Below are 144,179 nucleotides of genomic sequence, written 5' to 3' on the forward strand. Positions count from 1 at the left end.
AAAATACGCTTAATGTAAACGTTTCATTCACACTTTTTGTACTTTGTCATGATGGTTGTTTTCATGTTTCTGCCTGCATCCTCATAATGTTGCGCTAAAATAAATTCTGAAAAAGTATTACCATAATACACCACAAAATGAACAACGGAACAATATGAAACAATTGTTATTTTGTCCATACAATAAATATATATATATATATATATATATATATATATATATATATATATATATACATATATATATATATATATATATATATATATATATATATATATATATATATATTAATTCTTGGGTGAACTATCCCTTTAAAAAACCTTAGGAGAAGGTTTAATCTCTCCAGACAGATGCAGCTGTTCATAGAGTCTCTCAGCTGGGTTTTATGGACTGCTGCTGGCTCTTGTAGATCTGGCTTCTCATCTCGCCAGCAGTACCACTGGACTTTATAACAGCAGTACTACATGCCGCCCTCCTCTTCTCTTTCTCCCCCACCTCCTCTTTGTATGCTATGCCAGCATTTGCTTTTGTAACAATTACACAACGTGGTTTCCAATGAAAGGATTCTGTCAGCATTTCGAAAAGGTTAGACGTCTCCAGCTACACTGCCACCACCTTCTGTTCGGCCTGTGTTTGTCGTGTCACCCTGCTGTTCAACACAACCCCTGTCTGTCAGACTAACAAGCCGAGCTTCTGCATCGGGAAGAAGAGGAACCTTTAGTTTAACCCTCATGTTCTTCAAGACCCCGAGGCCAGTTTAATAGCTAATGAAGATTAAAGGATCTGATTTATGCCTTGCTTCAATCTCATGAGAATAAGTCTACAAAGAATTTTTTATGTTTTAGATGAATTTATATAATCTAAAAATAAATATAAACAAGTGCTATTGTTTCAAAAAAGTTCAACTATTTTTAAAAAGTTTTTATTTCTGTATTTATAATATAGTGAAAACATTACACATTCAATTTGACATAAAGTACTAATAGATATTATGAATTATGCATGTTAAAATTAATACCAATCTAGTTAAAAATATAGCTGCAAGCAGCAATTAAGGGGCCGAGCAGTTCTGAGCCAGAATGAGCATTTGAGCACATTTGTTAGTGCCGTAGACAAAAACCATTTCACCTACTGACATGAATTTAACAACACTTGGTCATCATGGTCTGACAATGATCCCGGTTAAATTTGTTGTTATTTTGGCAATCTCTCTTGGAGGAATTTGCAAAAGAAATTTCTGAACAAAATCAATATGGCGGAAAGGAAGTTTAGCCAAATAGAGCATATTTGGTATCAGTGTTCTTGGCTTGACCCAAGGAATAAGTTGAGATCAAATATATGCAGTCTAAAGTTATTAGCAAATTTATGATTCATTATTGATTAGCGAATGGTTTATAACTCTTGACCACTAGGTGGCGCTATTACCAAATGTATGTGTTAGGGTCATTGTGAGAAGCCAATGACTCATCTAAAGTTCAGTGTCAATATCATTAAGCATTGCAGAGTCACAGCCTCAGATGCACTTTGACATTGTGCTAGCACATTTGTCGATGCCATAAACAACAACCATTTTGCTTATCTATATGTTTTCCATAACTTTTGGTCTGCATGGTCTGAAGATGATCAGAGTCAAATTTGGTGACCATTGAATCATCAGTCGAGGATAAGTTTGCACAAGAAGATTATTGAACAAAATCAATGTGACGTACAGGACGTTTGCCTAAATATGGCAAGTTTGGTATCAATGTTCTCAGCATAACCCAATGAATAATTGAGATTTTACAGCCATTTTAGAAGATTCATTATTGGTGGTTAATTAAGAGTTTATATCAAATTACTGAACTAACATTTAATTCTATAGCCACTGGTATTGTTGGTGTTTTATTTGACCCGACATAGATTCAGTTGGGTTGTGGTCAGGGTATTGAGCTGACTATTCCATTACCTCAGTTTTTTTTTTTTTTTTTTTAACTACATTATTGCTCACATGCTTGTGTGTTTGGCATTGTTGTCTTGTTGAAACACTGATTTTGGGGAAATATCCCCTTCAGCATAATAGAACATATTTTTTGTTAAAAATATAACTTGGTAAATAAAACTTTTCTGATAAAACTTGTGTACCCAATGCCACAGAAAACCAAACCATGGTTTTTGCGTTTTTTACAGTCTCCAGTGTACTGAGGCTTGAAATGTGTACATTAGGGTTGTCTGACATAATGTCAATGACCACTAGATCAAGAAAGAACAATTAGCTGTCATCAGTCCACATTTTTGTTTAGGCCAGTCGATGTGTCCCTTGCCAAATATTTTTCTTATTCTGCATATGCCATTTTCTTTTCTTTTTTTTCAACAATGGTGCGTGATGGAGGCTTCTTGCTGACAGCTGAGCCTACATCAAACGTCTTTTGACTGTAACTGTACTTACAGGTAATTTTATACCATCTTTGATGTTTCTGAAGGTAATCATTTGCTGTATCTTTGCCACTCTGACTATTCTTTGATCAGTTTTAACTGTAGTTGCTTGTATTGTTCCACATATTTCAGGTTTTTGTTGCCCTTTATAGAATTTGAGAAAATTTTAGATTAGCGTCTTGTCATATAATATTTCCTTGTCCAATCAACTTTTACTGTACATGAATTACGTTGTTCTTCTGAACAATATTTGGATTGGAATGACCTATTTCACATAACAAAACATATTTATACATATTTTTTAACAATGTCTGACACCTTTGCTGACTTTCTGCCCTAATAAAGAACGAATTATAACCCTTGTTTTTTTTCAGAGAGGAAATGTATTCCTTCATTAAACTCCACACTGTTATTCTGAACACCTTTTAATGCATTAGCCAATTATTCAGTAAAAACTGCACAAATGACTCCGTGTTTGGGTCAGTAGTTTTTCTAGTACACTACTACATCAACAAGTAAAAATGGATATTTATCTCATGAGTAATAAAAGTGGTTATTAATAATACAGAACAATAGAGTAGTTCTAACATTAATATCTGGTGGAATAACCTTAATTTTCAGTCAGTAAATTGTAAAAATGCTCTAATTAACAATAGTTTTATTTCAAATATGGAATGAATGTTGTCAGACCTTGATAGAATAAGAAATGCAGTATGATTGCAGAAAAAAAAGCCAATTTTCAGGTGGCCTCCTATTTATTTTTTAATAGCTATATGTGTTTTATATGTTCGTTGGTGTGCTTATTTTTATTATAAGGGGCTTTTAATACAGTATGTAACCAATAAATTGCAGCAAACTCTCTTTCGTAAAAACGCAGATGAATCTAAAAGCGGCTTTCTGAGCCAATTTGCCTCTTGTCATCTCAGCGGCACACACATCTCCAGCAATGGAAGTTTTTATATAAACATTTCTGGCAAGCTGTGATGTGATTACTCCATCCATCTTGCCGCATTTGACTGTTCAATTTGCCTTCCCCTGATTTTTGACAAAAAAAAAAACAACAACAAACAAGCATGCAGCACAATCTCTGAGGAGAGAAAGATTTGGGGGTTTTTTTAGGGGGAGGACTGTCAGAGTTTAAGACTGGGACAGGTGGATTATTCCTATCGGCTGCATTGTTACACTGCAGTGCAAATCCTCCAGCAATTAGAGGCTCTCATTGAGGTGGAAGAGAGGATATAGAGACAGCAGGCTCAAGGCAAGCGTGATGCCCGTGGCAGGTTGTGCTCCACAGGTTTCTGGGTCACATTGAACATTAAAAACAGACTGCTGCTTTCATGAGAACATACATGATTTGGTTCACTTGTAGCCTTTAGCATGTGCAGTGCATGTGCTTGACCTCTTGCAAGTCATTATCATGCATTTTGTACGTGTCTTGATTTAACAAATGGCGTTTATGTCTTTACAAGCAACATTGTGTGTTAAATATTATTTAAAACACAAAAACTTCTGAAAATGCTGGCTTACAATTACGGGTCACATATGAATAAACCCAATTGCTGCGTTAAAATCTAATTACAAAAATTATTTAACCTAACAAAAAACAGCCCAGCATTCTGCATTTTATGTTATTATATTAACACTGTGTCAGAACTGTTTGTTCTTTAATCACTGTAAGCTGACATACATAGAGAACATTAAAAAGCAATGTCTCTCCTAATAGTGCATGTGAGAGGTTCTCATCTGAGCTGATTTTAAAGTACATTATCTAAATTAGAGCAAGATTAATATGAAAAAGGAGGTATTTGAGCTCAGTTCAAATCTGCTCTGCATAGCATCGTATATAATTTAAAATATGGGTTGAAATGCGTTTAATTAAATATTCTGCTTTTTTTCGGATTGTGTCTGCATTACAATTTCAGTCTTATTTTAGATAATTATAAACAGAGCGATAATTCATTATGAGGATGAGCCTCATAGAAACGCTAGAGATGAAGTGCATCACTAGTATTAATAACACTGTTATAAATGCAGCTTTAACTGTCATTTCAATACATTATAGATTTTATTGTTCTTCATGTACACATTTGATTATGAATAAATCGAGCTATAATTAATTATGAGCATGGGCTTGATAGAAAGTATTATCAGAAATAGTAACTTGACTTGAGATCATCCAACTGACTTATAGTAAATACAGCATGGCATAGTACACTGACTTAAATAGTTAACACTGCGGATAAATTTATACAACTGTTCTGTCTGGTTCTTGAATCAGAGTCATGCAATATTCTGCACTTGTCCAGCCTCTTAACCCTTCACCCTTGTGTATTACTCCGCCCACATACAGCAGCAAGCAGAGGACACTACCGTTTTCCTAATTGAGGCTTTTTTTTTTAGTCGAGAGTATAGTTGTTTAGATTGCAACTATGCAGTTTATATATAAGGACAGTGCCTATTTTTAATATTTATAATTTCTTTGAGACATTGTCAGGGGCCATCAGCCTGTCATGTAGCAGACCAAAGACGGTTGACATTGTTCATCCACAAGATGGTGACAGAGACTGCATAATAAGCTCTTAGATGGGAAAATATCTGCGTATTTTCAAACTATACAGCTAATCAAATTATTGTTAAACTGGTAAATTACATTCTAAGTCGATATCTCTCTTTTGTATGTTGTAGTGCTGTATTTAACCTATGGTAATTTGTAGTGTATTAAGAGTGCATATCAGGAATGTATGTATTTTGTGCTGGCCACTCTTTGCATAACCCTGAGTCTCTTTTTGGTTGACCATCTGTTTCTAATGAGTCTCCTGTTTTCGTTACAGCAGATTAGTTCAGTAAAAAAAAAGAAAGAAGAAATGCCCACGTGTGTTTAGCATTTTTCCTCATCACAAACACAACAGTAATCTGGTAGTGTTTGTGCTGCTTTTTAGCTGGTTTAGGTGTGTTAATTGGGGTTGGAACTAAAATATGTTGGACACAGGCCCTCCAGAACAGAGTTTGCGCACCCCTGCTTTAGATATTATGCTGGAGAATAATTTGCTTTCTGTATGTCCAAAACCACAAGCTTCAGATAAAGCAGAATGACCGCGATGTGCGGACGTCTTTCCATTTTTGCGCTTACTTTCGTGACCTAGCAACAGCCGTAAACAAAACAGCAGCTCAATGACGCAAGCGTACCGGGGTTCAGAAGGAAAAAAGACAGTATGAACACAAACAAACCGAGGAGGTGGCAAGGGGAGACAATCGAACTTGGGTACGGTCCAGGCAAATGAACCAAGTGTGAAAGCACCCTAAATGGATGTTGGTGAAGTAGCAATAGTTTCTGCTGTTCTAACGTCAGCTGCAGATGTGAAAGTATGGCGGAAGAAAGTAGTTTCTCATACAAAAGCGTTTTTAGACTCTGTGTTTGATTTTCTTTTTTATACACATGATTATGCCATCTATCTATCTATCTATCTATCTATCTATCTATCTATCTATCTATCTATCTATCTATCTATCTATCTATCTATCTATCTATCTATCTATCTATCTATCTATCTATCTATCTATCTATCTATCTATCTAACTATCTATCTATCTATCTATCTATCTATCTACATACACACATACAGTTGAAGTCTGAATTATTAGCCCCCTTTAAGCTAGATTTTTTTTCGAGTGTCTATAGAAAGCAACCATCGTTATACAATAACTTGCCTAAATGCCCTATCCTGCCTACTTAACTTAGTTAAGCCTTTAAATGTCACTTTAAGCTGTATAGAAGTGTCTTGAAAAATATCTAGTCAAATATTATTTACTGTCATCATGGCAAAGATAAAATAAATCCGTTATTACAAATGAATTCTTAAAACTATTGTTTAGAAATGTGTTGAAAAATCTTTTTTTTTTTTTATCACATCACACAAAGTGCCTTTTCATGTGCTTTTTTATTTTATGGCCACATTGCATTTCTGTGTTCCATCTGACCACATCCTCAAGGTCAGAGCAGTTCCCTTCCACATGGCTGCACATCTGATGGCACTTCTGTCATGGTCACATTGTTCTCCTGTCTTCTCCAGGCCGTGTTTGATGTGGACAAGGACAAAGGTTTAACCCTGATTGAGGTTTGGGAGGGTCTAACGCCAGATGACATCAAGAAATGCACAGGAACACCCTTTGAGGTACAGTTTTGGAATTACACAAAGACTAATAACACTGAACGCTTTCCAGCATATTGATATTTAAACACAAGTGCAGCCTTAAAATGGTTGCTTGTATAAAATCTAACATCTGAGTTCAGGGTCATCATTTTGACATTTCTGTTTTTTTCTCCCCCAAACAGGTCTCTCCCAACTTGAAACCAATGCAACAGATTTAGGAGATTTAGGTAAAAATGCTTCAGGTATATGTAGTTTGCACAGCTCACGGAAACCACGCATTTGTCAAATCCTCCAAGCAAATCCTTTTACTGTAGGTCTTCGGTTGAAGATTCTTTTAAGGAAATTCACTGAAGCATGCTCAAGAATTCAAATATTCATCAAGCCATCACAGTATCTTCATGTGTTCATATAATTTCCATGAATGTGCAATAGAAGAATAGCATAGACATATGAGTTTATTTAAATGCCGAACTCTGTTAGACTAGCATCAATAGGTACTGAATAGCGAATATTGTCATTAGAGTAAATCAGTTTAAAAATGAAACAAACAAGTGTTTAATCCTTCATCACAATAAGCCTGGACTTCATAATTTATGTACAGTAGATTTACCATCTGCCCAACTAATTCACTTCACAGGTCTGAGGCCTTACATGTTCTTTCCACATTGTGTACATATCACTTGTACAAAGCAATAAATGTCTATTCGTGACCTGAGTGAAAATGAATATTGTGTTTTATAGTTTAAAGTGTTAGTTTATAGCAAAACCCTCATGTTATACTTGAAAGATATGTCTGATTAGACTATTACTGTTTAACTCCATTTAATGAAGGTAAATGGAGAGCAAGGCTGCATTCTCACTACAAACGTTGGTACTCTATTTAAATGTTTTATTTAGTTTGAATCTTCTTGTTATTTTATAAATGTGGCTAATATCAAATTCTAGTGTGTTTTCCACACTGACCTGAAAACTGCACAAAAGAGCTATAGCAAGCACATTTCCATAGTCAGTCTTTATATATTTATTGATACGATGATGTGCTTTGGAAGCAAGATCATTTCTGTGCAGGAAATGAGGATGAAGTCAAAGTGCAAAGTTTTTACAAATTGAACCGTATGACCTAGAATGAAGTTTAGCTAGTATGGAGCTGTCAATAAACTGCTGTAATATATGTGAGTTCTCCTGACTGTCCCTTCACTGTATCTCTACAACTGTCTGTCATATCCGTGGAATGTAAAACCTTTGCAGTGACTCGCTGTCTGCACACAAATATAAAGAATGTTGGTCTAGAGCAGGGGTGCTCAAACATTTTCTTATGAAGCGCCGAAAACCAACCTTGATTGAGGCTAGTGGGCTACGGTAAATATAGTTGCCAGGGGTAATGTTCTAATTTATTTAATAATATTTAAAACTAATTAGAAAAGATTGCATTATATGAACTAATGCAGCATAATTCTTGAACATTTAATATTGAACCTATTACAATAAATACAAAAACAATCTTATTTACAACAGAATGGAGTTACAATAGTTTTTGACTTGAATTGCTTACCGATGTCTATTTTTCTATCTGTCGAGTGACATCATTTACATTTTTAAAAATCGGATTTATTCACAACATTTAATTGAAAAAAAAAATCATTTCAGCTAGCTTTTTTGTGGCTCAAAAATAAAGCAAACAAAATAGGTTACGTCAAATTAGAAATGACGATCTCTTTTGAAAGTTTCGGCCCTGATCCTCTCCATCCTTCTCATTTCTCAGATGGGATGGCCAAATCAAAGGTTATAGTGGGCTTATTTTGGCCCAAAGGGCTCTACTTTGGGCATCTCTGGTCTAGAGTGATGTAGAAGTTGCATAAAGTTTGACTGTTTACACTGAGGATGCATTGCCCGATATGTCTGATTTAGGACAACATATGAATGAGATTCTGATCGGAATTGAAAAGTTTAGTTTAGATTCCATGTGGTTTGTGCTATTCACACTGTCATGAATAAAGCAAAATTGCCAAAAACAAAATCAGATTTGGGCCACATATTCCTGTAGTCTGATTCATGTTGCACGCATTAGAGCTCAGTTCTGATTTATTACTAAGATGTGCATTTTTGTATTAGAACATCTTTAAATATTCACTCTATATTCACATTTGGATTGCATGTAGCTTTCACTGCTGACTGTAACTGCACAGTTATTAGGATTATTGGTCCAACTTCACTATCTGATGAAAGTCTTGTTGCCTTTCCAAGCTTTAGGAATAATAACTTGACTTCTAGTTGCTCATTTTTATCAAAAGTGGCTTATATGAAAGGCAAATGCCTCTAGATTATGCTTATTTTTGAAAAATAGAATATGATAATGCCTTGATTTTTAATTATTTAATTAGGACTGTAAGGTCTGGCTTTGCTAAGACAAAGTCTTGTCACTTAACAGAAATAATGTAAAATATAAAGTCATGGTGCAGTAAAAAAAAAAAAAGAGTTAATATTGTGTATGACTCCTATGAGCTTGGAGGACTGCAGTCATACATCTCTGCAATGACTCAAATAACTTATTAATAAAGTCATCTGGAATGACAAAGAAAGCGTTCTTGCTGGACTCCCAGAGTTCATCAAGATTCTTTGGATTCTTTGGACCTTTTTTGCTTTCAGGAACTGTGATGTGGAGACTGAAGTATGAGAGAGTGCAATCTTGCTTAAGAATTGGCCCTCTACTGTGGTTTGTAATGTACTGTGTAGCGCAAATGTCTTGATACCGCAGGCTGTTGATGTTGCTATCCAGTCTGCAGATCTCTTGCATGCCCCCATACATTTTTCCTTCACCAAACTTGACTGATTTCTTTGAGAATCTTGTGTTCATGCGGGTTCCAATAGGTCTTCTGCAGTATTTGTGATGATTGGGATGCAGTTCAACAGATTTATTGGAAAAATTTACCTGACACGTTTCCAACTGATCAACTAGAAGTCGAGTTATTATTTGTTGCTTACAACTGGTATCGACGACAAAACTTCTGTTAGGTAGTGTACAAATGCATGAATTTCAATTACTGTTCACAACGGGTTACCTTTATCAGATTTAAGAGCACATATTGCCCAAACCAGATTACAAAAAAAAGGCTTCATGTGGTTTTTGTTGCACATATTATTAAGAAAACCCGATGCACATTTCCATGCAGTCTGAATGGCGCTCAAGACAGACATCATGTTTAATTGTGTATCTAGTTTATTATCATCACTGAGGATATCCGTTTGTTGCTTTGTCATTTGCCTGACACGTCTGTTTACACCTGTTGCACCTTTTGTCCTTGCGCGCCTTATAATTCAGACTTGCAAACGTGTATTTTGACTGTGCTAATAGCATATCTAACGTGACGTGAAAGGGTGAGAATGTGTGATTCACGGATGGAGAAGTCGTCCGCCTTGTTTCTCGACGCAAACAGTAATTGTTCAATAACATCAAATGAATGAATTAAATCCGCACTCGCCGCGCGCACCGACGGTTATCTAATTGCGCGCACACTCCGCAGACACGAGAGAGGAAAAACAAAACAAAAAAGACATGTTACATACATCAAACGTGTATATGTAGTAAAGACGCAGTTGAAATCCAGAAGGCTGGGAAATAGTGATGTATGTGCGGCGCGCGCGTCTCGGGGGTGTGGTGATGCTCGCGCTGTGAACTCACGCGAGCGCGGCGCTGAAGACTCAAGCACTCAGAGCGAGCGCGGACACCGAGCACCGGAGAACCGACAGCATGGCCTCGTCTCAGGGGAAGAGCGAACTCCGTTATGCGGACTGGATGTCTAGTTTACCGGACACCTTGCACGGTATTCCTCTTACCAACCTCGCCATTCCGGGTAAGCATCATTTTGTTTTTAAACGCGCTTATTAGAGGAACACTACATGTGGACCGTAAGAAATTGCTGAAGGCTACATATTTGTATAAATGAATTAAATATCTTGCTTGGGGTCGTATTATTAAATTACTTAACTGCCCTTTCAAAAAGTTACTAATATTTTGGTAAACTCTTATTGGTATGAATGCACATCGCAGTGAGGTCACCTATAAATCTAGATAGAATGGGTTAATTTTATGACATAAGCAATTATTGTGTGACTAATGGGTTGTCGGCATTCATTTCGCTCCAAACAAGCGAGTTTATAACAGTGTTAAAACGAGTGACAGAAATTAAATAGGACACTTGTTGCTCAGGGCTCGAAATCCGTCTCTGCGATGGATCAAGAGACACATGTGCCACAGCCTTGACCAGATTACATTATTACGAAATAACACAGAGATTATACATAGACCAGTGATGTGGTTAGATGACCAGCAAAGGAAAGTAAGCATAATTGCCTTCACACTGTTTTTGTTTTAGGGTTATTGGACACCTACAATTAAAATTGACAATAACCTACCATCATTTCCTTTAAACATTTCCTACACCTTTACAATTTTTATTCTGTAGCCTTTAGAAATAAAACAACTTGGAAAAATGTTTTTCACACTTTCTGTTACACAAATACGTTTATACTTATAATTCATAATTATTTTAAGAAATGTTAAATGAAACTATCTTTGGGGAACCCACTGTTCCATAGCATTGTTTTTTTTTATTTCATAGCAAAAAACACATTTTGTCATTGCTGGTATCTGTCAGTAACTAGCATAGAATATAAATACAACAACACAATATTAATATGGTTGTTGACCTAAAGGTTTTTGACACCTTTTTGGGGAATGAACCCTTTTCCCTAAAAAAAAATGTTTTGTTCATTGATGTTTTGACTTTAGTAAGATTGGCGACCATAGATGCTGATAAAAAAACTTTTATTTTTTTCACGAAATGTAGGACAATACAATTATTTGGGAGTTTTGAAACAGAAATTGGACATGTGTTTGGCATTGTCTATTTTCATGTAGCAATTAAAAAACATTGTCAGCATTTATTGTCGCAGCAAACATAACAAAGCAATCTGGACTTGTAAAAAATTGCACCTTCGTGCATGGTTAACACACTTTGCTTAAAGTGATAGTTCTCCCAGATATTAAATTTTGCTCTTTATTAACCCAGAGTGACTTTTTATTTTATTTAGTAGAACATTAAAGATGATGTTCAGCTGAAACTGTGATTCTTGGAGATTCATAAAATCCAAGTCAGTGACTAGCAGCACTTAGAGAGTCCAATAAATCATATACAGGCAAACCAAAATTGATACATTTGGTTCTTGACAATACACTACAGTCTTACAAGGCAAAACGATTGTTTTGTGTAAGAAACGACACATTCACTACATTATTACAGTACATTCACTGTCTTGGCAAATGGTCCTGAGTGCATTTAAAACAGTCTGGATGTTGACAGTTTTTGCATCCCTTTTTAAATGTAAGTTTCATCACCCAGGATATCAACAATGAATCATTTAGATCAGAGATGCCCAAAGTAGGGCCTGCAGGCCCAAGTTGGCCCATTTGTAATCTTTGATTTGACCAACCATTCCATCTGAAAAGAAAGTAAGAATGATGGAGAATGTCTTTCATCGTGTTTAATTTGACGTAAAATGTTTTGTTTGTTTTTTATTATTGCTGAGATACAAAAAAGCAAATGTTTCAATTAAATGTTTAAGTTAAAATGTAAATACTGTCACTTGACGGATAGCAGACTATGCAAAAGACATCGGCAAGCAAATCACAGCAAAAATGGGTGTATTTCCATTCATTATAAATGAGATTGTTCTTGTTTTTACTTTATTAAAACCATTATAAAATGTAAAAAAAACATATGAATTAATATAAAGCAAAGCTTTCTAGTTATTTTTAAATATTATAAAATAAATTAGAAAATCCGGCGGTTTATTCCACTGTGGCGACCGCAGATTAATAAAGGGACTAGGCCTAAAAGAAAATGAGTGAATAAAATTAGAAAATCCCCCATGACAACTATATTTACCTTCGGCCCACTAGCCACAATCAAGTTTGGTTTTTGGCCCTTCATAAGAAAGTTTTGGCACCCCTGATTTAGATGAACAATACAACATACTGGGTTGGTGAATAAGACATTATGCATTAGAAAGCTTGCACAACGGCCTATAATATATAAAGGTCCATGATAACATTTACTTTTACTCATTTAGCAGACACCTTTATCCAAAGCGACTTACATGTGTGGCTAAACAGTATATAAATGCTCTGACTGTGTTATGCTGTTAATGCTAAGTCAATGTTATTTTAAAACTTAGTGTTTGGACTAATGTTAGGATGCGTGTTCAGCACAGGGTTTTTTTTTTATCAAGTTTAGCATTTGTTTTTTGTAGTTTTCATTGATACTGGTACATTTTTTGAGGCCCTGCAGCATTTTAGTCAACGCTGAACACTCAGCATTTTTTCAGACTTTTAAAAAACACATACTGCACCAATCTGTGTAACTTTTGAGTCACATTGAATGAGGGGTGGGACAATACCAGGCAACTGCCAACAGTTAATGTGCTAAAGATTTGCAACTTGTAAAGGTGCTGTGGGGATACTCTGTATTATCCCCACCGACTTAAAAAATATACACTGCAAAAATTCTTACAGCTGATAGCTACAGCTAGAACAGCGCTCACATTTCTGCAGCATAAAAACACATTGGTGAACACGCAACCTCATGGGTTACATACTGTAGTTATGAATGGTATTACACTACCTGATAAAAGTCTTGTCGTCAATATCAGTTGTAAGAGCAACAAAAAATAACTTGACTTTTAGTTGATCATTTGGAAAAGTGACAGAAGGTAGATTTTTCAGATTAATCATCTGTTGAACTGTATCCTAATTGTCACAAATACTTGAGAAGACCTATTGGAACCCACATGGACCCAATATTCTCACAGAAATCAGTCAAGTTTGGTGAAGGAAAAATCATGGTTTGGGGTTACGTTTAGTATGGGGCATGCGAGAGACCTGCAGAGTGGATGGCCACATCAACAGCCTGAAGTATCAAGACATTTGTGCTGCCCATTACATTACAAACCACAGGAGAAGACAAATTCTTCAGCAGGATAGCGCTCTTTCTCATTCTTCAGCCTCCACATCAAAGTTCCTGAAAGCAAACAAGGTCAAGGTGCACCAGGATTGGCCAGCCCAGTCACCCGAGATGAACATTATTGAGCATGTCTGGGGTAAGATGGAGGAGGCATTGAAGATGAATCCAAACAATATTGATATACTATGGAAGTCCTACAAGAATGCTTCTTTTGCCATTCCAGATTTTTTAGTAAGTTATCTGGGACATTGAGAGATGTATGGATGCAGTCCTCCAAGCTACAAGGTTCAATGTACCTAATGTACATTATTTCTATTAAGTGACAAGACTTTTGTCTAAGCAAAGTCAGACCTTACTGTTCTAATTAAATAATTAAAAATCAAGCCATGATCATATTGTTTTAGATAAAAAAGCATAATCTAGAGGCCTTTCATTTAAGCCACTTCTGATACCAAATCATCAACTAGACGTCAAGTTATCATTTGCTGTTCCTAAAACTTGGATAGGTGACAAGACTTTTGTCAGGTAGTGTAATTTCGGTAACCGCCTGCCCCAAAAGCTGAAGCAATCAGTCCGGACAGCTTCCCATAATTAAACAGCTCTGTCCCTGATTTTAACCCTGTTCCAGATTGACCAATAGACCGACAAGCCACCTCCAAACAATGTGGCTAATCATCAGATATAGATTCTGATTTCTTGATCGCACTGTACAGTAAGTGCCCTGACTTACTGTATGAACTTACAACCTAATTTGCATAATTAGCATGGATGGCTGAAGTGGAGAGGGATGCCTCAAGTGACTGATAGTCCATATTTATCATTACAGTAGTAGTGCTGAAGCACGAGCCTATTTAAAAGACAACTTGACCCAGTGCCATCGTCACGTTGTTGTTAAACTTTTGTTAGACGGAGTTGTCTGCGAGGCTGTGGGTGGGTGATGAAAAGTTGTAGTGTAGCAGCTGTTTATCAAAAGGCTGTAAACGAATTAAGTCACGGGTAAGATTTCTGGACTCATACCACTCCCACACAGATCTCTTGCAAATCTGTGAGCGTTTGCGTTGCTCTCACAATATGCAGTTAAGATTAAAGCACAAAAGACTTTCTGTCTGTCCATCCATCCATCCATCCATCCATCCATCCGTGCGTCCGTCTGTCTGTCTGTCTGTCTGTATATTATCAGTCTGTCTGACTGTCTGTTTATCTATATGTCTATCTGTCTATCTACCTATCAATCAATCAGTCTTTCTGTCCATCCATCCATCCATCCATCCTACTGTCCGTTTATCCGTCCGTCCTTCTATCCAGCCATACATCCATCTGGCTATCTATCTATCTATCTATCTATCTATCTATCTATCTATCTGTCTGTCTGTCTGTCTGTCTGTCTGTCTGTCTGTCTGTCTGTCTGTCTGTCTGTCTGTCTGTCTGTCTGTCTGTCTGTCTGTCTGTCTGTCTGTCTGTCTGTCTGTCTTGTCTGTCTGTCTGTCTGTCTGTCTGTCTGTCTGTCTGTCTGTCTGTCTGTCTGTCTGTCTGACTGACTGTCTGTTTATCTATATGTCTATCTGTCTATCTACCTATCAATCAATCAGTACTTCTATTCATCCATACATCCATCTATCTATCTATCCATCTATCTATCTATCTATCTATCTATCTATCTATCTATCTATCTATCTATCTATCTATCTATCTATCTATCTATCTATCTATCTATCTATCTGTCTATCTGTCTATCTGTCTGTCTGTCTGTCTGTCTGTCTGTCTGTCTGTCTGTCTGTCTGTCTGTCTGTTATCAGTCTGTCTGACTGTCTGTTTATCTATATGTCTATCTGTCTATCTACCTATCAATCAGTTAGTCTTTCTGTCCATCCATCCATCCATCCTACTGTCCGTCCGTCCGTCCGTCCAATCTCTTCATCAGCAATATAATTCTACATCCGTTCATTCATTCATAGTGCTCTGACCCATTGCTTAACCCACTGGCAATGTGTTATTTTTATAATTTATTTATTTTTCAGTTTAGCTGTAGGCTTACACAGATATAATTAGAGTAAGCAATGGTCATTTTAGCTCCTCTGGATCAATTCCTAAAACATAATCATTGATCCTTCGCCTTTGTCTCATGCATATTTCAGTAGTGCTTTATTTCAGCCTGGGGCACTTTTGCTCTCATGCCGTCATATTGTCAGGCTGCTGGAGGTTTAAATGATCCTTCAGAAAAAAAAGAGCATTTTTAGTTTTTCTGAAACCTTCTTAATGCATTTAGTTTCATTCCAAGTCTGTCAAGGCAGCATGAAGCCAAAATCGACCTATTTACTTTCTTAATGTGTGGTTTTCTGTGTTATGCTGCAGGTTATTCTAGAGCATGTTATTCAACACATTTTCACTGACTGATGTTGCTTCAGTTGTGCTCACTGTCAAAAATATTATTAACCAATAGAGTGCAACAGTGCCCATCCACATTTTTTTTTTCTCAGCAGCCTTTGTTTCAGAGGTATTTGTCCCCACAGGGATATAAAAAGGTCTTTTCTAAAGCAATGAACTGAAGTAACCCACTACAAGGTGAATCATAACATGGAGTTTTAAGCCAAAAATATATTGAATATCAAACAAAGAAATACATGTGCAGCACTGTGTACTTATAAAAAATAATAGCTTGAACACTATTGCTTACTGAAATAAAAAAAAATAGTGAAGAAACGGAACTAACCATAAGTATTTACACTTACCAACAATTTATTAGTGTCACCTGTTCAATTGCTCATTACCATAAGAAAATAACCAGCTTATAACTTGGCTGCAACTCATTTGCCATTAATATACACTATAAGACAGGATCTGTTATGTCTTTCATGCTGGTTTATATAGACCATTTCAGTGTGGTCATGTCATTGGCCCATGAACATTTCCTGGCGGTTATCAAACTATTTTATAACTGCAACAAGAGGCAATTCAATAAATATTATTTATCAATATGTGACTATTTTTGGATTCTCGGAAGCTATAGAAAATAAAAATCTAAAACAGGAAATACATTGGCGCCATTGTTTTTGTTTGCATCCCTCAAAATGGTCTATAAAGTAAACAGAGCCTTTTTTTTTGGCCTGATTTGTTTATCAGTGTGCTAATTGGTGGAGGTCTAGCAGAATCATTGGTATTGGAGTTTTTCTGCTAGGAAATGAACTGTTTAATCTGACTATAAAATAAATAAACAAATTTAAGTATTAGTGTTTAATTTACACCACTAGAGGGCACATATTCGCAACAAACAAAGATGTATTTTGATGATGGCATGCCATATTCATATTCATTACATCCTACAGGACTCCTGCAGAAATTATGTTCATGGATGAGTTAAGGTTTACAAAATATTTACTGTGGTAGTATAAAGCAGAGTAAAGTTGTGCTCACACTGCACTTTATTCCCTGTGACTTCCATTGATTTGGATTCTATTGTGCCAAACTGCAAACGAAAGCTCAGACTAGTTTACAGTTTTCTGCATTCAGAAGTTCAAGCTTGGTGAGCACGTGTGAGACTAATAGATAATCAGAACTTGACCTCTCTGTATAGAAATGTAAAATCTATCATTTTATCAGTGTCACATTATCTTGTTTATCTCGTCACTTTTTCACAGTATCATGACAGAATTTTGGGTCACTCGTTAAAATTGCATAATTCTCTAGAACATTTGAACATTCTTCTAAACATTTGGAATAATTTAAGTACATTAGGCAGCAAAATATATGACACTGTACTAGTTATTTTACGATAGATTAATAAAAAAAGTATTTAACAACCTTATAGTTTACTGTATGTCTGTCTTTCACATTTATCTTTGGTATGGTCAAAAATCACTTTCCCTGTGGAGAAAATAAATGGGATTTATGACAGTTCTATTTTCACCAAATTCACTTTTTGTCTGGCTCTGTTTTGGTACAATACACAGACTTTTCTCAATCCAATATAACATACAGTTGAAGTCAAAATTATTAGATTTTAATAGAATTAATAAATATTAGAATTTTTTTTTTCAAATGTTTCCCAGATGATGTTGAACAGAGCAAGGACATTTTCACAGTAATTCTTTTAATATTTTTTTCTTCTGGGGAAAGTCTTAAATGTTTTATTTTGGCTAGAATTAAAACAGTTTTTAATTTCTTATAAACCATTTTATGGTCAATATTATTAGCCCCCTTAAGCAAATTTTTTAATCGTCTACAGAACAAACCATTGTTATAAAATGACTTGCCTAATTACCCTAACCTGCCTATTTAACCTAATTCTGACTTCAACTGTACAATATAATATCCTAAAATAAAATCTCATCTAATCTCACTTTACTTGAAAGCAAATCACATTTAAAAAGCAAAATTCATTACAAATAGCCAGGCCTTTAGCAAAAAAAAAAAAAAAAAAATTCTAATAAAAATTCCTTGCAATACAATCTTTTTTGAAAGCCGCCTGCTTCAAACGCCATCAAAGTCGATTTGTGAGCATATTACAGGCCATCATTGAGCCTGATATTTTTAAGCCCTGCCGCTCAGAAACTCTGTGTCTGTGCCACCTCCTGTGGTGTGAAGGTCAGTGCTCGCGTTAAGAGAATCTAGAGTGTCTTTTATTTCCTCAATCGGAACTCTTTTTATAGTCCTTCCAAATTAAGAGGCTCAAGAAATCATTGTAGCCTCTCAAACCTCTTCTCAGATTAAAGATTTGACTGGATGCAACTCAATTGTTTTCTTGCAGCATCAGTATTGGCAGTCTGTGTTCCAAAGGAGCAATTTTGAAAAATGCTCATAGCCAGATTAGCATTCTTCAAAAATCTTGTAAAAGAAAAAAGAAACTCATAAAGGTTTAAAAGCACATGAGAGAAAATGATTAAGTAAATTTCATTTATTTAACCTTTTAGGGTACTGTTGTCAACTCAGACATATTGCTTACTCTCTTATGATGTCAGAAAACTTTACATTCATGAGAAAACACGGAAACACCACCCCTTGAGCAATCAAGTGGGACTTAAATATACCATAGAGGAATATATTTAGAAAGAGCTTGATTAGCTGGTTCAGGTGTGTTTAATTGGGGTTGAAGCTAAAATTGGCAACGCGGTGGTGCAGTGGGTAGCACGTTCGCCTCACAGCAAGAAGGTCGCTGCTTCGAGCCACGGCTGGGTCAGTTGGCGTTTCTGTGTGGAGTTTGCATGTTCTCTCCATGTTCGTGTGGGTTTCCTCCAGGTGCTCCGGTGTCCCCCACAAGTCCAAAGACATGTGGTATAGGTGAATTGGGTAAGCTAAACTGTCTGTAGTGTATGTGTGAATGAGTGTGTATGGATGTTTCCCAGTCATGGGCTGCTGCTGGAAAAGTGTCCACTGCGTAAAATATATGCTGGGTAAGTTGGCGGTTCATTTCAGTGTGGTGACCCTAGATTAATAAAGGGACTGAGACGAAAAAAAATGAATGAAAGAATATATATAAATTCTAATAAATATGATTGATAAAATTAGGGTGACACGGTGGCACAGTGGTTAGCATTGTCGGCTCACAGCAAGAAGGTTGCTGGTTTAAGCCTCGGCTGTGTCAGTTGGCATTTCTGCGTGGAGTTTGCATGTTGGTGTGGTTTTCCTCCGGGTGCTCTAATTTGAATAAGCTAAATTGGCTGTAGTGTATGTGTGTGTGAATGTGTATGGATGTTTCCCAGTACTGGGTTGCAGCTAAAAAGAGCATTCACTAAGTAAAACATATGCTGGATACATTGGCGGTTTATTCCGCAGTGACAACCCCTGATGAATAAAGGGAGTAAGCTGAAGGAAAATGAATGAATGAATAACAAGATTAATTTGGATGTTAGGGTTTACAGATTTCAATGCAAGTGGGAGAAGCCTCACATTATGGTTGTCACAGTGGGAGATGACAACATTGAGGATCAACACTGTTCATGTACCGCAGGGTAAGATTATATAAAAATATTGTTTATAATAATTTGTTACATTTATATAGGACTTTTCTCAGCACTTAATATGCTTTATGAGTTTCGAGCAGGGAAGCTACTCAATAACCACCACCAGTTTTGTTTGGATTTGGAAATCAATTTACCCTAGTTCAAGATACCTGGATTAAGTTTTGCAAGTTACCCTAAGCACATACTGTAGCTTACCATTTTTGGAATATGAACATTAGGACTGAATAATTAATTGAAGGTGATTGTTGTGTACCAACATTTCAGATGGTTGTTTGTAAGTCTAGTTATCTAATCATCAACTAAAGCCAAAACACATGTCTTTTGCACATAGTTTTGAATCCACACACATCTTTGTATTTCCATTTTTTTAAGGTGGTATCATCAAATACACTTAAAAAAAAACAAGCAGAAACGTAGATAATGGTACATTAACCGGAAGCTGCTAAGTCTTTTTTTTTTAATATATTTACGTTATACAATTCCAACTGAAACTGAATAATGAGTAGGCCTGCGGGTTTCTTTTTGCACATCATTCTCTAGTAGCAAACTAATGGTAAGGGAGGCATGGTTAAAAATATTGACATGGAATGAAATGGTGAGACTTTGATGGAAGATTACCAAAATTTTTTTTTTACTTAGAATGACAGACTAATTTTGTGCATTATAGCAAAATAAATACCGTTCCTGTTGATTATGTACCTTATATTTTTCATTTTTAAAGCACAAATACAATTAAACAATGAGCTTCGAATCTTCCAATGTTTTTTATGCTGTATAAACCTAAATATGAGTATTGATAAAGCATGGGATGATAACCGATTTTAAGGTATACTATGCTTTGGAAAAAGTCAAGTTTTTAAAATTGCCAAACTTTTCTGCTAAACCATTCCTAAAGTATGTGTAAGATTTTTTATTTATGTTTACGTTTACATTTTGTGTTTGTTTGTTTTTTAAAACAACTCTATCTTCAACAAAAAATATCTCCAAAGATGCCGTTTTAAATTGTACAGAAATCGTTTTTTTACGTGTTTACTGCGCCAAAATATTTGAAATGTTTCTCAAAATAAAATATGTTGTGTTCAAAGAGAAAAAAAAAATGTTTTATTTACCAAGACATTTCGAAGAATATGTTTTAAAGCAGTAATTACAATACCGTGAAACCATGATATTTTTATCCAAGGTTATCTTACTGTCAGACATTTCTACTGGCCTGTGTAGTATTGATGCAACTGATCCTCAAAAAATAGTAAAAATCTTGTTGACGTTGAACAGTGTTTTTGTGTGTAATGAAATAATGTGCCTTTCTGAGCATCTTAGAGAAATGTTTTCTAGCAGAGAAAATCTTTTGCGTGGGTCTGGCACTACTGTGCTCTGCTGGATGGCTGTCTTGATGAGGGCATCACCCTTTTACACTTGGCATTGTCACCTGCTCTGGCAGAGCGATTGTGCAAGTGTGACAGTATAAGTAGACACCGCTGCTTTATCAGGCACCTGTATGCTTGGAAAATGCGCAGTGTTGCAAATCAGAGAATTTGGTCTCATTAGTGGTTTATGGAGAGCCATAATTGATATTCATGCTTCAGCTGTCATATTTTTCATAAGGGGATGCGCCTCTGCCCCTTAATCATAGTTAGCGTGTAATCAGCTTTTGAGTTGCAGCCAATGGCAGACACTGTAGGAACAGAAAAATCTGTGTTGTGCCTTTCACATTTGTTGATCTTAATCATGTATTTTTATGCTATGCAAATGTAAACATTAAGCACTGGAAATTGTGCTGAGTAAAACTTGATGACATCACACTGTGGTTCAACACTATTGTGTAAATATATTACAAATAACAAGGACTAGCTTCTATTTGAATATATTTTAACCCCAAATCTGAATTTTCTGCATAATTTTCTCAGTCTTTGACTATGTGTAAATGGCTATATTTATTCCCTTTTCATACCTACGTTTTATAAGGCTTTAAGATTTTAGTTTTTAAAAAGATTCAATGACTTAATACTGCAATTTTTTTTTTTTTTTTTTTTTTTTTTGAAAATACACATGTTCCCTTGGACAGGGCCTTTAATGTCTCATGACCCTACAGAAATCATTCTAATCTGAGGATGTGATGCTCAATTTTTAATTAAACCTTTAAAAGAACTAACAGCAACATTTTTACCCTTTCATAATGTTTAACAAAAAAATAAGTTCATTTTTACTGGTGATTTACATGTTTTTTTTTTTTTTTATAATTTATAGCTAACTATTAGCTGGTGAATTCCAGCTAATATTCAGTTAAATAATTGTGTTTGTCACAATCAGTTTGTAAAGTCATTTTGTATTGATTTACTTAAAAAATACCCCAATTTATATTAAGTGTCCTTAACTAATATACCTACTTGCACTGAAATTAATCATTTGTTACAATTACTGTGTAAATACGTTTTTATAATGTACTTATGCCTGATTAAATACATGCATGTAATTACATCTTTATTTAATTTCTGTACCTACACTAATTAAGTAATTAACTAATTACTAATTAAGTAATTAAAAGTAATTAACTTCTGTAGTTACACTTTTGATCAGGGGTGTTTTTAGGGATTTGGGGGCCCTAAGCAGTTGCAGCCATGGGGCCTAACAGTCCTACTGCTCTTTTTTGACAATCCATGCCAAAGCGCAGGGCACAAAAGCATTGAGGGCATGTCAGAATCCACTTTGCTATTTTAAGGACGGAAAAAGTCGCTTTACGCAGTGGCGCATGGTCTAACAGGGTTGAGCTTATTCTCTTAATGAGTTCTAGGTGTGTTTTGAGAATAATCAGAGTCTTATCTCCCATTCCCTTTAAGAGTCAGTTGCATCTCACCATAGCACATTTGCTATTTACATGGCGGACTTTGTAAGTGGAAAAACTGAGCGCTTTATTAGCAAGAAAGCAGTTAAATAGAGCATTTACAGTGCAAGAATGAGACATGAGCCTCCTCATTATTTACTTTCACTTTCACTCTCATGGATAGGGAAACGTGTTGTACGCACTGACATCCATTTATACATAATTCATTTTGTTTGTTAAGCACAAAGATTTGTTTCAAAACTATTTTTAAATTCAGTTCTAATTTCCAGCAAACAAATAAATGAGCAATAGCCTAACAACGAAGTGTGGTCAAAAAAACAGATATATATGAGTTATATCCAAATATACATACTATGCCCCATATGGTCTAAAACCTGACAGGTGGGTAAATCTAAGCTTGTTTTTTATAAAACAAATGTAAATATGCAAATAATAAATAATACTACCAATCATAATAACATTATACAAAAGCAAATTGTTATGAATAAACTGAAAAAGCCCCTTGAGATGAAGAAGGCATGGAGGCAGTGGTTTTTATATTTATGTAAGCTAGAAAATGATAATTTTTGTAATATTTTAATCCTTTAATTATTTTTGATTTGTAAATATATTTGCATATTACTGTACATCCTGTGTGTATAAAGCAATGTTTAAGCAAGGTGCACAAATAATGTGGTCTGCACTGGACTTTTAGACCTGCTTTGATCCGGTCTATTGAACAGTGTATTTTAGTTCCTCAAAATAGCAATGCGCCAGCAATGTGTCTCAACACACCTCCTTTTTTAGACCAGAACGCATATGGGCGCACATATGAGCGCAAATGAATTTGCTATTTAAACAGCGTGCTGCAAAACGTCAAAACGACTCTGAGCTGAAACTAACAAACACTAACAAACAACAAATCCGTTGCACCTTGCGCCGCGGGTGTATGATAAAATGCACCCCTTTGTAGTTTTATAAATTTTTTATTTATTTATTTTGCTGGGTTTGTTTTCTTATATCACTGAATCTTCTTTTTTATGTTTTATCTTAATGACATCTCTACATTTTAGGTAATTTGTTTTCTTAAAATGAATTTACAAGTAAAAAAATTCATAAATCGAAAATAATAAATTGTTTTTAAAATGGAATCTTTACCTGACTTGACTACTGAACTTCTCCATGATTGAGGTGTACAGTTAGACAAAATTCCAAAATCCAAATTTCCTGAGGCCCTAAGCGGCTGCTTACTTTACTAATTGGTCAAATCTGCCCCTGCGGTTGACCATACCTAACACCTTATCTCAGCCATAAACCTATCCATACCAAATCTATCACTAACCCTACTTTTATTACACCTCAAAAGCATCAGAAGTGTTCTCCAATACATTATGAACACAGTGAGTTCTTAGTATCTATTGTTTGATACAAAAACTTATAGTTAAGGCCACTTAATATAAAGCGTAGTAGTATATTAAAAACAATACAAATATTTTTTTAAAGTACTACAAAAAAAAAACTCACTTTATTTTGTACAAAAAATTTAAGTGTCTGTATGGAAAAATCAGGGACTGTAAGTAATGTGTAAACTCTATTTTTAATGTATATTGCATGTGTAATAATTATGTTTGTAGTTAATAAAAATGGGGTTAGCTTTATAGTTATTTATATGCAAATAATATAATATAATATAATATAATATAATATAATATAATATAATATAATATAATATAATATAATATAATATAATATAATATAATATAATATAATAAATCCTAAAATTAAAACTATAATTGTTTTTTGCTGTATGACTATTGAAAATGTTTTCAGTTCAAAACCGAAGCCCTGCTAGTTATCTTGCCCTATTTTTCATACATTATGGTATCTGTAATCCCACCTATTCACTAATGAAGAATCTGTGGGATTATGTCACTATAAAGAGCTTTTTGTAGATGAGCTGCGGTGAGGCTTGGAAATCTAACAGCAGTGGTATGTATGAAGTGCTCTTGTCAGGTCTAGACGCTTGACCTTGGGGCAGCAGGAGAGCAGAGACTGCCATCAAAACTCAGCTGCTTTGCCAAGTCCTTCTCTTGTTCATGTACAACACCCACGGCCAGCTATTGACTAAACTCTTTTATTCCAAAGTCCCTTTAAGGCAAGTCATTCCACTCAGTGGCCATTTTTAAAAATATGGGAAACATCAAATTCTCCAAAACTGTTTGCAAAGCTTATACTATTAGAGTTCACACTTGGAATCATCACTGAAATGAAATCAGTGTTTTTATCTGCTCATATCATGACAACAAAAGCATTTTTTAAGTTGAACATGCTTAAATGCAGACACGCATTAAGGGAATTAATTCACAACACCAACCATCTTTATGGTTGTTTCTTGAGAATGCAATCAGATTGGATCCTGTCCAACAAACAGCGCAATACTGTAAGGAAGCATAACATATCACTATCCTCTGAATAATGCCACGTCAGATTGTCCTGGTCTTCTAAGGTAATTTCCAACTTAATCCTGATGGCAAATCTTCCAACATAATGACAGCGACCTCCTTGTTTACAATGATGTGGGCTTTCATGTATTCATATGCTTGATGTCATGTGATTTGCATTTGAATGCTTGAGGTGGGAATTCATTATAGATAATGAGATCAAATGCAAAAGGCTACCTAGCATTAATTTCAGACAGATTACAGAACCAAAGAACAATTGTTTTCAGATGGAGCTACAAGCTTTATGTAGATATTTAAATTAAAATAAAAAAAATTCAAATTTCGATGTCAGTAAAGCAAGTAATTGTTGAGATTCAGCTTTTTTCCCCCTTACGTTTGCAGACCCCATGGGGCTCATAACTATCAAGCAGTAGAAACTAATGTCAGGAACATGTGGTGGAATGAGCTTTTCCTCTGAAGAATTGACAGTCCACTATGTGTCGATAAACTTGATGATTGGCTAGTTCATTAAAAGGTGGGACATCCTTCACTAGAGCAGCCATATGTGACCTAATCCAGCAAAATGAGTCAGAATGACCCTAATGTCAAAACTGAGATTTTGGTATCATTGGGAATAAGTTTTAAAATGATATCCTATTCAAAGTCCAACCCAGGCTTATTCTAATTATGTACCCCTATATACTGTACATTTCTGGAAAACACCAAGTACATCCCTGGAGCTATGTGTTTTTTTTTTTTTACAGTTTTTGGTTTTGCAAATTCGCCAGAGGCCGCTGTGTATAATATTTTAGAACTCAAATATCTCTCGAGAGTGCAATTCGCACATGCTCTTCTTGCGTAAATCCACCAGAGGCCGCTGTTGACTGAATGACTGACTTACTGACCGATACAATTACCAGACTCGAACCCCATTGTCATGGTCAACTCCGCTCTGCCTCTCAAATCCTTTAACGTACATTACGAGCCACTGGACAAACTGGTAATAGTGGAAAAGTCGTCCACATGGTGATGATTGGTCATCTGGTAACCGTGAAAAGGAACAACGTCATACCGCCACGTAGGGTTCGTTTTAAAGACAAATGCAGCCCTATGTACTTCCAGCTACATAATTCGGGTTCTTCAAAAATGTACATATATAAGGCTACATTTTCAGAATTAGCCTTGGTTGTTAAAGTCATATCTTGAATAGTTTTGAAAAGTTTTTTTTTTTTTTTTTTTTTGCTGCTATCCTTCAAAATACATTTCATTTAAAAGGATAAACAATTTATTTTACAATTTGTATATTTTGTATATATACAAATGCTATTACAAATAGTTACTAAAATCAGAAATATTTAACAGAGGTGCTGCATTTTTAACAGTTATAAAGAATTCATAATGGAGATACCAACAATTAAAGATTGTGTTCAAATAAATCTCATAATGAGAGTTAGAGAGGCCATAAACAGATGGATCTCATTCATTCTTTCATTCATTTTCTTTTGTCTTAGTCCCTTTTATTAATTTGGGCTTGCCACAGTGGAATGAACCACCAACTTTTACATCATATGTTTTACACAGCGGATGCCCTTCCAGCTGCAACCCATCACTGGGAAACACCCATACACATTCATTTACACACAAACACTACAGATAATAAAGCTTACTCTATTCACCTGTAGCGCATGTCTTTTGACTGTGGGGGAACCCAGAGGAAACCCACGTGAACACGGTGAGAATGTGCAAACTCCACACAGAAATGCCAACTGACCCAGCCGAGGCTCGAACCAGCAACCTTCTTGCTGTGGAACTATGGAACTATGCTCCTAACTACAGCTCCAGAGGTGTAGTTGCAAGCACAGAAGTCTGCATTGCAGTTTGTGAATGTTTGTTGGAACGATGAATTTGGGAAATGTCAAACCAACAAACTATGTTTGTAATGTCGAAACTTGCGACCGTAGTTGGCTAACCATTGTTTTCAGAAACGCACCCTAGAACAGTGCTTTATGTAATATTCATTATTTGACTGATTGCACATATGCCGCTAGAGACCATAAAAACAAAAATAAGCAAACCCCAATGTTAGCACCAGACAATTGTTCTTTGAAAATGATTTTAATTGCCCATTTTTCTTTTCTCTCATCTCTCACTTACTCTTCATAGCAAAGCATTGCTTTTGATGTCTACCCAAATGTTGCCTGTGATGAGGTGTAGGATTTAGTTTATTTATTTATTTTCTGACAGATCGCACACTCACACGCACAGCCACATGCAAAATGATTCCAATTACTCAGAGTTCCACTAGTGGCATGAGAAATCGTAATGGCTTCAAACCTCAAAGGCACCGTTTGCTCGCGTCTGATTCATCTTTAAATCTGTCCATCCATCCAATTGTTCATCCATTAATCCTGCACTTTAGACCCAAAGAGAGGATTTTTAGCAGGCCGTGTCTCAATAAACAAGATAAATGGAAAAGATTAAGTGACCAGACGTGAAATTGCACAGTCACCATGGGGAAAAGAGTCGCTTTTTTTCCTGTAATGATGACTTATTTCCTGCTGAACCAGGAGGCCCTCCCTTGTGGTAGACAGTGACATGTCAATCTTCTGTGATAAGTAGTTACAGAATTACCCAAGGGATCACAGTGAATCTGCTGTAAGTGTTGCTGCTGCTGTTTTTATTTTTACATTTTTTTAGCATGACTAGCATGTCACTGCAGTGTGCAATATTGGACAGGCAACCCAGGGAGATTTTGAAAGATCATTATGGATTATAATTCATGCTAGATTTCATTCACATGACCAAAAACACAATAAATCCTTAGAGGCTTAGCTTCATAGGTGTCATTTAGTAAAGCCGTGAACAGGTGTCTTGTGGCCTAGTTGTTACATTTAAATTTTTCTGACTTTTTATTTGTTGTTAGTAATTATTCATTCATTCATTCATTTTCAATTTCAGCTTAGTCCCTTTATTAATCAGGGGTTGCCACAGTTGAATGAACTGCCAACTTATCTAGCATATGTTTTACACAGAGGCCCTTCAAGCCGCAACCCAGCACTGGAAAAACATTAATATTGTTATACTGAACTTTATTAGTTTGTTTTTAGCTCCATTTTATAAAACGGTTACAAGTTTTAAGCACAAAAACATGCCTTTTAAACATAATAATAATAATAATAATAATAATTCCTTACATTTATATAGAGCTTTTCTGGGCACTCAAAGCGCTTTACACACAATGGGGGGATCTCCTCATCCACCACCAGTGTGCAGCATCCACCTGGATGACGCGACGGCAGCCATTTTGCGCTAGACCGCACACCACACACCAGCTGATTGGTGGAGAGGAGATAGCGATGAAGCCAATTGGAATATGGGGATGGTTAGGAGACCATGATAGACAAAGGCCAGTTGGCAGATTTGGCCAGGATGCCGGGGTTAAACCCCTACTCTTTTCGAAGGACATCCTGGGATTTTTAACAACCACAGAGAGTCGGGACCTCGGTTTAATGTCTCATCCGAAAGACGGCGCTCACTGAGCAGTATAGCATCCCCGTCACTATACTGGGGCATTAGGACCCACACAGACCGCAGGTTGGGCGCCCCCTGCTGGCCTCACTAACACCACTTCCGGCAGCAACCTAGCTTTCCCATGTGGTCTCCCATCCAGGTACTGACCGGGCGCAGCCCTGCTTAGCTTCAGTGGGCGACCATGTGAGAGTTGCAGAGAGCTAGCTGTATCACAAAGAAACTAGCTTTACAACATTTATAAATATATCAAAAATAAATAGTTCAGTTTTTTAATTAAAAATGAAAACATTATTTATGGAATAAACTTTCAAGCTATATGAAATGAACTTTTAAGATTTTTGGGGTCATTTATAAGCCCTACTTTTCATGTGCTTTGCTTTTGAAATGATTTTTGAAAATAATAAAAATACTATTATATAAAAATGTAAAAAACATTTCTTGCCAAAGTTCAAAATTATTGTGCCCAAAGCATAAAAGATGACTTTTTATGACTAATTTAATCTATACATGTAACAACCAACTACAAGAACACCATATTAATGAACTACTATCCCTAGCATGCTTGGTGCGCACACCTGTTCCTGATATCATACTGATTGCTCACACATTGCTAGCGTTGCATCATGGACTGATTCCTGAACTATTTATGCATCCCACATTACTCAGGCCCAACTCCAATTCTATTTTTGTACCCCTAGCCCTTCTCCTTTCCTGCAAAATTTACCCCTAAGAAAATAGACACTACTACAGCATCTGCACACGCTATTATACGTCCTCGCGAGCTCCTACTTCATATGAGATTGACGATGGTAACTGCTGAATTATTCCAGTTGGGTTGTTTTTTGGTATTTATCTTAAGGAAATCACTAACAGCAACGATATCATGTTATCATAACTATAATGTGGAAATAAGATCGTAACTGTACTGTGTATTTACACTGTGGCCATATTCATATATCTAGACACACAAAAACAACATAAGCGTTATACCAGACACTGTAAAAGGTCATTCACAGCCACTAGACTTTTCTGACAGGGTATTTGAGTGTTATCAAGTGTCAGATGTAAAAGTATGTTGTGGGACTGCTGTGCAGGAGTTATTATTAGGGATTATAGATGCCAAAATTTTAGAATTTTAGTGTTTTTATTTTTAACTATGACGGTAAAACACAGACGCTGTTCTGATTGTATTAAAAATATGCTTGTTTGTTGTAAAAATTCATAATAATGACAAATAATAGTACTTTGTAGAATTGGGTAAGTAGAAGGGCTAAGAATTGGGATTGGGCCTTTGTCTTGGTTTTCTGTTAAGAACTGCTACATTGTGGTTTTCCTATGTCCTGATTCCTGTGTTTTGTTTCTAACCTTCCCAGTGTTCCTAGCCTTGTTTATGTTTAGTTTCTTTGCCATGTTTTTTATGACCTATGCCTGTACCCAGATTACAATTATTGGATCACCATTACGTTTTTTTGTGCTTCTGTAGATGACCTTCTGCCTTTACAACAAATCATAATAAACTGCACATAGATCTGCACTTCGTTGACCCCCGACAATCTTGTGACAATACGAATAGCACAAATAGCCTATTTTAAAACCAATTTCTATTGTATTATTGAAATTCATTTGTACCAAATTAGTGCTGGCATAAATCTATGCAAATAATCACATCCAAAATAAAGGTTTGCTTTGATATGTGTGTGTAATGTGAAAATTTTTTTTTTTTATAAAATAAATTATGTTATTATTTAAATACACCACATGCAAACATGTTTTTGAGAAAAAGTTAATTTATATTAAGGTTAATTTAGGGTTGTGTTGGTCTGAAGATAGCAACAAATCGCACCAAACATTTCTTGCACTTCAGTGCGCTGTATAGGGTCCCTTATGTCAAAACAAACTTTTATTTTGGATGGAATTAATCACAATTAATCTTTGCCCAGCACTTATGTATATAACAATTTTTATTTTTTTATTTGTGCCATACTCAAGTGACTGTATTATATACTGCAGTTTACTTCATATTCACAATCATTACGAATACCTGTTTTTTTTTTTGTGTAAAGGTTTTTGAACAATAATAAGAACCATAATATAATCATAATAACAATAAACTCTAAAATTCAACATTTTCAAGCAGTGACGGAAAGTCTGTGTCCTCTCAAAAAGATAATTTATAGTTGTGAAAATAATTTCAGCATTGCATGCTTCAAAAACAGAAATGAGTCTTTGATTCGCTCTAATGTTCTTCTTCTCAGAGGTTCAGAGGTGAAACATGAGCCCAATCAGTCACTTCTATTTTGTTAAACGGTCCATTTTCCCAGAAATAATTTGCCTCAAACCCTCCTAATATCAGCTCAGTGCATCTCAAAGCAGGATCTCATAACAAGGAGACACTCCTTTGCATTTAGCTGAAGAGCTATTAGAAAGCTAAATAAATGCATTGGGTCCTCATGGAGCTATGTTGTTTAGGCCTGTTGAATTTTACTCTCTTTCATACAGTACGTCATTTTTCTAAGTAGTCGCCTTTTTCACCACTAGAAGGTGCTTATTCAGAACAAAGAAAGATATAGTTGAGAAGAAGCAGCACTGCACTGTCAGCACTGTAATTGCATTTTATGCTGTTCAGCCTTATAATCTTAAAATGTCAGCCAAATCCCCTATTTGGTCAATACTTTGGACATTACGCTAGAGAATCATTCAAATACTAGCTCTAAAGTGATGTTTGTAAAGTAGCAACGGTTTCTGCTGTTCTGACGTCAGCTACAGATGTGAATGAGTGGCAGCAGAAAGTAGTTCCTCGTACAAAAGGGTTTTTAGACTCTCCATGTTTGATTTTCTTTTTTAAATACACAATTCTACAGTCAAACTGTTGTATAAATGCAATATCGCACACATAGCTGTGCGATGTGGCTGTATTTCATCACTGGTGGCACACATGCCAATGCATGCCTCCTGCCAGTGCCGATATACACCCATATCGCACTGCTACGAATGTGATATTGCTCAATTATTTCTCTGGATTTGAACATTATTTGAAACATTTAGACTAATGTAAGTACTCAAGTCAGCAACATTTTTTTTTGTTTTTTTGTTTTTGAAAATCCTAAATATTGTGCCTTTAAATTTTTCATAATTTTTTTAGGGAATAGTGAACCTGCAAAAAAAATATCCTGATTATTTACTCAACCCTATAGTGGTATGAGTATGTGCTAATTATATGCTGTGCACTTTCATCTCTGTAACAAAATAAACATACAACAATGACAAGAAAACAGCAGTTAAGAAAGACTCATGTGGCATGTTTCACATACTTTTTGCACACAACATGCACTATTGGTCAAGAGTTTTGGGTTGTTTTTTCGTGTTTTTTTATTATTATTCTGTTTATCAATGCAACATTTATAACACGTAAAATTGTTATATACTTATTTATTAAATATTTATTTATTACTGATTGTATGTTGTTTCAAATGAAATCATTAGTATAGTCATTATTGCTTTTATTATCGTTACCATTAATAATAATATTAATAATAAGAACAATAATAATTAATATTAGTAAGATTTCGAAAAGATCATGTGACTCTAAAGACTGTGATAAACATGAAAATTTCTCATTAAAATCACTGGAATAAATTATTAAATGATACAGTAAACTACTTTTTTAACAGTTATTTTATAGTGCAATAACATTTCACTATTTAACTATTTGTACTGTGTTTTTAGGGATGAGCTTATTTTAAAACATTTAAAAATTCTACTGACCCCAAACTTTTGACTGGTAGTGTAGATTTTAATAGCACGTTTGCAGAATCCAATTAAAATACTTTACATTTTTTAGTTGAATCAAATGAGTGTTTCTAGTCATCCCAACTTACATCAATCAAACTGAATACAAATATAATGTTAAACTTTGTATAACTTAAAAATAATAACATAAAAACATTTGTTGTCATTACCATTTTCATATAATTTTTTTACAGTGTGGATGATTGGTGTCGCTTAAGTTCTTGCAAGTCTCATAAATTTTGACAGAACTAGTCTCATTCATACAGAACCCTGGAAGGGACGTAGTGGAGGAGAAAAAAATTGGCTGGGTAAAAAAAAAATGATTGGTGAAAAACAAAAATGGGTGGGAGGAAAATATATATTTCTAAGATTTTGCCTTCTCTCGCAAAGTTTTGCGTTCCCTCAAAGATGTTTTGCGTTCTCTTGCAAAACTATTTCTCCACAAACACTTCCTGTTCACTTTACTCACGTAAACCCTCCCGTTTTTGCCGAAACTTTCCCATATTTTACCATTCTATCCCACTTTCTTTACATTAAATCTGTGAGTTGATCGTCGCCTTTCATACTATATGCAACCTCTGAACCAGTGAATGCATGTATAAGCGCTGACTGACAGATGCGCTCCGTACAATAAACTGATCCCAGATCAGCGTCTGTACGCTTCCAAAAAAAAGAAAAGACATTAATTTGGGTTACCTGGGGGGCAATTGTTTACTAAAAGATCTTTAATATATGGGTGAATAAATCCTTGAAGAAGAAAGAAAAGTTGCTTTTAATTAGTTATAGGCCCACACAGAGATTTTCCGCAGATTTCTGCAGATTTTTAGCCCATTATTAATTCTGTTTATTTGCTTGAGTAAATGTGTAAATCTGAATTTATTCAGTTTTTATTCAGTAATTTATTACTTTTTATTCAATATAATAAGGTTTTATTTATGATACTCCGCTGGATACTCCTAAAATAATTCCGCAGAAATCCAAAGACTTTTACCAAAATTCTCAGAAGAAATAGCAAAAAACGTCTGCAGATTCCGTCTGGCCCTGGTTATATATAATATAATGTAAAACAATAAATAATGTTATAAAAATGTAATAAAAAGAGGTCGCTTCATAGAGTATAAATGAGAAAACATGCTAAAATAGTAATGCATTATGCTGTGTATTTTCATAAAAAACAGATTTGCAATTACACTCACGTCTCACCTCCCTTCACAGTCTGTGATGCAGTGAGACGCACATGGTAATTGCGTTCACAGAGACTTTCCTCCATTTCCACGTACCAGAAGATATTACCTATGTCAAGGAGAGAAATGAGACATATACTGTTACTCATTAATCTGAATTTGACAGAAAGTAACAGTTACAAAGTCTGTATATTTCCATCCGTCCATCTGTTTAATGAGCATTCATTAGCTATATGACATGTTATTGTCATAATAGAGACAGATTGTCACAGAACAGGGAAAGGAGTAGCAAATCTGTAAGGGGTTGTAAATATGGCAAGCCATTTTAACATTTAATTGTATGAGTATGAGTGTGTATGGATGTTTCCCAGTACTGGATTGCAGCTAGAAATGTATCCACTGTGTAAAACATATGCTGGATAAGTTGGTGGTTCATTCCGCTGTGGTGACCCTGATAAATAAAATGACTGATCCTATTGAAAATAAATAAATGTATAAAGCAGGGGTTCTCAACCTTTTTCACTTCGCGTCCTACTTCTTTCTCCGATCAATTTTTGAAGGCACACCTGTCTGACATTTTCTCTAAAATGTTTGTATGAAATGTTTGTGTGTGTGTGTGTGTGTGTGTGTATGCGTGTGTGTGTGTTTGTGTGTGTGTGTGTGTATATACTGTATGTATATGTATATATATATATATATACATATATATATATACTTAACTTACTTCCATTTTATATGTATGCAATTTCCCTTATTTTTCCCATAATTTTATGTATGCATTAGTTTTATATAAGTTTATACTGAATTCTATGCAATGAACATGCAAACACTGCAAAATATTTGTTAATATATAAATGGAAAATAGCAAACTCTACTGACTGGCTTTTCCCATATAGAATTTCAGGGTATTTACATTGCAGAAATTGATAGTCAATTCTGATTTCGTGACAGTATCCAATTTTCTTTGATGACCTGCTTATATTTATCATAGTTGAAACGTGACTCGTATCAGATTGTCTGCATTTACACAAGAGATGGCAGAAGGCGCAATGGCCAGAAAAAAAAGAGTGAGCGCTGACTAACAGCTGATTAAAAAAAGAGCGGTCTTTTCTCCATTCCTGTGTTTATTCTGTTCGCATGGTTTCATTTTTTTATTTTCTTTTTGACAAGTTGCTTTCCTATAGTTTATGACAGAAACACTGTCATTTGGCCATATTCTTTTTATCTAGGCCTTTTTTAAACCAGTAGGCATCTTAATGTAATATCCATGGCTTGATTTGTGCACAGGCGAGGCAGTGACGCAGTAGGTAGTGCTGTTGCCTCACAGCAAGAAGGTCGCTGGGTTGCTGGTTTGAACCTCAGCTCAGTTGGCGTTTCTGTGTGGAGTTTGCATGTTCTCCCTGCCTTCGTGTGGGTTTCCTCCAGGTGCTCCATTTTCCCCCACAGTCAAAAGACATGCAGTACAGGTGAATTGGGTAGGCTAAATTGTGCGTAGTGTATGATTGTGTGTGTGGCTGTTTCCCAGAGATGGGTAGCGGCTGGAAGGGCATCCGCTGCATAAAAACTTGCTGGATAAGTTGGCGGTTCATTCCGCTGTGGCGACCCCGGATTAATAATGGACTAAGCCGACAAGAAAATGAATGAATGAATGATTTGTGCACATGGTATATGCAACAGTATTATTTTATATTGGTTACGTGGTGGATGTTGTGCTCTTTCTCTCTCGTGAACATACAAAAAATACTTGTGCTTCATGACAATATAAAAGCGTTTTTTAGTCCTTGTGTAGAATTTGGTCACTTGAACCATGAAAAGAAACAATAACGTGTTTGGTAGTGATGAAGGCGGGTGTGTTGAGTCTGTGTTGAGTTCAGTATGCGTGTGCGCGCTTAGATATGTGTGTTGCCGAGAATATAGTGTCAAACAGCTGTGTGGACTGTCTTGTCGCGAAATGCGGCTAGAAGTCCTACATGATGATAATAGTTTGAACGCGGCGTTTACTGTACTGCACTTTAATAATGCGGCTTTCTGCACATCTCACTGCAGTAAGAAAAAAAGCGGTTACGTCACACCCACCCACCCAATCGAGGTTCATGTGCATCACAGAGGCCAGCCTTATCAGGTGTATGCAAAGCACTTGATTTGCAGTTCAAATTCAATCCTGCTTCCAATCTTCCTTGCTAATTTTACCCTCACACTCCATCATGCTAACATCTTAACTCACAAGACAACTTTTTACCTCGACGAGAAATTTCTTCACCATTTAATCTCGCGAGATCTTGTGACACCCTTAAAATTAAGAGTTAATTTTAAGGTTTCTCGCGGCCCACCTGCAGGATTGCAGAGGCCCATCCGCTGCGTAAAAACTTGCTGGATAAGTTGGCGGTTCATTACGCTGTGGCGACCCCAGATTAATAAAGGGACTAAGCCGACAAGAAAATGAATGAATGAATAGTGCTTGTTCTGTAGCTAACAATGCTGATTCGTCAGCTACTAGTACCATTTTAAAATATGGTTCGTTCATTTAGGCTAGTATTAAATAGATAATAGATTTATTCAATTCAAAATATGTAAATATTAAATATAAAATTTTTTTAGCTCCATTCAATAAATGGTTATAATTTTTAAACGCAGAAACATGCCTTTTAAATATAAAGAGATTAGCTTGACTTAAGATGAATAAATATATAAAAATAAATAGATCAACAATAGATCTATTCAATGGTGAATATGTGTTAATTGGATATTGGTAGATTTTAAATACTAGTACTTGAAAAAATGATTTTTGCTGCTTGTTCAAGCTACTTATGAGAAATGAGCTAAATCAACACAATTCTTGAGTCTTTTTAGAACAACTTAATTGTTTTATGCTCAATCTACTTAAGTTTGTCTAAATAATTACATTAAAGGGGCTGTATGTAGGTTTTGGACTCTTCTAAAGCATGAAAACACCATAATAAGTTTGCAGACATTTAAGAAAAATGCAAAGTGAACTTTCTCGTTAATCTGAAAAGCAATGCTGAAGTCAGATATTCTGCTTTGAAAATGTGTTTTCCATGCTGGAATGTCTGTCTTTGTTTTGGTCATTTTAACCCACCCAATGCCAGTTTAGCCGATTATATTTCAGCACCCCGAGTTGCCTTGGCGGAAAACCGTGTATTTCATTCATTCAGAAAGGCTCTGAAGTTATGCGTCAGTGACCGAAATGCAACCTCCGGTGGACAGTAGCAGACTCTGAAATGAGATGCAGATTCAGTTCCACATAAGGTTATTGATTAGCAAATGATATAAATATTACTAGCGTAAACATTAGGTGAGCAGGTTACATTGTACTGTAACAACATAACAACACGCTACGTGATGAGATTTGCAGTGATAAGCAATTTGGCTGTTTTCACTAGTCGAAACACTACGGAAATTTAAATAAAGCCATTCAGAAGCTCAGAATATGCACTCATTCACAAAATAGCAAGGCTTATTATCTATTTAATAAATATTAACATTATTAAATGTACATGCTGAATCACTCATATGAGTTTAATGTTAAAGTTCAAGTTTCAAATGGTTTCATTTATTTTCAAGATCTGAGGTGAACTATCCGCTGCTGCTTTCAGTATTATGGCAATACATGTCATGTAAAATGGCTTTAAAACTCATATTGTTAGCATTTAACACTGAATAATCCACATAAGATTAACCTGAGGTGAACTTTGTCAATTTTCTGTTGTTCACCTGTGAAAAATAGATGTTATTTCTAGTATATCAATTTAAGGTGTTGGTTCCTTTTAGTATTGAAAATATTCCTTCTATAGGGTGATTTTGCTTTTATTTAGAACATAATTTAAATCACTCGCTCCTGTCTTCAATGGCAACCTGCATTTGCATTTGTTTTGATCCAGGCATGCAATACCTAATTCAACCACTTGGTGTCAAACCTACATACTGAACATTTAACTTAATCGATTTGTGTTGGGACAACATGAAGGAATTGTGTGGAACCCAACACTTTTTACAGTGGAAAAACTACACTGTGTATTTAAAGTGTATTTAAAATTCTAATAAATACTAGTACTTAGTCAATAGATACTAGTTATTGGTACTAGCTATAATAATTTGTAACTATTCTAGTGTTACTATAGTAACTGTAGTATATTTACTGTAGATTGTATTTTTAGATCATTGTTTCTGACAAGTTTGTTTCTTGAACAGGTCGACATTAAAAAATTAAAGGTGCATACCTTTAAAAAAACTTGGATATTCCAACCCATTTATTGTCCATTTTGTCAAATTAAAAAAGTAAACATCAAAATATAAACCCGTTCATGACGGTCAAAAAGTTTGTTTGACCTTCTTCTACTCCCCCTAGATCATCTCTAGGAGAACAGAAATACATTATACACTCTCTAGTTGTGTGAAAAAAAATTACATCCCATAAATGGCTCTTACAAGTTTTTTTTTTTTTTAGTTTAACCTTTAAATAATAAACAGGCATTTTCAACCTTCATTGTAAACATATATAACATAATATCCAAGCAGCATACAATAAACAAAGTAGTACAAAAGAATAATAATAATAATAATAATAATAATAATAATACTAATAATAATAATAATAATTACATATATAAACCTTAAAAATTACAAAAGAAAATACATTACATTCAGGTGATAACATTTTTGCAATTCAGCAGTTTTGCAGTTGCAGTTCTTCAATCTAAAAACTGTAGTACATATGTCCATGTTACTAGTATACTAGTATTTTATGCACAAGTGCTTATTCTTTAGTTCTAGTTCTATTTGAAAAATATGTATACTTACGCTTATTCAATAAATACTACAACTTCCATTTCCACTACCACTACGACTACTACTACTACTACTACTACTACTAGTCAAAAAAAAAAACTATAAAAATAAGTGCACAAAATATATATTTATGAAAATATATATTGGTATAGGTTTTGAATCAAGTTTAAATGTGCATTTTTAAATTGACATCTGTTGGTATCTGTAATTAAGATACTAGATACTACTACTATATGCTTGATACCGGTACTTAATCATTAGATACTAAAGCTTATTTACTAGTTACAGTAATCCTACATTTTAAATCAGTAAAAGTTTATATGTTTATTAGATACTAAAGGCATGTGTACCTGTTCTTGTCAACATTGTACTAGTAAGTCATACTCCAGTAGTCAATACTAGTACGATTTGTATATTCAGGGTTAAAATGCCACATGCAGTTCCTTGTGAATTCTTTCCATCATCTCTCACTCTCTCTCTCTATTGCTCGCTCCCTCCTTGATCGTTAAAAGCAGCATCTAATGCTTCCTTCATGCGGACTGGTTTAGTTGTTGTGGTGATTGCAGAGATGTCTTTGCCGAGCAGACAGCTGTTTGCCTAATGGCCCTTTCCCATAGTGAGCGGTGAAGGCCACAGTGCTGCCTTCAGATGCAAAGACGTATTGCTTATTCATCAAAAATAATATTCGAAGAGTCTGTCTCACATTCACTGTTTAAAGACTGCTTAATGCTTCCATTTAATTACATTAGCAATGCATCTATTTAAATAGTCGTTTTGATTTTTGAGATCAAACATAGCACCTGGCTTTGCTCTGTAGTTACAATGGAAGTGTGCTTGTCAATTCTGTGGTATTATCCTGTAGGCCCTGGCAACGCTTTTCCTCCTGCTGCAGTCAGGACGCAAGAATGGCCTGTTGAATAATTCTATTATTCTATTTATCGACAGGCAGTATATGTTTTCTTAAATTCCTTCTGCACAAAAGTACAGCAGATTGTCAGGCAGTGTTATTTTTTAGACTTTTTTTTCAGTGAAAGTCACTTTAAAGCCATTTTTGGAGCAGATGGCCTCATCTCTAATGACACACTTGATGTACTCATAGCCTTGTGCGTGACTCTGAAGATTGTCAGACTATGAAGTACAGCTATTCTATAAAATTACTATCAGTGGGGCAAATTGAAAATATGCAGGATTGTGAAACAGAATATTTTGTCAATGAAATGAATAAAATATGTCAATTAGTGTAACTAAACTCTGCTTGTTCAGAGAGATGCAGAAACTCAATCGTTATTAAAATAAATGCTATAATTCATTCGTTCAGTTGTTTAACTGTACTATTTTTGCTGCACAGTTTTGAGCAGAATGCTCTGGATTAGCTGTGAACTGTGGATTAAGTGAAAAATTGCACATTAGTGGTGCGATCCAAAGGCATAACAGTTTGACCTGCATAACATATAAGTAACACTTACATAGCAAATACTTGCATTAAACACTGTTTAACACTATCATTGAACACTATTTATTTGAACTCTCTTACATCTATTAAAACAACAGAAGCTAGTATAAGAGCTATTACAACAGTTGGCAGAGAGTTACATCAAACATGTGAAAACTTTTGCTTTAGAGCAATTCCAGTGTTATTGATGTGACAGTAAAAGCTCAAAACATAGTCTATGTTAACATTGTTAAAACATATGTTTATATTTTCCAGAACAACTTACCACAAAGTTAAGGGATCAGAAAAATATCAATCTGTAAAGAGGTTATGTCATTTAAATGAGAAAAATAATAATATATATGCTCTTATAATGTATTATACTAATGTAAAAATCTCATCTTCCAGGTTCCCATGACTCCTTCAGTTTCTACATTGACGAAGCCTCACCAGTGGGTCCAGAGCAACCAGAAACAGTGCAGAACTTTGTGTCTGTGTTTGGCACTGTGGCTAAGAAGCTGATGAGGAAGTGGTTGGCAACACAAACCATGAACTTCACCAGCCAGCTGGAGGCAGGCATCCGCTTCTTTGACCTCCGCATATCCACCAAACCCAGAGACCCCGACAACGAGCTCTACTTTGCACATGGCCTGTTCAGCGCCACAGTACGTGAAGGCCTGGAGCAGATCAGCACCTTCCTGGCCTCTCATGCCCGCGAGGTTGTGTTCCTGGACTTCAACCACTTCTATGGTGTACAGAACCTCCATCACGAGAAGCTGGTGCAGATGCTACGCACCGTCTTCGGAGACCGACTCTGTCCAGTAGTGTTTGCTCAAGAAGTCAGCCTGAAATACCTCTGGGAGAAAGAGTACCAGGTGCTGGTCTTCTATCACAATCCAATGGCTCTGGAGGTTCCTTTCCTGTGGCCAGGTCAGATGATGCCTGCTCCTTGGGCCAACACCACAGATCCTGAGAAGCTCATTCTGTTCCTTCAAGCTTCAGTAAAGGATCGGAGACGTAAGGGCACCTTTTTTGTGTCCCAGGTGGTTCTTACTCCAAAAGCAAGCACCGTCATGAAGGGAGTCACCAGTGGTTTAAGGGAGACCATTACAGAGAGGTAAGCTACTGTGTACTGTTATAAAATCAGTTCTGTTAAATAATGCTGTTGTTCCTGAATGTCTTAATTTCCATTTTTCATAGTTCTTTGAACCAATCTCTGCGACCAAAACATATGCTTACGTCATCACTAAAGGTTTGCATTACATACTTAGCCAGCACCCCTGAAAAATAAGTTACCCAAGGTATATATTAATGTCAGTGATGGGAAGTAGCGTCACTACAAGAAGTGAAGCTACTAGCTTAACTACGTTTCTCAGCAGTGTGGCAGTAGCTTTGTTAGTTTCTAAATTTCTAAATCAAATAGCATTTCTGTAGTGAAGCTTTTTTTTTAGTCAAGTAGCGCAGTAGCGTCCACACAAGCTGCATTTACTGATCGCAGATTAATAAAGGACGGCACCGACATTGACATCTAGCGGATCTAGTCGACAAGTTTTTGGTGTGTTACTGCCACCTAACGCCGCCAACCAATTAGGCTAACACAGAAATTTGCTTTATGGAAAGATGACTGAGGGAGTGTTATGTATATATAGTTTAATGTAGTAGGCTACATTATACTATAGTAATTACTACTAGCTTTTGATAGTTACGAATGATTTTTGCTGTTATATACTATAAATTGTTTGGGTTTGGTGCAGCAAATTATTTGAACTGAACAGTTCTGCCTCGTTTGTTTCAAAGATTTTTCGATCACTAAGATATGATTGACATAGATTTAAGTTGCTTTAATTTAAAAATGAAAACTGCAAAAATAGCTTAGATTAATTTTTCTTGCATTATTTTTTATTGCAATTAAAAAAATAGCTTAGATGCTACCTTGCTACATTTAGTGTAGTCAAGCTACATTTTAAGTAGAATAGCTAATAGCTTAGCTCACTACATTTTTCAAGTAGCTTGCCCAACACTGATTAATGTATTATATACAGAAACCGAACAAATAGAGCTCACTTAAATTCAGCGCTTTTTTTCTGACCGAGTCATGCAACTTGTCATTGATAAAACAATGGTTATAATAAAAGCACAATGAATCGTTTATTTGCATTGAGTTTGTACATTGTTATAACAAATCAATTTGCAGTCTTGCAGAGCTCAAACGCTCAATAAACTGGCTTATAGAGCTCAGCAGTCAGTTCTGGAATTAATAATTCCATTCATTTTCTCCACAGGACAATTTTCTTTTAACAATAACTAATAAATCTGATATTATTTGTGTATGCTTTCGTTGTAAGGCAAGCCAAGGCTATTTTTATACAGCACATTTCATACATCATGGTAATTAAAAGTCTTTACATAACCAAGAAGATTAAAAGATTCTCCTCAAATAGTCATCCAGTAATTATAGAATAACTATAAGAATTAAAAACAACAAAGAATTCAAATGATGAAAAAAAAATCATTAAAAATGCATTACAGATTTAAAAGGAATATAAAAAGACCATAGTGCTTCTTGCAGTGTTTTTGAAATGTAATGAAATATTTAAGTTACTGCTTTGACACGACTACTGAAACTAAGGAATGACTCCAGAAACACATCAAGATTCTTGACTTGATTTTTTTTTTTTTTTTTTGACAGCTTGAGTCAAAGTACTGTACACAATCACCTTGACAACTTCATTTTTGTTCCCATGCATTGGCTTCAGTTTGGTCTTTGTTTAACTGAAGAAAGCCCTGGCACATCCAATAGTTTATTTCATCAGTGCATTGGCAGAGGGTGTTAATGGCTAAATACAATAGAGTGTCATCTGCATAGATGTTGTAAGAGATTTGCTTCTGTCCCATTGTTTGGGTCAGTGCGAGTATATAAAGGTTGAAAAGGAGAGGGGACAGAATAGAACCTTGGGACTCCACATGTCATTGGTGTTCATATTGACATATGATCACATAAAACGACATAGATCTAAACCATTTGAGGACAGTCCCAGAAAGCCCAACCCAGTTTTACAGCCTATTGACAAATATTTTACGGGATCAACAGTGTCAAATGCAGCACTTACATCAAGTAATAAGCATAAAAATAGCATTCTTAAATTGCCTGTTTCATGTATTTAGGTAAATATCATTGATTATCTTGATGAGGATGCTCTCTGTATGATGGAGAAGGGTCTGGATGCAGATCTGGTGCAGTGCAATCTGAGCTGCATCCAATGCTTTTTAATTCACTCACCTAACCCCACCTCTAACATTAAACTCACAGTGACGTCACTCGCTCCATTTGGGTGCATTGTGTCTGACATTGCATCGCTGAGTGATGCAATATCAGCTTGCATCATATAGGCTGCATCCAGATACTATTGGAATGATGTGGTTAAAAACCTGATTGAAAACTGTCTAAACATCCATTTGAGTTTAAAGTTTTTCTTTTTCAATAATTTTTGCCAATGAAAGAAATGTTGAAATGTATTCTTATTCGCTTGATATGGTGTTATCCAAGTTATCATTTTTCAAGAGGGGTTTAACAACTTCACTTTTCAGGGAGTATGGAAATGTCCTAGAAAGAAGTGAAGCATTACAAGATTTTAACATCAGTTACTTTGAGATCAGACTTAATATCTGAGGAAGTTGTGGTTGTGGTTTGTCTGATGTTAGCACAACTTAGCTGATTGGATGGCTTATGCTTTCAGAGTGAAATTAACTGAGAATCCTACACCACAAAATATCTGCTAATATAGTTTCCATATTTTGTAATTCAAAAGTTTTTTTGTTCCATTTATTTATTTATTTATTTATTTATTTATTTGTTTGTTTGTTTGTTTATTTATTTATTTATTTATTTATTTATTTATTTATTTATTTATTTATTTATTTGTTTGTTTGTTTGTTTGTTTGTTTGTTTGTTTGTTTGTTTGTTTGTTTGTTTGTTTGTTTGTTTGTTTGTTTGTTTGTTTGTTTGTTTGTTTGTTTGTTTATTTATTTATTTATTTATTTATTTATTTATTTATTTATTTATTTATTTATGCTTTTTAATTGTATTATGGGACCATGATCTCTGCTCTGTTAACTTTTGATGTTGAAAATTCAACTCTACAGTTTAACAAAATGACTTTTATTGACATTTTAATTGTTTTAAATAATAATATATTTTAAAATAAATAATATATTGAGTAATAAGTATGTAAAATAACAGAAATGTACCGGCAGCTATAATCTATTTAACTGGCAACTATTAAAAATGTTAACAAAAGTCAACTTTTCAATGTTAAATCTTGTTGGAAGATAGATCAAGGTCTCATAATGTAATTTGAAAGCATAAATAAATAGGGAAAACATGAATTGCAAAATACAGAAATTTTACATGTACATGTTTTAAAGTGTACTAGGAGGGATTGTGAGTCTCTCTACTGTAGCAAAGAGTTCTGTTAAATACAATTATGCAAAGTTTGTGTAAACAAACAAACAAAAAAAAAAAGTTTGTGCTGAGGCAAACGTTTGTGCAGAAAACTCAGGGTATGAGGTGCACCAAAAAATATTTAGCTCCATCCACTTTCCATACATCGTCAACATTTGGAGTGCTTTATAGATTTTTTAATTCTTTCCTACATTAAAGTTCAATGTTATTGTTGTCAGATTTTCATTAAATTTTTTTGTCTATATAAATGTTTGTCGGTTGGTTTGGTTCATGGCTAATAACATGTTACAAAAATATATATATTTTTAAACCACTGTAGGAAAAATGAATTAAATGTATGCTTTCAGAACCAGTTCTGTTGAAAAAGTGGATGAACTGAAATGACGTGAATACCTCAGAGTTCTGTTGTCACTGAGTTCACTCAACAAATGCTTCTAAAAGTCTATAATCCTCAACACTGCAAAACATGTATGTACTTCATGTACTTAGGAATTTGCACCAAAGCATTTGAAAGCAGCACCTTTCATTGTGTGCTTTAGCATAGTACAGCTGAAAAGCTTTAAACATAATTTAAATTACTGGAATATTTGACAACAACACTACTGTGAAATTTGTGGCATCAAAGAACATGTCGACTCATTAGTTCTAACTCTCAGTTATCTTCAAATCAATGCCAGGCAGATTTTTTACAGTCCCAATTTAATCTCATTACAGTTATTAGCCGTTGCTTAGAGTCTCTTGGGTTTCAGTGATCAGGATTTGTCAGGCTTGGTTAGAAACAAGAAACTCCTGGCAGAAAAGCAGATTTCAAAATGGCTCTGGACATAGTCAGTGCATTAATTCTCGAGTGCAGCAATATTCAGCTCATTCAGATGACTGAGAGGGGGTCTTTCTGCCTCCCGCAAGGAAGACATTGGCTTTTGCGTCTGTCATCTTCTGTTATTCCTTTTCGCCTGTCAGCAGGCATGATATATAGTTTGCCATTGGGCATGAAAAAAGCACTGCCATAATATCCTGGCATTAGCATGATGAGGGAATTTAATAATTTGATTTCCTTTTAGTGATTCTGGATTCTTGGAGGATTTTTTTTATCATTTGTGGAAGAAATATTTCTAAATAAATACATTAAAAAGTTTACCAAAAATCTGCATAGTGTCAATAAACATTTTTGGGACTTGTCAGGGATGCAATTCAAAATTAGGCAATTTATTTTAAATAAAAATATGCACATTGCATATATCTCAAATATTATGTGCAAGATATCATTGGTTTTTGCATTAAAAGATAAGCAAGAAATAAATTCTATATCTTTATTGAAATGTTTATTTATATATTTAGGCCTATGCATACTATTACCTACCATAAAATAGCACTACGTGTGTGTCAGCTACTTTAAAATCCATTAAATAAGTTATGAAAAATTCATCCATAATTACCCAAATTTGTCTACAGTGTTGATCAAACAAAGATATAGATACTGATTCAGATTATTTATCTATAGAATGATTAAAGTATAGGCATTTGGCATCCAAATCCAAAGTAGACAGTAAAAAAATAGACAAAGCGCACATTTAAGGCTTTAAAATAACCAATGTCCACATAATACATACATGTGTAGTGAATGATGACGAATAATGAATGCTTGAATGCACGATGGTTTGTTCTGTAGAAAATAGAAAGAAAAAAATGCAAATTGGGGCTAATAATATTGACCTTAATGTGGTTTTAAAAAATAAAATCTGCAATTTATCCAAAATACAACAAATAAGAGTTTCTCCAGAAGGAAAAAAAATATTATAAGAAATACTGTGAAATATTCTTTGCTCTGAAGCATAGTTTGCAAAATATTTAAGAAAAATAAATACAGAAGGGCTAAGACTTTCGAGATTATTTTTAAAAAGAGTTACTGTGCAATCACACCTTATGATACCACTTTAATGCTATCCACATACATGGCTGAATCCCCTTGGGTGTGTAGTGAGGAGCAGCACATTATTTCTGCTTAGTGTGGCTGGAACATTAGCTAAAGGGCAGCTCTGACACCAGCGTTAGTCACCCTGCTTACTGGAAGACTCATTCAGAAATCTCATTCCTCTAGTCTCTCCAGCATCAAATCTTGGTTTTCCTAGAAAAACAAGCACATTGGTTTAAGCTTTAGGAGAACATATTCTTTGTGTGTGTGAAAGAGAAGGCCTACACTTGTGACGACAGACTCATACAGTTGAAGGCAAAATTATTAGCCCTACTGTGAATTCTACTGTGAGGTGTTCAATGGAGCAAGAAAACATTTTCACAGTACTTCATCAGGGGTTGCCACGGCGGAGTGAACCGTCTACTTAGCCAGCATATGTTTTACATATGCTGATACCCTTCCAGCTGCAACCCAGTACTACGAAACATCCATACACTCTCACATGCACACACACACACTATGACCAATTTAGTTTTTTCAATTCACCTGTGCCACGTGTTTGGACTGTGAGAGAAACCTGGAGCATCTGGAGGAAACCATTGCCAACATAGGGAGAACATGCAAACTCCACACAGAAATGCCTGTGAGGCGAAAGAGCTAACCACTGAGCCACCGTGTCGATTGCATTTAATTTTAATTTTAATATTAATTGTATTTAATATTAATTTATTTTACATTTTTATACATTTTTGTCCTTCCATGACAAATATATTTAGCCTCCCTAAGTAATTTTTTTTTTCTCGATTTGGTACCCCTGTTGTTCACTAACTTGCCTAGCTAATTTAACTAACCTAGTTAAAAAATAAGTAAAAATCTGAACAGCACATTTTTTACATGCTTGCAGAAACTGGCCTACCAAGCAGATTTTGTTGATGTTTTATTTTGATTAAAGCTAATATGATAGTTTTGTACAATGTCTCTTTATTTTTTGCATCAACTGTCTTGATGGCAGATTAATTATAGATGAGGGTAGAAGAGGGGCTCATTGGTGTAAAGTGATACGGCCTCTGCAGTCTGACAAGTGTGGCGACGTTTGAGCCTTCCAGCTCATGCATCCTCTGTCAGCGAGTAAGTCCTGAGTCATTGTCTTTACAGCGATGAGCCTGTGTCTGCTTATAAACCCACTTCAGGTGCATCACCACCTGCACACCACTGATAGACAGACAAAACAATGCATATGAGCTGAGCTGGACAAAATGTAATGTGGAAAAACTTATCGGAAACATTTAGCTACATATTTATTATTTCAAATGTTCTTATTGTTTCAAGTCTGTTCCAAGTTTAACTATGTTAAAATAGACTTGAGTTGTTATATGACACTTTTTATTATAATTCAAATTTTGTCAACAATTTTTAGCTTTAAACTGTTATTGTGACTCACAGTTTTGCATTTTTAATAAAAAAATTACTAATGTTTTTTTTGTTATAATTTATAATAAACATAATCCTAATTATGTCTTATTAGGTGCTAATTTCTTCTTTTATTTCATAACTTTTACTTAATATGTATATCATTAATGTAGCTTTTTATGCCAAATTTGACTTTCACAAACGTTTATGGCTCTATTTTAACCATCTAGACGAAAAGTCTAAAGCGCAGGGCGCAAAAGCATTAGGGGGTGTCCGAATCCACTTTTGCTATTTTAAGGATGGAAAATCTGCTTCGTGCCGTGGTGCATGGTCTAACAGGGTTGAGCTTATTCTCTTAATGAGTTATAGGTGTGTTTTGAGAATAAACCAATCAGAGTCTCATCTCCCATTCCCTTTAAGTCAGCGATGCTCCATGGCGCATTTGCTATTTACATGGTGGACTTTATAAGTGGAAAAACTGAGCACTTCATTAATGGGAGATCAGTTAAACAGAGATTAATTGAATAAGCTCAAATGTCTATAGTGTGTGAATAAGAGTGTATCGCTGTTTCTCAGTGATGGGTTGCAGCTGGAAGGGCATCCGCTGCGTAAAACATATGCTGGATAAGTTCATTCTGCTTAATATTTTTAATATATTAATAAAGGGACTAAGCCAAAAAGAAAATGAATGAATTATTTTTACGTTTTGACATGCCGATACCTATTATCTCATAATTATGGCTTGAATTTTTTTTTTTTTTTTTTTTTACTGTTACCTCATAATTATGACTTATAGATTTGACTGTTTATTTCTGTCATATTATTTATAATTTCGTAATATCTACATTTAAGCTCATAATTCAAACTTTGTCTTAAAACTGATTTAGTATGTCCTTTTTGTCCTTTTTATTTCTAAAATATGTCTTAGTATTTAAATGATAATTTTTGTTTTATAATTTAAACCTTTTCATGACTAATTAAACATTATCTCATAATCTTGATTGGTGTACTCAACTTTCTTTTTTAATTCTTGTCATAATTTTGCCTTTTAAAAGTAACTGACGTTTTGTTATAACTCTGACTTCATATTTTATACAATAATTAAAATGTAATGTAAAATGTATTTATTTATATTATTTATTTGAGGAGTTCAAATGTCAAAAGTCGAGTTCAGATGCATTTTTCGCCACTTCCGCCAAAAATGGGAATATGACATTGAGTGAATGCTTTACGCACGTAGCATCAACAAATAGATTTGTCTCTAATCATCCAAATCCCAGCGTCAGTGAATCCAGAATTAACAGTTTTTTGGCAAAAGACACTAAACGCCACTTGTCTTTGGCAGCAATAGCTGTTATATCCCGAGAACCAATCAGAAAGTGCAAATCGAATCATATGTTTTCAATGTAGCAGCGCGCTGATATGCCGGCTTTTATGAGGAGACAAATTCCGCTTCTGTTTTTGATTTTAAAAGACAGAATTTGATGAACTGGATGAGCCTGGTGGACTGTCAGTAAATGGCCTCAAAACTTACCCCCAAACTCTGCATTATAAGAAAAAGAAAACACAATGTGCAGTCGGAAGTGTAACATGCTTTATAACGTGCTTTTCCTCAGTGACGTTAATTTGAGTCTGATTTACTATACATTAAACAGCAACTCCGTTTCACTTAAGACAGAGTTAGGATGCCATTCCTATATTCCATGTGGATGCTATGAGGATAAACACCAAGACCTTAAGTATGGTGAGAATGAATGAATGACAGCTTCTAAAATTGTCTGTGAGTCATCCCCTTTTGCCCAGTATGCCTACCTTGTATTATATTTGCTAATTTAGGCTAATACATTTTTTAAAAGATAAATATAATGTATAAAACTATACAATATTTATATTACTTCATAATACCTATACGTCCGATAACCTTTTTTATAATTATGGACAATGCACAAATATGTTTCACAATGTTTTTACACTACATTATTTGAATCTACTGTAGCAAGCTTAGTTTGCAATGTTTACATTGTTCTACTTACATTAAATCTAAATCCCAAATATCAGAAATGACTGAAATTAACTGAATGTTAAGATTTAATTAATGTAAGTTTAAATGTTATTAATTAATTCACTTATTGACAGATTTCATTCATTCTTTTCCTTCTGCTTTTTGCATAGAGCACAGACGTGGATTTACCTGGTTTTGACGCAAAAGAAAATCTTCCGTTTTAAAAACCAAAGAATGGTCTAAAGTGACAAAGCCTAATTGAAAATCCTTGTTTACAAGAAAAGAGGTCTGATGAATTTCGAGGGTTTTGCATCTGAACTATTCATTTATTTTTAAAATTATGGATATTTTTTATCTATCATAATTTATTATTTATCTCATGATAAAGATAATGTGATAATTTAATATGTAATTTTCATTCATTTATTAAATATCCTTCAAAATAGTCCCTTTATTCATCAGGGGTCGCCACAGCAGGATTAAATGTCAACTTATCCAGCATGTGTTTTATGTAGCGGATACCTTTCCAGCTGCAACACAATACTGGTAAACCACCATGCACACTCATTCACACACACACTCATGGTTAGTTTACTTATTAAGTTCACCTGTAGCGCATGTCTTTGGACTGTCAGGGAAACCGGAGCACCCGAAGGAAACCCACACAAACATGGGAAGAACATACAAACTCCACACAGAAATACCAACTGACCCAGCCGGGACTCGAACCAGCGATTTTCCTGCTGTGAGGCGACATATATGTAATGTAATTTTAAAGCATAATAATAATTAGAACAGTCTCATAATTATTACTGTTTTGGGGGGTATAACTGACTTTGTCACAACTGTGACTTACACACAGACTATTTCATCAGAATGTAGTTTAAATAATTAATCATTTGTGTTTCAAATCTCTGCACCTTGCATAAAAGCTTATTTTTAATATTAATTTTAATATTAATTGCAGGTGACACACATTTTTTTACATTTTGTGTTACAAATTCAGCTCAGTTACTATTCATTCAGTATGCTACCTTAAATGTTAGCTGCCTATATAGACAGCTCACTATGTTTTGAAACTGAGCTATTTTGCCCGCTGACATTGGTTCAGTTTTGTAACAAATCCCTTTAGACTGAAACGGACTGTCTATTTGTGTGTGCTCTCAGGGCTCTTCCTAGCATGATGCAGTGGATCCGCTCACAGCGGCCTGGGGAAAGTGGAGTAAACATCATCACTGCCGATTTCGTGGAGCTGGGGGAATTTATCAGCGCTGTTATCACCCTCAACTACTACTTGGATGATGAGGAAGAGAACGCCACCTGAACCTCCACATATACCGTGGTATCGATTACTTGCTCCCTCTCTCTTTGCCATATTTTTTTAAATGTCTTATTGATTTTAATAAATTTTTCGGATCATAGAAACTCTGTTCAACTCTGATATATTTAGGGCTAATGAAAAGCATAAGAATGAGAGTAGAGGCCAGACACGGTCAGATAGAATCATTTTAGGTTTTGTCTGAGAATGAATGGGGGCAGATGATAACATAATTTCGAAGGGGAAAAAAAGGTGACCAGCCTTTTCCTGTTTCTCTGCTTCCCATCTGTTGGACTACTAGTTGCTGATTCACATGCTCAAAACCTTCTGATCTAACAGTTCTCATTTCAAGGAAATAAATATTGTTTGTACAGTGAATGTGATGCTGAATCTATAGTAGGTTTACTTCTAGTGGTCGTAGTAACTTGTATGATTGTCAAATTGTAAATACTTGTAAACCTGTTGAATTGTAACTTTGCTCATCTCACTATTTGTCATGCCCGAAAAAAAGAAAATATATGTCAAGGTTTCCTTTGGGTGCCTTGGTCTGGTCTTACAATGTTGATGAAGTGAACTATTAGATGTTTGTATTCACAACCAAAAACTGCAAATGTATGTAACAGCATTTTTGCCTTTAACACTACTAATTGAGGCTTTGTATCAACTTTTTTGTAGTCGTCCTTTACTTTATCCTACAGATTATTTTATACATATCTGGGAATGACATAAATATTCATTTAATTTGCACTGCTGTGACTGTGGACTGTTAAAAGTGGCCATCCAAGTTTGCCAATGCATAAAATCCCTTAATAATGCATCATTTGCATTCAACTGTAGACATGCATACATAAACGAACACACAGGGGAGGAACTCAATGGGTGTGAACAGACTTATTATAACACCATTTTCTAATTAGCCCGAATAATTGGATAAATGGCCTTGCGGATGTTTTAATCACACAGACGCCAGGAAATTAAATTTGTTCAAAATCTGACATTATAAAACAATATGTCACATTGCTGCTTTCTTCTTTTGTCTGTCCTGTTCAGATTAGTCTTAAATTGACTGGAAATTTAAGGTTACGTGGCCCTAGAAGTTCAACTTGGAAAGTGTTTGATTCATGTTCAATAATTTGACAATCCCATGGCCGACCTGGAGCATGGACTTGTGTGAATGCATTAATCATGCCTTTGTACAGTACAAATTTGCATGTAGTCGTCAAAGTCGATAAATTGTACGTAAACTTTCTATGGTTATATGTCCTAATCGAGAATTTCTGACAAATCTGGTGTACAATAAATGTAAATACTGCACATACAATGTACCACAAATGTTTGTTTGACATTGCACTTTAAGTCTAGAGTGTGACGTGCTGTGTATTCGTTGCGTATTACATGTTCAAAATGACGTTTTGACATATTATGTATTTAGAAATGTATTAAATGCAGTTTATTCCCCAATTACTATGACATGCAGAAACAAATAGGAGTCAATAGGTCCGATAAGATAACTCGACTTCTTTATGACAAAGCAAGATTAGTTCATGTTATAAAATCTTTTGATATGGCTTTTCAAAATTAAAGTTTTGGCCAGTTGGTGCGGTGAATTCACATAAATTGGTTATCGTTTTAACTTATATTGTTATTGTATGATCTGCTGACTCTCAAGCAAGGGTTAGGTTTAGGGCTACATTTTTATGTTTAGTTTGTTGACAAAGAATCCACAATTTCAACTCAAATTGGACAGAAAGAACTAAATTGGCAACTGACTTGTCAAAATACTCATATAAAATTTTCAATATGGTATCTCCAAGTGAAACATGAGTGAAACATGAATTGAAATCTGTTGAAGTTCATATGAGAAGCAAATTGAAATAAATCATGATCAAAAAATCAGCATTTACACAATTCGGATACTTTGATAGGATACGATTACTTCAAGTTAAAATACTATCTGGAGTCAAATATATATATGGATTTAAAAATTCTTGAAAATTACATTTTCCTGTATTTTATTGTAATTTCCTCCTTGATTATTTACACAATTCACTATTTATAAACTAATAGGGGACAAAGTTATATGAGCTCATGTGATCATTTGTTCATTTTTGTAATTTGACTTCCATACAGTGGCTACATTTACAAAAGGCTCATTCTGAAAACGTACTGCTATATACATTTCTGTGAAGCGCCAAATACATCTCAGGAGTTCCGTTTTTTTTTTGCAGCTTTTGTTTTTGCGAATCCACCAGAGGCTGCTGTATATGTTTTTTAAGATTTTAAATTTCTCTTGTGAGTGCCATTCGCACCTGCTGTTCTCGTGTAAATCCACCAGAGGTTGACTGACTGACTGACTGAAGTACTGACTGACTGATCGACTAACGCACCCTCCTCTTTTCCTGAAACCAACCAATAGTGTTTTCGAAAGCACCAACTGACCCGCCTTCCCACTTCCATAACCAAACTGACATTTTTAAAAAGCAATCCATTTAAAGAAAAGCCATTGCCTGATTTTTACCACGTTTTTAGATTTTACTACATTCTCACCTTGTTATTTACTTGTTTATGTTTTTTTTGTTTGTTTTTTTGGCTTCTGTTTTTGTCCTGCCTGCTTTTTGGAACTGTTCTTTCCTGGACACGAACCCAGTTGTCATGTCGTTTTTAAAGACGAAATGCAGCCATACGTACTTCTGGCTACATGGTTCGTGATCTCCAGAAATGTATAAAGGGCTACGTTTTCAGAATGTGGCTGTGTTGCAACTAATAACTATGTAATAAAAAAAACATTTTTTTTTCTATACATTGTTGAAAAGCTTTGCATGTAGTTTACTGTGTGTTATGAAAATCATTCCAGTTCACACAGATATTCACATATGACTAAAATACTGTATTATTGGATACCAATAGATGGTGATTTCAGATATGTACTGCATACTGTATATAGTCATATCATAAACAGGATCATTACTTGGTACTTTCCCTAAACCTAACTCTAACCCATGTAGTTACCTGCATCCATATGTAAGTACATTTACTGTGAAACTTGTATTATTGTATGAATTTGCCACCAATTTGTCAAACTGTTAAACTATGATTGTGATCGTGAGCTTATTATTTATCTGCAAATAAAATTGTTATCTCAAAAAAAATATCCAATTATAACTGATAAAGTCAGTTTAAAATGCAGTTAAATTGTGCTGAAATTGTTACTCACGGTCTTTTATGATCTCTCCCTCCAAATGAGCCATGACTGCCTAAATCTATTGAAATGCAGATGAGAAGCTGATTTGAATAAATAACGATAACAAAAGTAACATTTGCGTAGAGTGTGGTTCGCCAGTTCTCTGGGATGCCGAGAGTAAAGTCCGTGGCCTCATTACATGCTTTCTCAATTACAGCTATTCATTTCTGGCAGAGGTCCGCTCAGCTTGTTTTGACAATGGCGCTATGCAGCTGTGAAAAACCTCTCTTTTACTTTTTTCCGAGCAGTGTGTGCTTTCTTTTCTGATTGTGGGCCTATTAGCCGGAGCTGTTAGTCTGCTGATTGTATTTTCAGAAGCGTTGGTGTAATTGTGATTCTCTGAATTAAACTTCATGTTTGATGTTCAGTGGTTTCATGCTACAGTACATGACGGAAATTTTAAAACTCACATGGAGACACTTGCAGATGTGCCTCACAAATTTGAACTATTGTTTTCAACCTCTTGTTGTCTTAGAATTTTGTATTTGGGCCCAAAATAACCCATCTTAACCAAACTTAAAATCCGTTAAATTTAGTTTTGATCCTCAAAGCTATGTTGCATGAAGAAACAAAATAGATTGGAGGTTTTCCCTCATCAGTGTGAAATATTTTATCAAGGTTTAATCAGTGGTCACCACTCTTTTTGACTTTTGACTAAAGTAAAGGGTATATTTTCTAATACTAAAAGTACAATCCCAACAATATTCATAAAAGTTAAAGCAGCAGATTCATACTGTTTGGGGAAGTTTGTGTTGTAGTGTCCATGTGTGTGTCAGTAGTTTTTATAAATGGTTTGGTGGGCCAAAAAGGGCTAACTGTTGTAAATGTGTACAGCTTGTAAAAATGTTCAGAAAATATGAAAATAGAAAATTATTTATTTTCTCTAATGTTGGGGTCATTTTTGAAAAAAGTCACTTGTAACTTACAAGACTTGTAAGTTGGATTAAACAAACAAACAAAAATATGGTTACTATAGTTTAAAATAGTATAAAGTTCACCACTGGACTGAACTGTGGCCTCCTCTTTGACGTTAGCACATGCACTCAAAAATATGTTTAATGTTTATTCAAACAGTTTTTGGGGGACAACTTAGTACAATTGTTTTATGCTCAATCCATTTAAATTTGTAAAACTAATAATAATAATAATAATAATAATAATAATAATAATAATAATAATAATAATAATAATAAATGAATTTATTCCTTTATGTTGTACCAACACAAACTGTGTGGAAGCCAAAATTCTTTACACTGTGGGCCACTCAAACAAACATGCAGAGCTGCAGGCACCAGGTAATAGGAAGAAAGCTAGCTGCACCATTCTCCTTTACCCAAAAGTGTGTGCTTTTTTATAACTATGCTAGTAAATTCCCCAGCCAGTGAACCGAGTTCCTCCAAGGCTCCCAAAACCTGACTTGGCTAAATGCCTGCTTGGTCAACCTGCATATTGGGGATTGGTGCACCATATGTAAGGTTCTGTGGCTTCTCCTACAAGCTAAACTGTCTTCAACTATTGTCTTGACTATTGTCTTTCAATAGTCACCGTATCCAGAATGCCCCCATTGGGAAGTAATTATAGTCTCAGCAGTGTCCTTCCCCTTCAGGAATGCTTCAGAATGGTTTTGCAATGTATTGTCTTATTCAAACCCCTAGTCTTTTCTTACCTAGTTGACTCCCGTAAACTGCAAATTTTTCCTCTTCTTTTCGTCTTCTTCTTCATTTGTGCATGTATATAGCACATATATTTTGAATTACATACACTTAAAGCTCTTTACATTCGTGTAAGGCATACTTGTCAACCCTCCTTTTCCCTGCATTCTCCCGTATTTTACATTTCGTCACCTTAGAATTATAAGGTTCTATCTGACATTTTTGTCAAAATTGAGTAATTGACACATTCCTAATAAATGACAACTTATTTACATTATGTGATGTTTTTTTTTTAATGTTGTTTACATTTTAAAGCTTTCTTTAAAAAAAAATTATACACACATACTGTTTGCTATGGAATGCAAAAACTTTAAAGCTCATTATCTCAAAATCATTCAGAACGCAGATAGAACATTATTATTCCAAGGTGATGAATTGCATCCCGCTATCATACCATAAAGTTATATTTCTGTATTACTCCCGTATTTTCAAATTCTCAGTGAAGGGTGGCTATAAACATTAAAGAGTTGATCTTCCCTATATGTAACCCATACCGCCGAAATAAATATGAAAATGGCAGGACTCCCTTCCTTTCTATCACAGGCGCCATTGCCCCTCTTATGCAATCCTGTAGTGGTGCATGATCAATTGTGTGACTGTCTGACACACTCCATAGTGATAAATAGATGCCAAACGGATTCTGTACATGCAATCTGAAGTGAAGCGAAAGTCTGGGTTTTGGGTGTTTGTTTGAAAAGACATATACAAATAATTAATAATAATAATAATAATAACAACAACGACATCTAAAGATGATGATCTTGGTGGGTTTTCTTTTAAACACAACTCATTTTGTTTTAAATGAGGATAAACAGATAGGAAAGCAAAGTGACACCTCTGTTATTTATTGTAATCAAATGAAAAATCTAAATAAGAGTTTCATTCGCTGCTTTTTAATCAGAATGTTTAAATTATACAGTAAAGGAAGGTTCATGAGATTTGATAATTTATTTATATTTCTTTATAATAGATATTCATTTTAATAGGCTAAACTGTTTGCTAATTTATTTGCAGCTTTTTCTAATGTTTACTATTTTGTAAATAATAGTAATTTTTCTTCTTCTTCTTCTTCTTCTTCTTCTTCTTATTATTATTATTATTATTATTATTATTATTGTTATTATTATTATTATTATTATTATAAAACATTGTATCCCTTATTTTCACACCCAGTGTTGATAGGTATGGTTTGAGGTTGTCTTTTTTCACCACCACCAGTGTTTAGCTTCCACAGACATTAGATGATGACACATTTAATGGTGTTTGTGTGCTCACACTACTGTAGATGCTTTACAACATCACTAAAATCATGTAACATGGTTCAGTAGTTGTGGAATTTTCTAAAAGTACCCCATTTGTCGGTCATGTTACAGCATAACCTGTAATGACCAACTGAAAAGCAAGGTCTTGATTACGGATTTAACCCTCATCTTTACAACCACAACTTTAAACTGCCAGCTGAATGCCGAGCTGTGTCTTGGCTACTCAGCAATAACCTGAAGAGAGAGCTGCGCACAACAGCTATTTTTATTCCTGGCGGCTATTTAAGTTCTGTGCAGTTCTTGGCCAGTTATTATTTGTTATGGAGTGTTATCAGCATTCATTAAATCTTCTATTAACAGTATCTTCCTGTCTTTTGTACGCACATGTGACATTTATTATGTTATTCAAAATGTTATTTGAGTTTTATAATCTGGTAATACTTTAAATATGACATTATGAAATTATTGGAATAATTATAATTAGTATTATTCAATAATTATAATAATATATGTATTTTAGAACAAATAAAATGACAACAATACCAACAATAATAATAATAATAATATTTATTATTATTATTATTAATATTATTATTATTTTTATTATTATATTATTGTATATTATTATTTTTTATATTTTTTACTTGCTAGAATTTATTTTATTTTATTTTATTTTATTTTATTTTATTTAATTTTATTTTATTTTATTAAACATGCTATAATTAGTACAGCTTTTGTTTTCCATGATTTCGTAGTTCAGCAACTTGCTCAGAAACAATCCCTGATTCCAAGTTACCTTCAACTGATTTAACAGCAAAGGCAAAGCCGTATCTCTGGGGAATAAATAAAAATCCCTTGTGGGAGGTGATCATGATATAATCATTAGTCAGTTTCCATTTCTGATTTAGAGTGGACATTATCTGATTGGGTCTTTTTCCTGCCAACTGAATCTGTTCATATTTGACAGTTGCCAGCAGCGATATTAAGAACGCTATTGAGAAATTTGCCAAATAAGGACGGGCGTAAGCCTCACACTCACAGTCCTCAGTGTAATTATGAGCAGCATGGCACCATTCGGAAAGTGAAATACGAGTTTTCCTAATGCCAGAGTGCTTTCAAACAGACAGCTGAACAATGTTTGCAGCACTGCATGCATTTACTCCTTTTACTGTGTAAATAACCCAAAGACAAGCTTAGGAATATATTTTAGTGATTTACATACTAAATGTTGCTTTATGAACCACTATTAAAAGCATCAGTTTACAATTTTTTACTGTTTTATACAGTAAAAAATTTTTTTGCTCCGAACTAGGAATCATTATTAATCCTGTCTGTGACAGCTCTTTCTTCTGTTCAGTCTCATCAGGACCAATAAACCAAATGTTCGATTCCAATCTCACCTGTCAGCTTCATCTGTATCACACTTCACAAATCTTGTTTTCACAACTGAGGTGAATGGTTTACACAGGACACTTAAAATGCAGACATGTCTATAGCCATCTTTAAACAAAAGTCAAGGTTATGCTGAAAAACATACAGTGAAAGGGAATGAGGCCAATTTAAAAAGCAGAAATATAATTTTATAATTTTATAAAATCACTTTATTCTGTTAAAGCATTTGTATTATTTAAGTTGTGATGATTATTTTGTCATTCACGTAGTTTATGAAATTGTGTTGCAATGGCAACAATAAATGTAAAATAATTGTTATTATTTTAAATAAAATCACTCACATATACATACACATATATAATATGATTTAATAACTAATAGGTTACTGGAATAATGAGTGTTTGTGGATGTTTCCCAGAGATGGGTTGCAGCTGGAAGGGCATCCGCTGTGTAAAAACTTGCTGGATAAGTTGGCGGTTCATTCCGCTGTGGCGACCCCGGAACTAAGCGGACAAGAAAATGAATGAATAAATTAATGAATGAATAATTGGTGTATCGTCTAACTTTGAATCTTTATTAAAATTCAGTTTCAAATTATGTTTTGTTTGTAAATAAATATTAGATAATAATTAAATAAATCTTCCAATGGACCCATTTTTAATGTTTCTAGAACTTGCTGACCGTTACTGGAATAAAGTTCATTCGTTCATTCTTTCTGAAAACTGGGATCAGAGTGAAATCAATGTAAGGACTGTGTGCTTTTCCACTGCACAGCATTGTGTTGTGTTCAGAGCATCTTCACCAATTGGTTTCTGTGTAGACCTGCTTTTTCTGTTGGTCTCTCATTATTTACCAACTACAGCATTAATTAGTGTGTGGAGCTAATCATTAAGTGATGTAAAAGCATTCCGGTCAACATTAAGATTTGAAAATAAGGGATATGCCCACCATAACCTTCCCAATCCAATCCAAAAAACCCTCAAATTACTAAATATGTTCATCTGGAGCTGTTTCATTGAAAATAAACAGTTAAATGATCAGTAATATGTTCTATTATTATTATTTACAAAAGAAAAAATAATTAGTATTGGCTAAATTAGCAGTTTAGCTTATTAAAATTAAAAGCTATTATAAAGAAATAGTATCAAGCTATCAAATCTCAATAATCTTTTTTTTTTCATTGTATAATATACACATGCTAATTAAAGAGCAATGGATGAATAATCTCAATTATTTAGATTTTTTGTTTGATTACCCTAAACAACAGAGGAGCCACTTTAAAAATGCACACATATAACGTTATAATGAAAGCATTCAATTGCTTATTTTCTAAGTTTTTATGCTCATTTAGGACAAAATTAGTTGTGTTTAATAAAATAAACCACACCAAGATGGACATTTTTCAATGTTATTATTATTTAATATGTGTATTTGCTTGTTTAAACATGCACCCAAAACCCAGAGTTTCGCTCAGCTTCAAATAGAGTGTACAGAATCTGTTTGGGAACCAGCGTGTTTTTTTCACTAAGGGGCACGTCAGCTGATAGTCACGTACCGCTATATGAAACTCCGCTACATTCTCATCGATGTTCGCTTTAAGATTTAAAGGGCTAGCATTGCACCAGACCCCCTTAAGTGGCTTCGTTTGAAAGTGTAGAATCTATATTTTATGTACATATGCATCAATTTGTTTATTCTATTGCACAAAAGTTATTTACACTTAAATACAAAGTATTTTGGAGACCCCAGCTGGGTATTGAACATAGGTTCATTTTCAGATTTTTCATATGATTCATAAATGACACATGTACAAGTTATAGCTCAAATGAAAGCTCTTGCCAGTGCTCATACAATTCTAGCATTCTTTTTACTGAATTATATTCACATATCAAACAGTTGTCGAATGAATCGCGGTGTTTTCATGGCGCAGAAGTAAAAACAAACATTTATGATCAATAAGCAGCTTCAGATAGCACAGACAGCTGTCATCTCTTACCTTATGCTATGTGCTTCAGGACTATTTCTGCTTTGTTTTTGAGGTGATGTGCATAAGTAATCCTTTTATATGCTTGACGTGGTCCAAACACAGTGAATTATGTTTGATCAAACAAAAGAATAGTGAAATATGAAAACCATGATCGATCCCTGTGGCTTGTATAGCACCTCTCATCAGTTGGTATACAATAACTTTTGCATAGATTATGGTAGAGACATTTTTCTTTTTTCCCGATGATTACAGACATGTGCTGGAACCACTAAAATTAATTACAGCAAACCTAGACCACACAGATCCTAAAAGGTACACTTTCAAAGTTGAGTTTCTATATTTTTTCAGGTGTTTATTATAACACAGACAAAATTTACAGTTATTTTAAGCACTTGCAATAGTGTTTTATGAAAATTCAAAGGGTTTTCTTTAAATTTATACCATTTTTTTGCATTTACACCTCTGCATGTGGATTTGAAAAACTTTTAAATTCGGGTAGGCAAAATCCAGGTAGAAATCCCAAAATAGCACTGGAGTTTAAGAGGTTAAGAGCAAGAGGCATCCCCTGGTGGTTCGGCGGTATAGGTTGCATATAGGGAGGATTGGCTCTTTAACATGTATTGCCACCCTTCATAGAAAGATTAAAAATATGGGAGAAATACTGGAAAATACCTTTACGCAATGATAGTGGGATAGAACTGTAAATTATGGGAGAATCCCTGGAAATATGGGAGAATTGATGGGTGTAGAAGCAATTCTTGTGTGGAGGTGGAGTTTAGCAATACTATTATACAATAAAGTAATGCATTCCACATCATTTTGGCAGATTGACTTCAATATAAGCTGTTTTTAGACTAACAAAAGTGTTTTGAGTTATGAAACCTTTACAGTATAATGCCCGATATGTCAAATGAACAAGGGAATATTGATTTCTTTGTTCCTTAGCACCTTAAATTCTATAAAAACACATTAATAATTACAAATACAGAAAAAAACATGGATGAATAAAAATTCAAATAAAGTCTCCAATATTACAGATTTCATTTGACTTTCAGAGGTTTTCACATACACGTTTCAGTGTTTGTAAACACATGCGAATGACTCTGTGAGCACGCGACTGGATTTGTGATGCATTATTACCTGCGTGCAGAACATGCTGCTAATAAGAGCTTGGCGATGAGGGGCTCACTGAGAAACTCAATTACCTTTTAATTATACAAATGAGATCCTTAGAGGAACTGTGGATCCTGAGGTCTAAGCAGCAGAAAAGCCTGCCGATTAACCCCTGACCCTGAGACAGTGTATAGCATTATTATTCACAAAGGCATGCGCATTCGTAGGATATTCATGAGGAGACTTTGTCTTTTAAATACAATGATCATTCCAGTAAACATACACATTTTAAATAGAGCTTTTATATAGTTCTTAATGGTGGAATTCAACTCAAAATTGTGCTTTGTCTCCATCAAGTGTTTATTGTGAATTCCAAATTCAATGTTGTCGGGTTCGTATTCAACACGTGACAAGCTAACATTTATTTACTCAACTGGACATTGGTGGTTTAATTCTCAACATGCTCCATAAATCCTTTAGAGTCATTAGAGAGATTTATGTGCTCTTTCTGTCTCTTGGGTCTCGCTCACATTCCAGTGAAATGAGGATTGTGTTGTTACAGGCATTCTTTGGCAGAGAAATGATCATTTCCCGCTCTCAGCTTGTTTTAGTCAGATATCACTCGGATTGGGAGGGTTTCTCCTATTATGTTGTGGACTGTATAGACAGACAGCTTGCAGAGAAATGTACGTGCTGCTTCAGATTGCTACAATGAAGGTAAGCACTCTTGATTTTTCAACCAGTATCTAAAAAGTTCTGCATTATTTAAGCATGCATTGATTATGCTAACTCCAATGAGGCACTTTAGTGAAACTGTCAAGTTTAATGCAGTTTTACTCAAATGGTATTTTCATTCAGAACTGGTTTATTAGGAGAAAAACTTGTTTGTTCTCAGTGTGTGTTTCTGCATGGAGTTTTTCTTCTCTCACTGCTGTCTTCAGCTCTAATTACACAGTAAGTAACATTTTTGCATTTATTTTACTAAGTCTGTTGCTTTGTCTGTCCTTCCACTGTAGCTTTCCATATTGTTAAAGTTTAAATAGTGAATTTGAGCTTTGTATGAATCTGCTTGACAGCAAAATATATAGGCTGTCATTAAGGCTTACATAAAAAAGTACTCATAATATGAACTTTAATTTGAACACACTCACAGGTGCCATAGATTACATTAATACAATATGTTGAATTGTTCTCTAATATCTAAATAGAAAGTATCTGGGTTATAGGTAAGTGCCAAAATTCTCCAGAAATTGTTTTATTTGCTCATTTGTAACCACAGGAATTACCCATAGATTCAAAAGCTCAGTTTTGACCATATTTGGAACAGTCGTGAATATTAATGAGATATGATCTGATGCTCCACCATCATGTCAGCTCCTGAATATCAAACAAACACACATGCACATTCAGCATCATTTACTATAAAATACACACTTGCGAAATAATCATACTTCAGTTGTCAAAAATTATTTTTTTAATGGATTTCTTTTTAAATGACATTCTTTGCAACTGAATGGGGTTTATTTTAGCTAGAAGGACTAAGTGAGCTATCTTTATGCCACCAGAGTAACCTAGTTTGCTTCTGAGTTGGAGACTAAATATAGGCTGAATTATAATTAATCCCAACAAAATGGGCAGACAGAGATATATTTTGGAGTTGTATTTTTTGTTTTATATGAAAACACAGGACATTAATATTAATAAACATTACTATGTTCTTCTCTATAAAAATGTGAATTTTATTGGTGCATCTTTCACTCTAAACAAATAAACAGTAAAAGAAAATCACAGTAAGAGCTGACTGATATGACACAGTGCATAAACATGGATTTAACACTTGTAATGTGTATGTAACAATTTACTTGTGTTTGTCGCTTTTTTGCAACCATTTGCAGCAAATTTCTCACTATACACATTAAACTAACGAAAGATGAAGTTAAACTGACCTTAAAAGTCGAGTAAAGTGCTTTGAAATGTGCATTATTTTAAAGTTTGGCGTAATCTCAAGTAAAAAATTAAGAGAAGGTGGGACACAGAGTAGGTCCTCCTCTTTAAATACAAAGCCAATTGCTTTTCGTTTGTATCACAGTTTTGCCAGTGAGGATGATTGAACTCAAGCACATCAAATGAAAAGCAAATGAGAAGGGAGCGGGGCATGTCAGATACTAGAGCATTTGATTGGACAAAATTTGATAAGAAACTAAAGTTTGAGGTGACATAAAAAAAAAAAACATTGATCCATTTAGGTTATCTAACTGCACACTGTACATCTTCATTTTGTTTTGATAACACACTAGCTTATATATCCCTTAAGACTGACATACTGATTCTAACATTTAAAAAAACACTATTTTAATTGGTCTAAATTAATTGGTTTAATTTAACTGATTCATTGGATCTTTAAGTCTCTTTTAGAGGTGAAGGCTGAATAAATTTATAATCTGCCTTTCCTGACTTCTGTAGTCTGATGATGATGATGATATTGATGTGTTCACTCTATGGTTGCATTACCTTATAGCTTTATAACGCTGGTCCCATTTTTAAAATAAAAGTCCCACATACATAGTAAGCTCAGAATTGAAGAGAAAAATATCATTATTATAGCTAGGCAACCTATTAACGAGCCCTTTTATTGCCAAAGTCTGTATTTTGTTCTGATTGGCCTGTTTTCCATCAGGATTTTACACTCACATTAAAAGGGTGGTGCAGAGTGTATTTTTAAAGCTTGGTTGTGTTTATAATATGTAAAGCAATGTGTGCTCATGCTTCATTTTTAATTAATGACAGTATTTTTTTTCATATATCCTACTTTGATAATATACTGCTATTCAGCTAACATGACACTGACTGTCAAATGTCCTAGTTCCTCTGAAAGCCAGCCCTCAAGAGGCTCTGATTGGTCAGCTAACATAATATGCTGTGATTGGCTCCACATCACAGAGGAAGTCACGCCTCTACTAGCAAGCACTTTCTCTGTGCTGTACAAATACTGTCAGTCAGTGTAACTTTTAGCTATATCAGTTTGAGCCTGAATAAGACAGAAAATAAAAAGGACACAGCTGAACCTCACACCTGCTCTCTAAAATAACATTTGCTAAGTGTCTTTTACTTATAATCAGAGTAAGCATGTGTAAGTAATAGAAAAGTTCACATATTTTTGCGAGATCATTTGTATGTAGAATACATGGAAAGCACCTGCATAGAGAGACTGCATGCAATACATGTTGTTGTCGTTCACAGGGGTTTGATGGATAAATATGAATTTGTAGCTAAATTGTTGGTGGTGCCAAACAGCATTTCCCATTGGTTACATCCCTGTTTATGTCCTCGCTACAACATACTAATTATGTTAGAAACTGTGCATGTAATAGATCAATTTTAACAGATAAAAATACTTACAGGTTGTGGCTCACAACCCACAGCTTCTTCTATTATGGTTGGAGCTGCTTCTTCTTTGAGGAGTTTTTAGCAAAATCTAGCACTGAACTGGGAGAGATTCTGGAAGTTGTGCTTTGTCAAATGCTTGCTATATATTCTTTATAATTCTCTGGAACATAATTAAATTAAAATGTAAGCACTTCTCTCTTTTTGTCGTGTCCTTTGGAAGACCAAATACAGTAACAAAAGAAGATCTGTGGAAATACCAGTGTTTGCACAGCATTCTGGCTTTTTCTGCTATAACATTACAGCGCCTCTGGCCACGCCCCTTTGCCGCACTTGGTGTATGCGTATGGTGAATGCGCGTTACCTGAAGCATTTGTAATCTCATTAGTCTGGATGTTTTTTTTTTTTTTTTTTTTTTTTGTAGTCCCCAAACTTTGTTCGCTGTAGTCTTTGCTAAGCTAACTTTGTAAAAGCTAATGTCTCCCTTTGCATTGAACTTTGAGCGTTTTACATTCAGAGATGCTGTTTATGTTCTCACAGCTACATTACACATTAACTAAAGTTTAAAAATGATATTGTAGTTGACCACCTCTTTATTTACATGAGAACGAGGAAACTGTATGTCATTTCCGTGTACTAAATTCTAAATTGAGCTATGCCTAGGTAAATTCAGATGTTCATTCTATGGCACATTTTAAGTTATCTAAATGTTTTGGGTAATTGTAATGAATTGCATAGTTTTTAGCTTGACTGTATTCTGCTGCTGATAACATGCTTTCATTGAGTTGCTCCTGAATCAGTGCAGGGTCACTGAGGTCCATCAGGTCAGCATCTGAACCTGTGCATTGCTTGTGGGGCTCCTGGTCCAGCTGGTCAGCCTGTGATCGCTGCTCCAAAACACAGGTGGGGACAGCGTTGATTTTTTGATCTGCTATTGGATACCATTGTTCATCATTTCTCATCTTTCTTGTGCAATTGTAAATTGTGTAATGATGTGTGTGGTGATTGCAGACACAGATCCGCTTCGTAGCAGTCTTCTCTCAGTTTGGCGGTCAGCCTTGCACTGGAAGCTCAACTCGCACACAGACATGCATTTCGACTCAAGTCTGTCCCCTAGAGGAGGGATGCGGAGGACGCTTCCGATGCCAGTCTGGTAATTGTTTTGATATTTTTCTGTTTGTGTGTGTGTGTGTGTACGTGTTTTTGTGACATATCAGGACCTATGTCCTGTAACCTATGTAATGTACCCACTTTTTACAAAAATAAACGTGTGTGTGTGTTTAAAAGTAAATACACCCCAGGTTAATAACAATAATAATAATTACAATAATTCATTCATTTTCTTGTCGGCTTAGTCCTTTGATTAATCCATGGTCGCCACAGTGGAATGAACCTCCAACTTATCCAGCACGTTTTCACGTCTCAGTATCTACATTCAAAACAAACTCTGATATCCGAACCATTGCACTCACATGTACATACTACTACTACTACTACTAGTAATAATAATAATAATAATAATATCTTTTATTTATAGGCGCCTTCCAAAGCACTCAAGGACACCTTACAGCAGATCACAAGCACATCATAAAAATACAAGCAGTAAATATAACAATCAGCATAATATTAAACCAGCAAATCATTAAAAGCTATCCTTAACAAAAATGTATTTGTCTGAGATTTAAAATTGGAAATAGAGTCAACCTGCTGAATGTGCAAATGCATTGAATTCCATAACTTTGGTACTGTACAACTAAAAGTCCTACCACCAAATGACTTTATCTTAAAGTTTGTAACATAAGTATTCAGCTGAAGATAATCTCAGTGAGCACAAAGGAGTGTACAAATGAAGAAGATCAGAAAGATAGTAAGGGCCAAGCTATGAAAAGCTTTGTATGTTAAGAGGAGGATTTTGTATTGTATACAACAGTGAACAGGAAGTCAGTGTAGGTGAAAGAGAATTGAAGTTACAGTATATAATCAGAATTAAGCGAGCAGGTAACTATCCTAGCCGCTGAACTCTGAATTAACTTGTAGTCTATGACGTTGCTTGTTAGGGATGCCAGATAGGAGAGTTACAGTAATAAATCCGTGATGTAACCAAAGCATCTCTACTTTGTTGAGACGGTGAAGAGCGAAGTCTTGCAATGCTATGCAAATGAAAAAGGCAGAACGTGAGATATTACTATGAGAACCACACGAGAGCATGCTATCCAGTATAACCCCAAGTCTTTTTCACGTGGGTTGAGAAATGGACTGGGAAGTTACCAATAAACAGGGTAAAGGATTGAGCTTTGGATAAAACAGACTTAAAGCCAACCAGAAGGGCTTCAGTTTTACTGTCATTTAACTTTAAGAAATGATAAGTCATCTAATTATTAATCTTATGTAAACATTTAGCAAGGTCAGAAAGGGGGTGAGATATTGTTGGATTTGTGGAGATATAAACTTATGTATCATCTGCATAACAACAAAAATGTATGCTATAAGAACGAAATATATGACATAGAGGTAAGATATAAATAATAAATAAAAGTGGACCCAATACTGACCCTTGAAGAACACCATGAAGGACTGAAACTGGATCAGAGCATCTATTCTTTATCTACACAAACCAGAACCAGCGAAATGCATTATCAGCTATTGCTATAGAAGCCAGACATTCCATTAATTACATAATCTGAATTAATTCAGTGTACACTGCGCAAAAGTAGAAAACAGGAACAGGAATTTAGTCCATAAGTCAAACAAGAGAAAATGTAAACAAAATAGAAGAAATAAAAAAATAAATAAATAAAATAAAATAAAAATAAATAAATAAATAAATAAATAAATAAATAAATAAATAAATAAATAAATAAATAAATAAATAAATAAATAAATAAATAAATAAATAAATAAATAAATAAATAAATAAATAAATAAATAAATAAATAAATAAATAAATAAATAAATAAATAAATAAATAAATAAATAAATAAATAAAATCAGCTCCGATTTCTCCCACAGTCCAAAGACTTGTGGTATAGGTGAATTGAAGAAACTAAATTGAATAGTAGCTGTAAGGGCACCCGCTGTGTAAAACATATGCTGGATAAGTTGGCGGTTCATTCCACTTTGGCAACCCCTGATGAATAAAGGGACTAAGCTGAAGGAAAATGAATGAACCCTTATAACCCTTTAACTGCGCCACCTAGAAAAAAAGCTATAGAAAAAATGTTTGGAATGCAATTCTTAACTCCTAAAGTTGCTAGTTAACACAATCAGTGCATTTTTTTAACACATCCCATAATTTCTAAAATATCAACCTCTACCTATATGATATGAAAACATTAGTTTTGCTTTTCTACGTGAAGTTTATTCATAAACTAATTTCGAGAGGAGCACGTGATTATGACTGAACACGGCTGGTTCTGCATTAGCATGCATGATCCACCAATCAGGCCATTTCTAACCCACTATAAAGAGCCAGGGTTTTTTCAATACAGTCATCTGCTATTTGAAGAATCCCCCCTTCCACCCCTACCTCTTCACCTTTCCCTCCATAGGGCAGCACCGTGGCCCAGTAACTAGCACTGTCGCCTCACAGCAAGAAAGTCACCGGTTCTAGTCATTTAACAGGCCGGTGGTCGTTTCTGTGTGTAGTTTGCATGTTCTTCCCGTGCTTGCGTGGGTTTTCCCCGGGTCCTCCGGTTTCCTCCCACATTCCAAAAAACATGCACAACAAGTACAGTAAATTGATAAATCTAAATTTTGCACTACAGTTAATCTCTCACCATGCAGCATATCTTTTCATAGCATTAAATTTTTAGTCATCAGTTTTTATCAAGGGGGAGTTGTCGAGATCTACCTGAGCTCAAGGCTCCCCTCTCGCCCTCCAAATGGGAGGGAGCCCAGGGCTCAAGAACCTTTGAGCTCAGGGCTCCCTCCCGGGACAGCATGCCAAACTTGCTTATAATCAATCATCAGCTAAGTGCGAACTCTTGAAGTTTACCATAACGTGACAAATCAACCTTTTGGTTGAGCATGTTTTTAAAAAATTATTACAAACATACTAAATATTTGTCATGGCACAAAGTGACTTTGATGGTGGCTCTTAGATGGTACTATTTAAAAAAAATATGCTTACCTTGCAAATTTTCCCCAAAAACAGTTCACATGTCAGGAGGGATTTCCTTGTTCTTTACTTCAATGGTAGAAGCAATGTTGTGACGAGTGCTGTTGATTGAGATAGTGACAACTAGTGAATTTTTTTGGTATAACATACTTCAACCAGATCAATTAGGCTCAATCAGGGTTAGTTAAGTTAGATACTCCTCTCCATAAGATATTCATTCATTCATTCATTTTCTTGTCGGCTTAGTCCGGGGTCGCCACAGCAGAATGAACCGCCAACTTATCCAGCAAGTTTTTACGCAGCAGATACTCTTCCAGCCGCAACCCATCTCTGGGAAACATCCACACACACACTCATACACTACGGACAATTTAGCCTACCCAATTCACCTGTACCGCATGTCTTTGGACTGTGGGGGAAACCGGAGCACCCGGAGGAAGCCCACGCGAAGGCAGGAAGAACATGCAAACTCCACACAGAAACGCCAACTGAGCCGAGGTTCGAACAAGCGACCCAGCGACCTTCTTGCTGTGAGGTGACAGCACTACCTACTGCGCCACTGCCTCGCCTCAATAAGATATAGTGAGTCAAAATATGGTCATCGATTTGGTCGAGCAGGCAGTTAATTGAAGGATGATTAATTTTTTTTCTTCTTCTTAAATGTCACAGATTAAGTGCACTTGCAAATGTGTTTTACCTTTAAAATACGCATTGGATAGTTTATTTTTTTCTCCTTTTCTTTTAAGGGAAATGTATCAGCCTGTCTCTGGTGTGCAATAGTGATCAGGATTGTGAGGATGGTTCAGATGAGCAGAGATGTGACAGTAAACCGATCTGTAAAATCTCTGAAAATACAAATCTGCAAAAACCTCCACCGAATGTAGAGATCACTGGTCAAGGGTGATGAGACCTAATAAAGTTATTTGTCTCATATTCAATACAATAATGCATTTGCATACACTCTAAACCCTAGTGTATAAAGCCACTAAGATTGTGTGTATGTTTGCACTACAGGTTTGACGCGGCGAAGAGAGAAGCCAGAGGTACTGTCATCAACACTAAGAGCTTTGGGGGTCTGTGCCAAAAGACCTTCAGTGGAGACCACAAAGACTTTTATAGACTTCCTCAAAGTGTTCTCAGCTATTCTTTTCAAGCAAGTGAAATATTATCATTATCATAAAAAAGTAACATAATGATAATATATAAAATTTTAAATAATAAATTGGACTTTAACTGTATACACTCACCGGCCATTTTATTAGGTACACCTGTCCAACTCAATGCATTTAGGCATTTAGACACGGTCAAGACAATCTTCTGCAGTTAAAACAGAGCATTAGAATGGGGAAGAAAGGTGATTTAAGTGACTTTGAATGAAGCATGGTTGTTGGTGCAAGACGAGCTGGTCTGAGAATTTCAGAAACTGCTGATCTTTTGGGATTTTCACACACAACTATCTCTTGGGTTTAGAGAGAAAAAGGTCAGAAAAAGAGAAAATATTCAGAAAAGCTGCAGTTCTGTGGGCACACACGCCTTTTTGATCCTAGAGGTCAGAGGACCTGAGTATTGTTGCTGACCATGTTCATCCCTTTATGACCACAGAGTACCCATCTTCTGATAGCTACTTCCAAAGGGACAACGCACCATGTCATGCACCAGCGCGAATCATCTCAGAGTAGTTCCTTAAACATGACAATGAGTTCACTGTACTCAAATGGCCTCCATAGTCGCCAGACTCAATCTAATAGAGCACCTTTGGGATGTGGTGGAACGGGAGATTCACATCATGGATGTGCAGCTGACAAATCATGCAGCAACTGCATGACCCTATCATGTCAATATGTACCAAAATCTCTGAAATATTCCCATTGTACCTTGTTGAATCTATGCCACGAAGGATTAGTTCTGAAGACAAAAGGGGCTCCAACACGGTACTAGTAAGGTGTACCTTAAAGTGGCCGGTGAGTGTGTATATTGGAAACACATTTTTCTATCATACAGTTTCAAGTTAACATCTTGCAATTCTTACAATGTATTTTGAGTTTTTTTATGATTTTTATTATTCTGTTGTTCTGACTTTCAGTTATACTGAGTTAACATTTAACAATTTGTTTTATTTCATACAATTTCAAATTAATGTCTAAAAACAGATTCTGACAAAGCCATCCATAAAAGAAAACTTGTCAGTAATTTTAGAGCAGAATCTTTCTGTAAACTTTTTCTTCCAGTTAGTTTAGCTTTAGTTTTCACTTGTTTTGTGTTTTCCAGGTAACAGCAAAAAATGATTTTACAGATGAATCCTTTGCCAGTTCGTGGCACTACTTACACCACTATGAAAAACATGAAAAAACTACAGGCACAGACTATGGCCACGATGATTATGTCTTCCATGATGAACTGTCACAGTCAAAGGTACTGTATACTATTGATATGTACTTTCATTATTGCCTTATGTTAATTTATTCAATATCCAACAATTCATCCGGGATTAGGACTGAGCTCTGGTTATTTAACTACAACCCCAAATCAGAAAATGTTGAGATAGTATGAAATACACAAATAAAAAAAGAAAATAGTGATTTCTAAATTTACTTTGACTTGCAGTCAACACAACAAACATTATTTAATGTGTTCCTCATGATTTTTGTAAATTTTATTTTCAAAATAAACGCATATTCCAATTTTGGTTCTTGCAACACATTTAAAAAAAGTTGGAACAGTAAAGCATTTACCACTTTGTTATGTTGCCATTTCTTTTCACAACACTTAAAAGATGTTTAGGGACTGAATACACCAGTGATGAATTGTTTTAGGTGTAATTTTTATCCCATTATTCCTACAAACAAGTCTTAATGTGAGCAACAGTATGGGGTCTTCGAAGTTGCATTTTGCACTTCAAAATGTGACACACATACTTTAATGGAGACAAGTCAGGCCTTCCTCCACAGCCAGGACTTTGTGCCGTATGCAACGTGTGGTTTTTCATTGTCTTGTTGAACCATGCCAAGCTTCTGAAAAAGAAGCCAGCATATTGTGCTCCAAAATATCTATGTACCTTACAGCATTAATGGTGCCATTACAGTCATGGCAGACACTGGCTTTTGGACTTGTTGCTGGTAACCGTCTGAATGATAATTTTCTTCTGTGGTCCAGAGCACACAGCATCCATTTCTTCCCAAAAAATCCTGAAATACTGATTCATCTGTCCAGAGTACACATTTACACTGTGTAATGGTCCATCCCTGATGCCTCTTAGCCCAAATAAGTCAACGGGGCTTCTGGACACTGGTAACATAGGGATTCCTTTTGGCACAGTACCGTTTTAACTGGCATTTGTGGACGTAACTAAGTATTGTGTTTCTTGAAAAAGGTTTGCCAAAGTAGTTTTGAGCCCATGTTGTGATGTCACTTATGGACAAAAGACGATTATTGATGCTGTGCTGCCTGAGTGATCAGAGATCATGGCTGTTCAGCTTAGGCTTGCGCCATTGTCCTTTAAGCACTGGAATTCCTCCATAATATTCCCGAAACGTTTCATTATTTTATGCACAGTTAAAGGTGAAATATCCAAATGTCTCCCTATCTTTCTTTGAGGAACATTGTTTTTAAACATTCCAATACATTTCGTATGTGTTACTTGCCAAACTGGTGAACCCTGGCCCATCTTTGTTCCCAAAGGACTAGACCTTTCATGGATGCTGCTTTCAAATCATAATTACAATTTACCTGAATACTAGCCCTAAATTGCTCCTGTCCCAACTTTGTTTGGATTGTGTTGCATTTTTAAACGAAACAGCTTTATGACAATACAACAATAATTGTGTAAAATTGTGTAAAAGTGAATTGACAGCAGTGCTGAGAGATAATGCAAACACACAGTATTTACATAATTACGATCAGATGATTCTTTACTGCTTATTTTTAAAGACAGTTTGGTTCTGTTTCTTTTGTTTTTAAACTAGGGGTGTGGATTTGAGAAAATTTTCATCAACTTGCTTTTTACTTTTGTTTTTGAGATCGAACATAATATACTAACCGTCTAAATAGCAAAGTTAAGTCGAAATTAATTCAAATGTAATCAATTCAAAGAGATAAACAGAATCAGAAACAGAATTCACTCAAAAAATTATGTTTGCTGCTTGTTTAACCACTTATTTAAAATGAGTTGAGACAACACAATTCTTAAGTTGCTTTCGAGACAACCTACAGTAATTGTTTTTATGCTAAATCCACTTTTAAAATCCACCATAAACTTTTACCAAAAACAATTAAGTTAACTTAATCTATTTGTGTTGGGACAACATGAAGGAATCGAAACCCAGCATTTTAACAGTGTACTGCATAAAGAGTCAAAAGCACATTATTAAATAGTTGCTTACTTAAATATAAGCAGCTATTATATTTTTAAATAATATTATACAGTATTATATAACAATACATAAAATGGCTCAGAGATTAACTATGTAATGCATTAGCTATTGTTAAATTGAATCTTTTTGTTGTTGTTGTTGTTTTTTATTGTTTTACTAGTTAGCCTTGGCTTTAAGACAATTAAAATATATGCCAGGTATCATATTTTCATAGCAGATAATGGGATATATGCACATCTAGGGCTTTTTTCAGCCACAAATAAACTCCCGTTGAAAGGTAATTGTGACTATTTTTCAATTTTATACAGTTCCTTTTACGGAATCTACATTGTAATGTAATCAAAATACCTTCAGTTAAATATATGTTAGCTTTCATTGAGTAGTTCAAGCATAAAAGGAGATGATAGACCATGTAAACTCTAGCGCCAGCAGTGGCAGCAGAAATACATCTGAAAATTAAAATACATCTTTATATTTTAAAGAAATGGTGGGAAAAATGGAATTCAACACAGAGCTTGTTGTCCATTCTGAGACCCACTTTATATCATACATCTATTGAGCAGTGAAGATATATTTAAAGAAAGCATATTGTAAACATGGAAATTTTGTTATGGAAAGAAAATGGCTGTCTGAAAATTAAAAGTCTGTGTGCATTTACCCATTGTTTTTACATCTTAAACATTTTTTTTTTTAGTTTGCATTTTAACAATCCTGATTTTTTCTTCTCCATTAGACAAAAGTTAAAGCATGATCTCCAAGTAATAAATTATTCAGAGATTGTTAAGTTTTTTTATAAGTACCCACAATATTAGTATTGTGCATACTTTTTTAGATTAGATTAGATTAGATTAGATTAGATTAGATTAGATTAGATTAGATTAGATTAGATTAGATTAGATTAGATTAAACTTTATTGTCATTCCACACTTACAAGTACAATGCAACGAAATGCAGTTTAGGTTGAACTAGCAGTGCTATAAGGTCTAATCAGCAGTGCAATAATGTGCAGTTATAGAAAAACTATGGTGACATTTACAGATGGATGTACTATCAACATTACATATAGTTTGTATTAACTTTGAACAGAGATTTACAATAGACGAATAAATGTACAGGTTGCTGTTATTAATCAGAAGTGTGCAGATAAATAAACATAATTACAGATCTATATGTGTAGTGGGTGTGTACATAATTACAAATGTCCATGTGCAGTGGGTATGTACAGTTTAAATTTTTAATGTGCAAATGTTAAATAGTGCAGTCAGTGAGGAGCAGACTTCAAGAGGGAGACAGCTCTGGGGAAAAAGCTGTTCCTCAGTCTGCTGGTTTTTGTCCGGGGGAGACTAAAGCGCCTGCTAGAAGGCAGGAGTGAAAACAGTCTGTAAGCTGGGTGAAAGGTGTCCTTCAGACTACTGCGTGCTCGGCGCAGACAGTGTTTTCTCTGGATTTCCTCTATGACTGGCAGTGTATCATCAAAACATATTGTATTACAGAATACCTGCACAAGTTAACAACTACAGTCTCTTTATTTGCAGTGGCTTTCGATTATTTTGACATCATTGAGAGAAACTCAAGCCAACCCATTGAAATAAATGTGAAACTTTGTTCACTTTTCAGTCCAAAAATCTGATGATTATAAAGAGTGATGTGGAAGTGGGCCAGTTCAAGAATAAGGACCCAGAATATCTGCCACTTTCCGAAGACTTCTGGAAAGCTCTGGTGGCGCTGCCTGTTGTATATGATTACGCTGCCTACCGCAATGTGCTGGAGAGATTTGGCACCCATTATATTTCAGAAGGCTCTCTTGGGGGCCATTTTAAATTATACCTGATGGCCAGCGAAGATGTTATTTCTAAACTGAGTAAGTGTCACACTTGTTCATTTCACTCTAGATAAGTGTTTATTATCCTAAATCTGCCCATTGATTTATTACTTTTTACACAGAATCTGAGAAAAGAGACTATGAAGATTGCGTTGTAACGAGCCATTCAGTCATGTTTTTTATCCGGTGGTCCACAAAAACTTGCAAGACCGACACTATTGATGAAACCGAAACATTTTGTAAGTTATGTAGGACAAGTAAAGCTAAATCAAACCATCAATTCTTGCTTCTAGTTTTAGGAGACAATAACACTAATCTGTGCATGAAAAATATTATAATTATGCAATATACACTATAGAGCAATGTATTGTACTGATGTTCAATTATGTGTCCCAAACAGATAAAAGCATACCAGAAAGTGATATGAAAACAGATATCATTGGTGGAGATCCTGGATTTATTGCAAAATTGTCAATGTTTTACAAATATGATGTAAAAGAGAATGCCAGGACTTTTTCCCAGTGGTCTGGATCACTGAAGTACTATCCACGCATCATCAAATCTAAGGTTGGTTGTGAAAACAAATGTTAACATTTGGTCATTTTATACATAAGAGGTCGTTAACATAATAAAGAGTGTAATAAATTAATGATGAGATAAAATGCAAATGAAATTCAGCATTTTTAGGACTTTTAACAGTTAAAAGTCAGTTACAACAGGACAAACTGACAGTGCTGTTTACCTATTACACCTCATGTGCTTTATTCAGTGTTAAATGCTTATAACGTGAGTTTGAATGACATTTACTACTGAAAGCAGCAGCAGATAGTTCACCTGAGATCTTGAAAAAAAAATAAACCATTTGAAATTGAACTTCAGAACTGTGACTTGAAACAAACACATTCAGCATGTGCATTCAATAATATTAAATAATTATAAACCTTACCAATTCGTGAGTGAGAGCATATTCTGTGCTTCTGAATGGCTGTATTTAAATTTCTGTCATGTTTCGTCTGGTACAAACAACCAAATTGCTTATCACTGCAAATCTTGTCACGCAGCGCATTGTTAGGACACGGGGTTACAATGTAACCTGCTCACCTAATGTTTACGTTTGTAATATTTACATTATTTGCTAATTAATAACCTCATGTGAAACTCTGAATCTGCATCTCATTTTGGAGTCTGCTACTTTCCTCCAGGGGTCGCATTTCGGTCACAGACATATGCTTTGAGAACCTTTCAGAATGAATGAATAATTTTTTTTTTTTTTTTTCTAACAAGGCAACCCAGGTAGCTGAAATATAATTAGCTAAACAGGCATTGGACAGGTTAAAAGAACCAAAACAAAAACAGCCGTTCCAGAACAGAAAACACATTTTCAGAGCAGAGTTATGCTTTAGAATAGTCAAAAACGTATATACAGTGCCTTTAATTAATGGTTTGTTAATTGTGACCTCAACAAAAGTGTTACCCAATAAATAAATAAGCAGAAGTAGCCAATGATAAGTACCAGTAGATACTAGTCACTAGCATGAAAAAAGACATTGCTGTGTTTTATAAATTTAATTTAAATGGCTTGCCACTATATCAGAGGATGAAGTCATCTTGAGTATTGTTGATCCATATTTAACAAAAAGCGCATGAAGTAATGTGACCTGTTTTCCAGTATACATTTAAATAAAGAACCATTGAGTAGATCACTTGACTATTAACAAGCGTACAGGAGAAACAAGTATTATGATTTGCATGAAAATGTTGTATGAGAGTTGTTATGAGACTGAATGTGTAAATTTGTGATTTGTGCAGCTCAGATCTCTGCATGAACTGGTGAAAGAAGTGCCTTGTGCAGGGCTGAAAAGGTTTCTCTTAAAGCGTGCAATTGAGACGTACCTCACAGAGAAACACTCATGTCAATGCAGAGAATGCCAGAATAATGGGCTGCGTGTGCTGGATGGAAACGTCTGCAAGTGTGTGTGTAAACCGGGAACTAGTGGCCAAGCCTGCGAATATGGGACAGCATATGATGAACAGCCAGGTATTAAAGTTATAGGAATTACAGTTGAGTCAGAATCATTAGCATTAAAACAAACACAATTTTATTTTGAATGTTTTCTTTCCACTATACTTCAATATAACACCTTATTTAAAAACCCAAAAATCCAAAATTGTTGAAAAATATTTTTGCCTGCAATGTCTTGCCTTAAAAATCTTACATTATACAGTATATTTAGTTAACTACATGAGGGCAAATTATTTACACATTATTGGTGAATTACTTATCTATCTCCTTCTTTCTTTCTTTCTTTCTTTCTTTCTTTCTTTCTTTCTTTCTTTCTTTCTTTCTTTCTTTCTTTCTTTCTTTTAGCTTTAAAATTTTACACTACATTTAAATGACCATGCAAAAACCTTCACCATAAATGATTTCGCAATTAATTATTTTCTATTTTGAGAACAAAGTCCTGCCTAAAAAGTTTTATATGAATCAACTGAACTTTTATAGTCATCTCAACTTGACTCAATCAACTGACCTAAAATATAAATAAATTAAAAAACTTTGAAACCTAAAATTAATTGAAATTAACTGAATAAATTGAGTTGAAGTAACAAAAAAGTGTCAATGAATTTTAATAATAGATAAGGACAATAATTATGAAAGTTACTAAACACACAACCGATTGTTTGTAAAGGTGAATTTGTTGTGTTTGTGTTTCAGGAGTGATTCATGGAGACTGGGCCTGCTGGTCTTCATGGAGCAGCTGCAGTGGAGGACAGAAGAGTCGCAGACGCTCATGCACCCGTCCTGCTCCATCAGGTGGACGCGACTGCATTGGGAACACTGAAGAGAGGACAGCCTGTGAAGATGAAGAGGAATTAAACCACCTGCGGTGAGGAAGCTCTTTAGCCAGTTCAACATGAATATAATGTAGGCTTATAACATCCTTAACATTATTAGTGGGCTATTATGTATAAACAAGGGGTGACAGCAACGTAAAAAAAACATAAACGCCAGTAAAACTTTTACGAATCAAAAATAATGCAGTTATTAGCAACACAGGCTCGTTCTAAAAACTTAGTCCTATATATATGTTTCTGGAGATTGCAAATTATGTAGCTGCATTATGTAAGGCTTCATTTTTTTTTAAATGAACGATATGGGTTGGTATGATGCCGTTCCTTTTTGTGCTTACCTACCTGACCACTTACCTCCGTATGAATGGCTTTCCCGCTTGTCCAGTTTTCCAGTTTGTCCAGTTAGCTCTCTATGAAGGTCGACGGACTGGAGATGCATAGAGGGGTTGACCATGGCGGGGTTTGAGTCTGGTGAAGAACAGTTCCAGAAAGCGGGCAAGACAAAAACAGAAGCCAAAAAAATAAATAAAAATAATACTGAGAATGTGTAAAAATCAGATGAGGGCTTTTCTTTTTCTGCATTGCTTTTGAAAATTATTGGTTGGGTTTAGGGAAGTGGGTGGGCAGGTCAATCAATATAATTAGTTGGGTTTAGGGAAGGAGAAGGGTGGGTCAGTCGATCAAAAAATTTACACAGCGGCGTCTGGTGTATTTGCGAAAACAAAAACTGCAAAAAAAAAAAAAAAATGTAGCTCCTGAGATTTGGCTCTCTCCAGAAGTGTATATAGAGGTACGTTTTCAGAATGAGCTTGGGTTGGTTGTTGGGGTAATGGTGTTGACAACAATTGTTATTTGACAACAGCAGACCTTGGAATGTTGCAACTGACCAAACAGATTACAGCATTTTAGAAAGCTATTCAAAATAGAAATACTTTTCAGATTTTATAAAGAATGTTTTCCAAATATAATGTGTGGAATCATTCTACAAATTAATAAATTCAAGAGAATGTAAAAATGGCATGCTTTTCCAAATATCTCCAAATAAATAAGTGATGTTTAACAGAGCAAGGACATTTAAAAAAAAACAACTTGCTATTATATTTTTCCTCTGGAGAAGTCGTACTGAATTGAAGCTAGTTTAAAAACATATGCCAGAACAGTTGTTGGTTCATTCTGCTGTGGTGACCCCAGATTAATAAAGGGACTAAGCTGAAAAGAAAATGAATAAATGAAAGTATTTTGATTAAATATACTGTAAGTAATTAGAGGCTCAATGTAAAAAAAAATTTCCCTGCTTTATGGTTTTGTGGAAACAGATCCGTTTTACTTTTTAGGATTATTTAATTCAAAATAACATGCGTTTAAAATACAATAACAACAAAGCAACTAAGTCCCCTGATTATTATGCAGGAATGAGAGTATACTTCCTGGCGAAATCGACCTAAAAAACAGCAACGTTTCATTTTCTATCCAATTTTGTACACAAAGTAATAACAAAAGTGTCCAGATTTATTTTTTCATTCATTTTCTTTTCAGCTTAGTCTCTTTATTAATCTGGGGTCACCACAGCATAATGAACCGTCAACTTATCCAGCACATGTTTTTATGCAGTGGATGCCCTTCCAGCCACAACCCATCTCTGGGAAACATCCATACACACTCACTCACACTTACACTACGGACAATTTAGCCTACCCAGTTCACCTGTACTGTAGTCTTTGGACTGTGGGGGAAACCGGAGCACCCGGAGGAAACCCACGCAAACACAGGGAGAACATGCAAACTTCAAACAGAAACGAAAACAGCAGCTGAGGCTCGAACTAGCAACCTTCTTGCTGTGAGGCGACACCACTACCTACTGCATCGCCAGTGTTAAGATTTAAATAGGACTAATTATCAAAACTTTTTTTTTTTTTTTGCATTTTTTGAAGTGAGATGATAATGGTCTAATCCAATTCAAGGATTTATGCTAAGCTAAGCTAAGCTAAAAGTGTTCCCATCAGACCTAGGGCCTTATACATTTAAATTCAAACTCCAAACTTTCAGTTCTCATTCTTTGTGACATCAAGCAACTTCTCTGCACAAAGGATCATGGGTGCCTGAAGTGTTCATCAGTTGTACCCTTCAAAATCCTTCATTCCCAAGGAGTGACCAGTTTTCAACTCTTCAGTTTGAAACAACACTTTAGTATGGTGGTCATCTTTTATTTTTATCTGAAGTGTCTTTCGAAGGTCTTTCGAATGACTATGAAGTCAGATTTTTTTTCTTTTTAAAATATTTCCCAAATGATGTTTAACAGACCAAAGAAATTCACACAGTATGTCTGATAATATTTTATCTTGTGGAGAAAGTCTTATTTGTTTTATTTTTGCAAAAAGCAGTTTTTAATTTTTAAAAACATTTTAAACAGGTCAAAAGTACTAGCCCCTTTAGGCTTTTTTTTTTTTTTTTGATCATCTACAGAACAAACTATTATGTTTAGAAATGTGTTGAAAAAATCTCTCTCTGTTAAACAGAAATTGTGGAAAAAATAAACAGGGGGGCTAATAATTCTGACTTCAACTATATTCCATTTGGAACCCACTGTGAATGTGCATGGGATCCTGCATGCACATAATTTCATACATCTGAATTATTTTGCACATACGCATATTTGCAGCTTTGTTCGTATGCATGAACTAAATGCAAGTCTTTGTACATGAGGTCCCTGGAGATCGGCTGAATGGATTCAAAAGTGGTAAAACTCAACTGTTTAACTCTAGGGGATTTGTAAAATGAGTCAATGTCCAAAATAAAGTAAAGTGTTCCTTTAAGACTATTTTTAAGAGCATTTCTGAGACATTTCTGGGCTGTGAATGTTACTGTGCATCAACACTGCCACTGTGTGGAAACTCACTGACTTACTGATTCTGGCCTGTTTTCAGCTCAATGGAGCCTCACTGCTTTGATGATTCGATTAAGCCCAGGGAAAGCTGTAAAACGCCGCCCTTCGTTCCTAATGGCTTTGTTTTGGTAATAATGATTATATGAAATGTTCTCTTTTCTGATGTAGTTAAATGTGTTTTTGTGTGTAACGATGTTATTCTCCTGTGCTAATTGCAGTATCCTAAAGATGTGTATCCGGTGGGCAGTAAGATTGAGTATACTTGTATCGAAGGCTATCATTTGATTGGCAATGCTATAGCTAAATGTCAAGAAGATCTGAACTGGCTGCAGTACCCAGTGGAGTGCAAGAGTAAGTGTGGACATGAGGTTTTTGGATTGACATTTTCAGCAACTCCTGATTTTACTTTATTTGTTTTTTTGTTTTTTGTTTTTTGTTTTGGTGGTGTGTTTATTCAGTCAGTCAGTATTGAGGATTTTTAACATTTAAATTCTTCATTTATTATAAATCATGTAAATATTAAAATATAAAAATAGACAATATGATAAGTATAGGTTTAATATAATGTATTTTATAAGGTATAGTATTTTAAAACTTTTATAAATTATAAACAATCAGTATTATACATAACTACTGATTAATTCATTACCACTTTGAGATTTAATTTAAAATAATTCATATTTCAAACAATTGGTTAATTATACTAAACAATATATATATATATATATATATATATATATATATATATATATATATATATATATATATATATATATATATATATATATATATATATATATATATATATATATTAGGCATAAAATTATTATTTTTAAAATAAATAAAATAAATAATAATGCAGTCTATTTTACATAATATACAGTCATTTTAATTGAAAGAAAATTAAAAATAGTGTTTCATAAACAATAAATTAATTCATATAACAATATTACATTATTTAAAATAATCATGTTCTATGAATATAATATTTATTTATTTTAGAGATAAATCTCAAAACTTTGAGATGTTTTTTTTTCATAGGAATGTAATTTAAATAAATGTATAATAATTATAGTTTTGTAAGATGTATTTGATCATATATTAACCTAATATTTTAGTTTATTTGTAGTGTTTTAATATGTTTTAAAATGAGAAACCATACTTCAACCATTAAAACAGTTAATATTACAATAGACATCTTAATATATTCATGTAATTTATACTATTACAATACTGTTTCTATTTTCCAGTGATGAGTTGAAGCTGGAAGGGCATTTGCTGCGTAAAAACATGCTGGATAAGTTGGCTGTTCATTCCGCTGTGGTGACCCCAGATAATTAAAGAGACTAAGCCGAAAAGAAAATGAATGAATAAATAACTTTATACACATACTGACAATATATAAATATATATTTGAAAAACCTGATTAATCATCAATGACAAATTTATTTGAGATCATATAATAATCTAAATATGGAATTATATTTAAATATTGTTTATCATTTTATTTGATGTACTTTATATTATATCATTTAAATGTTTTATACATTTTATAACAACAAAAAGTGATATATATTGAAATTGTATTTATTTTTTTATTAAACAAAATATTAAAATTCTTGTTGTCTTAAATTTTTTAGTTGAATCAAAAAAGCTTTTCTAGTTATCTCAACTTAACTTTGCATAACTTAAAAAGTTTAGTTGAAACCCTATTAACTTATTAAGTTAAGGTAACATAAGGTACAAAAAAATAAGGTAACAGGTAAAATTAAGTTAGCAAATTTGTTGTCATGACTTTTTGGTATAAATTTGTTTTTTTTATATAGTATATAAAACATATTGCTTTGCTGTCTGCAGAAACACAATGTGATCCTCCTCAGCTTCCTCCAGATGTCACCGCAAACCCCTGGAAACTGAACTATAACATCGGTGAAGCCATTGCTTTGTCCTGCCCTGAAGGCAAAGTCAAAGAAGGTTTGGATGAGATTCAGTGCAATGCTGGCCTTTCCTGGTCACCACAACCAAAAAACACCAAGTGTCTCACAGGTACACAACTAACCCTAATCCATTTCTACAGCATTTACTCAACTGTAACATGAATGGGAAAATCATTGATGCATAATAATAATGTAAAGGAAATTACATTGTTCACAGCAGTTTTAAAGCCGACGGTTGCGCCAGTGAAATGCCAGCCATGGGAGAACCTGGCTAAGGACAAATGTGTGTGTAAAGTTCCTCACCAGTGCAAGTATGTTCACCAACACTAAACAGAGAAACATCTTTCTCTTAATTTTCTTTTATTTGAAGGGATTGTTCACCTAAAAAAAAATAAAGGTCCTTTCATTATTTATTCAGATTCATTTGATGAAAACCTACTTGCTTGTCTCTGGTAAGAAGATGAAATGCTGGTAGCCAGGACCCATTGAATTTCATAATATTTTTTTTTCGACTATGAAAATCAATAGATGCTGTCAACCAGCATTCTTTTTTTAGTGTTAAACAGAAAGAAAGAAACTCAAATAGGTGTAAAAGTACATAGGGGAGAAAAAAATTATGTGGTCATTTTTATTTTAGGCGACCCCTTTAATCATTTTAAGTTTACATTATCATTTTCTGCCCTAAATGTGACGACTCTGCCAAAACCTAAAAGTCCCAGAACATGCACATGCACATGCACATCTGGACAGACCATAGGTGGTGCTATAATAATAAAAAAAAATGTATGTATTTGTCTGTCCAAAGACATGAGGGACAGGTGAATTATGTAGGCTACATTGTCTGTAGTGTTTGAGTGTGGATGTTTCCCAGAGATGGGTTGCGGCTGGAAGGGCATCCACTGCGTAAAAACAAGCTGGATAAGTTGGCGGTTCATTCCGTTGTGGCGACTCAGGATTAATAAAGGGACTAAGCCGAAAAGAGAATGAATGAATGAATGTTTCATATAGACACATTGTATATAGTACAGACCATTTCAATATGGTAATGTCATTGGCCCTAGAACATTTCCTGCCTGTTATCATACAATATTATAACTGTAATAAGAGGCAATTCAATCATATTTTCACGTTAAAAAAGCTGTCATAACATTGACATTTATCAATATGTGGACCTTTTTGGATTCTCGGAAGCTATAGGAATGAAAAATATAAAACAGAACATACATTAGGACCATTACATTCCTCAAAATGGTCTATTTAGTGGACACTGTATATAGTTCACAATAGACACAATGTTACTACAGTAAATGAATGGTACAGTGACACTTTTGGTTTAAGTAACAATTCACACCACACACATACTAATAGCTTATTACCTGCTTATTATAAAGATATTAACTGTTTATAACTAGGATCTTATTTTACATCCATAATCCTACCCAATACCTACAGTTAACCAAACTACTAGTTTACTAATTATTGACAAAGACTATAGAACACACATGGTGTATCACTGATATACAGTGGTTTTGAATGTGGCAAAAATGTAAAGGTCAACATGGCGAATGAAGCCCCACACTCTCAGAAATAAAGGTACACGAGTTGTCACTGGGGTGGTACTTTTTCAAAAGGTACAAATTTGTACCTAACAGGTCCATATTAATACCTCAAAGGTACATATTAGTTCCTAAAAAGTACAAAAGTGTTAAATTTCTTAAATTTCTCAAAACTCTTAAATTTTTTTTAGTACTAATATATACTTTTAAGGTACCAATATGGACCCTTTAAGTACAAATGTGTACCTTCTGAAAAGGTACCAACCCAGTGACAACTCATGTACCTTTATTTCTGAGAATGCACCTTCTAGTAGAGGAGTCAATCAGCGATCAATATAAACTGACGACTCTATGGGGGATAGTCCTAATATGAAATGTAATCATAAGCTTGGCACGCCATTTTGTAGAATTTGATGTTTCCCCATTCAGACAAAATGCCCAGGCATACTGCCTGAGAGGCTTTTCAAAGACGACCGCCTAGTGAAATGATTTGCCTTAAAGGGACTTTGTTATTAATAAGCAGCCAATTAGCAGAATACTGAAAATCTTAGCTAATGGTTTGTTAATAGAGTGAATTGTACATTAAAATAAAGTTTGACCTGGCTTTTGTTTTACCCATTATAGGCATTAGGGAATATGGATGAGCCCTTTCTAATAGAACACAAACACATACTCATATTACTCATATTTACATATTACTAAAAAGGAGGCATTTCCCAGCAGACACTTATCAGTTTGATATCAAATAATTGTCAAGATTCGATCCATGACTTTCCATCAAGAGTTAACTTGGTGGATTGTGCTTGGATAAACGCTGTTATTGGCTGTACTGGTCTATTGTTTTCTGTCCTTCACAGGTCTTCTTTAGAGGTGTGTGTGACTGATGAGAAACGCGGTCGGACACAGAGGCTGAGTGTGTGTAAAGTACAGGCCATGCGGTGTCTGGGTCATCAGTACAGCCTCGCTGAAGACTCCGCCTGTCAGTGGACACAACCATCAACCAATAACTGTACACGCTGCACACTCGGAGAAACATGCGACGGTGAGAGGGACCAAAATAACCACACAACATAGCAGGATTTAAGTCAGTATGGGGTTAGGAACATAAGGTAGAGGGTTTTTTTCAGCAAAGAGTAGATGAACAAGAAATTCTATTGGGTTTAAAATATATTCAGAATATATCAGGACTCTTTTTATGTTTTTGAAAGAAGTCTCTTATGTTCACCAAGACTGAATTTGTTTGATAGAGTAACAACATAAGTATTGTGAAATATTTTTATAATCCGAAATACCGTAATTGTCTATTATTTGATCTCTGTGAAAAAATCCTGAGAAAAATGATATCATTTTTTAATTTATTTCTACATGTTTGAGTAATATGCAATTAAAAACAAACAAACACACATGCCGAAGACATTTCTTTCAATCTGAAAATAAAAAAGTCACTAAAAGCTGTTTTTTGAATGAAATAACAAAATTGTGTTATGGTTTCTAGTGTGTTTATATTCTTTTAATACCATGGATGTAATTTTTTAACATAGAATAGCTAAGAAATTAATATTTTGTGGAATAATCTGGATTTTCGAATATAACAAAAGAAGTAATGTAATATTCTGATAGGTTATTTTCTGAGGAAAAATGTCTTATATGGCAGTGTATATGTGTATATATATTTGGAAAAAGTGTTAGCAGACCTTTATAAAAATAAATCAAATATTACAATTTTACTCAAACCCGTACCTACATAATCCAGTCAATCCAGATTCTCTTAATTATTTCCATATTAGATTGCTTTCTGAAATATCACAATACTAAATACTGGATTAAAGATGCTAAAGAAAAAAAAAAGTTTTGTCATCACAAGAATAAATACCAATTTAAAATATACATAAGCATAAAACAGCTATTGAAATTGATTATATTTTGCAGCAATACTTCAGTTTTTCATCAAATAAATGCAGTCTTAATGAGCATCAGAGACATATCAAAAACAAAATAAATATTTTAAAAATCTTTGACAATAGTAACTTAATAAAAAATAACATAAATAACACAACACGATAAAACATTTTACAACATAAATTATTAAACCAAATGTAAATGTGACATAATTTGTTGTTATCCATGTGTGTTGTTTTCAAAATTCACATTTTAAAGTGACTAAATTTCATCCAAAAATAATTAAGGTTTCTTCAAGTAATGATTGGAAACTGCCTTTTTTAAAGGGGTGGTCGACTACGATATCATATTTTAAACTTTAGTTGATAGGTAATGTAGAGGTGTGAATATAGACAACATCTCTGAATGTAATACGCTCAAAGTTCAATACAAAGGGAGACATTGGCTTTTTATTGTTAGCTTACAAAGCCTACAGTAAATGAAGTTTGGGGACTACAAAAATACATCCAAGTTAGTGAGATCTCAAACACTTTAGGTTTTGTGTATTCACCACATGCACATACATTGTTATAGCAGAGAAAGCTAAATGCCATCTAAACGCTGCAATTTCCACAGAGCTTCTTCTGTTTCTGTATTTGGGCTTCCAAAGGACACAACACAAAGAGAGAAGTGTTTACACTTTAATTATGCTCCAGAGAATTATAAATATATATATATATATATATATATATATATATATATATATATATATATATATATATATATATATATATATATATATATATATATATATATATATATATATATATAGCTAACATTTGACAAAGGACAGCTTCCAGAAGCTCTCCCAGTTCAGTGCTGGGTTCGGCTAAAAACTCCTCAAAGAAGGAGCAGCTTCAATTACATTAGACAAAGCTGTGGATTGTGAGACACAACCTGTTTTTTTTTTTTTTATTTGTTGAAATTGAACAGTTACATGCATAGTTTCTAGTGTTAATAGTATGTTGTAGCAAGGGTGTAAACAAGAATGTAAACATGAGAAATGCTGTATGGCACATTTAACAATTTAGCTACAAATTCATATATATCCATAAACCCCTTTAAACACCCACAACCTTCACCAGCACTGCAGTGTCTCGCTTTGTGGCCATTTTTCCTGCGTTCTATCTCAAAAAATAAACTCACAAAAGATATGTAAATGTTTCATATTACTTACACATGCTTATTCCGAATATATGTGAAAGACATGTAATACATTGAGTAAGATTTTGTTTGGTGAGAATTACACTCTGGACCACCCCTTTAAAACAAACAAACAAAAAAAATTAATTAATGTTCCTGAGCGAACTTGTGGCTTGAAAATGTAAAACTTTAAAATAACTGTATTCTGATATGTGTCTAGATCTGGACATGTAGCGGGCACATTGACATTAAAATTACATTAAAAAAAACTATTAAAAAATGTGAATCGATATGATGCCAGGCCACCAGATTATCGATACAAAAATTGCAAGAAAGGTTTTATTCATCTCAAAGCATCAATTCCAAATTTACACTGGAATTTGTATCCCTTGTATGTAAACTAAAGTGATATCAAAACAAATTCAAATTGAAATCTAAAAATGGGCTTAAAAATATATCAAAAATCAATCACAAGACATTCCTGTCATTTATCATTGATGCCAGTGTTAGATGTTTGATTTGACTGTTTTCACATGGTCGATTTGCATTTTTGGTGTGTTTTTTTTAATGTCGTTTTGACATTAAGGTGCTCGCTGGGATGTGGTTGGGAAAAGGTATATTATTCTGTAATGTTTGGCTGTAACAATTGTGTTGTTTCAGAGCAAACAAACAGCTGCCGTTGTAAGACGAGTGAGGATTGTTCATCTCCGGACACCTGGATCCACGTGTGTGTTAAGCAGGACAAAGCGTCTGCTCCAGTGACAATGACTGAGTGTGAGGTTGCCATGAGAAAGTGCAGAGGAGAAACCGTCCACATAGTCAGCATTCAGGCCTGCCAGTCATAAATGCAGAGCCTCACAGACCAATTAAACATTCAGACCACGCTTTATAGTGAAATCAGGGTGGCATTTCTGTATTCGCTTTCTTAGGCTTACAGAATATTAATTCAAAACACAATGAATATACTTTAGAAACAACAAAATGGTTTGACAGGTATACTTGATTGTGTTTCTTTTTTTATACAGAAAGTTTGGGCAGTAAAAGGATAGCATCAGTTACATCTTTTTGTAGGACAATCCTCAGAGTCTGAGTACATGAATGGTTTGCAAGAGTGTAGTCAAAGACAACATGAATGTGGGCTTCCTAGTGAGTAATTGCTTTTACCCCCACTGGAAGCGCTTCAAAAATGACTACAGCTATTTAAATATGTCATGTCTTTTATTGTATAAAACATGATAATATGTTGAGCTTATATTAACAAAAAGAAAGCATCTTATATTAACAGACATTATTTCAACCATTTAAGAAAGAAAGAATTATACAAACAACTATAAAATGCAACTTATTTTTGGCTCTTGGCCACTTTTTGCAGTGCAGTCAACAACACTATTGGTCTGTTTTCCCTGAAGACAAGTGTATGATAAAATGCTAGTTTTGACTATTTGTTTACACAACAGGGCTATTTTTGCGACCTGAAAATTAAATTGCTTTCAAACTTCAAGTATAATATAATATTACGATAATTATGGAGTCAATCTAGGGCCATATATACTTGCAAAATAAAAGAAAGTCCTTTACAGATGATTATGAGTTGGTTTATGTTTTTTTTTTTTGGAGAAAAAAAAACTACAAAAAAGCAAAAACAAATAAATAAAGCAAAAACAAATAAATAAATGCAAATCTTCAAAAATTGCAAAGCTAAAATAAACTTTTGAGAAATAAAAATGAAATTTGCAAACAAAAAAAGAACTGCAAATAAAAATCAAGCAGTGCAAAAAAAAAAAAAAAAAAAACTAAAATATTTGCAATTTTAAATAAACTAAATATATTTGCAAAACATATTTATAGCATTGCCTTTACAAAACCTGTCCAGTCAATTGCAATGCACATTTTGATTTGCTTTTTAGTCAACCACTATTTGCACTTCATATTTCTGCACGTTTCACCTTGTGGCCCTACTTGGGTATTTACTGTAGGCCTGGACCTGCCTCCATTAAAGCCATGTCATCACCTAGAGACACAGTATCACCGAGGTGGTCTACAGCTCAGTAGGTCTGGGCCTGACGTAAACGATAAAAGTTCCCTTGATTCCGCCCTTCTATCAAATCAAGGCCACAAAGTGAAACGCACAGAAACGTGGTGCAAATAATTATGTTGAGTTTTATTATTATTATTTTTTTTAGCAAATGTTATTTTTATTTCTCAAAACTTAATTTTAACAAAATTAATTTTTATTTTACATAATTTTTTGTTTTTTTTTGCTTTGTGATTTTTGGAGATTTGGATTTATTTATTTATTTTTGCTCAATACTTTATTTTTTGTTTGCAAAACTTTCTTTTATTTTGCAAGTATATATGGCCCTAGATTGGCTCTAAAGATAATACTTTATCATCTCCATGTAAAAAGAAAACTTAACCCCCCCCCAAAAAAAACTCCCGTAAGTCTGAAAGACTTAGAGGCTGTTCAGTGGTGTGCAGCTCATTGATTTTTCCTGTACGTGATGATGACCCATTGATTACTGAGGCTTCAAAATATGTTTTTAGTTGTGCAAATATGGAATCAGCATAATTATGTGTGCGAGAGCACTTAGCACAATCTTGATTGTTTTTATCTTTACTCTGTCAAAACATTTTCATGTGTTTAGCCACGTAGTGCTTCAATACAAAGTAACATTACCATCTACTGGCCTGGCATGCATAATACATCATTTGATGTGGATTTTGTATGCAGAACTTTTTGTGTGCAGAAATTTTTTTTTTAAATGCTGTTTTAGTGCATTGTTGACATGTAAACAATGTACAGACAAAAATAAAGCTTAATAACATATCTTCTCCATCCTCAATTATTTGCATTCCCCCCTTCAAAAAAAAGTCTTTTAGTAGACTTGTTCTGGACTTATACTGAGCTCAGAGCAGTGTCACATTGAGCTAGATCCAGACGTCCTGCCAAACTCCTGACAACCAGTCCAGACTTTGCCAACAGCTATTCCAGCATCAGCATCGCAGCCAAATAATTAACCTGAAAACCATGTCTGTTCCTATAAATGGCTTTTTTTTACACCCTTCATTACAGCTTCAACATTGTTGCGAGGAAGTAAAAAGCTAGGAACTGCTGCCAGGTGCAAATTTAACAGCCTCCCTATTAATGTGCAAACAAATCCAATTACCTATGACTGACCGAGATCCCAATGTGATAAATTTAATGGGAAACACTGTTTGGGTGTTGAAATCGGAGCTTGTGACCTGTAAAATATTTGTTCTGAGAATTGTCCTTCAAATAACACTGAGAAGATGTTCAGGTTTATGTTTAAAAGATGATGATATCTATTAATTTCAACGTGATTATATCCCAGATGTCATTCATGTACATTTCCTGAACTCATCGTAGTGTTTTAAGCGAAGTAAAAAATGACACAAAGTTCGTCTTGTTAAATCATTAAAAAAAGGTTTATTACCAATGTAAAACGACACTGCGCCTTTTCATGAACACTACAGTATCTTCACCATGCCTGACACATTTAGAACTGTTATTAATAAGCAAGACCCATGCTGAGCCCCTCCAATCTGGACTTATATCACACCAGATGGATAGACATGCCACCCTTTACTGACAATCTCTTTAAAGGAATCACAGTTTCGAAAAATAATTCAGAGCGCTAGGTTTACATTGTATATGTACATCTCTAAAATGTCCATTTATAGATATATTCTTATTTACAAAGGCTTCTTCAGGTATTGTATACTCCTAAAGGCTGAAACAAAAGGAACAAAAATAAAGAGTTACAGGATTTTCGGTTTATGGAAGACTAAATAATACCCTTGTAAAAATATGGTAACAGCCAAAGAATATGTATATAAATAAAATTTCATCCAAAGAATCAACAGTTACCGCATTCGATGGTGTTGTGCAGTGTTTAAAAAATGATAAGCATTATAAAGGTTTAGCATCAGATTCTTTTGCTCTATTTAGCACTCTCGGACGCCTCAATACAACACCTGTCTTGACAAAAAAGCACAGCATATGAATGATGTACGAACATAGCAGTATTCATACTACAAACCTTTACTAAGCATAATGTAGATGAACATTCATTTCAAAATGAAACTCGGTCATATCGATCAAATATTATAGAGTGTTTGCATGACTACTGATTACACAGATATTACAGGTATTAATGTTGATTGCTGTAAGAAACTGGACAGAACTCACCAAAAGAAAGCACTGGTTTGGGAAATGGCAGTAGTACTGTTGATTGGTGAGTGTCACACATTGTGATAAATCGCAGTCATTCGTGACTGAATTGTGGGAGAGAGAGAGAGATCTTAACTGGACACCAGACAACAGAGACCGAAGAACCGCCGCTTTCTCTGCCGAACCATGGGGTATGGCGCCAGATTCAACAAACTGCTGTCATCTGTATTCATACAAAAACAGATAAATGTAGAGATCAATGCTCTGAATTGTTGCTCATTTAGGGATAGGTCACCAAAAAAATGAAAAATTCTGTCATTATATCAACCCAGGCTTAATATTGATAAGTACCCCTGGATACATTTCTGGACAGCATTAAATACATATATTTTTTTTTGCAGTTTTTGTTTTCAAGAATCCACCAGAGGGCACTGTGTACGCTTTTCAATCTCAAATTCAGTGTCATATGCGTCTGTTGCTCTCACATAAATTGCTGTCGACTGACTGACCGACTGATTCACTCGTGGTCAACTCCTCTCTGTGTCTCAGGTCCGCCAATGTACATGGTGAGCCACTGGGCAAACTGACAACAGTGGAAAAGCTGTCCACATGGAGGTAAGTGGTCAGCGCGTAATTAAACAATAGCCGACAGCAGCATTATACTGCCCCGTAGTGTTCGTTTTAAAGTATCTCTGGCTACATAATGCGCTCTTCAGAAATGTATATGGGGGTACGTTCACTAAGGAGCCTGTGCTGCATTTACTCACTTTTGACTTGTTTTAAAGCATTTTTTTATTGAGTGTTGAACACCTTCTATGGTCAAAAAGACTGAAACTATGGTGCGTTTTCCAAACATTAATATAACTCACGGCTGAACTATCATAATGCGATGTATCATTTGGGAAAAGAACAATGTAGTGAGGAGAGGTTTCCCAAAAACCGTAGTTTCTCTGTTACAGATCCATTATTTGAACCACATTAGTTATAATGTAAAACATCCATAATAATGCTCTAAACAGAGTGAAGAAACAATTTACTTAGAGAAACCCCCCATAATTCATTATACAATTTTGATTGTTTTACTCGAACACGCATTTAAAAAAGATCAAATATTAGTTTTGGAAAAAACATCCATGCACTTTTCATATTAAGTACAATATATGTAAACGACACATATAGAACGTATATATATTCCCTTTACAAATATTATTGAGAATATTTCATATAATATTACTAACATAACATGTATTCTAATCTCATATATAAATCAAATACATTGTTAATGGTTGTAGGCCTAATTTACAGTAGGGTAATTATTAAGAAATAAAAAACGTATGCTATATATTTTTGTTTTTACAAGCTTTGGAGACGTAACATCAATTTTAAAAAATGTCACCTATAGCTTTTATCATGAGCCATGAGCTGTTTTCAAATTGCATTATAAAAGGCAACGCAATTGTCAATATGAAGATCGCTAAAACTGAACAGTAAAAATACTTTAAAAGCAAATTACACCAAAGAGAGATGACTTTCATGTTTTTTTTTTTTTTTTAGATCATTCCAAGTTTAAATGTTATAAATGAACAGGGCAAAGGAGGGATAACTGGAAATAGAACAAAGTCAGGAACTTCTAACTGCAGCTCCAGAGGTGTAGTTGCAAGTGTAAATGTTCGTTGGAACAACGAATTTGGAAAACGCCAAATCAAGGAATAATGTTTGTAACGACGAAACTTGCGACCTTAGTTGGCTAATGACGGTTTTCAGAAATGCACCCCTGGTTTGATACAAGTCAAGGGTAAGTAAATATTTGCAGAATCATAATTTACACTCATTAGTTCATCCAAGTTGTAGATGAATAATTGAAGTTCAGTAGAAGAATAAAGATTTTTTTTAATGCTGTAACTGTGTCTCTCTGTGATTCATAAACGCAAGTACAAGCGCTTGGTGTTTATTTGAATACTAAGTCAAAAGGTTTAATATCATGTCAAGAAGTTGGATCAGTCTTGTTTCTAAATTAAGACAACCTAAAATCAATTTAAACTGACTACCTTGATGACAAATTGACATCTAACATTGGTGTCAAAAACACACCAAAATTCAAATACAGGACTGTCTATTATTCGATTTTTTACATCAATGCAAGTGTCAATGTGAGATCAGGTTAGTCAATTGACATCTAATCGATTAGCATTTTTGACCTGTTTATTGATGTTGATTTAGCATCAAGGTATCTACAGGGATATATCTAGTGTGAGGGTCTATTTAATTTGAATGATACAGAGACCCTTATTTATGTTCAGATTTCTTTTTGTACTTCGTTCTTTAATATTTTGAATCATTGTAATGTATTGCATTTTCAATCAGTACACAATGCCTGCTCATTGAAGGGTTGATTTAAACATTTTATTAATGACTTTTATAGCTCTAAATGTCTGGGTATATACAGTACATACTTAGCTGAGCTTCTGAGACCTTACAAAACAGGTAGATATCTTAGATCTTCTTTTTAACTAATCACATTTACAAGACCTAAAACTAAAACTAAAAGAAGAAACCCAAACTTTTGAACACTTCTGTAAATGAAATTTCTTCCTGTCATTTTTTGTTTAATTGTATTTCGTTGTTTAATATTTTGAATCATTGTAATGTATTGCATTTTCAATCAGTACACAATGTCTGCTCATTGAATGAGTGATTTAAATATATTCTTACTGACTTCAACAGCCTTAAACATTCTGGGTACATACAGTACATAGCTGAGCTTCTGAGACATTACAAAACAGGTAGAGGTCTTAGATCTTCTTTTTAATGAATTGCTAGCATTTAAAAGACCTACAACTAAAATTAAAAGGAGAATCCCAAACTTTTGAACGCTTGGGTACAACTGAGACCTTGCTGTTATTGAAAGTTTTGAAAACCCAATTTTTTCAAGCTTTCAGTGAATTAGTCTGTAATATTAGCGAGCAAACTTGTGTAAGTGAACATTACCTTGGTTCTTCAGCGGTAAAGGCATTGTCTCCCTGAGTTTGCTTAGCAGATTTTTCATTTCTGTCATGTCCCTAGAACATCAAGAATGTGTTTGAGATTCAAACTATCAGTTTAACACTGAGCGATTCTGCTCAGACTATTTACCTCTCGATGTTCTCAATGTCTGTGGCCACCAGGAAGTACGTGTGCGGACAGTCCGGTGGAGTGGAGGACGTGTCTTCCAGGATCGGAATGTCAGAACTGTCCTCCTTCCTACTGTCCAACTTTGTAGCTCCTAAGTAATGTTTTCCTGGAACACATACAGTGAGACATTACTTTCATAGTACGTACACTCTAAAAAGTAACACTTGTTGTTTGTTCAAACTACATATTTAAACTGAGCTGAAACAACACTTTTTTATTTTTGGGGGTACAACTTAATTGTTTTATATTCAATCCACATAAGTTTACAAAACCTAATAAGTTAACTTAATTTCTTCATGTTGTCCCAACAAAAACTGATTGTGTGGAAAATTGTTGTCATTTATTTGTGTTAAATTTAATCAAACAAATTATAATTAGTAATGTTCAACTTAAGTTGTTTGTTTAAACTCAGCCCAAATAAATTGTTTACAACCACTTTACTTAAAAAATTAGTAAATCCAACGAATAATCTTTGAATATTTTTTTTTCAGTGTAGACTATTGGGTTGTGCAAGCAATTTTAGTTTATAATTTTATCATAATTATTAAGAGAACACTATAAATTGATTGTGAAAATGGCTACATACTGTTCCTATCATTAAGCACCTAAACTGCTAGCAGTGGTAACCTTTTAAATCAGTTTTATCTAAACAATTTTTGGTAACACTTTACAATAACGTTGTATTACATAATGTTAGGTAATGCATTACTTAACACGAATTAACAGTGAACAATACATGTGTTAAGCATTACTTAATCTTTGTCAATGTTAACTACACATATACTAATGTGTTACTAACTAATGGTGAACAACGACTATTATTCAGAATAATCTTGGTTAACACTCATATTCTAATGCATGTCTTTACATTAACAGCCTAATTAGTTCATGTTTACAAGGGGTTGTGTATATATATTGGATATTTTATTTAAAAAAAAACAGCCATAATTTTTTACCAAGGTGGTTTTAGGGTTAAAGTCAAGGACTGTTGTTTTTCCAATGTAAACTCCAAATCAACCAAATCACAGAGGATTCATTAATGGTAATATTGTCCACTTTAGCCTTCAGATATGCACTCGAATAGATAAATACTGTACACAGAAATCTATATTAGAATGTCTGCCTTTCCATGCTTTATCTTAAAACAAGTAAAGTAGGCAGTTAAAAAAGTAATCAAATGTTTGTTAGAATATAGGTATTCTGTCTTAAAGTGACACTCAATACATGTTAAAGTGTTATTTCACCAAAGAAAATACATAACAGCACAGTGCTTATGAACACATGCAGCAAACTTACGCTGAGAAGAAACATTGAATACAATAATTTTTGTTTTATTAGCACACCAAAATATGTTTGTAACTTTATGATATTCTGACTGAACCACATATGGTTTGAGGATATGTTTTAAAAATCGATAAAACTTTAGTTTAGGTCACAATTCACAATATTAACTACTGGCTTATCAGCTGCCTATTATTGAGACATTAACTGTTGATTAGTATTTATAAAGCATGATCTTATTATACATCCCTAATCTTGCCTAATACCTAAACCCAACTACTACCTTACTAACTATTAATAAACAGCTAATTAGTAGTTTATTAAGCTAGAAGTGTTAATGATTTGGTAAAACCATGAATTGTGACCTAAAATGTTACTAAAACATTTTGTGGACTTTTACTTTTTTTCTTGTTTACTTTTTTCTTGTTCTTGTTTTTTCTTGTTTTTTGGAAGATGAGAGAACTCAGATATCACCTAAAATATATTAACGTCTAAAGTTTAAGGATTTTGAAATTACACGAGAAAAAATAATTAATCACAATCACATAATGTTTTAAGGGTGACCCAATCTTTTAATAAAAAAATAATGAGTGAATAACAAGGAAGAATAAGAATACCTTTTACAACAACTTGTAATGATTCGAATGTTATCTCTCCATTGAATGAGTGTTATCAGTGGTTATCAGCTGATAGATATGGGCCAGTAGGGGCCTTCTGAGCCTACTGGTAGGCTCAGAAGGCTGTTATCATCCATCCACATGGTTCATCGGCTATAGATTTGCTAAAGTTTGCCCTGCGCGATGGCACTTTTTTTTTTTAAAGAAACTTTTTTGGAGCATCAATCTTGTCAATGCTATTATTGAATGGGCATTATCAATGGTTATCAGCTAATAAATATGGGCAGTGGACACACTGAGGAAGGCATGGTGCCTAAAAGTTTGTGTCTTTAAATCACTCGAAGAATGTAAAAAGAGAAAATAAAAACAGTAGTAAGCAATTACTTGATAAGTGTGAAGCATTACCTTTCTGAATAATCAGCTATAGATCCCATACGGCTGCAGCCAGAAGTTAACAAGAATTATATTTATTATTTATTAAATTTGCTTTAATGTTTACCCCAATTCTAAACCCAACCATCACAGTAATGTAAAAGCAGATCTGTATCCCGAGTCTTCGCTATTAGTATAGCTGATTAACCACGTGGATGGATGATAACAGCTTTCTGAGCCAACCAAAAGGTGCAGAAGGCCTGTACTTGCCCATATCTATTAGCTGATAACCACCGATAATTCCCATTCAATCAAGTGATAACATTCGAAAAGGGTAACTTTATTTAGAATGAATGTATAACTAAATAATACTCTTTAAAAAAGTATGAGATTTGATTCCTTGATTCAATTTCTGTATGTTAAGAATTCCATTTCTGTTTGCTTCTGTATGTTAATATACCAGGCTACATTGTTTATTTCTTTGGTTTATGTGTATTATCTACACCACTACCAACGTCTGCTTCCTCAGTGTACTCTTTAACAAAATAACAAAATCTAACACTATTTCTACAAGGTGCAATTTTGGATACAGCCAAAGTCTGACAAGTTTGTAGTATACTTCCTCTGTCTGGTTGTGCTTAAATCCACAGTAAGGGTGTTACATATCACACATGCACACTTCAGTTAACTGACAGACAGCAGGTTTGCTTTCACATGCTGCTTAAAATCAACATAAGAGGCAAAAATCTATTGTATGTATTCTATTGTTTGTCATTTTTACTGACTGTTTCAACTGACCATAGTTTGTTGATTGTGAATTGCTCTAAAAGAAAATATGAAGAGATTTGGTAGCATTTTGGGGGTTTTATCAATGCATTGACTCTTGAAGTTTTTTCTTCAGGGACCTAGAAGTCTAGGACCGCCTCGCCTCTGACTGGCAGAAATGACCATCACAAGATTTGACCTCAAGGCAACAGTCTGCTTGTCCATATTTACTGAGCTCAAATCACAGACACAAATAAAGTAAACTCCAGCCAACATGAAGCCACTAGAAAGCTCTAGATTTGGACAAGCCAGGCTTCACGGACAGCAGTTTCCCCCCAAGGCGTCCTCGCAGCATTACCTTTCCTGTGTAGCTGCAGGGACCCCAGCAGACACACAGATTTCAGCATCTCCGTCAGGTACATCTCCAGACAGCACTGCAGCTGGATGAAGAGGCGGCAGATCTCCGGATGGATTTCTCCATCTTCTGGGCTGTGAAGAAAAAGCATCAATAATGCATTTTAGATCTGGATTCTGCAGAGTTCTGGCCCCGAGCCCTGCGCTTCAACCTGTCTAATTTCTCACGAGTTAACATGTCCTTGCATTTCTGCCGTCGACAATAAGCCTTCACTGAAAGCATACTATATACCATGCTGATATATATATATAGATATATATACATATTGTATAGCTTATTATGTGTGTAGCATTTTTAGCCTTCTGATTATTGATACATATTGGTTATATTGGTTAAAACATGTCTTAAAAAACGTTTCGTAACACTTTATAATAACTACACACTATAAATCATTTATTAAGCATTACCAAATAGTGAATTCATTATCTGTAAAGCATTCACTCTACATTACTAAACGTTAGTAAGCAGTTTATAACTGCAGCTACAAATGCTGTATTCTTGACTTATAAGCACTTATATAATGTGCTTAATAATTGTATTTTCATATTCTGTTTATGATTAATTTTTCATTACTAAATTAGGTATCGAATTATTTACAAACCAGTTGTATTTAAGAGTAGTTAAGGGTTTTCAGGACCATTCAGAATGAGTTGTAAATGATTAATAAACTATTGAAATCAACATTTATATATCTTATTACACAGGCATATACTAATAGTTAACTAATATGTTAGTAAATGCTTTATTAACTCAACTTCATGCAGTTTTGTGACCTAATCTAAAGTGAGGACTGTTCATGCTTTATAAATGCCTTATAAATGACAAATAAAGGCTCAGTATCAAATGAACAATTATCTGTGCAATATTTCTAAAAAGTAAAATTACTGTAATTTTAAACATTGCAAAATAACAGGAGTGTCAAAATATGACATCCAACTGGATAAAACAACAACAGTATAATAATTTAACATTATGATAAGATATAATGTTTAAACTCTACAGTGATTTTATTTAGATCATGTAGAAAGATTTATTTTTCATTTGAAGTACAGTTTCATTTGTGTATCTTTAAACGATTGGAAATGAATAATGTATTTTTTCCTGTTTAGAATTTAACTGAGCCTTTATTTGTAATTTATAAGGCATTTATAAAGCACGAATAATCCTCACTTTAGATTAGGTCACAAAACTGCATGAAGTTGAGTTAATAAATTATTTATTAACATATATAGTAATCATTAATATATGCCTGAATAATAAGACATATAAATGTTGATTTCAATAGTTTATTAATCATCTACTAACTCATTCTGAATGGTCCTGAAAACCCTTAACTACTCTTAAATACAAACAGTTTGTAAATAATTCGATACTTAATTTAGTAATGAAAAATAAATCATTAACTAAGTATGAAAATACAATTATTAACCACATTATATAGGTGCTTATAAGTCAAGAATGGAGCATTTGTAGCTGCAGTTATAAACTGCTTACTAACACTTATTAATGTAGAGTTTATGCTTAACAGATAATGAGTTCACTATTTGATAATGCTTAATAAATGATTTATAGTGTGTAGTTATTATAAAGTGTTACCAAATGTTTTATACACTATAAAAAACATGATTAATAGGTCACACAGTTTTGCTACTTTAAAGGATTCACTTTTTTGTGCACATAACCAAGTGCTCGTCAATGTGAACACTGATCTGACGATGCAAGAAGAAACAGCTGAATAAAGTCATTATTTTCTATCATGTGCACACAAATGTACTTTCGTAGCTTCATAATACTCTCATTGAGCCACTGAATATGTAACGGCACCATTGTTGTCTATGGAGGATGAGAGAGGTCTCAGATTTTTTTTAACATATCTTAAATTGTGCTCTGAAGATGAACGAATGTCCCAAGGGTTTGACAGAATTTTCATTTTGGGGTTAGCTCACCCTTTAAATTAAAAATGTTTTAAGTTTTACAATATTTAACATTTGAATACAATTTTAGATTGTATTTTATTTATATTGAGTGTTTCCGCCTTATTTCTGCTTTCATATTTTTCATTGTTTTTTTAAATAGTTTTGTTTTAGACTTTTTTGATTTAATGTAAAATAAAATAAAATTGTATTCGCAACTGGGTTAAATAAGTTGTAATGTTTAATATACATACATGATTAGAAAAAGGGTAGCACAGTTGCTCAGCACTGTTGCCATACCGAGGGGTGCCCAAACTCGGTTCTGGATGGCCGGTGTCCTTAAAAGTTTAGTTCCAAGCCCAATCAGACACACCGGGGCTAGCTAATCAAGCTCTTACTAGGCTTTCTAGAAACATGGTGTGTTGAGGCAAGTTAGGGCTAAAATCTGCAGGACACTGGCTTAAAATTTGAGCATTTTTAATTAAAAGTTTACTTTTTCACATCTGATTTTTTTTTTAATTACAAAATTTACAAAAAGCTTCATATTTATACATAGATATTTACAATATCTATCCATTTATCAGTAAAACACCATATTTGCATATTTGAAATTCCATTAAGAATTGCTATTTTGAAGTTTAACATACTATTGTAGCTATTTAATTTTTAAATTTTTGAGTAAATTGCTTGTGTGTCTGCCATTTATTTAATTTTTCTATGTAGTTAGCATTTTTGTCATAATCATAATGCCAACATAACAACAATAAACAATAATATTTTTTACAGTAAATGTATATTTTATTAAAAACAAATGTGTTTAGCTTTAATGTTTTGTTTACTATAATAACCCTTAATGAAATCTACAATGTTCTAATGACCAAACACAAAGCTCATTGAAATCTTGGCAGTATTCGAGAAGCTAACAATATCATAGTGAATATATGATGAATATTCAATATACAGCCCTGTTTGATTTTTTTCTGAGCTGCATGTTTACAAGGTTGTACAGACAATCTAGAGCTCTAAACACATTAGCTCAATAGCGAGTGAGAATTCGTAGAAAATCTGATTTCTCAGAATCCTACGCATGTAATTACTGCTCTGTAAATCCCAGGTGAAATGCTGTGGCATGGCGGAAACTTCATTTTCCTGTTCTTCAATTACCTGGAACAGAAGGATGGCACCAAACCCATCCAGGACAAATCATGTAAAAGGTCTATCAGGCACAGCATGGCCTTGGTGGTAAATTGCCACATTAACTAACTATAACAGGGACTACATGTTGAACAACACTCAACACGGAATCTATTTGACTATATTGCTTCTATAAAAATTCTGTTATTTTATCTGTAGAAAGAAAATTCACTCCATGTTCATGCGAAGGTCAAAGTAACATCCATGGTAATGGAAAATAAAGCTTATATGTATTACTAAGTGCTGTGAAGGTGAAGTTTCAGATTTATAACATATACTACTATAATCATGTATGATTTTTATTACAGCTCACATGCTCATCAGATACTTACGTAAAGATATCAATGGTTTTATTATACTTGAAAAAAGTTGAAATTACTTGTTGTTGTTCTTATTGGTTTAGCAAAAAATCAGTAAAAATGTCTGTACAACTACATTCAAGTTTACTTAACCTAAATAATAATATAGAATTTTTTCCCTAACAAAAATCAAATGAAAATTCTAATGCCTAAAGATCAAGTAATAAATTGAACTTTCAAAACAACTACCCAGATAAATCAAATGCTCAAACAACGATAAATAAAAATGCATTCTCAAATGAGAAATCAAATTTATTTGATATTTAATTTTCATGAACAACTCAGTAAAATTCTGTAATAATTAAATGACAAATCAAATGAATAATTCAAATGGAAGAACCAGTTTCTGGTTCCTGAATACACACACAGCTGGAAGCCATGATGGACTGATTACTGGGACTATAAAGACACCTCACTCACACAGACCTTGCTGAGTCTTGTTTTTCCCTGTGAAGCAGTACAAAAATTTTTCGCTGTTTGTCCTGCCATGTTTTGATCCTTGTCTTGTTTACGGTTATTGTTGTTTTACCTCCTGTCCTGTTTCTAATTCTGTCTAGAAAATGTCTTGTTAACATTTGTCTCTGCTTTAGTTTTTTTTTTTTTTTTTAAATAATGTATTATTTCTTAGTACAAATTTCCAAATGAGTTTTATTGTTCACTTAATTTCAGATATTTTAGGTCAGTGCAACAGATGTTTTCAAAAATTAAACAAAAAAAAAAAAAACAAAGGGAAATAAGAATTTTTTTTTTTTTTTTTTTTTTTTTTTGTACTGGCTTAATATTTTACAGTGTAGTAAATCCATGGTTAATCTGTGGTTACCAGAGGTTAACTGGAAACAACATTTTTATAATTGCTTAAATGTTTTATATTAAGTGGCTTTAATAACTATAAATCTACATTTAAATTGAAATTTGGTACAACGCTCTTACTGTGTACATAAATGTTTTTACATTGTACTTATATTTAAAAAAAAATAGTTTGCATGCAATAACATTTGTGGTTAACTAACCCTTTAACCTATACCCATATCCAACCTCAATAGCACCATAAGTGTTGTTTAATATGAACACAGCATGTACATTTTAGATATTTTTGGATGTAAGTACTTAGTAGTTAAGGTCACTTAATATAAAGTGGGACCAAATGTTTTTATTTAGTTTGTAGTAAAATTATGTTTCATTGACGTTTTCAAGAATGGGTCCATGACACCTAGGTGCTCGCAAGGGTACTGCAAATATTGTATATATAAATATATATTAGAGGGCGATGCAGTGAAGAAGTCTTGCCTCACAGCAAGAAGGTCGCTGTTTCGAGCCTTGGCTGGATTAGTTGGCGTTCCTGTGTGGAGTTTGCATGTTCTCCCTGTGTTTGTGTGGGTTTCCTCCGTGTGCTCCAGTTTCCCCCAAAACCCAAAGCCATGCTGTACAGGTGAATTTGGTAGGCTAAATTGTCTATAGTGTATGAATTAGTGTGTATGACAAAGTAGTGTGTATGGATGTTTCCCAGAGAAGGGTTGCAGCTGGAAGGGCATCCGCTGCGTAAAACATATGCTGGATAAGTTGGCGATTCATTCTGCTGTGGAGACCCTTAATAAAGGGTCTAAGCCGAAAAGAAAAAAAAAATTCTAATTCTTAGTCCCACATATTAACATGCAATAAACAAATACATCAAAATTGTGAAATTGCACATCCTACCCTGATATTGCAGAAAGGTTCTGATGTGCTGTTCGTGCCATCTCACAGCCTTTTGTGCGTGTCTTGTGCATTTCCGCCCGAAGAGAAGGACAATCAGCGGAAATCTCTCCAATAGAGATAACCAACTCCCTATAGAGGGCCACAAGTGTATTGAACTCCTGGACAACCTTTTGGAAGAGAGGAAAACAAAGGCGAACAAGCTAAGAAAGTACAGGCTGAACAAATCTATTTTAACCTTGAAAATGTATCAAGCCGATAAATTAAAGAGGTTTTTAACTTTGAGGAGATGACATGCATCCAAGTTGCCTAGACATTTTTCATTCTTAACATTGAAACATCCAGACAGTGTCACAAAGGTAAAACAGGCTATTTGCTGGGGAGCAGAGCCTCAGGCGCCAGATGCTCATGCCATTTTATCAATATTTGGTATAAAGGATTAGCGTTCAATGGCAAGCAGTTTTAACATTTATGCCTTACTTTACAAGTAGTATCCATTTTTATGCTATTAGGACATAACTTATAGCAAATTTACATTTATTCAATTAACTCATTTATTCAAAGTGGCTTATATTGCAGGTAAGAATACAGTAAGCACTTCAAATCATCAGAGAGGTGCAGTTTATAAATGCTATAATAAATCTGTCATTTTTTTTTTCTTTATTTAAAAAAATTTAATTGTACCCCCGAGCATACAAGGATGAAAAAATGTGTCCTATAGGTGGTTTGTCAAGCCCACTCACCTGCGTTAAGCACACTAAGAACTGCATGATATTTACAGAAACATGGAGTGTTTAAAAAAGGAAAGTGTTCGGTGCATATGAAGAGGAGAAATTGGGTCCTACAAGTGGTTTGAGGTTTTGTAATTTGATCACTCATAAATAATCTCATGGTGTCTACTCTATTATGTTGCTTGTAACTCTTGCAAGGGATGTTCCTACTTTCAAGTGGACAAGTCTAAAAGGGATAGCTCACCCAAAAATGTATTTACCACAACCGAATATCCATGGTCTAGATGCCTTTCTTAAGCAGAATATTAAAGAAGGTCTACTCACATTAAAGAAGTGTTCCTCTAAAAAAAGAAAGGCACCTCTTGGATGACCTGTGGGTAAATAAATTAACAGGAGAATTTTTGGGGGGTGAGATGTCCCTTTAATAACAACTGACCTAGATATATATATATATATATATATATATATATATATATATATATATATATATATATATATATATATATATATATATATATATATATATATATATATATATATATATAGATATATATATATATATATATATATATATATATATATATATATATATATATATATATATATATGTATATATATATATATATATATATATATATATATATATATATGTATATATATATATATATATATATATATATATATATATATATATATATATATATATATATATATATATATATATATATATATATATATATATATATCATAGATTAAGGATTGCATGGCACCATGTTTTCACCGTTTTCAGTTTGACCATTAGCTTCCACTTTGGAGTGGCAATTTTTCTCTGTTGATCTCAGTTCCCATTACATAAGGGAATGATGCAAAAAAGGAAAGCCCCACCAGTACTTAATATTCTATTTCAGATGGAAGTGCATCCACATACTGAAATAAAAGTCCCAGCAACCTCCGGTTCATGGGGATGAAAGAAATTAGAGTTTCCCACTCATATTAATGGCCACGCATGGCACAGTGGGTGGTACTGTCACCTCACAGCAAAAAGATTGCTGGTTCGAGCCTTGGCTAGGTCAGTTGGCATTTCTGTGTGGAGTTTGCACGTTCTCCCTGCATTTGCGTGGGTTTCCTCTGGGTGCTCCGGTTTCCCTCACAAGTGGTACAGGTAAATTGGGTAAGCTCAAATTGTCAGTAGTGTATGTGTGTGCATGAGAGTATATGGGTGTTTCACTGTGAAGGGTTGCAGCTGGAAGGGCATCCTCTGTGTAAAACATATGTTAGATAAGTTAATAAAATGACTACGCTAAAAGAAAATAAATGAATGAATGAATGAATGAATGAATGAATGAATGAATGAATGAATGAATGAATGAATGAATGAATGAATGACTCATATTAACAAGTTTGTGGTGACGTTCATATGAATTCAACAACATACAATTTTTCCAACAGGACTTGAAGGGATTATCTTTAGATATTAGTATCCACTGACTGGCACCTTTATGTGGCACAACTGCACAAACATCTAATCAGCCAATCATATGGCAGCATCCCAGCAAATTTAAGCAAGTAGATGTGGTCAAGACTATCTACTGAAGTACAAGCTGAGCATTAGAATGAGGAAGGAAGGCGATTGAATTACTTTGAATGTGGTATTTTTGGATCTTGTCTGAGCATTTCAGAAACTATTGATCTACTGGGATAACAGCAAGTGAGCAACAGTAATATTTTTTTTAAATGCTTTGTTGGACCAAGAGAGTCAGAAAGTATGACCTGAATGTTTACAACGTTAAAACGGCAACAGCAATTCAAACAATTACTTATTAAAAATGAGATCTGCAGAAGAGAATCTAAACCTTAAAGCAAACCTTGAAGCAGATGAACTACAGCAGTAGAAGTGCGCACCAGTGGCAATCCTGTCAAGTAACTAACCCAAACTCACACTACAAATTAGACAGGCTTACAAAAATTAAACAAAAAAAATATAAGATTGCCTGATTAAAGTTAAAGTAGTATTTTTTATTTTTTTATTTTTTGAATTAACACAAGCAACACAAAGGAATGGATTTGTCATGCATTGTATCAATTGTTTAGGTTGTTGGTGGTATAAAAGGGGTGGATGAGGTTTTCTGTGATTTTGGTCTCTTTAATACCATTTGAGCATTGTTTAAATATCAGACTCTACAGCAACAACATCAGCAATGTGATATTATTACATATAAACCAACATCTCAGAGGAAGGTGCTTTTCTAGCACCTTGCTGAATTCAGGCCACACAGATTTAGAGCAATACTAAAGCCAAAAATGGTATGGTGAAACCTGGTACTTGCAGGGTGAATCAAATGAGTTATACAGAAATTATTAGAATTTTTTTAAAACTAGTACATGTAACACATAAACGTTATGTTTGGTAAATGGTTGCATATTTTTGTTATTGAATTATGTTGGTTTTGGTTCAGATGTCAACAAACTTCCATCAAATTAAAGTTGCATATAAACTAACTAGACGGACAATGGCAACACTTACTAATGATTTTGGAAAAGTTATTAGACACATCTTATGATTATACATAAGTGAACAGTGGTCAAATTTGGTCAATGAGTTTGTTTACATAAACATTCTTAAGACGATCATGCTTAAGCTGACAATGTATGTCTTCAGGCAAATGTGTTAAACCATATTCCTTTACCAACATTAGATCATATAAAGCTTAAAGGAATAATTCACCTAAAAATTTTAACTAAACCATACTTTACTCACCCCAAATACATTCTCTGTGTATATTGATTTATTCTTTTAGATGAACACAGCCAGTAGTTTTTTTTTTTTTCTTTCTTTTTTTCATTCTGGTTCATCCATGCTGTACAATGGTGTTGGTAGTGGCCTTTCTTTGTAGCTTCCAAAAGCTCATCAATCTGTTGTAAACTAACCCACAAGCTTCTAGGGGTTTAATGCATGTCAACCACAAAGTTACAATAAAATCACTGACTTCAGGTGGCAGCCAAATGTGAATTCTCTACTTGGCTGACCTCTGATAAGTCATATATACACAGAAGGTGGCTTGAGTGTGAGTAAATTATGGGGTAGTTTTAATTTTAAGTTGACAAACTATTGAAAATGTTTGTCCATTACCCCAGTTTTTCCAGGCATAAAAACACACTAACCTGCATTCAGTTAATTTACTGTAGTGCCCATGTGTCATATGTGATATGTGTGATATGCATCAATGAAAGTACGCTCATGTCAAATCATGTAAGCACATAAGGTCAAAGCCAGCATAGGTATGATAAGGTAAGCAAGGAGAACAAATATCGAAAACTTTTTCCTTTAACAAATGAATAAATAGTACTGGACACATAGCAGGCATAGAAATGTAGAATATGATAGGAAATGCACGACTGATAAACTGGAAAACTACAAGACTATTGATTCTGCCTTTAAAGTGAGAAATCATAGTGAATGGGTTAAGCATGCAAAAGACAATCCATTAAAAAAATTAACCATGAAAAAGACAAGAATCCCTCTTGAAAATAAACCACAGCTTTATTAAGCATAGTAACCACAGATTTACTACCACAGTTAAATCTTTGCTAGAGTTGCAAACCCATGGGTCATTAGTGCTTATCGTAATTTAACAAAAATAAAATAATAATAATAATAATAATAATAATAAACCAAACCTTTTGTTGATTTATCTTAATTTTCACGAGGGGTGTTAGCGTTTTGATGTGAATAAATTAAAAGAAAGTATTTTATATAATAATTAAGTTACCTAATTGCTAGTAAACTATTAAAACAGTTAATTTTCATAAACCATTTTCAGACAGAATGAGCGTACAGGAGTTCATAAACGCATCCAATGCTAAAACGGCTTGCCACACGCTTTCTGCCTGTTAATGGGGCAAAGACTCCTCAAACACAACACGCGAGCTTGCAGTTCTCGCCCAAAATAGAGCACTAAATCACATTGCTCACTTCACGCCATAATCTGTCAAACGAAATGGAAAAATAAACCCCGAAAAAAGAAAGCTGCAACTACAGCCGCACCACAGGAAAAAGTCACAAACCTCCACGCCAAAAGCGTTCATTATTTAACCTCCCCAATGTCGCATTATACATTTAGGATGTTTGCACTTGCAGAAACCAGCGTGAATTTAAAGCAGCGCTTCAACAATCAGTGGGATAATAAAAAAGAAGAAGCTGTGGCTCATCATGACGCAGGCTTATACGCACCATTCTGCAGTCCGAGACGGCACGCAGAGCTTCGCTGCTCTCCCGGCGCTCCGACTCTCTGGACGGGGCTTTACCGCCGATCTGGAAAATGGTCCCGGCAGTTCTGGGGCGGTTTTTGCGCCCATTCGGTGCAGAACTCATGCATACACATCAAGTGAAGAAACTGCCCTGATATAAAATGCTGATTGATCAATATACTGCCGCCGGTTTGCTAAACGTCTTACTCAATTGATCGATCTGCTCCTGGATTCTCTCCGCATTGCCGCGACGCAGAAGCCGAGTCACCTTCATTCACTCCAGCAGACAGCCGAAGTGTCCTTGCAGGGCTTCGTCTTATTCAGCAGAGAGAAATGCGATAACAAAGAACCAGATGCAAACATGTCTTGATGCCCCGTACAGTCCTTCAACAAAGAAAGAATAGCTGCTGCTTAAAAAAACAAAACACCCCGCCGCGAGAATTTTTGCTCCCCAAAATGGACTAATATGCGGCGCAAGTGTGAACGCTCAACTCTGTGCGGCGTTTATTGAGAGTAGATTGCAGAAGGTGATCTAAGAGCGCTATTCTAACCTTGATAGGTGCAGTTGCTTGAGGCATGACGTGGTTGAACACACTGCACTCTCATAGGATGAGAATACTAATGCAACAGATTCACCTACTCCAGTGTGCACGGCTTCATCAAATGTGCCACTGAAGGATGGAGGCAGCAGAAATACACAGATCAAATGTACCGACGAACATCGTAAAAGCCTAACCAAGATGATTTAAGGGTGTTAACTGGTCTTTTCAGGCTGGTCATTATAGAGTTTGGCATGTGGAAAGTGCACAAAACCATTTAGCCTACCTATAATCTTAGCGGGATATTTAAAACAATTAAACCATTCGGTTTAAAAGTGTTTTGGCAAAATATGCAATTTATCAATCTACTGTATACTCATTACTTAATATGAATTTAATCTATTTTATCATTAAGAGGCAGCATTAACTTAAATTTAAAAAAGTGATATTATAAATATAATTCATATTAACTGCAAGTAAACTATGTAATGGTGATAATGAAGTAAAAATGTTGGTGAAATGCATTCATTATAATGGTGATAAATTTGATTAGATTTGATAAATTTAAATACCATTTGCTGGTAAAAAGGTAGCAGTTTGAAGGATTAGATAAAGATTTAAAGTTACAATTAATTAACATTTTTGTGATTTCTATTCATTTATATATTTGTATATTTTTGAATATTTTTTGTGTTTTTTTTGTAAACCATGATAAAATATACAGTGCTCATAATTAATAATTAATAAAAGTAATTAAATAAAATTCAGTTAAATTAATTTAAAAAATTATTTTATTCATTTCTCAGTGAATAGGCAATATATGTTTTGTACATTTAATCAAGACAGATTTAATAAACAGGTATATATATTTTTTTTAATTATATTTTTGTCTTTGAACAGCTTTAGAAATAGAAAGATTATACATTTAAATTCATGTGAAATATTAATGTTTTTTTATTTATTTGTGTTTATTCATATAGCATATTTACAATGCAGATTGTGTCAGATTAGCTTAACAAAAAAAGTTCCAGTAAATTGAAAAAGTGTCAGTCAAGTTTCCAGAAATATTGGGGGGAAAATTACAAACTACAAAATTTAAACAAAAATGTATACATTTTTCTGTTTCTCTTAAATTTTGCTCTTTTAATTTTTTTTTTATTTAATATTTTTCCCTAACAAATACATTTGGGCTACTAATTTTTGGACCATTACCATCAGTTATTCTGTTAGATTAGGTCCAGATTTGGCTTCAGCACTGACTAACAATGTTTATGCACAAATATAATATTGTAAAGCTTTCTATAGATAATATTAATTTAAATGAGATATTTGTGAGGTGTGTACTCATACAATATTTCCCAAATGATGTTTAACAGAGCAAGGATATTTTCACAGTATGTCTGATAATATTTTTTTTATTCTTCTGGAGAAAGTCTTATTTGTTGTATTTCGGCTAGAATGAAAGCAGTTTTTAATTTTTTAAAACCTATTTTAAGGTCAAAATTATTAGCCTCTTAAGATTTTTTTCGATTGTCCACAGAATAAACCATCTTTATACAACAACTTGCCTACATACGCTAACCTGCCTAGTTAAGCTAATTAACCTAGTTAAGCCTTTAAATGTCACTTTAAGCTGTATAAAAGTATCTTGAAAAATATCTAGTAAAATATTATGTACTGTCATCATGGCAAAGATAAAAGAAATCAGTTATTAGAAATTAGTTATTAAAACTGTTATGTTTAGAAATGAGTTGAAAAAATATTCTCTCTATTAAGCTGAAATTGAGGGGAAAAAAATAAACAGCGGGCTAATAATTTAGGGGGCTAATAATTCTAACCTCAACTGTTTGTTAAACACTATATATTACATAAAATATTCTAAAACATAAATAAATAAATAAATAAATAAATAAATAAATAAATAAATAAATAAATAAATTAATTAATTAATTAATTAAAAGTGACATTCTGATTTTTAAGCTGTATTGCAGTCTTATCTATTACATCTCAAGCTTCATCTCAAATGCATCTCAATAAATATTCATCAATGAAAATAAGCTACTTTTGGTTGATTATTAGAAAATGTGATTTTATATACACAGAAAGCTAATTAATATCAAGTAATGTTTTCAAATAACATTTTGTAAAAATATCTAAACAGTATGGCAAAATAGTGTTCCATCATCAATGAGTGTAATAAAATATGTACAAATTAAAACAACATTTATTATTATACATAAAAGTACAGTTAATTATAATGTTTTTATATTTAACAAAAAATCATTATAGCAGACAAACAAATACCCCCATGTTATTTTATTAAATAATAATAATTTTTTTTAAATTAAATTAAATCAAATTAGCACACACACCAAATTAATTCTGATCATTTGTGCTTTTTTATTTTGTGCTTTTTTATTTTGATTTTTTTATTATTAATAATTAAATTTAATTATTTTATTTATTTCACCTATACAGAATCAAAAATAGTTTTTCATGTAACTTTCTTATGTAAGCCATCTCAAATAAACCGTATTAAATATTCATGAATGGAAAGTACTGTAGCTACTTATGGTTTGTTATTAGGAAATGCTCTATCAGTGGTTGAATCATGCTGTTTGTTGTAATAAATCCTAATTGTATAAAAAGCAAGAAACAAAATTAGACCTAATATTGGACAAATTACTAATTGCAGCCTTGTATTAGCGTTGCATTCTGCCAAGCCACTATAGAGAAACCACAGCGTTTGACATTTTACTAATGTAATCTATCTGTGTGCAACCGCTGAGATGAAAGTGATGTGATGAAGCTGATATGAAGAACACTTGGTTTAGAACAAGACAAAATTTCTAAACAAAGACTGGACAAAGCTTACAATGGCTGAAACTTTATGCTTTCAACATGAAATATTTATTTAAGTGTATCTTGTTTTTTAAATAAAATAATGTCATTAAATATTTACAAATAGTTGCATAACGATATGCAGCCAGCAAATCTGCTGCAACTGCATGTGTCTGACATGTCAACATAAAGAAATAATTCTCTTTTTTCAATCTATGACATAAATAAATAATATTATTATTCAATATATCCATATCTATATATTAATTCATTATCCAACCCATAAATGGAAATTGTAATATTAATTACCTTTAGTCAAGTATAAATTTTATCTGACGTAAAATCTTCTTGATTGCAGGGGTGCTCAAAAATTATACTTAAATGAACACTACACTTTAAAAAGGCTCCTTTTACAGTTGTGATTTTTTAATTCATTCAGCTGATCTGTTGTTACATTCCTTGATTAATACTCCGGAATGAAAACATTGTTCTATATCCTATATACAGTTGAAGTCAGAATGTGTGTGTGTGTGTATTTGATGTTTCTTCATGCTAAGTATGCTGTTTAAGTGTCTGTTTACAAAATGTGCGCGAGTTAAAAAAGTGGTAAGGAGTAACTGCTTTTTATTTTCAAAAAAGTACAAGTAGTCAATTTTAATGAAGTAAAGTTAATAAGCACCCTGCTTAGTAATGATTTAACAGATCAATAACAATATATGTGAGCATTTATTATTGAGACCAGTCGAAGAACCATAATGACAAATACTATACCATAATGAGAAATACCGTAAAACAACAATTAAGACAGGTTTTGTTAACAATTAGGTTGACTGGATTTGGATTTATTTACGTGACAATTGCACTTTGGAAATAGTTTTAGCATTTAGTTTGTGTTGTTTCATGTAACAGTAACACTTTATTTTGATGGTCTATTTATGTATTAGCAGACTGCCTGCTTAATACCAGTTGATACTGCTACTTTAACCGACTATAAGAAACTTTGCAAATCAGCTTACACTAACCCTAACCCTTACCCTAACCCCAACCTAACAGTCTACTTATAAATAATGAGAATTAGTTGGCATGTATATGTATGTAACAATGTATTTATACAGAATATAGAGCATGCAAATTCATCTTGCTGTAAACTGAATAGTCCACTTATGTGATCCAAATCCAAAGCAGTCACAATTCTGCATAAATTCTGCACAAAAATCATTATCATTGAAACAGTATGAATGCATTTGGCTCAATGATTGGTGTTTTTTCATGTAAATCCAGAAGCAGTAGCAGCACGCAATTACTTTCTTTCAGACTTCTGTATTGTCATAAAAGATCTGAAATACTGTGACAGCTTCCTGTGCTTTCATTTTAAAATGAGAGGAAGAAGAAATAGCAGAAGAAGCAGAAGATAATGAAGCCAATGACCCAGTTGACGGAGTATATATAGATGATCACCATGTCCATGTCAAATCGCCAGCCATGCGAATCATCCTCAAAGTTGAAGGCATCAAGCCGGTAGCTGCCGTGAGGGAACTGGCGTCTGCCGATTGGACTTGCCTGCCTTTGAAAGCCTCATACACACAAAAAGATAACAATAAGTTTTATTAATTATAACATCTAAGTGTGTCAACTAAGTAAGACCAAAGTTAAAGCACAACTTACAGTTTTCCTCAAATTTGAGAGCAATTGAAGTTATCCTAACATGAGTAAACTTTTTTTTTTTTTTGTCACCAGACTAGTGATGTCACAAGTCTTACTCAGGACATCACTAGTCTCTTCTTAGGCCATAAGTAGATGTTCAGACATCACTAGTTTCTCATACTCTTGGCTGTGTTTTTGATTTGCTCTTCCTCAGTCTCTTACATAGCTCATTGACTGTTGTTCATAGCTATAACTTTATCATCAATGATTTTTTTTTCAATCAGGTTAACATCAGGATTCTAGGCTGTCATTTCCTTATTTTTAATGTTTTCAGTTTCAAGGAGCTACTTCATTTATTTTCCTATGTGATGGCTCATTGTCCTGCTTGAAAATGGCTATTTGATTGGGCAATGGATGCAGGAAAGGAGCCACATGTTTCAGTCTCTGTCGTGTATCTAAATAAGATGTTGAACCCCTGCTGCAAAATACCTCACCAAACCATGACACTCCATGACACCTTCCACTGATCTCTGCATACACTTTGGGTTCAGTCTTTCCTAGTTTTCTCACAAATATAATGTCAAATATACTAGATTAAAGTAAAGCTTTCAGTCCAAACAACATGCTTCTTAGCTAAAGGTTAGCTTCACCTTTTTGTTTTGTCTTTTTAAAGCTGTTAGTGAGTAATAATGCAAACAAGCATTATGCTCAGATTTGGAATGACTAGCTTTTCTTGCTATTATTTGAAGCCTTGTCCCTTTGACCTACCTTCATTTACACAACTTGCTGTCAGAGGGTTTCAAAAACTTCAGAATGGCTCTCCATCTTGGAAATGCAATCAAACCAGGTACCAGATAAACAGCAGTAACTGAAATGGTTCCCTAATTTAAATTTGTGTTTTTTCCAGACTTTATGTACACTACCTGACAAAAGTCTGGTTGTCGATCCCAGTTGTAAGAGCAAAAAATAATAACTTTTCTTCTAGTTGATTCTTTGGAAAAGTGGCAGAAGGTAAATTTCTCAGATTAATCATTTTGAACTCCATACCAAAGATCACAAATACTGCAGAAGACATATTGGAACCTGCATGGACCCAAGACTCTCCAGAAATCAGTCAGGTTTGGGGTTACATTTATTATGGGGCGTGCAAGAGATCTGCAGAGTGAATGGCAACATCATGAGCCTGGGTTATCAAGACATTTGTGCAGCCCATTGCATTACAAACCACAGGACAGGGCAAATTCTTCAGCAGGATAGCGCTCTTTCTCCTATCTCAGCCTCTACATCAAAGTTCCTGAAAGCAAAGAAGGTCTAGGTGCTTCAGGATTGGCCCACCCAGTCACCAGAAGTAAACATTATTGAGCATGTCTGGAGTAAGATGAAAGAGGAGGCACTGAAGATTAATCCAAAGAATCTTGATGAACCCTGGGAGTCCTGCAAGAATGCTTTCTTTGTCATTCCAGATGACTTTATTAAACAGTTTTTTGAGTCATTGCAGAGATGTATGGATGCAGTCCTCCAAGCTCCTGGAAGTCATACACAATATTAATTCTTTTTCACTGCACTACGACTTTATATTCTATACTGTACATTATTTCTGTTAAGTGACAAGACTTTTGTCTAAGTAAAGTCTGACCTTACTGACTTTGAAATAATTAAAAATAAAGGTATGATCATATTTTATTTTGCTAAAATAAGCATAGCCTTGAGGTCTTCGCCTTTTACATAAACCACCTCTGATACCAAATGATCAACTACAAGTCAAGTTATTGATTGTTGTTTCTTAAACTTGGATAGGCGACACGACTATGGTCAGGTAGTGTACAGTAGCTCATGAAATATGCTTTAAAACTGTTCTTTTATAACTGTTAGGAAACCTGACTAAGCTGTGACCTCAAAATGGATGAAATTGCAGGTTGTTCTCTAATTTTGATCTCTACTGTATTTGTAATTGATGCAACAGAACATGGTTTTACCTCCAAAAATGCGAAACAGTTTACGGCAGCTTGGAAGAGGCCATTTTGCACAGCTTGCTTTCTGGAAATTCTGTTTTCGAGACAGGTATTCCTTTGGGAAGAAGGTACGAGCTGTATGGTTCAGTTCTGTGGAGAGTGGGATGTGTGAATTTATTAATCTGTGAATCATTAGTGTGCTCAGTCCAGTGCGCTTTACTTTCAGAAGCCCTGACTCAATATATACATATTTACATATCTGTCTTGATATATATGTTTTATATATGTAAAATTTAAAGATGATATATGTGTTTTGCTTATATAGCCATATATCAGATTTAAATATCTTCAATGCAATAGGTCTTACCCATTTGTCAGCAAAAAAATAAATAAATAAAAATATGGAAAAACATAATAGTTTGAATCACTTATATAGATCAGAGTAAGCATATTTTGTTGTAACATAAATATATCTGTTACACTGAACATCATTTCACAGCAATATTTTGACATTATACACATAATTTTGACACTAAAGCATTTAAAGGGACAGTTCACCCAAAATGAAAAGTCTATTTTTATAATATTTTAAAGAATGTTTGTAACTACTTACTTCCAAAGTATTTATTTTTCTTACTGTTTAAGAATGAGGTCTGTGGCTACCATGAAATGTTTGGTACATAATATCTTATTTCAAGTTCAATAGAATAAACTATTGATGGTGCAAATGCTGAGTATTTTTTCCCTTGTGAATACTCCTTTAAATATGCTTTCTATATATCTGAAATTTTAAAAGGGGGTTTCAAACATCTAGAAATCCCTATGGCCAAAATAAATGGAAAGAAGTACCCCAGAGCCAAAGCCACTGAAAATGCTGTTTAATCACTTAAGAGGTCTGTAATGTGCAGGAAGGATGTGAAATGTGAAGCTCTCATTAGCTTCAATCATTAAATATCTTCATTACATCATGATTTACGAAAGCACATTCTAATTATTCCAATAATCCGCAATCTTCTAAAACTATAATCATACTCTAACATATATTCAAAACTCAGCACCAGATAAATATATACAATAGTTAACAAAATTGTCTTTTTGCCTCATCTTTCTGCATTCATTTATCCCTTTTTCTCATGTGTATAAGTTCAGGTTTTCTTACAGTTTTTCTCAGTCGCTTTGATGCATTTCTCACAACACTACTTACTTTAGTACAACAGTTAATGCATTTCTCAAAACAATTAGTCATTTGTGCACATCCTAGAAGCAGTTTCTCATTCCTCCCAACAAATTGCAAATGCTTTTGGACATGCATCAATTGTTTTCATATAACTCTCTGCCATTTATAACATTATCATTTGCTTATGTCATGTCAGTCAAAATTAACTAAACTTGTAAATGCTGAACTCTCATTGCATATAAAACTAGCAGTCTTCATTTCATTACTTTAGTCATTACATATAAAAATGTTGAACTAGTTGTCAAAATCTAGCAAATTTTATTAAAAAACAAATAAATCTTTGTTATTCTGAAAATGTCTTTTAAATGCAACAATTTCATGAATGATTTACAGACCTGTGTTGTAGGTTCAATTCCAATATGTTCTGCAATATGGTTTAAAGTTGTGCCCAGCTTTACCCAAAGGAAGCTTATGCTTGTTGTAAATAAGGGTGTATTTATTATTTTGCAAAATTCTTTGAATAAATAAGAATTGCAACGAGCATCTGCAGTAAAAAATGTGAAACATACATATTCAGTGTCTTGTACTCAGATACCTAAATGCAGTGATGTCTAACTTTGCTGTAGTTTTCAAATGGCTGTGCAAATAGTATGAAGTGCTGTCTTGAGCAGTTTTTAGAAAGTGTCACCAACATCTGACATTTTTGCATTGAAAAAATGTCCAGAGTAAACTGTCATAATGAAAACATGACAAAGCCATTTGACTATCTTGTCTATAAACAATGGTGTCAGGACTTTTCGTTTTCATGATACTGACACTTTGATTGACATGAATACTTGCTTTTGAGGAATGAACTATCCATTTTGAGCATGTGACACGCTTTTGCAGGTTATCAGCTAGGTTTTGCAGTTTGTACTAATTGTTTTGAGAAATGCATTAACTGTTGTGCAGAAATGCACTGGTGTTGTGAAAGATGCACCAAAGCCACTGAGAAAAACTGTAATTCAGTGTCATGAACTTTCTCCGTCAGATCTCAGCTTATGTCTGTTCTTCTGCTCTGGTTCTGTTAATCTTGCTAAACTATTTGAGGGTAAATTCAGAAGGTTACAGTTTTTCTCAGACGCTTTGGTGCATTTCTCACAACACTATTTACATTTGCACAACAGTTATTTCAAACTGCAAAACAATTAGTGCAAACTGCAAAACCTAGCTGATAACCTGCAAAAGCATGTCACTTGCTCAAAATTGATAGTTCATTCCTCAAAAGCAAGTATTCATGTCAATCAGAGTCAGAGTCATCAAAATGAAAAGTCCTGTCACCATTGTTTATGAACAAGATAGTCAAAGGGCTTTGTCATGTTTTCATTATGACACTTTACTCTGGACATTTTTTCAATGCAAAAAAAGTCAGATGTTGGTGACACTTGCTGAAAATGCTCAAGACAGCACTATATACTATTTGCACAGCCATTTGAACACTACAGTAAAGTTAGACATCACTGCATTTAGTGAAGTATCTGAGTACAAGACACTGAATATGTATGTTTCACATTTTTACTGCATTTGCTCTTTACAATTCTAATTTATTCACAGCTATGTGCAAAAGAATAAACACACCCTTATTTACAACACACATAAACTCCCTTTGGGTAGAGCTGTGCTCAACTGAAGACAATATTGCAGTACATATTGGAACTGAACCTACAACATACACAGGTCTTTAAATCAGTCATCAAATTGTTCAATTTTTAAGACATTTTCAGGAAAATAAAGTTTTACAATTTTTTTTATAAAATTTGCTTGACAGAATTTGACAACTAGTTCAACATTTTTGTATGTAATGACTAAAGTAATGAAACAAGGACTATTAGTTTTATATGGAATGACTATTCAGCATTCACAAGTTTAGTTAATTTTGACTGACATGACAGAAGCAGATGATAATGTTTTAAACAGCAGAGAGTTGTATGAAAGCAATTGATGCATGTCCAAAAGCATTTGCAATGTGTTGGAAGGAATGAGAAACTGCTACTATGATGTGCACAAATGACTAATTGTTTTGAGAAATGCATTAACTGTTGTGCAAATGTAAATAGTGTTGTGAGAAATGCACCAAAGCGACTGAGAAAAACTGTAATATTAAGTGGCGTTCTGTGGGAATTAAATCATTTAAATCTTTCTAGCCGCTGTTATTGGTTTTATGCACAGACGGACGGACTGACGGACGAACGTACGGACAGACAGACAGATTTTTAACAAATTACCAAAAAAAATGAAAAATATAGACAGAAAGAAAGAAAGAAAGAAAGAAAGAAAGAAAGAAAGAAAGAAAGAAAGAAAGAAAGACTTTTTAAATGTAATATTATTATGTGAGACCGACCCTTCTGGAAGAAGACGTGTGTGATGGTGGTCCTGCAGAGTGGGCAGGGAGTGTTGCTGGGGCAATTTTTGGCCAGTGTCCGCAGGCAGGGCTCACAGAAGACATGGCTGCAGGGGTGACACATGTATGGGCTGAAATAAACATCCAAACACACAGCACAGATGAAGCCCTCCCGCTCATCCTCGTCCTCGTCCTCATCCTCGCTGCTGGATGGCTGTCCTGTAGAGCCCTTTAGTGGAGAGAGAGAGAGAGAGAGAGAGAGAGGAGAGCAGAAGATCAGACCAACAGCCTGATCTGCTTCACATTGATACTTGACCATCGTTTTCTCTGTAAACAGGACTTTAACACTAGAACTACCAGGAGTTGTCTGATTTTATGTACACATTTTTTAGCAATAAGGGACAACTTACAAATACTCAGGTTTCTGTAATTAAGTAGCTTTTGTTTTTTCAGGAATTTTACGTTACTAAGAACTGTTAGTTTTAATAAATTGTACTTTTACTTTTCATGCATTTTTGTTACATCATTACTTGTGCTGCCCTATTTTCCTTCAACTTGCACTCACTACTTTATATGTACATTTCAACCCAGGCTCATTCTGAAAACATATCGATTAATACATTTCTGGAGAGCGCCAAATACGTCCTAGGAGTATTTGTTTTTGGTGGACTGACTGACTGATCGACTGATCCACCCTCCTCCTACCCTAAACCCAGCCAATAGTTTTTTTCAAAAGCACAGATTGACCCCCCCCCCCCACTTCCCTAAACCCAACCAACAATTTTACAAAGCAATCCAGAAAAAGCCCTCGTCTAATTTTTCTCTTATTACTTGTTTATTTTATTTATTTATTTAAATTTTTTTTTGCTTGCTTTTGTCTGCGTGGTCAACTCCTCTCTGCGCCTTAAGTCAAATGACGTACATGGCGAGATAACTAGACAAGCTGTTAACAGTGGGAAAGCCGTCCATACGGAGGTAATCGGTCAGCTAGTATGTGTGAAAAAGGAACACCGTCATACAGCCCCATATCGTTTGTTTAAAAGACGAAATGCAGCCATACATTTTTCTGGCTACATAATTTGCAAATGGTAAATATTTTTTTCTTATCTACAGTGATTGGCTAAGTAGAATAATCAGTCTTGTGATTACCATCCAATCAAATCGTGTTTTAAAATTCTGGCAGAACAACTTCAAGACACAGATGCTTTATAAACGCAGCCAACATGTGCAACGCAATAAGTGTTTAGACTGTATGATGAGAAATGAAGGATGATGAAAATCTCCAAAAGGGGCTTAAACAATAATAAATGCACTACATAATGTTATGTTTTCAAACACATGCACAGATTACATGGATTCCATTAGTGCTGCAGGAGCTTTACTCAAGGTTTAATATTTTTACTCAAGTAAAAATATTACCTGCTACCACAACTTGGTAAAGACCTGTTTGAGATTCTTTCCTGTGATTCACAATTACTGGTGACTACTAACTAACTAATGACTGCTAGTTTCTAACATTTTGCAAAATATTTAGTAATTGTGTTATATATAAATAATATATAATAAGGGGCGAAGCAGTGGCGCAGTAAGTATTGCTGTTGCCTCACACCAAGAAGGTCGCTGGGTCGCTGGTTCGAGCCTCGGCTCAGTTGGCGTTTCTGTATGGAGTTTGCATGTTCTCCCTGCATTTGCGTGGGTTTTCTCCGGGTGCTCCGGTTTCCCCCACAGTCCAAAGACATGTGGTACAGGTGAATTGGGTAGGCTAAATTGTCTGTAGTGTATGAGTGTGTGTGTGTGAATGTGTGTGGATGTTTCCCAGAGATGGGTTGTGGCTGGAAGGGCATAATAAAACTTGCTGGATAAGTTAGTGGTTCATTCCGCTGTGGTGACCCTGGATTAATAAAGGGCTAAGCCGATAAGAAAATGAATGAATAATATATAATAATTGTGTACAACAGAAGCAATAAACTCATAAAGCATGGGAATCATCTGAGGGGGAGTAACTGGTGAGTATTTGATGTTTAGTTTTGAGGAAACTGTCGGTTTATCTTAAATGCTCTTGTTTTGGATTGTGTTACAGACTGACAAGTTTGATCAGACTCCTCTGGGGCCCTTCTAGTCATGAAGAGCTCCAGAGAGCATGAGTCGTCTTCCCTAGGTGTGTCATTATCACCAAATACACATCATGTTATCACCAAGACTCCACATTCCACTTGGCAACTCAGCAACAACATTCACGAAACATTCCTCTGTTAAAAGCAATAATATTAATGTAAACATCCAGTTCATTCATACATAAATACATATATCCAATAAATAGTTTTGAAAAAAACAAATTAAAAATCATATAAAATACTCTGGACATAATAACTAACTAACTAAATAAATAATAATAAATAAACTAATAAATTAATGCATATTTATCAACAATAAATAAATAAATCTATCAAAAATAAAGGTTTTTAACTAGAATTTTTGTTGACAAATAATAATGACACATTTTTACCACTCCTATTTTCCACAAATTAAATATTTCTCATTTTTATTTGTAAAAAATTTTTTTTAAATAAAATAATTAGAATAAAATTGAATAAAACCTTTATTTATTTTATATATATATATATATATCTACCACTGCAATGACTGCTGGATTTAGTATTTTGTGTCCTGTCAAACCATTAGAGGAGCAATATAAGGAGCAATATATTATGAATATATGTGAAAAATATATTAAACAAAAAAACTGGAGTTATACTGAAAGGCCAGTCTTTTCTAGGAGCAGACATGGTTTGTAATTTGTTGTGCATCAATCAAGATCAGAGATACATTTACATTTTAGTATAATTTAAATATTTGATGTCCTTTCACCTGAGATACAGTAAGTTACTGCAGGTAAATGAGATTACTGCTTTGAATTAAGAATCTCAAACACAAAACATGTTGACTGTTAAAAGGTGCCCTCTGCTGGAAAATTATACATTTTGGGTTAATGATCTAAGAATGATCTGCTGGCTTTGTATTGTGCTCTGTTTGTATTTTACTAGAAAAATAGAGAGAAAAGAAAGTAATGATTAATATATTTGATTAAAAGTAAACTATAACATAAAGGTCATTATAGTACAAGTCCTATAGTCCTTTATCCTATAATAATAAAACTTAATATGAAATATTAATTTTATTTTAGCAAATGTAATGAATAAAGTCTGTCTAGCAATAACAAATAATAAACAATAAACAAATTATCTAAATATTATTATTATTATTATTATTATTATTATTATTATTATTATTATTATTATTATTATTATTATTATTATTGTTATCATCATTATTACTAATAATCTGCCATCAAATCTATTTGTTCACTTTAATCTCTTCTTGAATGATAATTCTGCAAATAACATAACCCCATGTGATTATGAACTAGTATTTTAATAATTTAGCAGCACATTTACACATTTCTCTGAGTTTAATGAGGTGGCTTACAAATTTCATTGTTTTATGTTTTTTCAATATGTTTTTATAAATGTTTTCTGCTACTGGACACTGCAAACGAAACAACTTAACATAACTATAATCTGTATGATTAGCAAAGTTGGTTTGTACATATGATTAACTGGTTGTGATCTAATCACAACTGACAAGCTAGCTAACTACCTAAAAGGTAGAAAAAAAAAATAATAATAATTCAGGCAATTCAGACAATTCAGACAGACTACACTAAAAAAATGGTTCATTGTAAATTGTAAACTACTTTTGTTTGTTTAAATTCAGTCCAAATAAATTGTTGCAACAACTTACCTTAAAAATGAGTAAATGCTATGAATCATGTTTTTTTTTTTTTGTTTTTTTGGTATGTAAATATGCTTCTACACTGTAAAAAATATCTTTCTGCTTTAAGTTTTTAATTAAATCAATCAAAATGTTCTAGTCATCTCAATTTACATCAGTCAGACTGACTAAAATATTAAGTTAAACTTTTTAACTTATTTAATAAAATAAGTTAAAGTAACATAAAAAAAAAAAAAACATTTGTTGTCATGACTGCTTGTCACATCACTTTTATGGTGTACTGAATGTTGGCTATGCTGGATTGTTCCTGGTAAATATATTTCTAAAGAAAGTGTTGACATGAAATTGACCCAGATTTTGGTAATCAAAGCAAAAGAAAACAAAATAAAACTATTAAAACATACAATAGAAATCAGAACAAAAACTTGTTATGTGTAATAACAATGAAATGACACAAGTCATTGTATGGAGGATGGAGTCTCAAGCATTGCTCAGATGTGATTTTTTACTCAGACTTTAAAAGAGTTTAAAAATATTGACAGTTCTTTGAGTCTCGTCTATAAACTCTGATCCTTAGCTCTTATTTTCTATTGTATTTTCTTTTCTGAAACCAGTTGAGAGTTTCTTGGGGTCATTGTCTTGTTTTCCACACTGGTTTCATCTTAATCATCCTGGTAATGAAGCTGTTTGGACTGAAGAATCTAATATTCATTTACTACAGGGGTCCTCACAACCCCTTGCCCTGCACACTATGTATGCCTTCCTTACTTAAAACGCCTGATACAGACGATCATCAGAAAGATCCATGAACGGATTCGTGTGTGTTAAATAAGAAAGATACAAAATGTGCAGGGCAGGGGTCCCCGTGGATCGAAATTAAGAACCACTGATTTACACTAGATTTAGATTACACTAGATTTACATTTAGACTGTTACAGTTAACTGTCTAAGATTGTAGCTGCTGTCTGGGCTATCCATGCCTTTTTACAAATCTCTTTCTTCATGTATTCAATATTTTTTAACCTATGCCATTCCATTTTATTGCACATAATAATAAGTTTAGATTTACTTGTATATACATACATACAGTTAAAGTCAGAATTATTAGCCCCTCTTTGAATTTTCTTTTCTTTTTTAAATATTTCCCAAATGATGTTTAACAGAGCGAGGAAATGTTCACAGTATGTCTGATAATATTTTTTTCCTCTGGAGAAAGTCTTGTTTGTTTTATTTCAGCAAGAATAAAAGCAGTTAAGTTTAAGCTTACTTTAAGCTTTTTACTTACTTTAAGCTGTATAGAAGTCTTGAAGTCTTGAAAAGGATCTAGTATATATATATATATATATATATATATATATATATATATATATATATATATACTTTGGTTGTTACTAAAGTCAACACCACCTTCAGATATCTGTTTTCTGAGAAAAATTGTGATAGCATTCAATGTTTATTTTGCCCGCTGTATATATAGTGCATTCGTAGTCATTATTACTGCACAATACTTGACTCCATAACCCTGTCTGTGTTTGCCAGTGTTCGTGCTTCACCTGCATATTTTCTAGTCGGCAGAGATCTCTCCTTCGCTGCCTCCTTCTCAGGCTCCTCATCCTCCTTCTCTCTCTTTTACTCAGACGTCGTTCCCCCATGGGAGAGATGGTGAGCTGGGATGAAGCTCCGTTGAGCCCTGCTAGAGCTCCATCAGCCTCCAATTCCTCCTCAGAGCTGCTGAGAGACATCAGATGAGCTCTGCGGCTCAATTCCTGATCCTCACCAGAGCCTCCAATCACCAGAAGAGGGGAAATTAGACAAAATTAAAAATACTCATAAAAATAATTATTAAAAAAAACAGTAAATGTAATAACTTTAATAACTGAGTTAGAGTAATAAAGTGTCTAATGAGAAGACTACTGAGCTGACAAGTTATTTCTGTTTTAAAGAAATTAAGAGAAACCCCTGATTTTCAGTCACATCTCATTGAAAGTCTGTGTGCTCAGTTTAAATAATATGCAATGTAGCTTAAATGTACACACATTATTAGGTACACCTTACTTGTGCTGGGTTAGACCCCCTTTTGCCTTCAGAACTGCCTTAATCCTTCATAGTATAGATTGATTAAGGTACTTAAAATATTTCTCAGAGATTTTGATCCATATTGACATGATAGCATCGCACGGTTGCTACAGACTTGTTGGCTGCCCATCCATGATGCAAATCTCCCGTTCCACCACATTCCAAAGGTGCTCTATTGGATTAAGATTTAGTGACTGTGGAGGCCATTTGAGTACAGTGAACTCATTGTCATGTTCAAGAAACCAGTGTCAGATGATTTGCGCTTTTTGACTTGGCACATTATATTGCTGGAAGTAGCCATCAAAAGATGTGTACACTGTGGTCATAAAGGGATAAATGGTCAGCAACAATATTCAGGTAGACTGTGGTGTTGACACAATGCTCAATTGGTACTAATGGGCCCAAAGTGTGCCAAAAAATATACCCCACATCATTACACCATCACCATCAGCCTGAAACGTTGATACTGTTGATGCTGTTGACCGCAAGTGCTGACGCTACCATTCAAATGATGCAAATTGAGACTCATCAGACCAGGCAACATTTTTCCAATCGTGTATGTTCACTTTTGGTAAACTGTAGCCTCAGTTTCCTTTTTTGTCTTCTGCTGCTGTAGACCATCCACCTCAAAGTTTGACGTTTTGTGCATTCAGAGATGCTCCTCTGCATTCCTCGGTTGTAACAAGTGTTTAATTGGGTTACTGTTGCCTTCTATGAGCTTTAACCAGTCTGGCCATTCTCCTCTGAGATTCTGGCATCAACAAGGCATTTGTGCCCACAGAACTGCCACTCACTGGATATTTTTTTTATCTGACCATTCTCCGTAAACCCTAGACATGGTTGTGTGTGAAAATCCCAGTAGATCAGCAGTTTCTGAAATACTCAGACCAGCCTGTATGTCAACAACAACCATGCCACATTCAAAGTCACTTAAGTCACCTTTCTTCCCCATTCTGATGCTCTGTTTGAACTCCAGAAGATTGTTTTGACCATGATTTACATGACTATAAGCATTGAGTTGCTTCCATGTGATTGGCTGATTAGAAATTTGCGTTAACGAGCAGTTGGACAGGTGTACCTAATAAAGTGCCCGGAGAGTGTGTGTATATATGTATATATATATATATAAACCTCACAGAACCTTTCAATTTCAATGAAATCTCAGTGAGGAATGTACACCTTATTTACATTTAAAATTATAGGCTCATGTTCTACTTTATTCTTACAGATCCACATACTGTAATTTGCTGTATTAAGCATTTACATATAGTACTAAATAAAAAGCAGTGTATGTTTTGCTTTATAAAGATGTTTAAAATAAATCTACTCTTAAAATGTTTCTACTCTGTAGGGTTGGACAATATGACAGCAACTTAAAATAACAACAGTCATCTCATATCTTAATAACAATCTATATCACAATAAAGTACATTTATGTCAATTAATTTAATCAATTATCTATAAATTAAATCTATTGATTCTCTTCAGAATATCTTCTTTTGTTTGTTCAACCGAAGAATGAAACTCTTAAAGGTTTGGAACCACTTGAAGAATAGTAAATAATTAGTAAACGTTTATTTTTAGATGAAATATCCCTTTAAAAAATTTCATGTTTATTATTATTCCACAGGAACAGAGGAATACTGGAGTTTCAGTAAAGTTAAAAATACACTAAAAGTGCATTTAAAGAATACTTACTCTAGTAAATTTAATGCATTACTACCCACCTCTGCCAATAACACCAGACCTCCTGGAAAGCATCACGGGAGGGCATAGGGAAGCGGAGGCCTGCTGACTGGTCCTAGACCTTAGTGTATGTCCATCCCAGAGTTCACAGTCTGCTTGACGATGGGTGTCCGTGTAGTCCAGACTGAAGGCCTTTCTGTGGGCAAGTCTGACCCTGAGTGAAGCCCTCTGCAGGGGCCGGATCTCCAGGCACAGGGCCTCTGCTGTTCTCCCGCGCTCTTCTCCTTCATGTGAGGCCATATCTGAGATCAGACGTCCCAAGCTCTCCCCCCAGCACCACTGCAGGCCAGCGAACATTAGAGTTCATTGTTGAAGAGGTGAGCAGGAACATACTGGCCCCCCTGAGGCATTCGGCACTGTTGACAAAGGTAAAGCCCCCTAAATAGTGGCCGTTCAGCGAGCCGATTGTCCCTGGGCCTATAGAACTCAAACAAGACACAATGCATCCATTGTGTTATAAGAGTGGCAAAATTTAGGTGAAATAACGAGAGCAACCTTTTTCAGCAGCTGCCGTCAGCTCTTTTTCTGACCGAACAATCAGCAGCATATACGACTATGAGGGTCAGGAGGATTAAAATGAATTGGGCAGTTTATAGTGCTATATAGTTATAGTACTTTGCACCAAATTAATTTAATAAATTGAGTAATTTAGTATAAAACAAATATGAAATATAAAAATAATTTAATAAATTATAAAATAATAAAACATATTTACTGGATGTCACGGTGGTGCAATGGTTTGCATGATCGTCTCACAGCAAGAAGGTCGCTGGTTCGAGTCTTGGCTGGGTCAGTTGGCATTTCTGTGTGGAGTTTGCATGTTCTCCCTATGTTCGCTTGGGTTTCCTCCGGATGCTCCGGTTACCCCCACAGTCCAAAGACATGCGCTATTGGTGAATTGACTAAGCTAATTTGGCCGTATTGTATGTGTGTTAATGTGATAGTGTATGGATGTTTTCCAATGTTGGTTTGTGGCTGGAAGGGCATCCTCTGCATAAAACACGTAAAACATATGCTGGATAAGTTGGCGGTTCATTTCGCTGTGGTGAAATACTAAGTAAAAATACTAAGTCAAAAAAAAAAAAGAATAAATAAATAAATAATTTACTAACTCACTCATTATCTTTCGGCTTAGTCCTTGATTTATCAGGGGTCACCACCCATAAACTCTCTCCTTCTCACACATTCACGATGGCCAGTTTTGTTTACCAAATTCACATGTATTGTATGTCTTTGCAGTATAGGGGAGACTGGAGCACCTGGAGGAAAACCCACATGAACACTAAGAGAATAAGCAAACTCCACACCGAAATGTCCCATGGCACAACCAGGACTCGAACCAGCAATCTTCTTGCTATGAGGTGACAAATCTAACCACTAAGCCACCATGCCACCTATTTGTATATAATAATAGTGAATAATATCTGAAAATGTATTTTACAATTATTTAATATTTCAATAACAAAAGCTTTATTTAATGTACACAATAATGGATAATATGATATTGTAAATCATATTTTTATTTACATTTTTAATCATGTTTCAATTTGATATATCGTAGAACTAGTTGTTCACAACTGTTTAAGCTAGCTTAAAAAGTTTAGTTATAATTACAAGTGCAAGTTGCCAAGTTATATACATAAATACAGTATTAGTCTGTAGGACCCTTACTGCAGAGCCTAAAATCCTTCAGGACTTCTGTCCTCCAAGGGTTCAACGCTAATGTCTCTTTAATTGTACCCTGCAGCTCTTGACATGCAGCCTTTCTTGACCTGCAGTCAACATTTTTTCTCTCTCTCTTTCTTCATATTCCTCCTCTTTCCATACGGAAATACGAGATGAAAGTCCCTGCATAATGTATAAGTAATGCATTACACAATGGAATGTTTGCTAATATTTATAAAGAAAGAAGCCATGCTACAGTTTTGTGTGTCATTCAGTCGTGAATGTTGCTGGTTTGGTAAATGCGTTGATATGATTTATATTCCAGCCTTTCTCGACATTAAATAAGGTATGAGAGGTTATGCTACATTGTGTTAAGTGTGCTCTGAATCGCAGGTAAACGAGGATTCGTGCAGTCATGTGTTGTTTCATCTTTATGCCATGTTTTCAGCAGATGGCAGCAGATTTCCTTTCTGGGGAACGGGGAACTGTCCGTGGTGCTGAAAGCCTATCGCACTGGTGCAGTGCTGCAACAGTAGTCATGGCGTGTAAAATATTACCATAAATCTAATAATCTTCAAGATGTTTATAAGATTCAGAATAACATAACAAAGGCATGGTAAATCACTCGCCTCAGTTTCACAGACAGCATATAATTATGTATGCATTATTATAAACAATAAATACATTATGTATATTCATTTATTACAGCCCTTTATGTTTTAATGTATTTTACATATCTGAAATGAACAAATTTATTATAAATCATATTTATATTATAGAATCATATATATACATTCAAATACATTATAATCATATTTAAATATTCTTAAATTCGTTTTAAATTCATAATATCAAACCATGGCATTGTAAATCCTGCCTGCCTCACCTGCCTCAACTTTATAGTCAACATGCTAAGGAATGCATTATTGCAAACAATAAATACATAATTTTTTAATTCATTTAGCATAGCCCTATTTTTAATGTACTTTGAAATATACAAATATATCATAAATGTGATTTTAAAATATTCTAAAGTGCGTGATATACTTTATATTTTTATTTGTAATATTTCCATGTAAAAGACTTTTGTTATGTACAGTATATGTGGGTTTGTTTTGGGTTATTTCAGGCAAACATAAAGAAATGACATAAAATATCAATTACAATACTTTTGTAATACATTGTAATTATTCATCACACGAGTGACATGCTATGAAAATTATTTTTTATCATATTTTCATTCTTCTTTAATTCCAACAAGTCGACTTATAAATAGTTGTTTTTTTCTACGGTTTAAAATTTACTATTTAAAGTTGCAAAGGAAACAACGATTATTCAAGTAAATTTCACAAAACATTTGATTATCTTTCTGTATTTAGCCTTTTAAAGAATCAGCATTTAATTGGTTACTTTATGTTACTGTTCTTTACTAATAGTGTAATTTCGTAGGTTCTGAGTAAAAATTGTTTCTACTTTAATTTTATTTTCAGTGTAAGTTTTTATGTCAAACTTTTATTGTTTTTTTTCAGTAATGAGATTTAAAAATGTATTACTGCAACAACAACAACAAAAACAACAAAAAAGTTTTGGAGGGGTGAGGAGGGGAAATCGATTTTCAAATAACATTCGTTGGCAATGTGCCTTTGTCAGCAAAACAGGCAACCAGAAACAATTGCATAGATACAATCGCGTAGTGAATCTATGTGCGCAACATCCTTAACAGCAAATGCTGAACATCTCAAAACATACTGTGCCAGAACAGCTCATTATTCAAAAGGACAACTTTGTCCTGTCTGTTTTAAAGCTTGCACGGCTTCTCTGCAAAGTGCGCGCGCCTCACTCCGCCATCTCTGACGCACTTAGCACGACTCGTATAAATGAATTGACTTCGTCACTGAGCGCCAATGATCGCAGCTCGAGCGCGCGGCACTTCCTGAGCCCGGAGCCCGCCATGCGTCTTCAGAGCAGCGAGGTGACCGGCGCGAGGAGCTGCTTCTGACTCACCATGGAGAGCTACAACAACACCACAGAAAGCCAAGATTGGAGCGGGAACGCGACGAGTGTCAGCGAAGTTGCTCTGAGTTACCAAATCATCGGCTCGCTTTTTCTGGCCGCGTTAATTCTGTTTGCCATTTTGGGAAACGCGTGTGTCATCGCTGCTATCGCCTTGGAGAGATCGCTTCAGAATGTGGCCAACTATCTCATCGGCTCCCTGGCCGTTACAGACCTTATGGTGTCGGTGCTGGTGCTCCCCATGGCAGCCCTGTATCAGGTTTTGAATAAATGGACTTTGGGACAGGAGATGTGCGATATTTTCATCTCTCTAGACGTGCTGTGCTGCACTTCTTCCATCCTGCACCTGTGCGCAATCGCTTTGGATAGGTACTGGGCCATCACCGATCCCATAGACTACGTGAATAAAAGGACGCCCAGACGAGCTGCTATCTTGATCAGTCTCACTTGGCTAATAGGATTTTCCATTTCCATTCCGCCCATGTTGGGTTGGAGGAAACCGGAGGACCGGGCAGATCCCGACGCGTGCACAATCAGCCAGGACCACGGGTACACCATCTACTCAACTTTCGGGGCGTTCTACATCCCGCTCATCCTCATGCTGGTCCTTTACGGACGGATATTCCGAGCGGCGAGGTTTCGCATAAGGAAAACGGTAAAGAAAACGGAGAAAGCGAAAATCGCGGATAAATGCTTGGCGGTGTCTCCAGCGCTCTTCCCGAGGAAAGCGAACGGAGAGGTGGGTAAAACTTGGAGGCGAAGCGTGGAGCCGTGCGCAAACGGCGCGCTGAAAAACTCGGACGACGGAGAGTCGTTCGAGATTACAGAAGTTCAAAGCATCTCCAAAAATCACCTGAGCCTGCCAAACAACCCTCAGCCGTGCTTCGAGAACCGAAATGAGAAAAACACGGAAGCGAAGCGCAAAGTGGCTCTGGCCAGAGAACGCAAAACAGTCAAGACTCTGGGAATAATCATGGGCACGTTTATTTTCTGCTGGCTGCCCTTCTTCATCGTAGCGCTCGTGTTGCCTTTTTGTCAGGACTGTTTTATGCCCGAATGGTTGGGCGCTGTCATAAACTGGCTCGGATACTCCAACTCACTTTTGAATCCTGTCATATATGCGTACTTCAATAAAGACTTTCAGAACGCATTCAAGAAGATTTTGAAATGCAAATGTATTAGACAGTGAACCAAGTCAATCAGCGGGTGTTCATGTGCAGATATTGATTGTTAAAGATTGCTCTAAAGGCATTTACAAAGATGGGACTCAGAGCAGAGCAGAGCAGCACAAGAGGAGGTAGCGCTCTGTCCTTGTGTCTTTGTTTATCTGTGAAGTTTATCTGCTTCCATCACATAACAATGTGCATATACCATTGGATGGATTCAGATTAGACCAGAACTCTCAGACCAGCTGCGATCGCGCATTCAACAATAAAGCCCTTAAATAAACAAACAAAAAAATTGTTTTAATGTACAGGACGAAAGGCACCTTTCTCCGAGCAAGGAGCTGTTGGTGGGATTGTAAGCACACAAAGACAGAGTTCCAGCAGATAATCTATGTAGAGAAAATGTAATGTGAACTCATTAATCTTCATTTCTATTTATTTTCAGCAGAGATTTCTTATATGACATGGACTGACTGGAATACCTTGAAATAAAAGATGAATCTAGATCACAAAAATTGACTGAATCATTGGATTTGGGGTGGGAACTTTAATTCTCATTGCGTGGGGTCTTTGATGAGATTGAAGTGATAGAGAAAACAAACTTGCAGGGAAATAGACAAGCTAAACGATATACTTTTTAGGTGCACAAAAAAAGCAATAGAATCCAAATGAATAGTGCAGCTGGCATTACACTTTCTTTTACATTTGGCATGTAAAGAAGCTTCCGAGAAGATGCATTTGAATGTGGACTTTAAATGCACATATAATATAATTTGGCTGTGAAGCAATGTGAGGCCTGTTCACACTAAGGACAATAACTATAACAACAGACTTGTACAAATTAAAAATAGTTCATATCTGAACTAAAACAAGAAACAATATTGTTAGAATCATTGATAATGATATTTTCCCTCAGATATTCAGTATCCATCCTTCTTTACAACTTGCAAACATTTAAAGCCCAGAAATAAACTAAACAAAGTACAAATTTGGTGTATAATATATTATGAAATTATTGTTTCAAGTTTCTCCACAGTAAAACTTATTTTAGCAGTATACCTTTAAAGACAGGCCAACTGCTAATTGATTGAATATGCTTGTGCTGAACCTATGTTATTTTATTTTAAATTAAACATATTTCTAAAACATCACATTTTAAAGCCGCATCTGTGCAGAAATACAACCCATTGTGCTACACAGAAAAATCCACAAATCAGAGAGTTGCAGAGAGCATAGCCATAAAATCTTTTGCTCCGCCAACTCACTTTGAGCACCGCAAATGAGGTAGCCAACAGACAGACTCAATTTTATATATATATATATATATATATATATATATTTATATATATATATATATATATATATATATATATATATATATATATATATATATATATATATATATATACACAAAAAAAACTATATATATACAAAAAAGCTGGCTTATTTTACTAAATATTAGTTTCGGTAACGCTTTATGTTGATGGTCCATTTGAGTATTACCAGACCATCAGCTTAATATTTGTTGACACTGCTTATTCAACAGACATTTAACTGACAAGAAACTTTGCAAATGAACTTACACTAACCCAAACCCAACTAAAACCCCAATCTTTAGCCTACTTATAATCTAATAAGAATTGGTTGGCATGTAGATGCAATGTACAGTAACTTAAATTCAACAAACGGACCATCAAATAAAGTGCGACCATAGTTTCTTGACTCTTCTGAAGTTAAACATTACATTCTGTAGTCAAAACATACATGCCAAACATGCTTTCTTTTTAAATTTCTATCATAAATTCAAAGAAAGTAAGATGTTCCAAGTGGTCTCATATTCAAGTTCAACTTCTTCAACTAGCATAGCTCTTTTGATTTTAACCTGTGACATGTGATGCTTCATGAGGTTGTCATTTTTTATCATTAACCATTTCTGCTTCAAGTTAAAGTTTGTAATGTGATTGATTTGGTTCATGGCTGATACGGATTTATGTAACATATGGAACCAATACACAATGTACAAAGGGTACAATGATCAGTTTGCTTCAAGCAACACTCAGATAGGCCACCATTACCCATGAGGCCTACTGCAGTCTGCTACACAGAATTAAAAAAAGTAACTTAAAACCAATAAACCAGTTCAAGTGATTAAAAATTAAAAATTAAACCTCGAAGGGTTTAAAGACCCCAAAACTCTCAATTAATTGCTTAGTACACCCAAAAATCAAAGTGTTCTATTTATTTACTCAACATCAGGATTTCCAAAATGTAGAAGACATGATTTTTCTAATAATTTTCTACTTTTAAACAGATTTATAGCCTAAACTTTGGTCTTTTGGTCCAGCCCTTTAATATTCAGAAATATACAGACAAAACTAAATTATTACCTGTAGCTCCTGACAACACATTGAGGACATGTAAGGCACAGAGTTTCACCCCAAACATCTGCGTTTTCAGACGTTTGAATATTTAAAATCAGTTTATAATCCTCCTCCACTTCAGTGACATTTTCAAAGCATCAAGTCAGTGGCCACATGCACAGTGTGATGGCAGAGGCAATGGTGCAGAAATGTTATTCAGATAACAACCCAAGGCTCTGCCCACACTGAACCCTGGCAAAACATAAATGTCAGAGAAGAAAAAAATAAAAATATTCCACATAATGTTTATAATTTGCCTCTACATTCGTTCACACGTCATGTGACAAAGACGTTCTTTAAAGCTAAAAGCACTGGACAATTGAATTTGTGAATGAACACTCAGGATTTATGGTAATGTCTCCTGTAAGGTTGAAATTTTGCTGACTCACAGCTAAAAGGGCCATGAAGTAATTTTACACATTTTAACTTGTGACAGTTTTTGAAACATACCGCTAGCGCTGATGACAGTGGTCATGCCCTTGTGTCACTGTTATAAATGGCCAGCCACTAACTTTGGCTTGATTGGAAACTATAGGGGAAAGGCACAATATGTATTCCTCCCCCTCGTGCCCTGGAGTAAATTGAAATAGCCATGAGGGACGTTCACAAGGTCACTTTGTCCTTGATATAACTATTTGTGAGGCCAAGTGACAAGTGAAAAGTACATTTTGAACTCCCTCTCATCCTCGGAGGAAAGTCTCCATCTGGAGACGCTCTTTAGATTTAGTCTTTTTACATACTCAGCTGACCTTTGCTTTGGAGCAATAGGAAAATATTAAGCTGCATGTTTGCAACATTAAAAAAAATGAATCATCATTTCCTTGCATTTACCCAAGCACTGATTGATCTTTCCCCTAAGGAACAGCATGTTAAAAGCATATTGGAATTATTAAAGTAACCTGCATGTGTTTGATAAGTTGTGATAAAGCTGATGGATTTCTGGATTGAATGGAATGACCTTGGCAAAGGTAAATATTAAAAGGGCAACTAAGTTCAGTACATTATCAGCAGCTCAATTGAATGCTTAATTAATGTGTAGCTCAGGCTAAATTGGTTCAAAACCATCTGCCATTTCAGTTTATCACTTTATTTACAAATTTAGCATTTTTTTAGTTATATATCAAATTGATCATGAAGCTGGTAAGGTTTTATTTTAAAGTTTACAAACTCTCTTGGGGACACCGTGGACTATTTTACTGCCCCTGAACCATTTTAATGATAGTATCTATTTTTGCAATAAGCTCATTATATATAATACAAAAATATTAAAATTACAACAACAAACTAAAGGAGTAAAATTTGTCAGGACAGACTTTTATGTTGGCTTGAGAAAGATTTTCATGACTGCTTGAATCGTCTTTGCAATTTATACATTTAACCTTAGTGGAAAGAGACACAAATGAAAGCTAAGGTTTGCAGTACAATTCATATACGTTTTTATGGTGTTCTGGGTGTATTTGTTAACTTAAATTATTATATTGCCACCATGTTTATTACAGAACTAGCTTATTACAAGTAGGAATGGGTTGGTATAAGATTCTGACGGTATGGAAACCTTGGATAAAAATATTTTTGATTTGTGTTGTGATTGCTGCTCTAAAATGTATACTTTTTAAATGTCTGGGCAAATATCCCCATTCAACACAATATAGTTTTTTTTATTTTTTTTAAATTTTAAATATTTTGGAATGGTAAACATGTCAGGTTAAATAATTACAATGAATCTTTGGCTTCTGTCTTCATTAGTTTCTAAAACACAAATTTCTTTACGATGGCATATTAAAACATTTGAAACATATTCTTTAAAGTGACATATTTGGATATCTTTTCTACTGAAGATACTGTTGCCATTAAAAAAACACATCAACACAAAATCTTACATATATTGTAGGAAGGATATAGCAGAAGACTTTGGCGGTTCCAAAACAGATGCCCGAGCCACCTCAGCTGATTTCTCCCGATGTGGAGGACTAGTGGCTCTACTCAGAGCTTCTCCCGGGTGTCAGAGCTCCTCACCCTATCCATAAGAGTGCGCCCTCCCACTCTCTGAAGGAAACTTATTTCGGCCTCTTGTATCTGAGATCTTGTCCTTTAAGTCATGACCCAAAGCTCATGACCATAGGTTAGAGTAGGGACGTAGATTGACCGGTAAATTGAGACTTTTGCCTTTTGGCTCAGCTCCTTCTTTACCACAATGGACCAGTACATCAACCGCATTACTGCTGCTGCTGCACCAATTCGCCTGTCAATCTCACATTCCATCCTTCCCTCATTCGTAAACAAAACCCCTATATACTTAGGGCCTACTCACACTATGCTATCCGAACCGTGCTCAGGCCCGTTTCCCAGATCGTTTGAGAAGTGTAAGTGCGCTGAATTGGGCTCAGGCATGGTTCACTTGACCGGCCCTGGCCCAGTTGGAAGAGGTGGGCCTGAGCGCGGTTCACTTGGGCTCTGCAAAACGCGCCAAAGCCCGAAACTGAAAGCGAGACGTGACTTTAAGGGACTGTTTCATATGGATTTATTAATCATTATTACTGTTCAATGAATGCAAACTGTCTTATGTTATTAAAGACGCAAACTCCTCACTGCACTACAGCTGCGCACCTTCAGCAAACCTCCTCATTCCTGCAGCACGAGGGCTTTATGATTGTTTATAAGTGCCAAAAGTGGTCGATCTGTTTACACAGGCCTTAAACTCCTTCACCTGGGGTAAGGACTTTACTCTAACATGGAGATGTCAAACCACTTTTTTGGACTTGGAGGTGTTGAATCTCAGATTCTCAGGAGATGTTAGGTAAGCTTATTAAAAAGCATTGAATGCAGCTGAGATTGCACTGCACCAGGTCTCAATCCAGACCCCTCTCAGTTATTTGAAAAAATTCATAAATATGCAAAGCATTGACTTCTCCTAGTTGGACTTTCAGATTTATCTGATGATAATTCAATAAGCATTTATTTTCACGGTAAATCTACATTAAATAATGATAAGAGACTTGTTTTTTAGGTTGTTTAAAGCAAAAGCCTTAAGCTAAAGATGAATTTACTTTATTTAGTGAATTATTACCTCAGTAACTTGAGCTCACGTTTTAGTGATGGTTTCAAACATAAAACATTTCATTCTTTTACACAAGAACATTTAGCAAGGGTGGCACGGTGGTTCAGTGGTTAGCACTGTGGCCTCAATGCAAGAAGGTCACTGGTTCAAGTCCTGTGTGGGATTTCTGTGTGGATTTTGCATGTTCTTCCTATGTTCGTGTGGGTTTCCTCCAGGTGCCCCAGTTTCCCTTACAGTCCAAAGACATGCATTAAAGGTAAATTAGGTTAACAAAATTGACCAGAGTGTAATGAGTGTGTATGTGCATGAGTATGTATGGGTGTTTTACAGTACTGGGTTGAGGCTGGAAGGGCACCCGCTGCCTAAAATATTTGACGGAATAGTTGGCAGTTCATTCCACTGTGGGGACCTCTGAAATCAAACCTAAGCCGAAAAAAAAAGGAATGAATGAATGAACATTTTTAGGAAATGATATTCATTCTTTTTACTTAGACATTTTTTTCTTTTAAGTTGAGTATAGTATAGTTATTTTTGCTCTATATCCATGCACAATGTTGATGTTATCACATGGCAGAGATTATATGTTTGATTAAAGTCCTATTAATGAAAAAAACTGCACACAGACTGAGTAATGTGACAGTCTGAAAGACGTTTTTACATTTGAATGCTATCGTTAGTCAAATGTAAATTTTCCTTGTTGCTCTCTCTCTGTTTCTTTTGCACGGTGCTTTAGATGAAATGAACCGAGCAAGAGAAAAATTAGCAATAGCAAAAAATAGCAGCTTTACGTCTTCTTTGCATCTCTATAGAGACGAGCCGAGGGGCAGAATAATGTCATTGTGTGATTGGTCATGAGTCACCTCTTCAGATACACAGTCATCAGACACAAACGTCACTCAAGTCATGTGTGCCTCATTCCCGCTTGCTGACTCCAAGACCCGCAGAGATCATGTTTACTTCACAATGAGATACTATAAGCTCTATATTATAATCTGAAGGCAAGACATTGCAGGTGAATATAGGGTAAAAAAAAACATTGTAACTGTACTTCCCCTGTTGACTGACTACATTAAGAATGGCAACACATTTTTGTGTTTATGTTTGTGTGAATTACAGGCTTTTTTTTTAAATGTTATGATTTTTTTATATAGCATAAGCTAATTTGCATACATTCCTAGCAACAACAACAAAAAAATTGAGAACCGTCACGTTCGATGTAAAGCAATTCTTGTTTGTTTTTTTGAAATATCACATTCAGGTCAAAGGTTTTTCAGGGAGGAAGTTTCAGAATCTCGTTTTATCTTTCATATCACATGTAATTCAAAAATAATGTGAACAGCAAAAACATGGTAGATTGTTTTAAGAATAAAATGTTTTCTGTGATCAATCAAGCTATACATAAACACATCCCTCAGACACCTTCAGAGTATAGATATAAATACATCTGTGAAGTATGGTGTATGTAAGAGATGCAAAAGCAGAGATTTGTGGTTTAAAGGAGGAGAAAAAAAATATTTAGAGAAAAGATAATCGAAGCGATTATCAAAGGTAAATGCTTAAAAGTTATGGGTTTTCATAGTACAAGGCTGCAACTGGATGGGCATCTGCTGTGTAAAACATACGTTGGATAAGTTGGTTAATTCTGTGGCAACCCCCGATAAATAAAGAGATTCAGCCGAAAGAAAATGAAATGAAAATGAAAAAATGTTTTCTTTATCAGACTAAAAAGATGAATACCTTACAAAAAAGCCAAAAATATAAAAACTGACAGAGTATACAGTGGTTACTTTTCCTACACAGTGTCTTAGAGCAAGACATTACAGGTAAATATGATTTAAAAAAGTAATGATAGACATCATTATTAACCCTGTTTGACTGTTAAATCCACAGATGTCATTTGATAAAATGCAACAACAACAAAAAAATGTAAGGGTGTATTGTAATGTCTTTACAATAAAAAAAAAAAAAATTCTTTACAATAAAAAAATTTAAAAATTTGCCTCACAGCAAGAAGGTCACCAGTTCGAGTCTCAGCTGAGTCAGTTGGCATTTCTGTGTTTTTATTTTCTCCCTGTGTTTGCATGGGTTTCCTCCGGGTGCTCCGGTTTCCCCCCCAGTCCAAAAACATGTGGTACAGGTGAATTGGGTATGCTAAAATTGTCTGTTGTGTACGAGTGTGAATGGATGTTTCCCAGTGATGAGTTACGACTGAAAGGGCATCCTCTGCATAAAACATATACTGGATAAGATAGTGGTTCATTCCGCTGTGGCGACCCCAGATTAATAAAGGGATTACGACAAAAAGAAAATGAATGAACGAATAAAGATAAAAAACAAATTTTTTTTTACAGGAACATAAAAAACTGTGTTTTTGCCTGCAGTATGAATATTCATACCATTACAGGTGAATTGTGCTTGACAGTGACAGTGATTTTCTTTACTTTCTCTTCAAGGTGTTAATCAATGTGGAGCTGCTGGAGCATGGTTCTACTGCTCTACAATAACGGCTCCATTAAATTAGTAATTCCATTAGCTTTCTTTCACACATCTGACCGAGCCAGTTAAGATCTCGCTGAAGGTCTCACTGCCACCGGCCTGCAGCACATTCAGTCAGCTTTCACTGAGTGCCGCTGGTTTGAATCTGAGCATTAAAAGATGGGAAATATGGTGACATAGCTGATGAATAATCATGGCATGGTCCCACTTCACAAGCATTTTGTCACATTTAATCATAATACTTTGTAATAGAAATTGTATTTGCCCAAAACTATAAAACAACAATTAGTCATTTTAGTGTGGCTCATATACAAAAAGGCATCTTTTTAACAATGTTTTACTTAACAAAATAAATCAAATATAAAAAAAATACATTGCATTTGTTTATAAAATACAATAGCCTATATAGTTAGGTTCTAGATTATTTCAGTATGGACAAACTGATATGGAAAGTATGAAAAAAACAACAACTGCAGGATTAGGTTTTTATTTAAATTAAAATTGTGGGCCAACCCTTTAACGTTATTAGTTGACTTTATATAAAATAAGTGAGTAAACCTGTTGCTTTTCAAACTATTTATTCACTTTACTTAAAGTGAGTAAACCCAATGCCTTATTTTTTAAGTACACCGTAAAAAGTGATGAGTTAACTGTTTGCCTTCAAATTAAGTAAATAAACTGTGCATAATTAAATAAAAAAATAAGTTTAAGGAACTAAACAGTTCTAAGTTACAACAGAAATACTTACATTTTATAAATTTAAAAAAACAACTCTTAATATGTAAGGCAATGGGTTTACTCTACTTTTTGGTAACACTTTATAATAACTACACACTCTGAACCATTTATTAATCATTAGCATCTAGTGAATTCATTATTTGTTAAGCATTAACTCTACATTAATAAACGTTAGTAAGCAGTTTATAACTGCAGCTACAAATGCTGCATTCTTGACGTACAACCACTTGTATAATGTGCTTAATAATTGTACTTTCATACTTTGTTAATCATTTATTTTTCATTACTAAATTAAGTATTGAATTATTTACAAACCATTTGTATTTAAGAGTAGTTAGAGGTGTTTAACATCATTCAGAATGAGTAAGTAAATGATTAATAAACTTGAAATCAAGATTCATCTTATTATTCAGGCATATATTAATGGTTACTATGTATGTTAACAAATGCTTCATTAACTCAACTTCATGCCGTTTTGTGACCTAACGTGAGGACTATTTATGCTTTATAAATCCCTTATAAAATATAATTTACAGACATATACTAATAGTTAACTTTTAGTATATGCCTGAATGTTGAACTACAAATGTTGATTTCAATAGTTTATTAATCATTTACTAACTCATTCTGAATAATCTTTTAAAAAAACACCAACTATGCTTAAATAAATGGTTTGTAAATAATGCAATTCTTCATTTAGTAATGAAAAATAAATCATTAACTAAGCATGAAAGTACAATTATTAAGCACATTATACATGTGGTTGTAAGTCAAGAATAGAGCATTTATAGCTGCAATTATAAACTGCTTATTAATGTTTACAGTATTAATGTAAAGTTAATGCTTAACAGATAATGAATTCACTATTTGCTAATGCTTAATAAATTATTCCTAGTGTGTAGTTATTATAAAGTGTTACCACTTTTTTTGAATAATGACTTTTTGCAGTGTAAATGAACTGTACATAAACAATTCTAACATCAATTTAAATGAACTTAAACCTTCCAAGCTACAACTGGTTTTTAAACTTTAAGTAATGGGTTTACTCCCCTTTTTCGAGTAAAGGTAATAATTACGTGTTGCAGGGTGGATTGAAACAACCCAGCATTAAGTAAAGTTAATACTTACTTTTTACAGTGTGGATTGAAAATCCAGCATTTTCTTTTACATGTGGCAGATGCTTTTATCCAAAGCAACACACATAGTACACATTTGATAAGTTTTTGATTTTATCTGAGTATTGAATACAAAACCTTGGTGTTTCCTAGTACCATGTCCTACTGTCTGAGCTAAAGAAAGGCATATCTAGAGAATGAAATTATTACTTACAAAAAATCAAAGGCAGTGATTTGGTCATGATGCATTACACATTTTGGCATACATTATTTTCTACTAATTCGATTGACCAAACTCAGTTATTCTACAGCACCACACACCTAAAGACACGGCTAAGTTGTTGTACGGCAATTGTGAGGTTTTGTCTTCAAACTGCTCCTTTGTGGGGGACTAGCTTCTTATGCATTTGTTTTGTTTTGACTTGATTTTTTCACTGTTGTAGACTGAAATGACTGTAATCATTCAGCATGGTGATGTGGAACTGTATAGCAGTCAACATCTGCCTGGAACTGCTTTAGCTGATTTTATTTTATTTTTCCTTTCTTCAGAAAACAGCTACAAACCATAAAACGTTCACCAGCCAAAACATAACAACACACCCTTGAATGAGATAAGACACTGACTCATTCCAGAAATGTGGGTACATTTCAAGCATTTTTCATTAATTTTCCTTAAATTGGAATGATAAACAACAAATGAATTGTTTATTCATTATGGATTTATTATTGATGTAAAATAATGCAAAATGCTTCAATGTGGTAGGAAACATTTGTTTCTGATACACTTTTTAAACCATTAACCGAGTTGATAATAACAATTAATTATTAATAATAAATGTTCAAAAGTAATTAATCGGTCACACTTTACAATATAGGGTTCATAATGTATTTACTAACATGAAATAATAATGAACAACACTAGTAGAGCAGTTATTAATCATAGTTCAACATTTACTAATGTCACATTCCTGGCTCGTTCCTACTGCTCCATTTACCATTCTCTCTCACCATCATGTTCCCTCAGCACCAATCATCCCTCCCCATCTCCTGCCACCTCACATCATGCCCGAGCACATTCACCTGAGTACTAACAGGACACACCTGCACCAGCAATCACCGGTTCCCTTTATAACCACAGCGATTCCAGTCCGTCAATGGGTGGAATCAATGTCAGATGGTTCACCTTACCTTCTCCCTGACTTGACATCTTCTGTGGACGTCTTCTTTCTCCTCTCCAGTGAACTTTTCCTTGTGGGCGTTTCTCCCTAACCTGTGGATTAACAAGCTATCATTAAGGGAAGTGACTTTATGCTCTATGCTTGACTGAAGCTCTTTGTTTACATTGTGAACAACATTCCATCTGCTCATCTGCAAGACTATCACATAGCTGTTTTTCCTGTTTATTAATCCACTGCTTGTTTGAATAAATTGATGAAAAGAGATAACCTTCCTTGTCCTCGAGTGACTGTGACAATTAATGCCTTATTAAAATTCATACAATTAATTATTAATTATTAAATTAATAAATTATTTTAATTATTAAAATTCAACAATAGTTGATGCACTGTTAATTATGAATGACTGTATTTCCATTAACTAACATGAACAAAGATTGTAATAATTGTATTGTTCATGTTCAGTGAATGCATTAAATAACACTAACTATTACAACTTTAAAGTGTTAATCTAAAATTGTATCCTAAACATTTTAGCAAATTATTGAAAAAAGAAAAATGACATATCTCAGTGCCATACAGAGTTTCCCACCAGAGGAAGTGACATCACTTGGAGCATGTTACATGCTTTTTATATCAGTACAGATTGATTTACCTTTATATAACCAATGTAACAGAGTTGACCAGAATAAAGGGACAGATTAAAAAAAAAAATGTTTATAACTTACAATTACAAATAATATAGACCAGTGGTTCTAAAACTTTTTTCATCAAGTACCAACTTAGAAAAAAATTGTCTCTCCAAGTACCACCAAAATGAGCAGAATTGAAATACAGTAGCGTAGTAGGCCCAGTAAAGCAGCTACAACTCTGCACAGTTAAAAAACATGGCAGATTACCTCAGAAATATAAGCTATATGTCAAATGACTTATTATATACATCAATTCTAATAAATTTTGAAATGTGTGTAGCATGTACATGACATATTTTATTCCTCTGCGTACCACTAGAAGGAAGCCTGCGTACCACTAGTGGTACACGTACCACAGTTAGAGAACCATTGATATAGACCATAAAAGTTACATGCAGATGTTAACACACTAAACACACACACACAAATGTTTTTTTTTCCAATTAATTATTATAAATTTCATGATATTTTATTCAGAATTTTAGGGGTGTCAAAATAATAGTTTTTCATTGCACCACGATGCAGATGGGGACAATTTGATATTGGCTCAGTAATGGATCATAACCGATTATTACATACTGACGTGGGTTATCTCCTATGCGCGATGTTGCAGTAGAATACTATGGTGAAGGAGGCAAGGGCAAGTGAATAAAATGCTCCTAATACTTAAAAGGTAGATAATTATTCACAATTCAACTGCTTGTAAGTTTGCTGGACAGTCTTTCATTAACACTGAAGAAGGCACAGCACACGAGCCGCTATTTCATCTCTGCCTTTGTCTCTCACACACACTTTGGACATCTGACCCGCTGCGCTGGCCTGTTTGTGAGGTGACTTTTCCTCTCCTCTTGGCTGTTAAAGTGATACTTGTGGATTCAGACACGAGCGTGCCTGAGTTGCGAGTATTCTAATTAATTAATTCCTTACATTTATATAGAGCTTTTCTGGGCACTCAAAGCGCTTTACACAATGGGGGGGAATCTCCCCATCCACAACCCATCCACCTGAATGACGCGACGGCAGCCATTTTGCACCAGACCGCACACCACACACCAGCTGATTGGGGGAGAGGAGACAGAGATGAAGCCAATTGGAATATGGGGATGGTTAGGAGGCCATGATGGACAGAGGCCAGTGGGCAGATTTGGCTAGGATGCCGGGGTTAAACCCCTACTCTTCTTTGAAGGTC

General features: G+C 34.5%; 6 protein-coding genes and 2 long non-coding RNA genes across 14 annotated transcripts in view; 4 read left to right on the plus strand and 4 right to left on the minus strand.

Moving 5' to 3' along the window:
* oxct1a (3-oxoacid CoA transferase 1a) overlaps positions 1-8,580 on the plus strand; it is a 106,366-nt gene extending 97,786 nt beyond the window's left edge. Inside the window, exons 15-16 of one of the 2 annotated variants that reach the window (XR_015496997.1) lie at positions 6,483-6,584; positions 6,746-7,285. Coding sequence is in view for 1 of the 2 variants with exons in the window: in NM_001007291.2 (NP_001007292.1) it covers positions 6,483-6,584; positions 6,746-6,781 (138 nt within the window). In the remaining variant the exon portion in view is untranslated. 2 annotated transcript variants of the gene reach the window in all.
* Positions 8,581-10,268: 1,688 nt separating this feature from the next.
* On the plus strand, positions 10,269-51,969 carry plcxd3 (phosphatidylinositol-specific phospholipase C, X domain containing 3). 2 transcript variants are annotated; one of them, NM_001014300.1, is given in 3 exon segments: positions 10,269-10,414; positions 39,949-40,657; positions 50,494-51,958. In NM_001014300.1, coding segments are annotated over 3 exon segments (969 nt in total). In that variant the 5' UTR covers positions 10,269-10,311; the 3' UTR covers positions 50,651-51,958.
* LOC147842727 (uncharacterized) lies at positions 12,144-18,403 on the minus strand. Its single transcript, XR_015498104.1, has 3 exons — positions 17,339-18,403; positions 15,118-17,262; positions 12,144-15,072 (listed from the first exon to the last, which is right to left on the minus strand). It is a non-coding gene; the product is annotated as an uncharacterized LOC147842727 (long non-coding RNA).
* Positions 51,970-61,998: 10,029 nt separating the features above from the next.
* On the plus strand, positions 61,999-90,182 carry c7a (complement C7a). 2 transcript variants are annotated; one of them, XM_087264885.1, is made up of 19 exons: positions 61,999-62,068; positions 62,247-62,305; positions 65,536-65,638; positions 65,747-65,888; positions 69,599-69,752; positions 69,867-70,005; positions 71,121-71,264; positions 74,840-75,083; positions 75,167-75,283; positions 75,445-75,611; positions 76,854-77,082; positions 77,761-77,932; positions 80,822-80,909; positions 81,000-81,132; positions 82,639-82,827; positions 82,936-83,029; positions 85,132-85,316; positions 88,016-88,856; positions 89,706-90,182. In XM_087264885.1, the coding sequence occupies exons 1-18, from the start codon at positions 62,036-62,038 to the stop codon at positions 88,198-88,200; spliced, it is 2,577 nt and encodes an 858-aa protein (XP_087121011.1). In that variant the 5' UTR covers positions 61,999-62,035; the 3' UTR covers positions 88,201-88,856; positions 89,706-90,182. The 2 variants fall into 2 exon arrangements, with proteins under 2 accessions (XP_087121011.1, XP_087121012.1); XM_087264886.1 differs by having other exon boundaries at positions 82,939-83,029.
* Positions 90,183-90,780: 598 nt separating this feature from the next.
* Positions 90,781-108,883, minus strand: rgs7bpa (regulator of G protein signaling 7 binding protein a). Of its 3 annotated transcripts, none has more exons than XR_015497264.1 (6): positions 108,289-108,883; positions 103,330-103,496; positions 97,449-98,242; positions 94,680-96,886; positions 94,536-94,606; positions 90,781-91,770 (listed from the first exon to the last, which is right to left on the minus strand). XR_015497264.1 is itself a non-coding variant. In NM_001076608.1 (6 exons), the coding sequence occupies exons 1-6, from the start codon at positions 108,427-108,429 to the stop codon at positions 91,679-91,681; spliced, it is 747 nt and encodes a 248-aa protein (NP_001070076.1). In that variant the 5' UTR covers positions 108,430-108,824; the 3' UTR covers positions 90,784-91,678. The 3 variants fall into 3 exon arrangements, 1 of the variants encoding a protein (NP_001070076.1); NM_001076608.1 differs by having other exon boundaries at positions 90,784-91,770; positions 94,680-94,824; positions 98,112-98,242; positions 108,289-108,824; XR_015497265.1 differs by lacking the exons at positions 90,781-91,770; positions 94,536-94,606 and adding an exon at positions 96,888-97,217 and having other exon boundaries at positions 96,448-96,685; positions 97,351-98,242.
* A 2,851-nt stretch (positions 108,884-111,734) lies between these two features.
* Positions 111,735-126,814, minus strand: rnf180a (ring finger protein 180a). Of its 2 annotated transcripts, none has more exons than XM_087264888.1 (5): positions 126,434-126,814; positions 124,184-124,413; positions 118,839-119,067; positions 115,306-115,431; positions 111,735-113,259 (listed from the first exon to the last, which is right to left on the minus strand). In XM_087264888.1, exons 1-5 carry the CDS (start codon positions 126,747-126,749, stop codon positions 113,057-113,059), a joined length of 1,104 nt encoding a protein of 367 aa, XP_087121014.1. In that variant the 5' UTR covers positions 126,750-126,814; the 3' UTR covers positions 111,735-113,056. The 2 variants fall into 2 exon arrangements, with proteins under 2 accessions (XP_087121014.1, XP_087121013.1); XM_087264887.1 differs by having other exon boundaries at positions 112,294-114,855.
* Positions 126,815-130,020: 3,206 nt separating this feature from the next.
* Positions 130,021-131,806, plus strand: htr1aa (5-hydroxytryptamine (serotonin) receptor 1A a). The gene is given in 1 exon segment (NM_001123321.1): positions 130,021-131,806. A coding segment is annotated over 1 exon segment (1,197 nt). The 5' UTR covers positions 130,021-130,122; the 3' UTR covers positions 131,320-131,806.
* A 7,961-nt stretch (positions 131,807-139,767) lies between these two features.
* Positions 139,768-144,179, minus strand: part of LOC141375658 (uncharacterized) — a 59,062-nt gene continuing 54,650 nt past the window's right edge. The window contains exon 4 of the long non-coding RNA XR_015498107.1: positions 139,768-142,393. This is a non-coding gene — a long non-coding RNA (uncharacterized LOC141375658). The remainder of the gene's footprint in view (positions 142,394-144,179) is intronic.

The sequence above is a fragment of the Danio rerio genome, chromosome 8 (genome assembly GCF_052040795.2).
Source record: "Danio rerio strain M-AB ecotype USA chromosome 8, GRCz13ab, whole genome shotgun sequence".
NCBI classification, from domain to species: Eukaryota; Metazoa; Chordata; class Actinopteri; order Cypriniformes; family Danionidae; genus Danio; species Danio rerio.

Excerpts from the sequence above, each read along its gene's own strand:
- plcxd3 (XM_087263287.1), top strand. The coding sequence starts at position 40,062 with ATGAGGAAGTGGTTGGCAACACAAACCATGAACTTCACCAGCCAGCTG. Across the intron at positions 40,658-50,493 it reads AGGGAGACCATTACAGAGAG|GGCTCTTCCTAGCATGATGC; the intron begins GTAAGCTACTGT and ends GTGTGCTCTCAG.
- c7a (XM_087264885.1), top strand. The coding sequence starts at position 62,036 with ATGTACGTGCTGCTTCAGATTGCTACAATGAAG. Across the intron at positions 65,889-69,598 it reads ACGCTTCCGATGCCAGTCTG|GGAAATGTATCAGCCTGTCT; the intron begins GTAATTGTTTTG and ends TTTTCTTTTAAG. Across the intron at positions 71,265-74,839 it reads ATGAACTGTCACAGTCAAAG|TCCAAAAATCTGATGATTAT; the intron begins GTACTGTATACT and ends TTCACTTTTCAG.
- rgs7bpa (NM_001076608.1), bottom strand. The coding sequence starts at position 108,429 with ATGAGTTCTGCACCGAATGGGCGCAAAAACCGCCCCAGAACTGCCGGG. Across the intron at positions 98,243-103,329 it reads AACCTTTCTGCAATATCAGG|CCCAGAAGATGGAGAAATCC; the intron begins GTAGGATGTGCA and ends TTTTCTTCACAG. Across the intron at positions 94,607-94,679 it reads GACATTGAGAACATCGAGAG|GGACATGACAGAAATGAAAA; the intron begins GTAAATAGTCTG and ends TTGATGTTCTAG.
- rnf180a (XM_087264887.1), bottom strand. The coding sequence starts at position 126,749 with ATGTTCGCTGGCCTGCAGTGGTGCTGGGGGGAGAGCTTGGGACGTCTG. Across the intron at positions 119,068-124,183 it reads GCCGACTAGAAAATATGCAG|GGCTCTACAGGACAGCCATC; the intron begins GTGAAGCACGAA and ends TCTCCACTAAAG. Across the intron at positions 114,856-115,305 it reads ACTGTTTCGCATTTTTGGAG|GAGCTTGGAGGACTGCATCC; the intron begins GTAAAACCATGT and ends TATGACTTCCAG.